This window comes from Colossoma macropomum, unplaced genomic scaffold (genome assembly GCF_904425465.1).
Source record: "Colossoma macropomum unplaced genomic scaffold, Colossoma_macropomum, whole genome shotgun sequence".
Lineage (NCBI taxonomy): Eukaryota > Metazoa > Chordata > Actinopteri > Characiformes > Serrasalmidae > Colossoma > Colossoma macropomum.
Window position 1 is genome coordinate 2024127 of NW_023494785.1, and position 137379 is coordinate 2161505.

A 137379-nucleotide genomic window follows, 5' to 3' on the forward strand; every position below is an offset into this window, starting at 1 on the left:
AACATCATCTGCAAATAGCAGAGACGCCACCCTCTGGCCTCCACACATAATGCTCTCCTCTGGCCCCGGCACCCCATACCCCCGGAGGACCTCCCAAAAGATATCTCGGGGAACACGGTCGTAAGCCTTCTCCAAGTCCACAAAACACATGTAGACTGGGTTGGCAAACTCCCATGTTCTCCCAACAATCTGTGAGAGGGTGAAAAGCTGGTCCATTGTTCCACGGCTGGGACGGAATCCGCATTGTTCCTCCTCAGTCTGAGGTTCGACTATTGGCTGGAGTCTCCTTTCTAGCACCTTGGCATAAACTTTCCCAGGGAGGCTGAACAGTGTGATACCCCGGTAGTTGGCACACACCCTCCGGTCCCCTTTCTTAAAAATAGGGACCACCACCCTGGTCTGCCAATCTAAGAGTACTGTTCTTGTGGTCCGTGCAATATTGCAGAGGTGTGTCAGCCACGATAGCCCCACAACATCTAGTGCCTTAAGCATTTCCAGACGAATCTCATCCACCTCCCATGCCTTGCCACTGAGGAGCTTGCCAACTACCTCAGTGACCTCTACCAGGGAAGTGGAGCCAAACACGCCAGAAGCCTCTGGCCCTGACTCCCGTGAGAGACTCTCGGATTAAGGAGTTCCTCAAAGTGCTCCTCCCACCAACCGACAATATCCTCATTTGAAGTCAGAGTTTCTCCACCCCTGCTGAGTACAGCTTGGGTGAAGCCACCCCAACCGCTCCTGAGTGGCCGGACAGTTGTCCAGAACGTCTTTGAGGCCGACCGAAAGTCTTTTTCCATGGTCTTTCCGAACTCCTCCTATACTTCTGCCACCATTGCTGCTGCCACCTTTTTTGCTTGTCAGTGCTTATCTGTTGAGTCGGGAGTCCTCCGAGCCATCCAGTCCCTAAAAGCCTCTTTCTTCAGACTGATGGCCTCTCTCACCACCGGTGTCCACCAGGGGGTCCTTGGGTTACCGCCGTGACAGGCACCAACAAGCTTTTGACCACAGCTACACCCGGCAGCTTCCACAATGGAGGTTTTGAACAGGGTCCATTCAGACTCCATGTCCCCTACCTCCTCCGGAACATGAGAAAAGCTCTCCTGGAGGTGGGAGTTAAAACTTGTGTTTGAACTTGGTGTTCGTTATGGACAATCAATGCCAAGCAAAGAAGTCTAATAACAATTCACCATTCGGGTTTAGATCGGGCAGGCCGTTCTTCCCAATCATGCCTCTCCGGGTCTCTGAGTCATTGCCAACATGAGCATTTTAGTCTCCCAGCAAGACTATGGAGTCTGTAGATGGAGCCCTTTCCAGAACTCTGCCCACTTGCTCCAAGAAGGCTGAATACTCCAACTTGTTGTTTGGTGCATAAGCACAGACAACATTCAGAGTTCTCTTCTCTGCGATTTTAATTCGCATTGAGGTGACCCTCTCATCCATCGGGACAAACTCCAACTGCATGGCAGCCAGCCAGGGACTCATGAGTATCCCCACACCTGCCTGGTGCCTCTCACCCTGTGCAACTCCTGAGTAGGAGAGCGACCAACCCCAGAGCCGACACTGTGCCACCAAGGGCCTCCCTGCCAAAAAAGGCCTACCTTGCCATATAGGCAGTGGGAAAAATGGAGATTCTAGGTTAAGTTACTGTTGGGTCTCTTACATTGTGGTGTAATTTCCTAAATGGGACCAACCTATGATTGTCAAACGATGAAGGGCTATCTGTCTATAAAAGGAGTGCATGCTGCAGAGAACAAATTGGGTCAGAGTTATTTGCATGATAAAATTATTCTTCAGATTGATGGAGAATGTGTTGTATATGGTTCTATATAGCACCAAAAAGCATTCTTCTATTTTTATAGGCTTGACATCATAACTCCAGAATAACCCATTTTTGGTGCTATATAGAACCCATTTCAAAAAGGTTCTATATAGAACCATATACAACACATTCTTTGTCAATCTGAAGAACCATTTCACCTTGCAAAAAACCATTTAATCATGCGAAGCGTTCTTTGAGTGTTTGTGGTTCTATAATAGAATCATTTTCTTTGATAAAGAGCCCTTGAAGTACCATCATTTTTAGAGTGTAGCCGTAGATTGCTTCAACAAAAAGACTGTGGCTCATTCTACAAAGCCTATCAAAAATAACCTTTTCGAACAATGAAGATGTATTCAGGTAAGACAGTAAGGCTGAAAACATGTACTGCAGTATAAGATTATGTAAACAGTGCGTGGCTTGAATGAGTACTGAGTAAATGTGGTGTTGTGGAATGCAACCCATTTACATTTCTAGACACTGAATCTAAAGTGAGTATTATCTGCACAAAACTGTACTACAGAAAAAAACAATATTTTTACTGTTATATTATTATTGCTAATATTTAAGGATTGTACCATCAAGATTAATATTAAAAGCCAACATTTTGCTCTTTTCATTCAGATCTGCAGTAACTAATTATGGTATGTGGGACCAGGTGCGAGTAGGCCATGGCAAGGAATTTTATTTGACGCTGTTCATGCAGGAGATGCTATCCTGTCGTTGCCAAAATCAAGGATGAACATGTTACTCGCAGACTTCACCTACTAGAGTAAAACTTTAATACCACAACCTATTTATTCCCTGTTTTAATTCTATGAATTTGACCTAAGACAAATCTCTGTTGCTAAATCAGAAACACACAGTTGAGTGGCTTTGGCCTGAGATCAACAACCTGAGATCAAGAGCAGCTACACATGGAAGACAGCCTTCTGAAACGTGTCCAACCTGACGGCCCGATTGTGCCAGATTGGTCTTGAGAGAGTCATGGAGTCTTAGAACATGCAGTGATTCCAGATAAAAGAAAATAGTGTCTACAAAGACTAAAATAATTACAATAGGCAGCTTGGTAATGAATATTAATTGATTAGAGGCCAAAACAAACAGCATGTTCTCATACATAGCACCTCATACATACAACTCATTCACACAAGAAATGTGTGAAAACTCACATTTGGGGGATTTTTGTGTTATTTTTCTTTATTTGTCCAGTTTTTATCTTTATGTTTCTGCTAAGTGTTACTCATTTTCCTGAAGATTAGCTGACCAGCATTCATTTACAACAGTCCAAACTGCATTTTACGACCCCACCAAAGGACAGAACACAAAGTGTACGACACTGAAATATTTACAACAGGATCCTCGAGAAAGCAACCCTGGTTATTTTATGACAGGATCCAGGACAGGATGAGAGCGCTGTCTTTGGACTTTTACAACCGAAACAACGGCGTTGGGGGTGTTCTAGCCAATCTGTTCTTAAGCCGCTATTTACAGACAGGTTTTGGTAGATGTTCAGTGTACGTCGACAATAAATCCACATTCTTCAAACCTGCTTCTCACGGTTTCTCCTTTGTTCCTGTGTCTGTTTCTTGTTCTGTTTTGTAGCCATGCTTTCTGCCATGTGCTTGTGTTTTTGTTTTGGTTCTTTGCCCCACCCCATTTCCCACCTTCCCTATTAGGATCCTCACCTGTCTGTAGTCTCTGTCTCCTCCCTCTCCCAGGTGTTCCCCATTCGTTCTAGCCTTTATCAAGCCCTTTGTTTCAGTCAGTGTTTGTCTGGTCTGCTTGTCACTTTGTCAGATGTAGTGTTTGCATGCCTACCTTGTGTTTTGTTTGCTTTGTTTAGACTGTGTAGTTTGTTACCTTGTACTTTGTATTTTTGCTAGTTTGTTTTGTTTATTAAGGTCTGCTCACACCTATATCCAGCCGCCTTGCTCACTACACTCATGACAGAAGACCAGACCGTCAACATGGATGTAACGAGCTTGTTTGAAGTGCAAAATTGAGGCTCATTGAGGAGAATGAACTCAGGCTTAAGGAGGGATACCGTCTGCTCCGCCAGCTTCAGCCATTGCTCTCTGTTGGGGAAGAGAGGGCCGCCTTGCTCTCAGCCCATGTCTCCCCCATCCTGGATGGGGAGAGAGCTGGTCTCCACTCTGAATTTTGGGGGGGCACCAAGGGACTCAGGCTCTGACCTGTGTATCGCCCAGCAGCAAGCCACAGCTGCTCAAGCCTCCCTGGCTCGAGTCCCTTAGCCAGCTATAAGCCAGGAACGGGTGGTGTCTGAGCAGGAGTTGGAGGAAGTCAATCTCTTGAGAAAGCAGAAGTGCAAATGCCGTGGGCGTAAAAGTGGTGAGGGTGCAACCAGTTCAGCAGCACTGGAACTGTCGGTTGTTGCTGAGCTTCCTGCTGTTTCTGCACCCCAGGAACAGCCCATGTCTGCTTCTGCCACTGCTTCCCCTGACCTGCCTGCCTTCGAGGCTCTTGTCCAGTCCCATGCCCAGTCTAGACTGTGGTCCCAGTCTGGTGTCCTGTCCCCTGTCTAGTCTCCTGTTTGGTCACGTTTCATGTTTTTTCTGGTTCCTCCTCCTACCTGTCTCCCACATCAGATGGCTTTTGTTATTCACGCCTTGGGAGCTGCACGTTAGGAGGGGGGTTCTGTCACGGTTTCCCCTTTGTTCCTGTGTCTGTTCCTTGCTGTGTTTTGTAGCCATGTGCTTTCTACCATGTGCTTGTGTTTGTTTTGGTTCTTTGTCCCACCCCTTTTCCCACCTTCCCTATTAGGATCCTCACCTGTCTGTAGTCTCTGTCTCCTCCCTCTCCCAGGTGTTCCCCATTCGTTCTAGCCTTTATCAAGCTCTTTGTGTTTGTCTGGTCTACTCATCACTTTGTCACATGTATTGTTTGCTTTGTTTAGACCGTGTAGTTTGTTACCTTGTACTTTGTATTTTTGCTAGTTTGTTTTGTTTATTAAGGTCTGCTCACACCTATATCCAGCCGCCTTGCTCACTACACACATGATGCTGTTCTCCTGCTCTCTTCCTTTGTGAAGGAAAAGATTAACATCAGGGGAAAAACAAAACAGCACAGTATACTGAAAATTGACTTTCTCAGTAGGTTAAGATTGTTTGGGGTCAACAATCAGATTTTATTTTTGTTTTATACTACAGTAAACCAGAGTGTGATGCAACACAGTGCGAAAGCATGGTTTAGTCTCTCTGTGAAATTAAAGATGAGACTGTTTAGACTGATACTAATCTGTTCCAAGGCGAAACAGTTAGATTTCACCTGAAATATTCAACTAAGTTGAACACTGAGTGTACCTTTTCTTCAGGTCACAGACCAAGTGCTTTTTTTCAGTTCTAAAAACATTATTGCTCTGCAAAAAGAGATTTCAAAACTGAGTAGTAACAGGTAAAAGGACATGCTTGTTAACATCGCTCTCTGCATTTTGCACAACTCTGGCATGACTGCTGCGATTGCTCCATACATGTCTGCAGCATTGTGAGAACACTGGCGCATCAATGAATTCTGTGAGATAAAACTGCTAAGAAGGAAGGTTCTTCAGTCAGTTGTAGCCGAGTCACAGTTAGCATGAATTGCGTCTAATAGCAGATTTGACAGTTAAGTTTTCATATTGTGTCTCATATTATATTGTTTATATAACCTTTTATGTTGTGTTTTAGAAGAGCTTGACATCACAAAAGGAGAACCCTTTTCAAAAAGGTTCTATATAGAACCATCAACAGCACATTCTCCTTCAATCTGAACAATGCTTTTACAATGCAAAGAACCCTTTATTCATACAAATAAAGTGAGTGGTCATGGTTTGATATAGAACCATTTTCTTTACCGAAGAACCCTTGAAGAACCATCTGTTTTAAGAGTGTACCATGGACCAAATCAGCCCCACGTCAATATATCTTCCACCTGTATATATCTAGATTTATTTATTTCAATATCACAGTGCAGTATCATAACACACATTCACCTTACCTTTGAAGTTTTTCACGGTATTTGATCTTAGTGGAGTGGAAGCAGCAATATGGGTAGCAGAAGAAATAGTTGAAGTAGGTGCTGTTCTCATGAAAGAAAAACGTTGGCCTGTGGCACCTGTTAATGAGCTGGCCTCACCATGGACTTCACAGTGACCTCTTGGAGCAAGGTCTACTGTGCTTAAAGTACCAGAAGCTCCAGGAAACATCACTGATGATTCAAAACAGCCACATTTGAATCATCAGTGATGTACAGACTCTGAACGGACTCCTGTCAAAGAAATGTACTTGAGTTAGGTGTAGCATGCATTTATTGTGGCTGGCAGCAGTTAGCTTGTGCTACATGCAGTGAATGCTAGCCAACAATGTCACGTGTAATGAAATAACACAGGACAGTAACACTGAAATGTTAACTTGTGGAACAGCTTGATTTCACCTGAAATATTCAACTAAGTTTGTCCGCAGTCATGTCCTCCTCTGTAAGTAATAACCATTTGTTGTTCCAAAAAAAATACTGGGACTGTTCCATCTTGCCCATAGAATGGGACAGTTGCTCTGATGCCTGTCAACAAATTCGAAGTATTTCAAAAAAACAAAAAGATGGATTTTTTTGTTTTTGTTTCACTGTGATTTTATTTTCTTTGTTTTGTGAAAAAGAAAAGTACAGAAGTCCAGAGGGGCCATAAGCTGTTGCTATAATTTTCTGGATTGTTATCTTGAGATAACATTATCTTGAGATCACAAGATAACTAACTTATTCTCAAGATAACAACTTTTGTTGTCTTGAGATCACAAGATAGTTAACTCATTATCTCAAGATAACAATTCAGAAAATGAACCTACCTCACGGTGTCTCTGGACTATTGTAGAAAAGAGACCTAATTCGGTTTTACATTTGTATCTATTATTTCTGACAAGGAAATCAAAAATGACTTAATTCTCTGTTTCTTGAATTTGAATGTTGAAATGAAAATCAAATAACTGTTCGTTTTTCATTTTGTAAGTTTTGTTTCTGAAATAAAAATAGAATTGCCAAAAGACACACAGACCTCTACTTTCTACACAATGTTTTAGATTTTAATAATCAGATGATCAATTTTGCTTTCCTTTTTTTTTATTATTATTTTTTTTTATTTAATTTGTTTATTTTTCCGGGCCACTACTCCTTGGAATTTTTTCTTTTCATTTCACTATTAATGTCACAACTCATTGTTTATTAATAATAATACAAATACTAAATAATACTCAACAATGGACAAAATGGACAAGACAGGACATACAAACACGAACATTTAACAGAACAATAAACAAGGTAGTAATGCCCCCTTCCTTTTTTAACACTGTAATCATAGTATGGGTAGTGATTACAGAAATTTCCACTATTAACTGTTTTCTTTAGAACATCTTTGAGTTCTATATACTGAAAGTGACAATTATCTGGCATATTGTATTTTTCTTTGATGTCATCAAAGGTCTTGAGAAAGCCATCAGAGAACAACTGTGCCAGGCTGATTATTCCTCTGTTTCCAGACTGAGGATATAAAAGGTTTGTAATTTATTAAAAACATGGGGTTGTTCCACAAAGCAGTTTGACTGAGGGAAAGTAGCTGTAGTTAAGGATTATGTTTGAATTGTGAATGGAATACCATTAATGTCCAGTTCTTAAATTGAACTTTCCTTGATGTCTAGCCACGGTTCACTTGAGTTACCTGTCCAATATCTGATGTAAAGTAATTGGTGTGATAGAAAGTAGTAGTAGAAATTTGGGGCTTCAAGTCCTCCAAGATGTTTAGGTTTCTGGAGTTTAACTAATTTGATTTGAGGCTTTCGCGCTTCCAATAGAACTTAGTGACTGCATTGTCAAGAGAGGAGAACCAGCCTGACGGTGGGGTAACAGGAGTCATAGAGAACAGGTCATTGATTTTAGGAAAGATATTCATTTTAACTGCTGATATTCGGCCAATTAGAGTTAATGGTAGTTTTTTCCATCTTTATTTCTTGCTTTAAAGGTTTATAATTAAGGTTATACAAATCGTTTACGTTTGAAAGGACATGAATACCAAGATATTAAATAGACTGAAATTGACCGATATTGTCACACATCCATCCGGATCAGATCTACCTGAAAACTCCAACTCCCAGGACTCCCTTGGGGATCATGTGACTGCTGACTCTCGTTCCACAATCATTGTTCTGCTTCACCAGAGTACTGATATGTTTCACCTGTCTTCCTTGTTCATGTGAACAAGAACAAGAAGAACCCATGCTGTGTGACTCAATGTGCTTGTCTCCGGAGGAATGATCTCGACGCATGAGATCATGTTCTACATGCTCACAGTGTAAAACCCCAAAAAACATTGCCAGCTGGAAAGTTTATGCCATTGCCTGTGCCCAATAGACCATGGTCACACTTAGCTCTGGACTTTGTGACAGATCTACCAAACTCTCAAGGCTTTACCACCATACTCATCATTATAGACAGGTTTTCCTGATGTGTACACTTTATTCCCTTTTCCTCATTACCCACAGCTTTTCAGACCCCTTGGTTAACCAAGTTTTCCACTACTTTGGCATACCTGAGGACATTATTTCTGATCAAGGCCCTCAATTCACATCACAGGTTTGGTCTGCCTTCTTTGAAAACTTGTGTGTCAGTCAGTTTAACTTCAGGATATCACCCACAGTCAAATGGACAATGTGAACGGGCGAATCAAGAATTAGGGAAATTTCAGAGACTTTGTCACAATAATCCGATGGATTGGGCTCGATATCTAATACGGGCTGAAATGGCACAGAACTCTTTAATCAGCACTGCTACAGGCCTGACGTCCTATCTATGTGTTCTTCGCGGTCAACCTCCTGGACAGGTGTCTCCTCGAATGTTCGCGCTGTGGACGAATGGATGCAACGCAGTGAACGAGTCTGGGAGGAGACTCATCAATGTATTGAAACTGCTCTCCAGAGAAACAAGGATCAGGTGGATCAACGCCGGGGTTAGAACCCTCTTATCATCCTGGGAACCAGGTATGGCTGTTGACCAGGGACTTCAGGTTTGAGGAGGGGTGCAGGAAACGTAACCCCAAGTATATTGGTCCATTTAAAATTCTGGAGAGAGTTAATGATGTTACATACAAGCTAGATTTGCCACCTCGTTATCACATGTCTCGTTCTTTCCAAGTCTCACTTCAAACCTGTTTTTCCAGGTCTGCTGGACGAGGCATTGCCCAAAGACGTCCCTCCACCGCCGGATCAGAGTGATCATGTGGAGATCATGTGACTGCTGACTCTCGTTCCACAACCAATCATCGTTCTGCTTCTCCAGAGTACTGATATGTTTCTCCTGTCTTCCTTGTTCATGTGACCCCTGAAAGTTAGTATTTAAAGCCCGGGCTTTAGTTACGTCTTTGCGAGGTATTGCTTTCTTGTGAGCTACTGAGAGTTTTTTCTTGTATTGCTGTTTTGGATCGGATTGGTGCCTGTGTTTTGACTATGAGTTTGGAAATAGTTTTAATCAGTAAAGCTTCTTTTTTAATTCCATCCGCGAGTGTCTGAACAGTTAAGTATTACAGATATGTTCAAATGGTATATCATGGACCCCGTCATCCCAGTTGAATTTACTTAGAGACAGAAACTCAGATTTGGACCAATTAATGGAATAGGCAGACATCCTGCTATACTTATTTATCAGATCATGGACTGATGGGAGGGACAGTGAAGGGTTAGTGATGTATAGTAAAATATTCTCTGCATATAGACTGATTTTATGGTGGTATGACTTTGACTGTATACCTGAGATTTTATTACACTGTCTGACTGAAGCAGCCAAGGGTGCAAATGCTTTCCTAACAGATGCCCACAACTTAGATAGAATCTTGACCGTTAGCGGTTTTGTGTGTGTCTGTCTCTCTCTCTGTTCTGGTCTTAGCTGCCACACAGAATCACAGAAAAATGCTATTAATGTAAAAAAACAACATTTTGTATGTGTGTGTGTATGTATATATATATATATATGTATATGTGTGTGTGTGTGTGTGTATTATTTATGCTATACATTTTCTGCTTCTATTTTATTATCTCTACGTTACTTATATGCATTCTATTTTTGTCTTTTGATTTAGAAATATAGGTTCAATTCTGAAATGTCTATAAATTTAGTTCTGTTTAACTTTATTATATCCAGTCTATGCAGAAGTGCATGGTGTATCTAAGCTTATGCCTGTATTGTGTAAGATTACTTCAGTGCTGGATCATTTAGCGGAGCATGATAGCTGTAGGATGTTTGTTTTAAATTCAATGTTCAATGTTAAGTTGAGATTCACTTGGTGGCAACAGTTATCTATATAACCTATAGCAATCTCACGTGCACTTCTACTACAGGCTCTTTACAATATTATGGAGAAGTATTTGTCAAGTAATCAAGGTTTATATATGTGGGAAACTCAGTCCTGGAGGATTTGGTGATGTTCCTGCTCAAGCACATCTGATTTAACTCACCCCCTGGTTTATAGCATAAAGTTCCCTGGCTTCAGCTGTTTTTGTGCTGATACATAAATGTTTTATTCTACGTCAAGAACCACATAGTACTACACTACTACAAAACTAGTTTACGATCATTAAGGTCACCGCACACTAGACGCATAGTGCAGCATCACAGAGCAGAACACTGCTACAGAACACATACAGTCAGAAACATTAAGTGCAAGTCCATTTTTACACTGTACTCGTTTACTTTCAATGAAATGAAACTTTCAGCATCATTAATCACCCTTGACATCAGTTTACTACCCCGTCACTCATTCTTTTCAGTCGAATTACACTTTAAAAATGTATCATAATGAAAAGAATATTATTTGCCTTTCAGTTGGTTTGACTGACAAGGGCCTGTTTTTCCCCAAACCGTCTGCCAATTTCTACATAAAGCTCATCCCCAAGAAGCCCTGCATTTAGAGGCCTTTACTCTGTGTATGCGTTTAAGGATCCACATGTAGTAAACCAAGGCAACCGTGAGACCATCCTCTTCGCTTATCGCACCCAGCGATACGTGTGGCAGGAGAAGGGCAAGATGTCCCTCTACATGAGCATTTCTATTCACAGAAACAGGTATTCTCAGAGGTGTCCTGGTTCATTAGTTATAAGTTACCATGTATTTCATTTTATAATACTGTTCCAGTCATTACAGTGTGGTGTGATGCCCCCAGCTTTCCCTGAGGATACCTGCTTCTGTGAATAGAAATGGAGGCTATAACCCATTATATTGTAGAGACTGCACACTGTGTAGTGTATTTCACTACTGTTAGAAGTGTTGGAGTACACTACATCATTTAGTAGTTCAGCAGAACCTTGTCAGACTCAGCTATTGAGCAGGTAAATGTTGAATTGATTGGTCATTTATGAGAAGTTATTCTAAGAAACCACAGTTACTAAATAATTCTCTATCAGACTCAGTAGTTACTGTTTAGTTAATAGTGAACTACCCTAATCATTAGTTCACTATTACCTACTGAGTAGTTAACTAGTAGTTCTTGCTAGTTAAGAGTAGTTACTTAAGTGTTAATGCAGCACTACTCATTCATTCCTGCTTAGTTCCTGATTAGTTACTTATTAACTATGAATCAGTAAAGTGTTACCTCAATTTCCGCTGTCCAAAGTCACTGGCTATGAAAAACACAGCTAATGAGAGAAACATGTCATGACAATCATAAACATTCATTTATAAATTACTTTCTATTAGGAGGCATATGTCCCAAACCCAAACCCCCTAAATTTACACTTCTGAAAATAATAGATTTTTTCTCATTTTTTTATGTTGAATCTTGAAGATGAAAGATTTAGATTTTGTCCCATAAACATCTATTTTCTGCAGTTAAGTAAACTGTTGTGTTTCAATAAAAGATGATTTTATTTATGTACAGCTGTTCAAAGCTGTGTTTGCTGGTCATGTACTGGCTGTGTTTTTGAGCTTGAAAATTAGCTAAAATTATCACAACCAAGACAGTCACTACCGAAATATTTGGTAAAGTTTCGGTAGTGTTATGACTCCATTTTGTCACTACCAAAACATTTATTGTAAGATATACATCAATCATTTATTGTAAGAAAATAAACATAATTAAGGTACAGGGTCACTCAGAGCAAACCAATTCATTTCAACCAAGTTGATAGAAATGATCCATATCCATAAGTAGTGTTGGTGGCAATATGCAGAATTTGGAGACCCCTGATGTCAGACACAAGTAGAGCTTCTAAGAAAAACTGGTCAAGCTGTCATGTCCTGTCATTCTTAATGCTAGAAATAAAAGTTATGTCAATGTGAAAATGTACCAGAAACAGACATTTTAGAACATGTTTGAATAAAAAAAGGGGAATAAAACCCCAGGAAAACCTGGTGATATATAACATATACAGTAGTTGTATCTACACTCATTGTCCATCTTACCAGCTCCACTGACCAGTTTCACTTTGTATTTCTACAGTTACAGACTGTTGTCCATCTGTTTCTCTGCATACTTTGTTACCCCGTTGTTCAATGGTCAGAAACCCCTCAGGACCCCCAAAGAGCAGATATTGGTGGTGGTGTGTTAGTGTTGCGCTGATGTGAGTGGATCAGATACATTAAATTTGCAAAACCTAGAAATCTCTGTAATTCTTTGATAGACGTATGAACACTCCAGTCAACTACAGCTTTGACCTTTCATTCTGAGATAGCTGAAGAAATTCAACCTGCTGCAGAGTCTGATGATCTGGTTCTACACAGCAATCATCGAGTCCATCCTCACATCATCCATGACCATCTGGTTTGGTTCTTCCACCTCACAAGAACAGGCCAAACACAGACACATGATCAGAACAGAGAAGAGGATCACCAGATGTAGTCTGCCAATGCTTCAGGACATCTACAACAGCGGTGATGAAGCATGCCGTCCTCTCATCCTGGACATCACTTTTTCCAGCCACTACCCACTCAAACCAAGTTGTAAGAACTCCTGACATTGAGTTTAGTGAAAAAGTTAGCTCCTCTTTACTGTTGTAGTGCTCCGGGAATGAGGGGTAGAGGATGAAGGTATTGTTTGGTGACCTAGTTTAGGCTCTGATGACCCCCATCTTTCTTTTTCACAATGAAGAATCCAGATGCAGCAGGAGAAGTAGAGGAGCGAATAAAACCTTGATCTAGGCTCTCCTGTATGTAATCCTCCAGGGCTCTTTCCTCCTCTTGAGTGAATAGATATACTCACGATTTGGGGAGTGTAGAACCTTCGATGAGGATGAGTAGTCTGTGATTGAGGAAAAATGAGTCAGTCATGTCTTCCTCTGAGGGATTCTGTGAGTTGGAGTCCAGGTTGTCATCGGTGGGTAGAGAGTTAGGGACTACAGCGTTGAAGAGTTTTCAGTACCACATGAAAAATATCACTCCGCTATACTGTTCAGCACTCAGCAGCCCTGCTCTGTGAGTTTGCGTGGTGTACAGCTTCATGGCTGAGCTGTTGTTGCTCAATCAATTTGTCAGTTTGTCAATTTGTCAGTGTTAACAGTAAACACTCTGATCATATGCTAGTACAATATGGCGTCCCCCAAGGATCAGTGCTCGGGCCGCTGCTTTTCTCTCTGTACATGCAACCTATCGGTACCATAATTTGCAGGTTCGGCATTAGTTTTCACTGCTATGTGGATGACGCAACTTTATGTATCTGCTAAATCAAATGAGGCTCTCAACCTAAATAAACTTGAAGAATGTGTTAAAAATATCAAAAGCTGGATGACCAACAGTTTCATTCTTCTTAATCCTAACAAAACTGAGGTCCTACTACTTGGACCCAAAGCAGAGAGATCTCAACTCTCCAAATTTGAACTAAATTTATATGGCCATATGGTCATTCCAAGCACCACTGTAAAAAATCTAGGTGTCATCTTCGATTCCAGTGTCTCGTTTGATATACGTTTGCAACATTGTTAGAACTGCATTCTTTCACAGGCATAACATCACTAAACTATGTGATATTCTAGCCCTAAACAATGCGGAAAAGCTGGTACCTTTATAACCTCCAGGCTGGACTACTGTAACACAATTTTAGCTGGATGCTCCAATACGTTACTAAATAAGCTCCAACTGGTCCAGAATGCAGCTGCTGGAGTCGTTACAAGGACCAAAAGGTTTGACCATATATCCCCAATCCTGTCATCATTACCCTGGCTACCTGTTAAATTTCGTGTAGAGAATAAGATCCTTCTCTTAACGTATAAATCATTAAATGGCCCTGCAGTGTCTTAGTGAATTAATTCAGTCATACGAACCCACACGTACGCTCGGCTCACAAAACAACGGCCTGCTGACGGTTCCTAGAATTAGAAAAACCACAGCAGGTGGTCGAGCATTTTCCTACGTAGCCCCGAAATTGTGGAATCATCTCCCGACCTCTGTTCAGGACTCAGACACCCTCTCTACATTTAAAACTAGACCATCATTATTCTCCAGGATTTACATGCAGTAAATCTTATGATAAGATGCAATATCTGCTTGTCTGTCCTATTAATCAATCAATCTCTCTCTCATTCTCTGAAATCAATCTCTCATTCTCTGAAATTAATCTCTCATTCTCTAAAATCAATCTCTCTCTTTCTCTGAAATCAATCTCTCTCTCTCTTTCTCTAAAATCAATCTCATTCTCTGAAATCAATCTCTCTCTCTCTTTCTCTGAAATCAATCTCTCTCTTTCTCTGAAATCAATCTCATTCTCTAAAATCAATCTCTCTCTCTTTCTCTGAAATCAATCTCTCTCTCTTTCTCTGAAATCAATCTCATTCTCTGAAATCAATCTCTCTCTCTTTCTCTGAAATCAATCTCATTCTCTAAAATCAATCTCTCTCTCTTTCTCTGAAATCAATCTCTCATTCTCTAAAATCAATCTCTCTCTCTCTTTCTCTGAAATCAATCTCTCTCTTTCTCTGAAATCAATCTCTCTCTTTCTCTGAAATCAATCTCTCTCTTTCTCTGAAATCAATCTCTCATTCTCTAAAATCAATCTCTCTCTCTTTCTCTAAAATCAATCTCTCTCTCTTTCTCTGAAATCAATCTCATTCTCTGAAATCAATCTCTCTCTCTTTCTCTAAAATCAATCTCTCATTCTCTGAAATCAATCTCTCTCTCTTTCTCTGAAATCAATCTCTCTCTCATTCTCTAAAATCAATCTCTCTCTCTTTCTCTGAAATCAATCTCTCATTCTCTGAAATCAATCTCTCTCTCATTCTCTGAAATCAATCTCTCTCTCTCTTTCTCTGAAATCAATCTCTCTCTCTTTCTCTGAAATCAATCTCTCTCTCTTTCTCTGAAATCAATCTCTCTCTCTTTCTCTGAAATCAATCTCATTCTCTGAAATCAATCTCTCTTTCTCTGAAATCAATCTCTCTCTCTTTCTCTGAAATCAATCTCTCTCTCTTTCTCTGAAATCAATCTCTCTCTCTTCTCTGAAATCAATCTCATTCTCTGAAATCAATCTCTCTCCTCTTTCTCTGAAATCAATCTCTCTCTCATTCTCTGAAATCAATCTCTCTCTCATTCTCTGAAATCAATCTCATTCTCTGAAATCAATCTCATTCTCTGAAATCAATCTCATTCTCTGAAATCAATCTCTCTCTTTCTCTGAAATCAATCTCTCTCTCTTTCTCTGAAATCAATCTCATTCTCTGAAATCAATCTCTCTCTCTTTCTCTGAAATCAATCTCTCATTCTCTGAAATCAATCTCTCTCTCTTTCTCTGAAATCAATCTCATTCTCTAAAATCAATCTCTCTCTCTTTCTCTGAAATCAATCTCATTCTCTGAAATCAATCTCTCTCTCTTTCTCTGAAATCAATCTCTCATTCTCTGAAATCAATCTTTCTCTAAAATCAATCTCTCTTTCTGAAATCAATCTCTCATTCTCTAAAATCAATCTCTCTCTCTTTCTCTGAAATCAATCTCATTCTCTGAAATCAATCTCTCTCTCCTTCTCTGAAATCAATCTCCCTCTCTCTTTATTATTTGAGCCCCTGAGTGATGTCTGCCTGAGTCGCCACATGGGAGCCACCAGAGCTGCTAGAGTCACCAGATCTCCGCTAGCTGGTCTGCACTGTTTTGACCACCATGGAGCTTCACACTGTACAATGCTGTGCAAACCCCACCGCATGAACTGACCCTCCTGATGGCCATATGGTCATTCCAAGCACCACTGTAAAAAATCTAGGTGTCATCTTCGATTCCAGTGTCTCTTTTGATATACGTTTGCAACATTGTTAGAACTGCATTCTTTCACAGGCATAACATCACTAAACTATGTGATATTCTAGCCCTAAACGATGCGGAAAAGCTGGTGCCTTTATAACCTCCAGGCTGGACTACTGTAACACAATTTTAGCTGGATGCTCCAATACGTTACTAAATAAGCTCCAACTGGTCCAGAATGCAGCTGCTGGAGTCGTTACAAGGACCAAAAGGTTTGACCAGATATCCCCAATCCTGTCATCATTACCCTGCCTACCTGTTAAATTTCGTGTAGAGAATAAGATCCTTCTCTTAACGTATAAATCATTAAATGGCCCTGCAGTGTCTTAGTGAATTAATTCAGTCATACGAACCCACACGTACGCTCCGCTCACAAAACAACGACCCTCCTGCTGCTGCATAAACTAAAACTATCTAATTAACCATTGCTCTGCCTGTTTTTCCTGTTTTGTATTCTAATATTTTATTCTAATGCTGTTTGCTATCCGGTGTCGACCAGAGGAGGATGGGTTCCCCTTTTGAGTCTTGGTTCCTCTCAAGGTTTCTTCCTCTTGCTCTTAGGGAGTTTTTCCTTGCCACTGTTGCCCTTTGCAACGCTCATGGGGGCTCGGACACGGATTTTTCTGTAAAGCTGCTTTGTGACAACACCTGTTGTGAAAAGCGCTATATAAGTAAACTTTTGACTTAGATGCTTCCATTCCACAATAATAACACTTACAGTTGACTAGGGCAGATCTAACATGGCAGAAATTGCAGATGTGGTAAAGGTGACTTGTGGCAGACGTGGCATCCTATGACAGTGCCGTGGTTAAAGTCACTGAGCTCTTCAGTACGACCTATTCTACTGCCTGTGTTTATCTTTGGAGACCACAAGACAATCTGCTTCATTTTCTAAACAAGTGTATATGGGTTTGGCTGAAACAGCTCAGCTCAGTAACTAGGAGTGTCTACATACCTTTGGCCATATTGTAGATGACATAAATCTCTATTTCATGCTTTGTGTTTATGCACTGAAAAAGGTGATGTGTGATTGAAATGTTTGTGCTGTGTTACTGCATTATGAGTAGATTATTTTAGGGCCTGTGCACCTACAAAAGTATTGTTTGGACAGTATTTTCAGTCTTGGTGGGTTTTACTTCCGTTTATTCCTTATAAACGCTCATATAAAGAAAGATATAATTGGAGAGACTCGTTTAACTATTCTTAACCAATTATCCCAACATCTCTAATATTAATGCCTACACACTGTCAAATATTTCCTAATGGTGCAAACCTCGACCACAAAACGCTTCCACAAAAACACATGTAGTGTGAAGTGTATGAAGCAAAAGGCCCGATATCTTATGTAAGAATGTAGAGTAAAGAGTAAAGGACACAAGCCTCAAATGTTTGTGTCAGCTGGAGCTGTGTAGCGTTAATTTGTTTTATCTGTGGCACAAAAAAACACTACTTATAAAGGTTGTCACGTTGAAGACCATTATATAATGAATGTATGTTTAAGATTATATGATTTAAAAATGTAAAAGTTCATGAAGTGACTGATATATCCTGTATAATTTATGATGGTACAGTACAGGTACAGGTGTGTTCCATTATTTTATACTGCAGCATCTTCATTATCTAGTCCAATCTTAACTGCAAATTGGCCTGTCTGATAATTATACACACAGAGCATTGATATCTGGACAAATTTGTATTCTTTAACAATAAATTTGTTGTTTGTAATGTAAATGTGTAACCAACCACATTGCTTTGCTATTTTAAAAAATGACTTTCAGAATACATGTTTGTTTGTCCATGCAGTGTTTTTATTGTCATTTTTCAATATTGTGATAGCATTTTGGCAAAGTGTATGATAAGTAACATATACATATATATATATATGTGTACTGGTACTTGCCTGATTACAGGTTTGTTGCAGAAAACATCAAATGTTAATTGTTTACAGGACCTTACTGCAGAGATCAGTTGTACTTCTCTGGCACTACAAGGACATTCCCATTTACTTCATACTGCATAGTGTTCCAGTTGAGCACATTCGGTTCTGGTCCCGTCCACACCTTCTCATTGAAGTTCATAATCTGATCACCTGTCAGCACATAATCCCACAAGTTCACATCTGAAATCTCACCTACAAAACTCTGCTTTTCCACAAAGTCACCCAGGTAAGAGTCCGGATCCTGACCCAGAATAACAGCACCACCAGACTGGACCTTGTGGTTTTTCCTGTACACCTGCAGAGTGCTGCGGCGGCCGTCCACCCAGAGCGCAGTCAGACCTGTGCTGGATTCCCAGGTGACACACAGGTTTGTGCGGAAGATGGAGAGAAGTGGGACGACATACAAAGCACCCTCTGAGCTGCTTCTCAGGTATAAGGAGATTTTGTCATACTCCTGCCACACGTTAAGCTCATCATGGTCTTTGGTGCAATAAGCGAAGAGGATGGTCTCGCGGTTCCATTTGGAAACTACAGTTGGATCCACAGACAGACGCATACACAGAGTAAAGGCCTCTAAATTCAGGGGCTTCAGGGGGGTGAGCTGTACGTAGGAATTGGCTGATGGTTTTGGGAAAAACAGGCCCTTGTCAGTCAAACCACCTGAAAGGCAAATAATATTCTTGTCAATATAATGCACACTTAAAGTGAAGTTAAAATGCAGTTCAAGGTCAGTTCTTTCGTATCTACTGTTGCTAATATGGACAAGCTTTACAGAATGATGGAAACAATCTCATTCAACCTAATTTGAAGCTTTATACCTATAATCAGATTTCTTCACATCAGGCTACTGATGTTAATACGCAACATTAAGCTTCCAGTTTAAAATACTACAGAGCTTCACTATGTTGTTATAGCTGATGAAGACTTGGCAGGTTGGTCCTGCCAATGACATAAATTGCCACAGCACTAATGTTAGTTAGATAACAAAACAAAAATCAATCCTATTCTTGTGACCTTTCAAAAAACTGTTTGAATATTTTATTGCTTATTTAAACACACGAAATACTGAAACATCCTGGCATTTCCAGCATTACAAAGGGAGATGTTCTTTATATATTACATGGAGCCTATGTTAAAGTTACATCAGTCTTTTGTAACCGATGGAGTGGTTTGGTACACAAATCTCTGTTTGAACACAGTAAATTGATCACCATTTTTTAAGCATTTTAATATAAAGTATTTTTGAAGTATTCTCTTGCTACTGATTATTGTTTCATGCTTTGTCTGACATTTTGGAGAGTTATGAATTTTGTCAGGTCTCAATGATTTCTGGGCAACACTTATGTTCATTTGGCCCCTCACCCCTCCATTTACATTACGTTAGTGCAGTAAAGGAATCGTGGCCAGACCTTAAAGGCCTTTTTCCTCTTTTTTCCCTCTTTTGTCCCCAAAAAATGATATATTAACAGGAAGTGTGTGATTATTTTTTAGAATTCTGCTTCTGTCCAACATTTATTGGACACTGCAGTGTGCACAAATAAAAGCAGGAGAGGGATAATGGTCATTCTTTACATTCTGTAACCACCTTTAACTGTATTTCTCCTGCTACACACACACACACACACACACACACACACACACACACACACAGTATTGTTTTCATGCAACATAACTTTTTCTGAAATCTGTGCATTTTCATCTTCTTTTCTTACTCTTATCTCTTAGTATAGCAAATAAATGATAAATGAGATAAACAAGGTGTCTAGATTGTGATAAAATGAAAACTGATGAAAGTTTTGTGTTAAATGTCACACAAACGTGACAGTCAATATGCTACAAACTACGCTAACGTTAGCTGAGTAACTTAAATTAACATTCTGCCAACATTTCTCACTGCCCACCTGCTCAGACATCTCCCCATCCGCATTAACTAGCTTTTGCATATCTTGGTTCTCTGCAGTTCTTGCCGCTACGGTTCATCTTCACACAATTTACGTATGAAAATTGTGAAAACAGTAGCAAGTTAACTAGGTTAATAAACTCAGTGGAGCACTGTCTGCTGTGTTAGCAACACCACGTCATCGTGCTTCATTTGAATTTCCATTCCACCTTAAATAGTGCTGCGTTTACCTGCTAACGACTGAACAGGCGTCTGCATGAAAGTGCTACATCATTTCATTTTACGACATAAACACATTTGGATGTTACGTGTATAGTTTCAGCGTTTTGCTCAGAGTTTGTCATTTTAATTCTTGCGCTGCTGTCAGGCGTATCGTAGCAACGCTGTCAGCACTTCTCATTGGTCCTGAATCACAATCTGTTTGGGTCCTGAACATAACATGACAGACAGGCTGAGGGAGAGCAGTGGGGTTTCCTTCTGTCTCAGACAGGACTGTCTGAATAGTCTAACCTGTAATATTTCTGTCCCATAGATTTACACTAAACTGATTCCCAAAAATATGGAACAAAGGGCATCCTGTATCAGTTCTATATTGATCACGTCTTTTAGTTTCCAATTAAGGGATGATTCCTTATTTTACAGGACGGTCAAGTCAAGTCAAGAGGCTTTTATTGTCATTCCATCTATGTACAAGTACACAGTGGAGTGAAATTACGTTCCTCCAGGAACAACACGGTGCAACAAGGAACAAAAAGTACAAAGTGCGAACGTGCAGACGTAAGTGTGCAAACAAAAAATTAAGCTAGAAAACAATACAATAAATACTATAATTCTAACAGACATTAGACACAGTAAACAGACAGGACAGTGCAGCACCGACACAGCACTCATTTCTGAGCCTGAGGTAGTGGAATAAGGTGCAGAGGTATTTAACATGCTGTGATCTGTGAGTTTACACAGTCAGATAACATACGTGAGCACAGCAGTTACTGAGGTAGTAAGACAGAGTAAACACAGCATTAGCAGCAATGTTCCAGATAGTGCAAGTAGTGCATCAAAAGAGGGGTGTTGGAGGGGGGGGGTTAGTTCAGCCCTTGTGAATTTAAAAACCTGATTGCTTGAGGGACAAAGCTGTTGCAGAGTCTGGCAGTGATGGCACGGATGCTCCGGTACCTTCTGCCAGACGGTTGGCAAGACATTACCTTCACTTTTCTTGTATCACAGTTAAGTACATGATTTTGGGCTGATAACACTATTGTGAAAACTGCAGTTGCTCCGTTTGCCACAGAATCAACATGGAACTTTCTTGCTCTTGTACTTTTCTCCCCTCCACCCCCCCTATAGAAAGGTGCTCTATAAATAGACTTGCCTTGCCTTTATGTTATAAACCAGGTGTGATGAATTGATAGTCAGGACCCTCCAGGACCAGAGATACCCACTCCTACTATAAACCTTGATTACTTGATGCAGACTTTCGTATTATTCATACTTTTGTAAAGTGCTGGTTTAAAAAAAGTGGACATTGCTTTACTGATGCATTAATAATGTAAAGAGAGTTGACTATTTTTGGGCTTTTGCTGTCATGTATTAAGTGAATCTCACCTTAAAATTGGAAATTTAAAACAAACATCCTAAAGCCTTCATGCGCTGTTAACTGATCCAGCACTGATCTAATCTAATAATATACAGGAAAACACTTAGATACAGGTGAGCACTTCAGCATGTACTTGGAATGACAAAGTTGAACTGAACTGAATTCATAAACATCTCAGAATTGAATTAATATTCTTAAATTTGTTTTTATAAAACATAATAACGTAAAGAAGATAAACTTACTTTGACCAGAGCTGATCAGAGGTAGGAGGACACCCAGCAGAACGAGCACAGACTTCATTTTACTGTGAACATTTTAGCACAACCTGTTAGCCACCTTCACAACTTACACACAGCTGACAATCACATTTAACGTCAGTAAAACTAAAGTGGCTGTAAGTGATGAATAAGAAGTGTGGATGCTCACCTGGTAGTGAAGCTCTACAGTCACTCAGACTCTCCAGACGTCTACAGAATCTTTCTTGACTCCTGTGACCAGTTAGATCTATTTTCCTGCTGTTTTTACAGGAGAAGGTCTAAAGCTGGTGCTGCAGCTTCTGCATTTATAGCATGCTGTTTTCATATGGAACGCCCTGCTTCATATTTCAGCTCTTGCACAATCTGCAATAAAAAAATTTTCCAATCCCCTACGGGAAGTTTTTCTTCAGAGAAACAGTTCTTCCAGAGTATCTGTGTAATTCTGTTTAAAAAAAAAAAAAATGTTTGCTACAGAAAAACAGGCTCGCTATGAGGGAAAAAAGCAGTTTAGAATTTGGTTTCCAACGAGTGCCTCCTTGTTCTTCAGGTGTTAGTCAGCTTAGTGTTTGCAAAAGATCCACACACACACACACCTCCACATGTTTCTTTAAAATTCATAATGATCTGACACTAATTCTACAGATTTATATAATTTTGTTTCTATGCTTACTAATGACTCATTAGCTATATAAACTCTAATAACTGTGTAGTTACATATTAATAGTGGTGTTGTATTGGTGTTGCTGGTGATATATTCACTGTTACAGATGGATTACGGCAGTACTGCTCCTGTAAATACATGTGTGTTAACTACAGTTTTTACTCATGTAATTACACAAGTATATCCTGAGAGTTGTAACAGCATGTTCATGTGATTACACACCTATAAAGAGCTGAAATGCTGTTTTTCTGATATTAACAGGAGGAGTATAATTACCTACATAATGAGATGCACAGGAAATGAAGACCATGAACACTAACATTTAGCTAGCTGTAGTAGTACCCTTGTGTTGTGACATGGTAACCTGTCACGTGTCCCTCTGGCTCGGAAGCATCCATGAACTCCATCTCCCAGTATTCTCTGGGGGATCATGTGACTGATCACTCTCCATTTCGCTTCAATCATTGCTTACATTGACCGGAATACAGTTAGTTTAGTTTAGTTAGTTAGTTTCGTGTTTGACGAAGAGAAGATTATACAGTTTGAGGTGCATCCAGGAGTCAGAAAAGAGCAGGGCTGAGACTCACTGTTAGAAGCTCCAGGCGCCTCAGATAGAGCTAGCACGTTCTCGACCCCGGCAGCAGAGCCCTCACAGTGGGGCGAATGGGTGGCATCTCAGCGGGATAGTTGTAAAGCTAAAGCTACCCCACATGAGCACCACTCATCTCCCATTCATGTGCCCAACAGGTTTGTCCCACTCAGTGAGACACCCTCATTGAGCATGGAAATGCTGCCTCCCAAATGGACAGCACCATTAGTCTCTAGGGAGTTGTATTTATAGGAATTTAATGAGACTTCCATGTGACTTTACTATGTAACGTATGAAATAAATCTTCAGGTTGTTTTATTGTATTATGTGTAGTTGTGTTATATTAGGGTCTATGCACCTAATTATTATTCTTTGGGCAGTATTTTCATTCTCATTTATTCCTTATAAACTGGCATATGAAAAAAGAAAAAAAAAATATTTAAGACATTTGTTCAAGGGTTTTCTACCAATTATCCCCACATCTCCAATATTGACACACTTTCAGATATTTCCCAATTGTTCTGCATCAACCAGCCAACCCCAACCACAAAACACTTCCACCAAAACACATGTAGTGTGAAGTGTATGAAGTAAAAGGTGCAAAATCTCAAGAATACGGATTAAATATTTACTTCAGGATACAACTGTCCATGTGTAGCTAGAACTATGCAGTACGAAACCCAGTGTGGGAAAGTGAATGTACACCATCATTAGCTTCATGTTAAATAGACATAACAAATGCCTTTATGTTGTAGACATTTGCCTTATCTGTGGTACAAACGTATAAAGGCCATTACATTAAACACTATTATATAATGTGTGTGGCTGGTGCACATTCAAGATTATATGATTATATAAAAATGTAACAGTTCATGAAATTGTTATATCTTGTGATTTCATTTATGTTGGTACAGTAGAGGAACAAATATGTCCCATGCTGTTTTATATTGGAACATCTTCATAGCTCTGGGTAAAGCAGTGCAATACAATAGAAGTTTTTTAGTCCTTTCTTAACTGTAAATTGTTATGCTCATTAAACACACAGAGCATCAATATTTGGACAGTTTTATTTTTTAATGATGATTTTATTGTATGTAAATGTTTAACCACCACCATTGTACTGCTATTTTAAAAATGACATTCAGAATATATGTTTCTCCATGTTTATCTTTTTCAATTAATATTGTGATCATAAGCATTAAAGTAATTATCACAATCATCATGGTAAGTAATTAGTGTAATATAAGCATAAGCAATTAGCATGAATTTTATATATGTATATATGCTGGTACATGCATGATTACAGCATTATTAAAGAAAATATTGCCCACTACTTGCAAACGGAGTCTTACAAAGATATGCATCTTACATATCAGTTGTACTTCTCTGGCACTACAAGGACATTCTCATTTACTTCATACTGCACAGTGTCCCAGTTAAGAACATTCGGTTCTGGTCCCAACCACACCTTATCATTGAAGTGCCTAATCTGATCTCCTGTGAGCACATAATCCCACATGTTCATGTCTGTAATCTCACCTACAAAACTCTGCTTTTCATCAAAGCTACCAAGGAAAGAGTCAGCATCCTGACCCAGGAGAACAACACCACCAGACTGGACCTTGTGGTTTTGCCTGTACACCTGCAGAGTGCTGCGGCGGCCGTCCACCCAGAATGCAGTCAGACCCGTGCTGGATTCCCAGGTGACACACAGGTTTGTGCGGAAGATGGAGAGAAGTGGGACGGAATAGAAAGCACCCTCTGAGCTGCTTCTCAGGTATAAGGAGATGTTGCCCTTCTCCTGCCACACGTTAAGCTCATCATAGTCTTTGGTGCGATAAGCGAAGAGGATGGTGTCACGGTTCTGTTTGGAAACTACATTTGGATCCACAGACAGACGCATACACAGAGTAAAGGCCTCTAAATTCAGGGGCTTTAGAGGGGTGAGCTTGACAAAGGAATTGGCCGAGGGTTTTGGGAAAAGCAGCCCCTTATCATTCACACCACCTGAAAAGGCAAATAATGTTCTTTTTAATATGATACACACAGTTCTTTCATAGCAACTTTTGAGGTTGGACAAGCTTTACAGCTCTTATACTGGCAACAATCCCATTCGACCTAATATGAAACTTATTTTTGTCAAAATTCTTCACATCAGGCCCCTAATATCAAAACATAATGTTAACTTCGCGTTTAAAATGCTACACTGCTGGATTGTGTTGTTGCAGTTAATTAAAACCTGGCAGGTTGATACTGACATCGACATAGAATTTGCTACAACTTTAATGTTAGCTAGATAACAAAACGAAATCAATCCATTTTTGTGACCTTTCAGAAAACCATGTCAAAACTAACAAAGAATGAAGTTACATCAGTCATGTATAACAGATGGAATAGTTTGGTTTGAATCTAGTTTGAACACAGCAAATTGAACAATCATCAAGTTTTTTAAATATTCTATTGCTTCTGCTTATTTTGGGTAGTGTTTTTAAAGAGAATTGTCAGATCACAATGATTTCTGGGCAACCATTATGTTCATTTATCCCCTTGCCCCTACACTTGAGCTAATAAAATAAAGGGCATGTTAAAGTGAGTATTGGAATCCTTGCCATATGCTAAAGAATTTTTGTTTGTCTATTAACTATGCATTAAAAAATGTCTGACAAAAATGAAGCAAATCTAAAAACACAGCCAATTAGAAGAACATGGCCAAGTCTTAGCCACAATAAGCACAAGACTGATGAAAATATCAGCAATTTCAGACTAGTGATGCAGCTACTGTACCAGTGGTTCCAAAACTGTTAAAAAGCTCTCTGGAGCAAATATCTGAGAACCTCTGGTGCGGACTGACTGTTGGTGTGTATGTATATATATATATATATATATATATATATATATATATATATATATATATATATATATATATATATATATAAAAAAACAAATTAATAAAAAAAAAACACACCATATTAATGAATGAATTAATGAAAGGCTACCACACACTTGAAATCATTTTTTTTTTTTTAAACAAGGTGCACACACCGACACAGACATTCCCTCAGCTAACATATTGTCCAAGCCTTTTTATCACCTTGTATCTTTCTGCTCGAAAAGAATGAGTTTGTGATGAGGTAGTAAACTGACACTGAGTGAAATTAATGATTGGTAGTATGGGTGGGGGTTGGACACAGTATAAAACATTTACTTAGCTAGCTAGCAGCACAAAAACAGCTGAAGCCTGGGAAGTTTGCTATAGAACTAGAACCCTCCAGGACCGGAGTTCCCCACTGCTGCGATACACCTTGATTACTTGACAAATACTTTTGTATTATCCGTAATTTTGTAATGAGCCTGTAGTAGAAGTGCACATTATTGCATTACTGATGGATTAAGAATAGTAAGAGAGCTGACATTTCCTGTGAGATTGCTGTAGGTTATACAGATAACTGTTGCCATCATTTAAGTAAATCTCACCACAACATCGGAAATTTAAAACAAGCATCCTACATCTATCATGCTCTGCTAATGATCCAGCACTAACCTAATCTAACACCAAACAGGAAAATGCCTAGATACAGGTGAGCAGTTCTGCACGGACTATATTTAATAAAATTAATTGATCTGAACTCAGACATCTCAGAATTACATCTATATTCTTAAATTTGTTTTATAATACATAGTTATGATAAGAACACAGAAAACAAAAACTTACTTTCACAAACAGAGGTCAGAGTCAGGAGGACACACAGCAGAACAAGTGCAGACTTCATTTTACTGCAGATATTTTAGCAGAACCGGTTAGCCATCATCACAATTTACACACAGCTGACAATCAAGTTTAACATCAGTAAAACTAAAGTGGCTGTAAGTGATGAATAAGAAGCACAAGTGTGAATACTCACCTGGTGGGTATGCCAGTCAGACACTCTAGAAGTTTCTATCTTAGTTGGGTCTATTTTCCAGTCTAAAGCTGGGCACTGCAGCTTCTGTATTTATGGCATGTCATATTTACACATTTCCAACATTCTGTTTGGTTGTTAAACTCTTGCATAACTTAAATGTTTTGTTCCAGAGAAACTGTGTTCCAAAGAAACAGTTCTTCCAGGACATCCGGGTGTACTGTAGAGTATTAGGGTGTAATTTTGTTCTGAAAAGATAAGGACACAGGGATGAGAACAAGGTAGGAAAAAAAAACAAACAAATGTAAACTCTAAACTGTATAAAAACTGTATAAAATCTTAACTTGCAAAAGGAAAAAATTAAAAAAATAAACACCAAACAACACATAAGAGTAAGATCAATCAAGAAAAATAGGAGACAGTGTGAAAAATAAGCAATAGAATAATAAAAGGATCATTTTATAATGAATAACAGTTTTTCACAGTCCCACACCCCCTTGAAAGCCTTTTGCAGTTTTGCAAAGTAATGAAAGAAGTAAAGCAGGTGAGCCACCATTTCAAACAGATGTTAAAATATGTATCAGCAGTGTCTTCGGCTAAAATGAAGTAATATATGTAACAAAATATGTACAATATTATGAAGAAAAATTCTGTAAATGATTCTACAAATGAAAGTTCCTGGGACAAGCTGTAAGTCCTGATCAGTTGAGAACCTGAAGCAGCAGATGGATGGCTGTAGGAAGATTAAACCTTTGGTACAGGTTTAAAATACTAACTTCATCAACTAAAACAGATACAGGCACATTTATGTAGACTAACTGCATTTGTATAAGCATTCAAGCCGCTCAAATCGGGTAAAGATGTTGCTTTCATACCTGAGAAATACTGTTTTGTTTCTGGCCTCTAATGGACTCAGGTGGTCAGCAAGGAGCAGGGTGGACAAAATACTCAACTTCTTACTCATTGTGTAAGAGACAAGTGTTACTAACTTGAGTAAAAGCAGAAATACTCTCGGTTAAACACTACTTGGGTAAAGGTATTCAGTCAAGTTGAGTACTTGATCTTAAATGACAAATATCAAAAGTAAAAGTACTGAATATTATTATAGAACTTCTGGATGAATATGTTCCTTTAAGGAGACCTGTGTGGCTACAGACATGAACAGTTAACTCCAATGTCTGCAGCCACACAGGCCTCCTTAACAGAAAGTATTCATACTTTGATAACAGCATTTTCTTTGATAAGAACTTTGCCTTTGTTAGTTAATGCTTATTGCCTAATCTTTCTTTTACTTCACTACAGTGAGAGAGAGAGAGAGAGAGAGAAAGAAAGAAAGAAAGAAAGAAAGAAAGAAAGAAAGAGAAAACGATGTGTACCAAATCCTTTATAATGTCTCCGAGTGCCCATGGTGGAGTGAACATAGCTAGCAAGAGGAGAGGGGGCGAATAGGAATCGATGGTCTGGACATGGAGTGAATTGTCAGTAGAAGTTTGGGATGGAGATTTTAGTGTACCTAACAACTGTGGCAATTTAAAGCACTGCTTACATTTTTTTTACTAAACTAAACTAAATTAAAAAAGGTGCATGTAGTGGAAATCACGCCGCAGTGGATTCAATCAAGGAGTATTTTCTCTACAGTGAAAATCAGATGTGGTTATTATTTGTGGATTGTTATTATAATTTAGTTTCATAAGACATCAGTTAGCTCAGCTAGCTAAAAGCCACCTGCTAATGCTAGGTACATTTGTCAATATCAACTTAACTAGCATGAAACAAGCTCTCTCTATCACATATATGCCATCAAATTTTGCAATATCCTTGTTTAAAATTATATTTCTATTTATATATAAATAGTTTGTTTATTTCTAGGTAACCACCAGCTAGGTAGATAATGCTAGACTAGCTCAGTGTTTCCCAGTCCTGGTTCTGCATGTATTTGTAACACTCCATAACTGATCAGACGAACAATAGACGAATTAGAAAAAGAGGCTTTACTGACACTTTCCAAACTTGTAGTCAAAACACAGGCACCAATCTGATCCAAAACAGTCCAAAAACACACACACAAAAAAAAAAAACAAACAGAAGGCAGACAAAATCCAAAAGGGTCAAAAATCCAGAAAAACAAGAAGGCAAAACAAGAAAAAACTCAGCAGCTCACAAGAAAGCAATACCTCACGAAGACCTAACTAAAGCCTGGGCTTTAGGTTCTAACTATCAGGGGTCACATGAACAAGGAAGACAGGAGAAACATATCAGTACTCTGGAGAAGCAGAACGATGATAGGTTGTGGAACGAGAGTCAGCAGTCACGTGATCCTCAAGGGAGTTCTGGGAGTTGGAGTTTTCAGCTAGACCTGATCCGGATGGTTGTGTGACAAGATTAGTGCTTTCCTACCTCGACACACTCATGCTCTGTTGGAAACAGGCTACTATGTACTGCTCACATACTAATGTGACCAAATATAGTAAGTAGTATGCAGTATGTGACCAAGATGAATTTCCTCAGTACGCCAAACATGCCTGGATGATTTACTACTTCGGCCAAATATTCTAGTACACATGCAGAGCTACGTTCACTATATACTACATTCCAGAATGCAACATGACGGTGTCAGGAGGACGTAACCGCTGACGTATCTGCCTGGTTTGCTCCAAAGAATTTAATAGTCTGCAATTCAGGCTTATATGGATATATATATATATATATATATATATATATATATATATATATATATATATATATATATATATATGGATTGAATAAAAGGAAGTAATCCATCCTGCTGCTGCACTCAGTGCAACGCTAAAGCCCCATCAGTTTTAGCTGCTGGTCTTGAGGTGGGTTTGGTATTTAATACAGTTAACGTACTGCAGAGAAAACATGGTTAAAACAGGAACGTACTAAAGTTGGTCTCAACCCAACAGTCAACCCAGCGTCGTCTTTTCAGGCTTCTGTGTGGAATTACACATCTTATTATTCAGTTAAACTAGCTCATATTACCAACTACGAATGTAATGAACATGAAACGACAGACCTTTTAGCAAACATAGGAACACATAGAAAACCACACAGGATGATCACACAGCTGACATTTTTTAGATAGGAGGCTTTGGGGATGAGTAGAACACACCCTCCACTCTGTCATGCTATCTTTCAAAACTCAGCAGGCAAATTCTCTCTTGACCAAAATATATTCAAATTTGTTGTGAAAGAGCTGAAAAGTGGCAACAGTTGCTTATCAGTAATTGAGAAAAATGTGGTGGGTCTTCAGATGTGTCTGACTGGCTCAGTGCCTCATATTGTCATGCCCCTGTCCTGTAGAACAGCACAGGGGTTTTGTCGTATACCGGACACTATTTTGTTACTATGAACAGTTGCATGCAGTATACAGTATATACTGGTGCAGTCAGCAGCACTGTATTGTAGTATTCCATTCTGAATGCACTCTCAGGTCTACTGATTAAGGGGTTGTTAACCCAATCAAATCTAGCATCTTGCTAGTGATCCATTCAGAAACTTTACCTTATTTATCTTAAGTGTGTGAGTTACGGTGCATATATGTGTGCATTTGCCAGAGTGAAATGTGTTGAATCAGCACCTTCCTTGTGTTACCGCGCTTTCTATCAGTGTATAGAAGATGTACAAGGCTCCCTTTTCATTTTTTCCTGTCAAGCGAAGAGTCACAATTTAATGAGCTGGTTAGTTGGATCAGGTGTACTGGGAGCAGAGAAAACACCAAAATTACATGTTATATATAGTGCATTACAGCATTAGTGTCTATAATGTAACAGGATTATACAAGGCATTATAAGTAATTAGGTATACCATACTGCATTACGAACACACGATTCAAGAACTGTTATCAAACAAAGTTTTTGTGAGGTTGCAGCACAGGTGAAAAAATCTCTAGCTCTCTTCTGCATTTCTGAAAATATGGTGATGTCCTTTCATGCTCTGTTTCAAAGAGACAGTTGTTCTCCAGCTAATTTGCTGCAAATACAACTTTATTAAATATAACTTCCGACAGGCTCTCTTGTTTACACAGGCTCTTTGCATGAAAACTGCACCCATTTAACACTTCCTTGTATCTAGATTTCAAGGAAAGATAATTCCAGTCAAAGTTTCAAATGAAAGTCAATACAGCTAACAAAAGTAATTCAGTGCTCATTTCATAATGTCACAATTCAAACAACTGAGAGCACATGACTGTAAAACTGACACCCAACACCTTTCTGGGTATTAAATATCCAGGCTCAGGACTGTAGCCCTGAATATTTTTTAACCAGCCCTGAATGATGAATAATGCATACATTTCACCCAACTAAACTACACTCTCATTGTCCATGATTTCATTCAGGGGCGCATCCATCCACTTCTCTAACTCAGAAATTTCTGTGGAAAAAAAATCAGCTGTACTCCATTGTAAAACAGGAATCATTTTAATTTATAAATGCAAGTAAACTGGCTGTTTTAAAATGTCAAGTTCACTGAACATGTAATAGTCAGTTGACAGATCAACATGCTACATTCTATTAACTCATTTAAAGAAGAAATCTAATGCAGCCACGTTACTTACTTTTTTTAAGCTAAAACTTCAACTTAATTTTGAGTTTATATTAAAAAATACTTTTTTAAAAAACATCCCAACCCAAACTTAATGCTGTACGTGAAAATATGTTTACTCAATGTTTTATCAGCTTGTCAGGCTACAGAGTTCTTAACGGTGTTAAACGAACCAGATGGATTGCTTTGTTTTAGTATTTTATATTTAAAATATTGTTTCTAGTTTGGTTTTAGGAAAGAAGAGTTTTATCGAATGACTGTTCAGCTTCTGAAGTATATGAACTGTAAATGAAATGTTCCTCTGTCCGCAGGACATTAGCAGGGTAGACATGCAGAAGAGACTGAGGTAGAGAGAGAGAGGAATTGTGCAGAGGACTTTGATGATGGCATTTATGAGGAAACATCCCCATTTTTTACACTTTATTGTTCACTTTCTGTTAGTGTTTTCTTATTTTGTTTTATTTTTGGTTTTGTTTATAAGATACAATCAACATTGCTGAATTACTGCATGTTTTGTTAATTTGTAAATTCTCATAATAAATATAAAAGTAGCAAGTGCACATTTTAAAGGTTTTTATTATTTTATTATTATTATTATTTTTTTTAAATCTGGGGGAAAATATACCTAAACAATTCTACAAAGAACTGGGCTGAGCCCTGGATCTTTACATGCACAGTCAAAGCCCCTCTCCGGGCTGATTCCTATCTGTAAACAGTTGATTTATCTCGCATCTCACTTCACCGATCAGGTGCTGAGTATGAGCGCAGCTGCTGTGGGAAAAAAACCTTCCTGGCCCTGATAACATCCAGTTGTGTACTCAAGGAGTACATCTGTCAACTTCCTGATGTACTCAGACATCTTCAACATCTCCTTGGTGTGGGCTGCTTTCCCAGCCTGCTTCCAGCCAGTAACCTGAAGAAGCCCACAGTTACTTGCTTGCTGCCCTCTTTGCACTCACCCTCGTTGTCATGAACTGCTCTGGCCATGACTCACTTTAAAAGCTGCACTATGTACAATTTGTTTTGTAAAAAGTGAAAAAAGCTTTACTAAGTCAAGAGGAAAATCTGCAAAAATGTGAAGTTCTAGCACTACAAAGCCTGAAATATTCATTCAAAATTCAGAGCTGTTGTGGCATTTTTGGTGGAAGTTTTTCAGACCATTTCAGACGTCTTCACATATTGACGTCACACGCACAGACTTAAAAAGAAGGTCCGGCTCGATATGGGCTGGTTACCTGCACAGCATTGGTGGGGCGTTGCTCACAGTGCTGATCTGTACAGATCTGAAAGTTACTGAAAGTAAGGAGAGATATCACAGAATATGGGGACACTGGAACAGCAAACACATTCATCTCCTGCAGCGTCAACTGTGGTCAAAGAAAGAAACACAGAACCGACGAAAGCCAGTGTTCCAACAATTAGCCTGCCCATCAAGTAGTCCTACTGATCATGTGCATATCATTAGCAGGTTATTGTGTAGAAAGTGAGTTTTTTAAATAGTTTGTTTGTTAATGTTAATTCAGTACTGACTCAGTACTTAGGCTGAAGTCTGAAGTCAGCTTTTTATTCAACAGCTTCTTTAAATTTCAGAATTTTCCCATTCCACCTTAAATGGTGCCTGAGTGCCTCGGCGACATGAGGTGCCAAAATGTATCTGCTGCACCATTTAAGGTGGAATAGGACAATTTGAACTAGAATTTGGCAGATAAGAAGCTGACTTCAGATTTTTGTGATTTAGACTATCAAAAACATCCTACCTACAGTTTTATGTATGGAGCTACCTATAAATATGTACTACAGTAGGACATTTTTACAAGGTAGCACAATTTCTCAGAACACTGGCAAGGTAAAAGGGAGCACGACAGAGCTCGGGCACAAGCCAGAATCAGGTAAGTTATGTTGGTTGTTTGCAAGGCAGATTATTACTGTTGTGGAATTAAAATGTTACCCTTATAATGTAATCCAGTGAACCCTTGTAATTGTGAAGTTTTACGTGTATAACCAACGGTAGCTGACTAATTTGCTTATATCAGCCAACTACTTTGCTAAGGTTGTCTTTTTGCTTCAGTGTTTGTTTGATAAACCAGGCTAGTCCTGTGGGGGGAAAAAAGAGGAGAGATCAACCCCCCACCCCCCCCATTACCTCATCTCACCTGATCTTTCTTACCATCACGTGCAACTCTGACCTCTGACTTCTATTGTAACTAACAATTTTGTACTTTTTACATACACATTTTTTTTCCTTCATCAGCCATTTCAGTTCTATTTATTCACACCCATCAGATAAAATAATAAATCACTGGCCTTAAGCTAGTGCTACTGGGTGCAAGCGTAGCGCTCAATACTCCCTCTGGGCTGTGTCTCCTTTGCAGTCCACCTTTGAGTTTGTTGATATGGCACTCCACTTCTTCCAGCTCTGTGGCAATAAACCACTTCTGACACTGCTCAGAGCAGCAGCAAGGAAAAGCTCAGTGCTACCACAACACGGAACATGGGCAGGGGGTAACGTGGGAAGACACGTCACACAAGGAAGATAGACACTTCCAACACACTGTAACCCACCCTACCTCGATCACAATTACACTACTAACACTACCTACTCTAATTAACCCACAAAGAAGAACATAAACAGTCTCTTTTTAATCTGGGAGCATGGCCCCGGACAGATGCCACAATAATGTATATCACATCTTGCATGTTTTTCTACTGCACTAGTACAGATTGTAGCACAGTCTAGCTAGTAAATTGAACATGTCACATCTTATACACATGTTGTACCATATTCTGGTGAACTGTGTATTTCACTTCTTTACTTATTGTCCTTGTTGTCTGGTGTACTTGTCCAGTATGTGCAATTCTTTTCTCTCATATCGCATCCTGTGTACTTCTATTTATATTTCTATTATAAAAGTAAGAGCATACTGCTGCAGTATAAGAATTTCATTGTATTTTTGAATATCCTGATTTCTGAATACATGACAATAAACCAGTCTTGAATCGGTCATTACCATGTAAACTTAAGCTATCAAAAACAGTCAACACCTATCTATGATGCATTTAACTTGTCAAGCACTACTACTACTACTACTACTACTACTACTACTACTAATAATAATAATAATAACAATAATAATAACAACAACAACAACAACAACTAATAAAAAACTTTATATAGCACTTTTTCATTTAAAGTGCTTTACACACAGGTCATAAAAGGTAATTTAAGTTAATTTAACAGTAAGAGAAGAACAACAATATAAATAGAAATTAAATGAATGAAAGTTGAGTATCAATTCAATCCCCAGGAAAGAAGGATCAAATTAAGAACAAATCTAAAAAGATAAAATTAATCAAATTAATTAATGAGAAGGACACAGATGTTTCTTAAAAAGTGCCTAGAATGACTGTCTAATAAAAGGTGAACTGAGCTCCACAGTTTAGAAGCAGAAAAACAGAAAGAGTCTCTCCATGTTTTCTGTATTTTACTCAAGGCAAAGGATTACTGGAGTTTTCAAATTATGCAAAAAAAAGAAAAAAAACAACAAAAATGGAGACACTGTTTTTGTGTGACACAGACTTTAACTTCATCAGAGAACGTGGGTCATGCAGCAAGACAACGACCCTAAGCACCCAAATCGTTCTACCAAAGAACGGTTAAAGAAGAGTAAAGTTAATGTTTGGACTGGCCGAGTCAAAGTCCTGACCTTAATCCTGTAGAAATGTAGTGGAAGGACCTGAAGCAGCAGTTCATGGGAGGAAACCCACCAATGTAACAGAGCTGAAGCTGGTTTGTACGGAGGAGCTAAAACACCACCAAGCCGATGTGCAGGACTAATCAACAGACACAGAAATGTTTAGTTGCAGTAACTGCTGCACAAGAGGGTCACACCAGATACTGAAAGCAGAGGTTCACACACTTTTGCCACTCACAGGTCTGTAATACTAGACTATTTCTCAATAAATAAATGACCAAGTCTAATATTTTTGACTCATTTGTTTAATTGGGTTTTCTTTATCTACTATTAAGACTTGTGTGGAAATCTGATGAAGTTTTAGATCAAATTTATGAAGAGATATATAAAAATGTTAAAGGGTTCATAAACTGTGGCACAACAACTAAGTTCCTATTTGCATAGGAATCACATACCAAACATTTCACTCTGGATTTAGGCCACATCTTAGTACAGAGACAGCACTAGTGAAAATTCTAAATGATCTCTGATTATTCTCTGGCCAAGAAAATGTATCTTTGCTGGTTCTGCTTGAGCTTAGTGCGGCATTTGATATGATACTTACTAGACAGACTAGGAAACCTTGTAGGAATAACAAGAGTAGCTCTTTCCTGGTTCAGATCTTAACTGACTGATCACTAAAAGTTTGTAATTGTAAATTTGCAATTATCTGTTCTTTCAAAAATACAGTATGGTGTTCCACAAGGTTCTGTTTTAGGACTTCTATTAATCACATACATGCAACCACTGAGTACCATTATTAGTAAAAATGGCATCGATTTCCACTGCTATGCTGATGACACACAGTTATACATATCGACCAAACCAGATGATAAACTTCAACTTAATACGATTCAGGACTGTATAAAACACATAAAAGACTGGATGTTGAGTAACTTCTTCCTACTCAACTCAGACAAATAGAGGTTCTTCTTCTTGGTCCAAAAGCTGCTAGAAACAAATGATCTAATTTAATACTTAAACTTAATAGCTTCTCATCTGCATCGGGTACATCTGTAAAAAAACCTTGGTGTCATGATAAATCCCAATCTGTCCTTCCTGCATCTCCGCAATATTGCTAAATTAAGAAATGCACTATTTCTACAGGATGCAGAAAAATTAGTTCATGCATTTATTACCACAAGCCTTGATTACTCTAACGCCCTGCTGTCTGGATGTTACAGAAAAAGCCTTAACAAGCTTCAGCTAGTCCAGAACACTGCAGCCAGAGTCTCACAAGAACCAGAAAGTTTGACCATATCATATTTTATCAAACCTGCACTGGTTACCAGTTAAATTCTGCATTGAGTACAAAATTCTTTTACTGACATATAAAGCTGTAAATGGACTCGCCCCTCAGTACCTGAGTGAACTTCTCTCTCACTATGAACCACCACGCCTACTTAGATCACAAGGTGCTGCTTATTAATTCTACGTACTAATAGTAAAGTTACATCAGGGGGTACAGCCTTCTCATACAAAGCCTCCCCAGCTTTGGAATAATCTTCCAGTCAGTGTTCAGGACTCAGACGCAGCCTCAGTCTTCAAGTCTAGGCTAAAAACCCATTTGTTTAGTGGAGCCTTTCTTAATTAGTTTTTCCTTTAGATAAAAGGGTTCATGGTCATAGAGTATGATGGTAAACTGGGAGTGTTGGTGCTGTCGTCCCACTGTTCTCATGCGTTCACTCAGGTTTGCTGATGGTGGAATGGAGGGGTGCTGACATCTCAGGGAGCCTCATGTCTGTTACCGTTTGGCTGTCCCTTTTACTGACACTGTAATAGCTCGACCTGCCGGAGTCTCTGCTGCACTCTGTTAACACTGTGCACCGTAATCAGTCTCTCTTAACAGGACTAACTGCCTGTGTGTTTCTTTGCCACCTGGGCGGTCTGATGCTGTTGCTTCATCTGCCTTGATTGGGTGCGCGCTGCTCGCCAGCCTTCTGATCAGTTTGACAAACATGGGAACTAAAGGATCCCATCAAATGTACTCTGATAGACTGAATTATTGCCTCAGAAGTCTTTGACCTTGGCATTAGTGACCACTGCTCCATTGGATGCATTAGAAACAGTTTTAAGAACAAAACAGGCTCTCAGATGGTGGTTAGAAAAAATTTAAACATTTAATTGAACAAACTTTTCTATCTGACTTAGCAATGAGTGAAATTCACTTTACACTAAAGATTCCAGATTTGACTTGGCATTAAACCATTTTAGCAAATCATTTCTAATGGTGGTAAACAAACATGCTCCCCACAAAAAGCAAAGAAAAAGAGACAGATCAAGTCCCTGGTTTACCAATGAAGTTTCCTCATTGTTTAAAGATAGAAATAAAACTTGGTCCATTGCCAGATGCACGGGGGAGAGAGACCACTGGCTTATGTTCAGACAACAAGAAATAAATGTACCTCTGCAGTTAGAAAAGCCAAAATCAAATTATTATCTCTGCCTGATTACCAGCTCTACAAACACTCAGAACTTTTGAAAACTGTAAAATTCCTTTAAAACAATTCCGCTGCCCATTACAGAACTGACACCCATTAAAGAACTGACTCTCAGTTCTGTCAGTCACCCATTACAGAACTGACTCTGTGTGTTTTTCCTTTCTTTTCTTTGCTGAGTTAAACAGCTGCCCATCATGTGGGTCTGATGCTGCTGCCTCTCTGCCTTGATCAGGTGCCACTGCTCGCCAGCCCTCTGGACCGGCTTGACCACCATTGAGCTTCTTGCTGTACAACGCTGTGCAAACCTCACCCTCACAATCCCGACCCCACTGATGCTGCTGCTGCTGCATGAACTAAACTAATCAAATTAATCATTGCTCCACTTGTTTTCCCTGTTTTTGTACTAACAATGTTTACTATCCGGTGTCGACCAGAGGAGGATGGGTTCCCCTTCTGAGTCTTGGTTCCTCTCAAGGTTTCTTCCTGTTCCTAGGGTGTTTTTCCTTGCCACTGGCGACACTCATGGGGGCTTGGACCCGGATTTCTTTCTGTAATGCTGATTTCTTTGTAAAGCTGCTTTGTGACAACACCTGTTAGCGCTATATAAATAAACTTTACTTACTTACTCTACCCTTCCAACCAGTGTTATAGTAGATGATCAACTAATATCTGATCAGAAAGAACTCTGTAGGGTTTCTAACACATATTTTGCCGCAGCTCATCACATTTTTAAAAATACTGATTCAAATCTGCTGTTAAGTCAAACTGATATCAACTCTACTGTTACCCAGAACTAGAGGTCTGCACTGACACAGGTTCCCATGAGACCTGGTACAATGTCTTGCGGTGTGGTCTCATTTTCATTGTTGCTGCGGGAGCGGGCGGGAAATCAGACCCCTTCAGGCGGGAGCAGGCGTAAGCACGCATGAAGAGATATCCAACAAATTAATGAACAACCTAAACAAGGTAGAATGATCACTAAATCACATATGTAAACGATATAACAGTAAAACAGATAAAATGAAAGTCATTCTCAAGCAACTGATCACGTGAACAAAACATTCTCATGGGCCTGATTCACACATGCGTCTGTGTGGTGTGAGCGATGTGGCAAGTCTTGTTTTTCATTTCCGCGCCTGTGTAAAAAAGTGGTCAGGACTTTCCAACAGGCTGCACGTGCAGAGTCACAGACACCGCACTAAAGTGCCACGGTGTTTAGAGAATAGACCCAGAGCAGATTTTTTCTGACTAAATCTGAAATAGGCCTATGCCAGCAAAAACATCTCACCTCCTGAATGCAAATGCAATGACTGCGAAAAGGCACTGTTGGCCACATCTCTAACTACCTAGGTGGCCAAAAGGTGGTTGTGGAAACCCATCACCAACCAGTCACTTTCCTTAACAGCCAACAAATCCATGATGGGGTCATCACCAATGCTCACGTGGCCTCCTGGCTGATGGCCCTGCGAAGGTTTGATGTGGAAGTGCGATACGGACAAAACCAAAAACTCTGCTAGGCACAGGACTAGCGTCCTGCTGGCAATGCACTGATGACTCCCCGGCTAGCACAACGCCACCTCTGGAAAGTCTGCTACCCATGTGTGGGTATTTGACCCCACTCAATTTCTCTCTTTACCCACACCCACAGTCTGTGCGCTCAAGCGGATTCCGCCCAACCCACCCCTGACTGTGGTCTGACCTCTATTACTTCTCCCACTTTTTCAGATGCCGACTTGGTGTCCCTTCAAGCGTGCAACCCAGCCATCCAGAAGATGATCCTGTTCCTGTCTGGTCCTTTGGGTGCCGCCGTTGGACCCGATGATCTCTTAAACACTTATTCAATGCCCAGGGATGTCTGAGCATAATCAAAGGCCTGCTTGTTCATGTCTCTGACTCACTCATTTCACCTGCGTTTGTGGCCCCTCAGTGCCACAGGGGGGTGATGTTAATGCATGCTCATGATTTCCCATGCGCAGGACACAAAGGGATCAAGGCAACATAGTATACAGTCTAGCAAGTGGCATACTGGCCTCATATGAGAAGGATGTTGCAGACTACATCAAAGGCTGCCTGGTGTGCTGCCAATTTCAACCATCAAACCCACTCCATTGCGCTTTACTGCAGAAAGGAGGGTTAGCATTCCCTTGGTCAGACCTCCAACTTGACTAGGTTGGACCGCTCACCAGAACAGTCAGAGGCAACAAAAACGTCCTCACAGTCACTTAATGCATTCACCAAATGGGTGGAAGGCCTGCCGGTGCACACAGCCATGACCACTGCCTACTTGTTGATGAATCATGGTCTGCCAGCTGTGTCAACTCTGACTAAGGGACGCATTTCACTGCTGAGGTCATGCAACGGATCTGGCAACTGCTGGGTGTGAAGGTAAATTCACATTAGCCATCACTCACAGGCTTCTGGCCAGGTGTAGTGAGCTAATCAAACTTTTTCAGCATACTGAAAAAGTATGTCGCGACGAACCACCGCAATTGGGACGTTAAGTTGGCCACTCTGCATGAGGCCACGGGGGTCTTCCTATTCGAGTTGATGACAGGCAGACAGATGACGCTTCCTCTGCACCTTCTCAATCAACAAGGGGAGGCTAGCATAGCAGTGCCACACACGACTCCTCAATATATGGACGACTTACAGAAACATCTCCAAGCCATGTTCACCTTCGCCCAGCAGAAGCTGGAGAAAAGTGCAGAAGGACGCAAGGCCTATTATGACCAGAAAGCTTCTTATGATGAGTGGGAGAAAAGGTGTGGGACAATGCATTTGCCCAACCTGCTGGAGGACCCAGGAACAAGACTGGCAAACTGGCTCACAAGTTCCTGCCTCGCTGGTCAGGCCCCCATGTGATCACAGACAAACTCTCCCGTTGTGTACCAAATCAAGATCAGCAATCGTCGGGGAGAACTGGTTTAAGTGGGTTCACTGCAACCAAATTAAGCCACATTAAAAGGCCCTGTGGGACTTATCGGGGACACCAGCGCCCCAGCTAGATCATAAAGTAAAGAACAACGTAACACCCATAAGTGGTAATAGAATAATGGTAGAAATAGTGTGAGTAGTATGTATCCTACATTGTCTTTCAAACGTATGATTTATGACCCTGATTTATGACCCCTGTGTAACAGGCATGTCAGTTATGATTGCCAGGTCATGTTATGACCTTTCTGTGACAGGTCGATTTATGACCCCCTCTCTGTGACAGACCAGTTTGAGGGACAGGTCTGCCTGGGGTGGGTGTTTTACAACACCCCCCTCAGTGTGAGGTGTGAATGTTGAGCCCTTTCATGTGGGTAAAACATTGGGGGGTTTTCACTGTTGTGTTTGATTGTGGATTCTTAGAGATGTGGGTTGTGTATGTCTCCAGTGTGTTAAAAGTGCCAGAAAGTCTAGACCTTAAAAACACAACTCATTTTTGAAACATTGATTTAGTCGTATTTGCTCCAGAGAAAGTTTTCTTATTTTTTCTTTTTGTTAATGATTGCTTTGGCTTTGTGTACAATAATTCCTAGAAATAAGATTCCAGAGTGTGACCAGGTTGGTATTTGTCCAAAGATCGTGTTGTCGGTTTTACTATGAAAACGAGACTGTTACACTATTCATTCTCACACCTGATGAAATTGGCTGGAAACACGAACGAGTGACTTTTGGTCACACGACAACGTCCACACTGGGTAAAGATGGGAGAGTCACTCTTGTATGTATAGAATAAAAGTGTAATTGTACTTTTAAAGGCTACAATAAAGGCTACAATAAGGTTTTCAGTTACTTTCGCACGCAAACACAACAAACCACGCACAGAATCAACTGGAGAGATTCTGGATTTTATTTTGGGTTTTGTCAGTGGATGATGCTACAAGGTTCTTCCATAAGACTGATGATCTGTTCAGGGGTTTAGAAGAAATTAAAAAAAGAAATCCCCTTTTCGGAAATTAGCTTTAGAAACAGATGTTAAATTCGAGCATGCCTGTGTGTGTGGGAGGGGTTGGGGCAACATTTGCTGTTGAGAAAACTGAAGCCATGGACGCCAAGATTCTCGGTGAGCATGCAGCATGCTGCAGACTTTTACTTAATTTTCTATTGTAACCAATTCAAACAGCGTCACAATTTTCTTTGTTTAACAGGTGTTTTTTTTGGTCTGGGTGCATCTGAGCTTGAAACAATCCTTGCTATTAGAAGTATTGAAGGATTGTCTCAACTTTGTGAAGGTATGTCACAGCTTTTTATTATTATTATTATTTGATTTATTTGTAGTTGATGTTTGTCAAAATAATTTACATTTCTGCTGTTACAGAATCTGCGAATACAGCGGATTATGAGAATCCATTGGGTGAGTTGACGGTTTATAGTATATATCTTTTCTGTGTTAGTTGTTGGTGTGTAATACTAACTCATTTTTTCTGTGGTAGCTCTTACCCGTTTGGTTGAAACAAAGGGTCTCTTAACTCCGCCAGGATTCGATGCAGTACCCAGTACCTCCACGGCTTGTGAACCCCGTGCTTTGTCGACGTTTAAGCCCTGTTTAACAAGCAGTCCTGGGGGCCGGCCACAGAGTGGAAGGAGTCAAAGTGCTGACGATACGTCTGCTTCCCGCGGAAAACGTCCAAGGATATGTTTGAGCACAAATAACGGGTCAATTTCACATGGGAAACGCCTTAGGTTTGATGATAGCTACAAATCTGTAGGTAAGGAAATACAAATTAAAGTGAATTTTACAACATGGAGTTATGGCATAACTGAAGTTTGAGGAAAGACCACGCCTAAACTCCTCCTTCCCAATCTCAGCTTTCTATAAATACCACTCCTTCACTCCTCCCACTCGTGACGAAATTTCGCACCGACCCGGCTTCGTGCTGCTTACCTGCTATCATCTCGTCCTCATGGACCTCGACATTGTCGCTTCCGATGACGACCTCTTTAGAGAAAGCCAGCACCTTTCCTCCCAGGGATCCGCGCGTCCTGCACCCAGGCTCAGGTCCGTCGTCGCGGTTCCCAACACGCCTGCTGCCTCGGCTTCCTCCGGCTCCTCGTCTCGCCACGCCGGCTCTCGTACAGCGCGCAGCGTCTCCTGAAAGAGCCGGCGTTCGCCCCCGGATCCCCCGCCTGCTCCGGCGCAGTCTCTGCGCACGCGACGCGGCCGTCGAGAGCCGAGGATTCCCGTGACTCCCCCGGATCCGGCGCTCCCGCGCCCCTCCTGCTCTAAATGTAGACCTCCGTCTATCTCCGATTGGACCGTTGCTAAACTGCAGAAGGTCCTTAGGGACCAGCACGTTCATTTCGCCCGCACGGCACCTAAGGCAGAGCTTTTCTCCCTGTACGTGCAGTCTCTCGGGAGTAAACAGCGCCTGCCTTCCGCTGCTAAGGCGCACCCTGATCGCGTCACCTTCCCCACGGCCCCGGCGCGTGATGACGTCACCGACTCCCCGGACGCCCCCTCGTCTGATGTGCCGCCCTCCGCTGGATGTCCCGGACCCGCTACCAGGCAGCCTGCCTCCGTTGCTGGCCCTGCCAGCACTGTCGTCGCCCCCATTGCATGCCTTGCTTCTGTTTTTTCTCGGCTCTCTCCCCCTATATTTTCCCAGCCTTTTTCTGCCCCACCCTTGGATATGTCTCTTCCTTCTTCTCAGCTTCCTCCTTTATCATCCCAACCCCTCCCCTTATCATCCCAACCCCTCCCTTTATCATCCCATCCCCTCCCCTTATCATCCCTCCCCTTCCCTTCATCATCCCAGCCCCTCCTCCTTTCTTCGTACCTGTTTCCTCCTTCTTTTATGACGTTCCCTGCTTGCCCTTCTGCCTCGTTTTCTCATCCCATCCCAGGTCTCCAGTCGCAGTCACTGCCAGCCCAGCCTCGGCCCCTCCTCGTCGACTCCTCGTTTTCCCTCTACACCGCTCCTCCTGCTGTCCCACCCAGCGAGGCCCGCCTCTTCAATCCACCTCTCGTCTCTTCTGCCCTGCGTGCATGGATCCTCCAAGGTGCGGACGTCAGTTTCCCTTCATTACTTCACCCTTCCGGTGCCTCCGGTGCTCCCCGTACCATCGACGCCGGCGATGTTTCTCTCACCCTCAAGTGTGCCGATCCTCGCACCTCTCACTGCTCCTGAGTTCGCACTCGCTTTTTCCATCTACCGTGATGTACTCTGCTCAGCCTTCCCATCGCGGCGTCAGGAGCTGGATGACTATCTTTCTATCATCTTGGACCTCGCCGTTCGATTTGGAGGGTCGGGCTTCTACGATTACCATCGTCTGTTCTTGGCCCGTGCGTCTGCCCGTCTTCAGCAGTGGAACATGTCTACATATTGGGGCTACCTGGACCTCGAGCTCAACTGTCGCGTTTTTGCTGGTCGTACTGCTCTCTCCTGTGAGCTCTGCGGTTGCCCATCTCACCCCGCTTCCTCCTGCAATCTCGTTGCTCCGCCCCCTCCCGCTCCCCGCACTGCCGTACCCTCAGCTCCTACGGCAGCCCCCGCCCCTATCTTTACGACTTCCAGTTCCCGCGATAGCCGCGGGCGGCGTTTGCTTTTCCTCGGAGGACGGATGGTTTGTAATAATTTCAACTCCGCTGGTTGTTTTTCCTCTTTGTGCAAGTTCCTCCACATCTGCTCTCATTGTGGCCAGGCTCATTCTAGATCGGGATGTCCCCTTCACCCTCCTAAATTTGGGCCCAAATGACTACTTCGGCATCTTTCTACCCCCGTCAATGTCCCTGCTCTCGCTGCTGACCTCTCCCTCCATCCTGATCATTCTTTCGTCTCGTATTTGCTGGACGGCCTCATCTTTGGCTTTTCTCCTGGACTTGCTGTGCTTCCTGCCTCATCCCTTTCATGTCGCAACCTCCTCTCCGCTCTGTCCAAGCCTGATGTTGTGTCTTCCCTTTTAGCCAAGGAAGTTTCGGAGGGTTTCATGATCGGCCCTTTCGCTTCTGCTCCCTTCTCCACCTATCGCGTCAATCCTACATTGTCTCGGCTTTTAAGGTCCTCCCTCTGCACCCTGATTTTTGGCATCTGTTCGGAGTTTGCTGGGATGGCAGATTTTACTTTGCAGTTCGACTCGCCTTCGGATGCAAAAGCAGCCCCAAGATTTTCGACACTCTGGCCGAAGCCTCGTGTTGGATCTTGCTGAATGTTTGCAGACTACCCTACGTGCTTCACCTCCTCGATGACTTCCTCGTGGCGGTCCCCCCTTCCTCCCCGCCTGCGTATGGCCTCCGCACCCTCTCATCTGCATTTCAGCGTCTCGGTATCCCCCTCTCTCCGGAGAAGACATTGGGTCCATCTACCTCTCTCGAGTTCCTTGGCATTCAGCTGGACTCCGTCTTGTTTCAGGCTTCCCTTCCACCCGATAAGCTGGATCGCATTGCTACTGCCCTGTCAGAATTTGTGCTGCAGCCTCGATGCTCGAAGCTCCAGCTCCTCTCTCTTCTTGGGCATCTCAATTACGCAATTCGAATAATACCTCAAGGTCGCTCTTTTATCTCCCACCTTCTCAGCATTGCCTCCTCGGTTCCCTCACTTCAAAACCGCCTCTCCTTGGACGACGCATGTATCTCGGAACTCCGCTTCTGGCTCTTCCTCCTCCAGCAATGGAATGGCATCTCTTTCTTCTACGAAGACGCTATCCTAGTCCCTGAAGATCTGCAACTATTCACTGATGCTGCTCCCTCGATAGGCTTCGGCGGCTTCTTTGGCGGCCGCTGGTTCGCTTCTCAATGGCCTCCGGAGTTTGCTTCGCTTTCATTTGAATCAGGTGATTCCTCTGCCTTGTGGGAACTCTACCTGGTCGTCATAGCCGCACTCCTTTGGGGACACGAATGGACACGACGAGTGATCCTTATCCACTCCGACAACTCTGCTGTTGTTCATATGATAAACAAAGGACGATCTAAATCCCTGACACTCATGCCATTCTTACGTCGCCTGACTTGGCACTCAATCAAACCTCAATTTATTCTTCGAGCCATTCACATCCCAGGCCATTCAAATGCTATTGCTGATTCTCTCTCTCGTTTTCAATTTCAGAAATTCAAAGCCTTGGCACCTCAAGCAGAGCCTCATCCGACACCAATTCCTCCATTTTCAGACTCAATCCTCCAACTGACCAGCAGTTCTTTCAGCTCCTCCTCCAAGCCCAAGAAATAATCTTAAGCGCAGTTGCCACTCGTACCCTGTCAACCTATTGGTCCGGATGGAAATCTTTCCGGCGCTTCCACGCACTCCACAGCATTCCGTTCCCTTCAGACAATCTGTCAACGACAGCTGCTTACCTCACATTTGCCAGTTCATATTTAGCCATTCGCTCTTCCACCTTAAAAGTCTATTTAGCCGGGATCAATTTCTTTACAAAGCTTATCAACGGAACCCAACACACAACAGCTAACCACCCTCAGATTATACTTTTACTAAAAGGAATCCAAAGAAATGAACCTCGCCTTCCACCACGCCAGCTGCCCTTAACCTCTGACATACTCCACCACTGCATTCAGACACTCCGTGCTGGTCTCTTCCCCAAAGAGCTATCCACTACATTAGAAGCTCTGTTTCTCCTCGCCTTTTTCGGATTCCTGAGATGCTCAGAATATACAGCTCAAACAGAAGCTTTCAACCCTGCTCTACATCCCTGCCTATCAGACTTAACCGTGTTAAACTCAGATACCATGATCTACAACATCAAACACAGCAAAACAAACCAGTTTGGTAAAAGCATTCCTTTGTACTTATTTAAAATCAACTCTTATCTGAGCCCATATGAACCTCTGGCACAGCTACTCCAACTCAGGCTCTCTCAAAACGCCCAACTATCAGACTCACTTTTCATTACAGAAACCGGCTCCGTGGTCTCCCGTCGCTGGTTCCACAAACTCTTACGCCTAGTTCTTTCATTATCCGGTTACCCTCCGGTTACCCTCCGGAACAATTTTCTGCTCAATCGGAGCAGCTTCTTCTGCTACTCGCCAAGGGCTCCCCGACCATATGGTCCAACTACTCGGACGATGGTCCTCGCAAGCTTACCATGGCTACATACGCACGCAAATCCAGGACCTCCGCCAAGCTCACGAACAGCTGGCCTCCATCTAATCCGGAATTTTTGGGGGTCGGCCCTCTCGCGATCCACAGAGGCCGTACTGAACTCCAGCCCAAATTTTCCTCAGAGTTCCCCTCCTATCATTATCTAACTTACCAAGGCGTGGTCTGCATTCGCAAAATGGAGTTATGGCACAACTGAAGTTTGAGGAAAGACCACGCCTAAACTCCTCCTTCCCAATTTCAGCTTCCTATAAATACCACTCCTTCACTCCTCCCACTCGTGACGAAATTTCGCACCCCTCCTCCTCCCCTTCTCCTCCACCTTGTCCACGCCTGCACTCAATCTTGGTAGGGGGGTCGGCCCTCTCGCGATCCACAGAGGCTGTACTGAACTCCAGCCCAAATTTTCCTCAGAGTTCCCCTCCTATCATTATCTAACTTACCAAGGTGTGGTCTGCATTCGCAAACTCATTTTAGGTGAAAATACTCCAGTGTCACTCTTGGTAAACCAGTCTTTTAATAGAAGGTCATTAATTAGTGACGCTGATGTCTATTAAAATTATCATAAACACAAAACTCTGAAGGCAAACAGTTTCCATCAGGTAGAACTGAGTGGCTCTGAAATCACTTTTTACAAACAAGCAAAGTTTCAGTTTAAGATTTATTTGCAAGTTTAAGTTTAATAAAAACTTTAAACTCAGGTTCACAAATGAGTTTCCTTTACTAAACTGCATCTGTAGGTCTCTGTTCATAAACATAAACTAGACAAAACTAATTTACTATAAAATGAAATGTGTTTGTATAAATTCAGAATAAAGACACGTCAGTCACAACTGCATATGTGTACATATTTCTATATTGTGGTCTGTTTACACAAAGTTAGGTTAGTTCATCATTTATGTTGAATAGACTCTCCCAAAAGTTTACACTGCTGTGCTGATGTTGAACCGCGTGCTGCACTGGGTCGGTATGACCAACAGGTCAAAACAAGCTCTAAACAAAGTGACCACTGTGCCCTGATTGGTGTTCTTGCTTTGTGCTTCTTTTGTTTTGACATGTTACGTTTTTATACACAGATAAACCAAAAGGAACGACAGATTTCTCATAATGTAGTGGAGTAAAACGAAAGATATTTGACTTTGAAATGTAGTGGAGTGAAAGTAAAAAGTCACCAAAATGGAAAAACTTCAGTAAAGATACACGAAAAAACTACTTAAGTACAGCAACGAACTACATTTACTTAGTTACTGTCCATCACTGACCATCAGAGGAGCTTCATTAAAGCTGGAGGATGTTCGGAGAACAGAAATAATTCATATAAAAGTGCAACGTTTTACAACAGCCTGTAACAACTGTGTCCTCTGAAGTTTAAATGGAAAAGCCCAGTTCAGGATTCTGAGTCTGTTTTTGGTGTGAGTTTGAGTTTCTGTGTGCAGGAGAGGTTCTGCAAATTTGTCTGCAGAGTGGGACAGATTATCCAGGAGTCCTCTGGGAAGACAGTGCTATTGGACTGACCTTTCTCCTAGTGCACCGACCATCTTATTATTTCATAGTTTTATTTATCTTTTCATTCCTTCCTTCTTCTTCATGTGCTTTATTTCTCTTTCTTTCTTTTCCTTTGTTCATTCTTTTTTCTGTTTTGTCTTGTGTTGCCTCTTTCCTTCTTTCAAGGCCTCTACTGAACGTTATTTACACATCTGTACCACCTCTCTCTCTCTCTCTCTCTCTCTCTCTCTGATTGTAAAATCTCCATCATGGCCTTCTCTTCATGAATACTGCAATAGTGTTTTTCAACTAAAGAAACCCACAGAGGAGAGAAAATATGGATGCTTTTAATGTTTTCTTTTTGTTTTGTTAGCTTTGAAAGTTTGATTACATTCTTGTTTGAAACACAGAATTAATATATTATATGAATAAAAATGTGAACAGCAGCCAGCCTTTTTCTTAATATTTTTCAGTTTGTAAAGTTAAAGATTTACCAAAGTGATTGAAGGTTAACCAGACGTTCAGAATGTGTGTTCAAAACGAAGCTCACTCTACTGTTATCCTGACGCTGCAGTTTTTTTAAGGAAAGGCTGACACAAGCTACTGTCAACCAGTCCCACCAGACATGGGTTAAATGGCCTTAGAAGACCACAATAAAGCCTGGTTTGAATGTTGATCCATCTCCAGTTGGTACCACATCAGTGTGGATTTGAAATCTTGCTTTGATGAGTTGTGTGCAAAGAAAAGGAAGCGGAAAATTTAATTTCACACTTACAAAAATGGACAAAAGTCAGTCAGACAAAATGGAAAATGGTCTTGGCTGATTGACAACACTTGGGTAAACCACTAAACTATCGCTTTAAATACAAGCCAACTATTTGTCATCAGGTAAATCATATGAGAGAAGCCATGAAATTAATATTATATGGCAGTCTTTTGGTAAACCTCACCCCTTTTGGGTTCTGTGGTATTGCTGGGCTAGTATTTATATTATTATAATCAGATTTCATCAGTGCTGGCCGGGTGCTGGTTTAGCTGAACAACCCTGTAGTGAAGCTGGTTAACCAGCATGGTCTTTACTGGATTAGCTGTTGGCCAGCATGGTGTTTGCTGGTGAAGCTGGTTGCCCAGCATGGCCTTTGCTGGTAAAGCTATTTGACCAGAATGAGCTGTCAACAGACCTGTGTTCCTGACTTATAAATGCTAAAAGGCAACAGCAAGCCTATACAGAGCACTATGTCAGAAAATCTACTTTTTGTAAGGAATAAAAATTCTGTCAGTTTGGCATTTTCATATCTACGTGGAACATGAGCAGTCTTGTCTCCCAGATAATGAATCAAAAAGAAATTTGCTACAGATTCTTTATTTTGATTTACTCCTTTTCTTCTTTGGCCCAGAGAACACAACGTTCATTATGTCCGTAAACAATCTGAAAGGTTGACTCATCAGACCACAGAACACGTTAGCACTGAGCATCAGTCCATTTCAGATGAACTTGAGCCCAGAGAAGTCGGCTGTGTTTCTGGACAATGTTGATATATGACTTCCACTATGCATTGTATAGTCTTAACTTGCATTTGTGGACGCAGTAACAAAAATATGCCGGTTTTTAAGTCCCAGTACCATCTGAAGGATCAAAGGTCACAGGCATTCAGTTGATTTACAGTAAACACTCTGCCTGAAGGCTGAAGACCCCCTTTCACACTTAGAAGCCCCTTTGAGATAATGTTTTAAGAGTTTCGCCACATATTTTTTAATGTTACAATAATATGATCCTTTCTGCTTCCATCTCATTTGATCGAATCAACAGTCCATGTTTGATCTGTCTGACTTCAAACTTTTGTACAAGTTTACATCACCACCGTTTGGCTGAAGTGATGGCTGAGTAGAAAAAATTACTAGTGTTTCTCAGCATTATTCAGAGATGCCTCTGCTTCTTGCATTAAAATCTGCTTTTGCATTAAAGTCATTCTCCCCATTTCATGTTTCACTGACTGCTGTTCCCACTGTTCCACTAGTCTTAATGATATTAATTGTTAAAACTGTGTTGCTTTTGCAAAAAAACAAAAATAAATTTGAAAATCTGTTGTGCACCTTTGGTGTATTTCAAATTTGAAAAAGTAGTAAAAAAGGAGAATGGGAGAAGGGAGGGACATGTGAAGGGAAAAGCAGGAAAAGTGTGAGAGAAAAAAAAGGGGAGAAACAGAAAAACAACAACTACAAATTAAAAAAAAGAACTACAAACAAAATATTCAGTTTACTGAACGCAAATTAAATGGATGATAAATGTGTGAAGGTCTTTAAAAAGACTGTTTAACAAATTTTCCACAGTAATGCTCTACACCGACCACAGAACTGGAGGAACTGGACAGAAGCCACTGTCCAGGCTGGAACTGTGCTAGCAGCTCAGGGATGTGTGTGCATAATTTAAAAAATGGATTTCAAATGACTGCGTTTCTTTCTCATTGGCTGATTTGAAGACAAGCGTCTGTGATTGGCTGATAATCAAGTAAGCCTGTGGTAAACTCGTCCTTTAGCCTCTTAACAGTAGCATTTTAACGTGAAGAAAGAACCTTATTGTTCTTAGACTTTAATAAAAGAAATAAGTAATAAGTAATGAAATAAAATAAACAAGTAATTAAATGCACCATAGAAAACCACATAAAACTGGCTGCACATACTAGCACTCAGCAGCACTTCTATTATCTCCATCTATTTTCTGCTGAGTCCTCCCTGAAGTGCACAGGCATGAGACAGAAGTGCATTTGCTTTTGTCTTTGCTGTATATAAACTGCAGGTTTCCCATATGTAAAAAATATATTTCAAATGTATTCCAGATATATTTTTGCAATGTATGAAAATGGCCAAAAATGTATTTGTTAAACATATTTTTAAATGCATTTATTTATATTTGTTATTATATTTTCCAATGTATGTAGTTTTAACAAAGGTTACAGATATTAATAAATATACATGAACTGAATTAATGGTACTGACTTCTGTGTTCTGCATTGTACTTTGCATTAACCATGTGCGTCTGCAGTGAGACACCCACAAACACGAGTTTGTCATGTTGTAAATATTGATACTCTGAAAATGCAGTGATGATTTGATATCTTGTTTATTAAAATTAAGACACTGGAAAACAAATTCATTTCAAAAGGTTTCAAATAGTGAAGTGCATCAGACAGGATTTTGGCTATTTTCATACATTTTCAAATGTATTTACTAACATTTTTTTCAATGTGTTATATATTTCTGTTTGTAACATTTCCCCATACATTTTGAAATGAATATATTTCAAAATATATTTGGTGAACATTGCAATATATTTTAAAATACATTTTAGTGTTTGGAATGGACTGCAATGTGTCTGAAATGCATTTAAAATATATAACAATACATATCCATATATTTTTTTCCATATGGGTTAGACTGTTTGCATTACAGTGTGTTCAAAATAATTTATTATTTATTAGTGGAAATCTTTTATTCATTTTTGCTTTGTGAATCAATGGGTATATAAATAACACTAGCTTCTCATCATCCTAATACAGCCCTTTATTGTTATTGGCTTAAATGACCTTGAAGACATTTTGTGAAAACAAACAGTTTCGTCATCGTGTCCTTTAGACTGTCAGTATGTACAAGCTCAGTTCCAAAAAAGTTGGGACAGAAGATTAAATGCAAATAAAAACAGAAAGCAGTGATTTAAAAAAATCTACTTTGACCTGTATTTAAACAAAAATAGTGCAAAGGCAAGATATGTAATGTTTTATTGTATCGATTGTATTTTGTGAATATACACTTATTCTGAAATTGATGTCTGCAATATATTACAACAAAGTTGGCTCAGGAGCAATTAAAACTAGGAACAGCATGCTTGTATTTAAAAGGACCATCCAGGAAAGGCTTAAAACTAACATTCCTCAGCCAGGCATAACAAGGATTACAGGTATTTCACCCTCTATGGTGCATAATATCATCAAAAGATTCAGGGAATCCACAAAAACCTCTGCAAGGACAAAAACCTCAACTGAATGCCTGTGACCTTTGATCCTTCAGATGGCACTGGGACTTAAAAACCGGCATATTTTTGTTACTGCGTCCACAAATGCAAGTGAAGACTATACAATGCATAGTGGAAGTCATATATCAACATTGTCCAGAAACACAGCCGACTTCTCTGGGCTCAAGTTCATCTGAAATGGACTGATGCTCAGTGCTAACATGTTCTGTGGTCTGATGAGTCAACCTTTCCGTTTATGGATATAATGAACGTTGTGTTCTCTGGGCCAAAGAAGAAAAGGAGCATCCAGATTGTTACCAGCGCTGTTAAGAGGAAAGGTGATGTAACACCTATAATCTCCTGGGAAATGAGCGTTGGTATCGCTAGCTCTGTACTGTATTAAACAAGCACCTAGCTCTCCTTCAGAACCACGAAAGTTTAGACTCACTTCCTCTTAAAACACGCCCCTGTTCTAAAAAGTCCCTGCCCTCAGCATTTGATTAACAGGAGTGCTGAACAGGGCTGCAAATACATTGTACTTTTGGCAGTGCTGGAGCACCACAATGAGGAAATGCAACTGAAAATGGATAATAGTTTTTGTTTTTTAAATATTATAGGGTATGAAATTGAAATGTTAAAAGCACTTCGATATTAACTGTTTCCAGCCATTACACACAGAAATACAAACACAAAAGCACATTTCTGTCACGCATTCAGCTAGTCAGCCAATGAACTACATTCCCCAGAATACACTGGGGAACCAGGATACAGAGCTATTTCCTTTGCTTGCCAGTAATGACTTGGACTCCATTTCCCAGAATCCTCAGCCAGCTCACGTGACTCTGCAGAGATCCTCATGATCCTATCACCGCTCAAGATCACCTGAATACTAATGCTGTGCACCTGTGTGTTTGTGTCACATGACTCAGATAGACAGTATATTAGCCCGGGCTGTAGCTAGACTCACTGTGAGGTATTGTTTTCCTGTATGAAACTACTGAGTGTTCTTCCTGTTGATCTTTATTGTGTATGACCTTCTGCTTACTGCTTTTCTCTGACTCTGTTTTTGGATTTGCTAGTGATGGCCAGATGAAGCCTCATGAAGCCTTGAAGCTTTCCATCCAGCTGGTTCAAAAAAAAGGTTCATTTCATGAAGCTTCATGTGCACACAAACCCCCCTGCTGGTTAAAACCTTTATTGTCATTTCAACTATGTGTGATGGCCTCTTGGCTGTCTTGCAACATTGTCAGCATGGGAATAATCAGTGCCAAGAATATAAATAAAAACCCCTTATTTTGGGTAATGGTAATAGAAGTCTGTTAATGTCAAAAAACTTGCCAGTATGATTTCAGTCAATAAATAAATCCAATAGGACATGAAATGTTTGTTAAAACTGTTACAATGCTTTCAAGAGATGAGACAGTGATTGTGGAGTGATGGTGACATTATTCATTAAATAAATCACGCCAATACTCGAACCACTTCCTGAACCAGTGAGGCTTCAGACGTCATCAGTGACGTCACTCGTCCTTAAGGAAGCAAGCCTCGATACACGCTTCATAAACGACTTCCTGGATTTCTCGACACAAGCTCCGAAGCCTCGGTATCATTTGCCCATCACTAGGATTTGCCCTTGTGTATGTTTGCCTGGTTTATTGGATTTATGGTTTTGACTCATCGCCTGTTTTTTGGACTTCGCTCTGTTTTCCCCTTGTCTGTTATGGTATTCCTTTGTCTACTGCTGTGTATATTGGAACTGACCCATGCCTGTTTACTGACTGTTATACTTAAACATTGTTAGTACAAAAATGGGGAAAACAGGCAGAGCAAATGATTAATTTGATTAGTTTAGTTTATGCAGCAGCAGCATCAGTGGGGTCAGGATGTGAGGGTGAGGTTTGCACGGCGTAGTACAGCATGAAGCTCAATGGTGGTCAAGCCGGTCCAGAGGGCTGGCAGCAGTGGCACCCAATCAAGGCAGAAGAGGCAGCAGCATCAGACGCACAGAATGGGCAGCTGTTCAACTCAGCAAAGGAAAGAAAGAAAGAAAGGAAAAAACACACACAGAGTCAGTTTTGTAAAGAGTGACTGATCACAGATTACAGTGTTAGCAGAGCAGCAGAAACTCCGGCAGGTCCAGATCTGATAGGGAAAACTAATTACCAAAGGCTTCACTATACAAGTAAGTTTTTAGCCTAGACTTAAACACTGAGGCTGTGTCTGAGTCCCAAACATTAACAGGAAGACTATTCCAAAGCTGGGGGGCTTTGTATGAGAAAGCTCCCCCCCGACGTAACTTTATTAATTCTAGGTACTAATAGTGAGCAGCACCTTGTGATCTAAGTGGGCGGGATGGTTCATAGTGAGAGAGAAGTTCACTCAGGTACAGAGGGGCGAGTCCGTTTACAGCTTTATAAGTCAGTAAGAGAATTTTATAATCAATCCGAAATTTAAAACCTGTAAAAATCGGATCTAACATACAAGTAGATGATTTTGTGGAAGAAACGGTTTTAACTATATCATTTTCTCGGAGTAAGGTAAATGATTCCAGCCTCTCTGCAGGGATCATAATATTCTCAAGATTGAGGCTTATAAGGCAGCAGGTTTGTAGAGTTTAACTGTGCATTCAGAATTTTCTGCCTAATTTTTTCAATTTTGTCACTAAAGAAGTTCATAAAATCATTGCTGCTATAGGCTGATGGTATCTGGGGTTCACTGACTGTTTTGTTCTCTGTTATTTTAGAGATTGTGCTGAAAAGTAATCTAGGATTATTCTTATTGTTTTCTATGAGAGAGGAGAGCCTAGAGTGTGGTTGTGGTAGTGTGTGGGCCCCTTTATGATTTGGGTGAAACCTATGAAGTCTATAATAGATGTAAATGCCTTGCTTAGTGCATCTTGAGGATTCTCAAAGTGGATATTAAAATCTCTGACAACTATTATTTTATTTGAAAGCGTTATTAGACTTGATAGAAACTCAGAGAATCCCTGTAAGAACTGAGAATTCAGCCCTGGTGGCCTGTAGACTGTAATTAGTGTAAAGGAATTTTTATTTGTTCCTTGATTGTGTATATTTAGTAAAAGAACTTCAAAAGAAGAGAATGTATAGCCTACTTTCTGACTTACGCCTAAAGCTTTAGTATGGATGGCTGCTATACCTCCACCTCGGCTGCTTAAACGAGGGCTATGTGCATAGCTGTAGCCTGGGAGTGTGGCTTCGTTTAGGCTGAAGTATTCATCGGGTCTAATCCATGTTTCTGTGAGGCACAGAGCATCAAAATCATGATCGGTAATAATTTCATTTACAACGACGGCTTTAGGAGTAAGGGATCTTATATTAAGCAGTCCTAGTTTTAGACCAAAGGTGCGGTCACTGCAAATTGGTATAACTGGTCTGATATTCAAGTTACTGCAAACATTGTGAGGCTCTTTGATGCTTTGTTTTGTTTGCATTAACAAAACATTTGCATTACTTTTTTGCTGACCAGAAGACAAGGCTAACCACAAAAGTTCAAAGCAGGAATGCTGTGATCTACAGATCTACAGAATCTACATCTGGACAGAGAAGGAAAGTGAAATTTCTTGAAAGTACCTCTTGCAAGGCAGAGGTCACTAACCCAGGTCCAGGAGATCTGCCTTCCTGCAGTGTCTAGTATGATTAGAGTATAAATAAATATACTAAATATATATTATAAAATTAAAAAAAAATATATAAATATAAATAGTTAGTTTTATTTTTATTTCCCCCCTCTAAATGAGTTCAGCTTGTTTTTCAATGGAATTGTGCAGATTATGGGTCACATTAAAGGTGGAAACAAATCTGAAATGATTCCTCTTGGTCTGAATTTTTTTTACATGACAAAAACCTGACATTTTAACAGGGGTGTGTAGACTTTTTATATCCACTGCATGTGAATAATATATTCAATATACAATCTTAAGACAAAGTTACTAATAGATTCAGATCACTTAACCGTTATTTCTACAATTAATTTAAAAAATGTAAGTGTAAATTTTTGGAAATTGAACACAGATTTTGAAATATTCATTTGTGATTGTGGAATTCAAAGACGAATTAGCTGTGGATGTGAACATAAGCTGTGGAAAATTTTGAAAATCCATGTTAAAACTTTCTTTAAATATAAAAGCAAAATTATAAATCAAGAAAAGAACGAGAGGTATAATCGCATCATAAAACAACCCAATGATCTAAAACAAAACAACAGAGTTAGAAGAAAATAATCTATGTGAGTTAAAGCAGGAGACGTTGTAAATAATTATTCTTTGATACAGCTACAGATTCAAATTGGTGTCAGTTCTGATATAATTTTAAATCCATCGCAAGCAAAAGTTCCTCATCACCAGTATTAAAGATGAAAATAGTCACAGAACCTAATGAAATAAGAAACACGATAAAGGAATTATATGAAGAAATGTATAAATAGGTCAAAATTGACAAAAACTCCTTATAATCCTTTTTTAAATGTTAAATATGACATTAACTATGATCACTTAGGAGCTGAAATTACTGAAAGTGAGGTAATGTCTGCTATTGAACAGTTAAATCTTAAAAAATCTCCCAGAAAAGATGGTTAACCCTTTAATGAAGGTGTACAAAAGGGTTTTATGCATGACACTTTTTATGATGGTGTTTTGTCTGTGCTCTATAAAAATGGAGATGTTAATGACATTAATAACTTGAGGCATGTCACTTTAATGAATGTTGACTACAAGATATTTGCAAAGCTTATAATGAATAGATTGAATGATGTTCTAGATTTGTATTATTTCTAGAGAACAAACATGTGCCATTAAAGGCAGATTTATGTGGGTCAATCTGAATATGCTGGGGGAACTGGTGTTTAAGAGTGGAGAAAGTTTTTATGTGGTTGCTCTTGATCAGCTTTTGATTACGTGTCCAGACATTTATATATGGCACGTATTGAGAATGTACAACTTTCCTTAGCATTTTATAAACATGATCAAGTGTTTGTGTGCTAAATCAAATGTGCAGATTAATGTAAATGGACATTTAACAGACTCTTTTGAGATCATGAGGGGTGTAAAACAAGGTTGTCCACTTAGTTCTGCTCTTTATGTCTTGGCAATTAGTCATTTGATTACTAAAATCAGAAATGATGAACACTTATAAGGAGTAAAGCTAGGAGAAAGCAAAGTCATAATATCTGCTTATGCTTATGATGTAACTGTATTTATAAAATCGAAAAGAGAATTAGATATAATCTTTGAGCACTTTAATTCATATGAAAAAGTCTCAGGAGCAGAACTTAATGTGTCAAAATCAGAATGTTTGTGGATTGGATACCCTAAAAAACAATTGTAGTGGACATACCAGAAACTCAGCACTTCAAAGTTTAAGAATTTATATAAACACTGAAGGTTTTGTTGATTATAATTAGACAGAAAAGGAAAAGGCTATCCAAGAAGAGGTAAATAAATGAAAGTAACTTAAGTTATAAAACTAGAATTTGTGACCATTTGACTAAAACCCACAGACTAGTTTCATTTTTAAAACATTTTAGAACAATTGCAGAAAAAGTGCTAAGCCAAAGGCCTGTTGAATGCTTATTGGCCAATGTCAGGCATATTTGTCCAATTTTTGAGTTGTCCTTAATTTCACAGTTATAAAGTAGTACAACAATACAGCATGCACATTTTCAGCTCAATTGACCAAGTGGTTACTAAGAAACAGTTTTTTGCATGTTTTGTGCCTCTTATTGAATAATTGGTGTTAACCTTGATGGACTTCCTCAAGATCATGTACACTATTAGACTTCTAACTTTCATGAGAATCGACCAAAGCAATCCAAATTGTTAGCAATTCTTGTGCATTAAGCTAAATCTCAAAGGGTCTAATTGGCAAATGACAGCCATATTGTTTACAAATATCAATTTTAACAATTCTTGATCTGCAGACTTCCTTATTGAGACCAATTTTGTGAAGACATGTTGTATGTAACACATATATTTTTGCTCTATAGCAACATTTGAAAAAGAAGAGTAGTGAGCAGTGAAAAGGAATGTTTTAAGATGAACTTTAAAAGAGGAGAGGGTAGAGCAGTCATGAAGATATTGAGGTAGAACGTTCCAAAGTTTGGTAGCAGTAGCACAAAAAGACCTGCCACCCACTGTTGCAGGTCCACAGCAAGAAGTCCAATGCCAGAAGATCTGAGGGAGCAAGAGGGACAGTACAAATGAAGGAGTTCGATAAGATATATAGGGGTGAGACCGTGAAGAGTTTTTAAGGTTAGAAGAAGTTTATACTTGATATGGGAGGATACTGGTAACCAGTGAAGCTGATGAAGGATGTGAGTGATGTGTGCAGTGCACGTGGTAATAGTGAGGACACTGGCTGCTGAGATTTGAATGAACTGAAGTTGCAATAATCAATACAGGAGAAAATAAAGGCTGAAACCAGCATTTTTGCACCAGCATTGTTGAGCAGAGGGCGGAGGCATGGAATGTTATGCAAATGGTAGAATGAGTCTTGCTTGGTTACTTAATATGGGGCTAAAATTAAAGTGAAGAGTTAAAAATTAATCCAAGGTTTTTATTGACTTGAACTGGTTTAATAGGGATACCATCTACATTCACAGTGAGATGGGAGAAGTTGGATACCAGTGTTTTAGGGCCGACTAACAAGACTTCAGTTTTGTCTGCATTAAGTTGGTCTGACCAATAGATGAGCTGTATAATATGAAAAGGAAGGGTCCAAGGACAGAGCCTTGGGGCACTCCCTGAGCAACTGGAGCAGTGGATGACTTGTGTGACTATAGAGATAAACTCTTGCCTGTTAATAAGATATGATCAGAAACAAGCAATAGTTAAGCCTGAAAAGCCTATGTTTTAAAGTCTGGAAATAATTATGTCATGATTTACAGTGTCAAAGGCTGCAAAGACATCATGGAGGATGAGGATATTAAGAAAACTAGCATGAGTAGACATTAAAAGATCATCAACCACTCCTAATAGGGCGGTCTCAGTACTCTGCAGGTTGCGAACGCCAGATTGGAAAGGCTCATATAGATTATTTCTGCTGAGAAAATCCTGAGGTTGAGAAGCCACAACTCTATCACTTTAGCTAAAAAAAGAGAGATTGGACTTGGGTTTGTAATTGGAAAGTAATGAAGTATCTAACCCAGGTTTTTCAAGAATGGGAGTTACAGCAGCTGTTGGGGCAGAACATGAGGAGAAACACTGATCAATAAGATGAACTATGGGAGAAGCAATTGCAAAGAGGCAGGATTTAAGAAGAGCAGTAGGGGCAGGGTCAAGTTGACCAGAAGATGAAGAAGACGTATAAATAATCTATGCAACTATAAGCAGTTCACTTAAATCAGACAAATATTGAGATATACATTTGGGAGGATGATAGATTAGCAGCAGAAGCAGTGGAGTAAGGGGGGAAGTCTTCAAAGCCAAGTATTCACAAGAAGTAACATAATGAAAGATCACTTATTTAACCTTCAAACTGCCATTAAAAACTGCAGGTAGACCTCCCCTTTTACTTGTGAGACAAGGCTTAGACATGAAAGTTTGGAGGAGACTGAAGTAATGGTATATGTGTTGTAGAATGTGCAAAGAAGTCCATGTTTAATTCCATTTTATTTGATCTGATCCTAGAAGTTCGCTTGTGTGACCAAATAGCTGGGATACAGCCTTCCAAAGCACAGTAAACTGGGAGAGTGCAGGGCGCGGTAGATGTACCTAGGCTGACAAGCAATGCCGACTGAACGACATAACAGAAGTCGCTCCAGGTGGACATGCGTATTTAAGCTTTTTTAGTCACTTGACGAATATGTGATCTTCATCGAAGTAAGACAACACCACTCAAACCAAAAGCTGGTAGCCCAAATCAGAAAACAGATGAGCAAACATGATACAAAGTTGACCATCGTAACCATTTTATTGAGTCATATCCAGATAGGCGCAAAAGTATCACCACAGTGCAGCCAAACACCAGAAATCACACACCCACAAATTGAGTGCAGGGAAGCGGCTGGACTACCTGGCACCGCAAAATTGCCAACAACTTAGTGAATGGTGGAAATTCACTCATCGCAGCTGAAGTTGGGAGAGGTGCTTGAGAGGGCTCGGGGTGGCCGGCTACCAGTGCTGCAGTCAAGGTGTCCAATCAGTAATAGAAAGGTTTAACGAAGTCCACAAGCCAAAGTTCAGAGATCCAGAGTTCAACAAAATCATAAGCCAGAGAGCCAAAAAAGAAGAAAGTCAGAGTCCAGAGAGAGACAGTAAAACAGAAACAGAGAAGCGGCAGCCACAACACGATCAGCGTATCAACCGGAAATGAATTTAGGATGATATTAACACAATTAATGCACACACATGGAAACACACAAAGAGAAAGAGAATTTTTCAGAATTTTAAATGTACCAATATATGTGGGAGTAAGCTTCCTGCATCCCTCCTGAACCTGGTTGATAGCCATACTTGGTTCCCAGGTTGGTATGAGGGTATAGCTCCCTGGCAAGGATCTGCCAAATCCTTGAGGCTACTGGTGGCTCATTACCTAAAATAAACTGGAAAGGGTTTAATCCAGTAGCAGAACTTGCAAGGGAATTCTGGGTCATGTCAGCCTATACTAGAAATGGCAATCTCAAGGTTAACATCATACTGTCCATTTGCTTGTGAATGATAACTAGATGTAAGACTGAAAGCAATTCCTATCTGTTTAAAGCCCAGGTGATTTAACGGTCATGAAACTGTTCTGGTACATACTTCTTGTTAGGAGGACACCGACTGGGTCCTTCTTAATTCTCCAAGAATTTAATTAATTCCTCATCTATTTTACGATGGATGGAGGTGATATGTATGTTAGGTGTGTGCATGAGAATGCGCAATATGGCTGCCGCTCTACATCAGTTTTTCGTTTGTTTTGTTTTGTATCGTTTGTGTGAATGGTTTGATGTTTCCCTGCTGGCTGAGGAGTTTGCCATCATTCCATTGAGATAGCAGCCGAGAGTGTTTTTCCAGCCGTGGCTCAGAGACTTCTTGGACTGGCTGTTTGGGTGATGCTACATCACAGCCATAATGTGGCCTGGACTGGCCACTTGAGTGATGCTGTGTTGTGGCTACGAGGCTGCCTGAACCGGAGACCTGATCGATGTGACACTGCAGATACGTGGCTGCTGGGCAGGCTGTTTGGATGACACTGAACTGCAGCTGTGAGGCTGCCTGGACCAGCAGTGCTCAGCTGCATGAGCAGCGCTATGCCGCGGCTACAAGGCCTCTCAGGCCGGCTGCCTAAGCGACGTTACATCGCAGCTACGTGGCTGTCTGGGCCGGCCACTCGGGCGAAGCTGCACTGCAGCTATAAGGCTGCCTGGACTGGTGGTGTTCGGCTGCAGGTAAATGCGACCCTTTCATGGCTAAGGACATTTTCGGCATTCGAGGTTTCCTAGGCTGGCTGCCTGTGACGCACCATAGTCTTAAAGTGACTTTGGTCATGGCTAAAGACTCTTTTTGGGGTGGCAATGTGACTCTATACAGTGATCATTGTAATCCCCCCTCGCTAGCTGTTGGAAATGTAGAGGTGTGTGTGTGTGTACTGTGTTGTTTTATTTACTGTTGATTATGTATTTTGTTATATTCTGATCTTTTGTAAAGCATCCTTGGGTATGAGAAAGGTGCTATATAAATTCAAATTATTATTATTATTATTATTTAGTATGTTCAGGAGTATATTCTTATCATATTCTCGGGTTCAGAGCAGAATTCATTTTGACCTTTTTTGAAAAACCCAGGACAGGACATCAGCCTTAGTGTTACATGAGCCAGGAAGAAATGTTGAACTGAAATCTTGAAAAGATTTGAAGAAGAACAAGGATCAGCAAGCCTAATGGAAATTCAAACATTTGATACTTAAGATTTAATGATCTGTAAAAACTAAGAAAGGGTAACTCTTGGTCCCCTATACCATAATTTTTCTCTACTGAGGTGGTTTTATGATAATACACCACGCCAGTTTGCGAGGACTCATTGTGTTGTGACAAAACAGAACCAATACCAGTCTCTGAGGCATCTACCTCAACCACGAAAGGCTTGGAAGGGTCAGGGTGCTTTAGTAGAGAAGCAGAAGTAAACGCTTCTTCAAGCACACGGAAGGCGCTATCTGCGTGGAAGGACCAAAAGAACTTCTTGGTGGCTCCCTTCAGGAGGACTGTAAGGCGATCAGTGACACTAGAAATTTGCAAAATTTAGAAATCCCTGTAATTTTTTGATGGAAGTGGAAACGGTCCAGTCAATCACAACTTCGACCTTCCATCTTGAGACAGCTGCAGAGTCTGATGTTCCAGGTGTACACAACGATCATTGAGTCCATCCTCACATCATCCATAACCATCTTGTTTAGTTCTTCCACCTCACAAGAATGAGCCAAACACAGGTGCATAATCAGGACAGTGAAGAGATCATCAGATGTAGTCTGCAAACTCTTCAGGACATCTACAACAGCAGGGTGATGAAGCGTGCCATCAAAACAACAACTGACCCCTCTTCACCCGGTCATCAGCTCTTCCAGTCACTTCCCTCTGGAGTGGCTGAAACATCTAAACTCAGTAATTAGGGGTGTCTATATACCTTTGGCCATATTTTAGATGACATAAATCTGTTTCATGTTTAATATTTATACACTGACAAAAGGTCATGTGTGATAGAAATATTTGGACAGTTTTATTGTATGAAGTTTATTTTTTTGTCATATGAAGAGAGAAAAATTGGACAGACTTGCTTAAGGATTTTAACTAATTATCCCCACATTTCTAATATTTATGCCTAATCACTGTCAGATATTTCCCAAGTGTAGTGCACAAACCAGCCAAACACAAAACGCTAGTGTGAAGTGTATCAAGCTAAAGGCCCAAACTCTTATGTAAGAATGCAGATTAAATATTTATGGAAGTATACAAACCTCAAATGTCTGTGTGTGAGCTGAGGCTGTGTAGCGTTAAATACAGTGTGGGAAAGTGAATGTACACCATCGTTAACAGCAGGTTGCAGTAATTATTTGTATCAAACTCTACTTATTGTAACATTAAAGACCTGTGTATAATGATATGTTTAAAATTATTCAATTAAAAAATGTAAAAGTTCATGAAGTGACTTGTATATCTTGTATAATTTATGATGGTACAGTACAGGTGCAGGTGTGTTCCATGCTCTATTGTAAACTGGAGCATCTTCACAGCTCTGGGTACAGGTCACCGTGCTATACAACTGGGATTATCTTGTCTAATCTTAACTGCAAATTGGCCTGTATGATAATCATATACACAGAGCATCAATGTCTGGACAAATGTTTATTCTTCTATAATAATTAGTTGTTTGTCATGTAAATGTCTCCCTCTCATTTTACTGCTATTTTTTTTTCAAAATGACATCCAGAATACACATTTGTTTGTCCATGCAGTGTTTTTATTTAAATTTTTCAATATTGTTATATTATACACTTTGCTGAAATGCTAAGTAATTGAATTTTATGAATATTTATGAATATATATATATATATTTTTATTCATGGGCCAGTAATGGGCCATGTTTTCTGCAATAGTGCTGCAATTAGACATTATATATATATATATATATATATATATATATATATATATATATATATATATATATATATATATATATATATATATATATAATGTCTAATTTCAGCACTATTGCAGAAAACATGGCCCATTACTTTTTTACAGGACCTTATGCAGAGATATGGGTCTTACATATTATTTATACTTCTCTGGCACTACAAAGGCAGTCCCATGTCCTTTATACTGCACAGTGTCCCAGTTAATCACATTCGGTTCTGGTCCCACCCACACCTTATCATTGAAGTGCCTAATCTGATCACCCGTCAGCACATAATCCCACATGTTCACGTCTGTAATCTCACCTACAAAACTCTGGCTTTCATCAAAGTCACCAAGGAGAGAGTCCGGATCCTGACCCAGAAGAACAGTACCATCAGACTGAACCTGGATGTTTTTCCCGTACGCCTGCAGAGTGCTGCGGTGGCCATCCACCCAGAGCGCGGTCAGACCCGTGCTGGATTCCCAGGTGAGACACAGGTTTGTGCGGAAGATGGAGAGAGGTGGGGTGGGATACGTAACGCCCACTAAGCTATTGGTGAGGTATAAGGAGATGTTCTTGCTCTCCAGCCAGACATTAAGCTCATCCTGGTCTTGGGTGCGATAAGCAAAAAGGATGGTGTCACGGGTTTCATCGTTTACTATAGTCGGATCCACATACAGACGCATACACAGAGTAAAGGCCTCTAAATTCAGGGGCTTCAAGGGGAAGAGCCTTACATAGGAATCCACTGATGGAGTTGGGAAAAACAGCCCCTTGCCAGTCAAACCACCTGAAAAGCAAATAATATTCTTCTCAATATCACTCAACACACTTCAAGTGGAGTTAAAGTGCAGTTCCAGTTCAGTTTATTCATAGCTATTGTTGCTAGGTTGGACAAGCTGTACAAAACAATAGTAATAATCTCATTTGACCTAATGTGAAACTTTATAACTATAATCAAAATTCTTTATAACAGGCTGATGATTTCAATACACAACATTAAGTTTCAAGTGCGAAATGCTACAGACCTTCACTCTGTTGTTGCAGTTAATTAAGACTTGGCTGGTTGGTCCCGCCAATGACATGATTTGCCGCAACGCTAATGTTGGTTAGACGACAAAACATACATGAAACCTATAAATTGGAACCTTTCGGAAAACTCTTTAAATATCTTATTGATATTCATTTAAATACTGAAATACGGAAACAGTCTGGCATTTCCAACATAACTTCTTCCATGTGAAAGGTAACAAAGAACATGTTGAAGTTACATCAGTCAAGTATAACCGATGGAATAGTGTGGTACAAAAGTCACAGCTTGAACACTGCGAATTGAACATTATCCGTTTGAAATATTAGGTATTTTGTAATATTCTGTTGCTCTACAGTTTGTTGTTTAATGCTTTGTCTGACATTTTGGGAAGCATTTTTAAGAGAATTATCTCAGGAATGATTCCTGGGCAATACATATTTATTGAGGCCTTTGCCCATTCCCTTAAGATAATACACTTTCCAATACAGTTCAAATGAGGCCCAGAACAGGATTTTCCCTCCTCACTCAAAATGTTATATAAGCAGGAAGTATGTGATTATTGTCAGAATTCTGCTTCAGTCAACTTTTATTGGGCACTACAGCGTGCATAAAATGACCTCTACATTTTAAATTTCTACTGCCCTCTAACCATTACTTAGTAATTACACTTTATTTGATGTGAACTGAGATGTCACAAATTACACAAATCAACTACAGCGGATCATAAGCTACTATATATTGCTTATTCATGAACTATGAAACCAACTGACCCCTTACAAACTTCACACGCTGCATCGCTCTACTTGAGTAATATTCTAGCTGTTAGGAGATGGAACTCATTTACAAATGCTTTTGGGTGCAAGAGGAGAATGGTCACTCTCTGCGTTCTATTCCAACTAACAAGACCAGTGACACCCACTACATGCATTTGTAGTGAGCATTTTATTGCTGAATCATTTGGGCTCAGTACAGCTCATGATTTGTCAGACTTGAACTGAAAGGAGCAGCTTTCCTGACACGTACTAGAGGCAGTGTGGTTGATAACACAGTAAATATTTATTTTTTAAAACAGTAATCATTTTCATTTGACAGTTTATTAAATAATGTTGCTACCAATGAGAATGTAGCAAAATGTGCAGGCCAACGTTAGCTAACATAGGTTGCTAATGTCACAATAACTTTAACCTGCATTCAGATATTTTGCGAGACACCTACAAATTCATTTTATAATGTTATTTGATACACTGACATATTTGAATTGGCAATTGCCATTGACTTCCCTGTTAACTAGACCTGGTTATCCAGCCGGATGTCAAAGTCAAAGGCTGAACCCACAGTGTGATTAAAAAGTGGTTAATCTAATTCTGTGGGTAAATGAATGTAAAACCATCAATATATAAGAAATTCACGTTCTTGAGTTCTTTAAAATGTGAACTGTGGGGTCCTCAGTTCATATTTAACCAGAGAATTTGATTAGGCTCTATTTGATCACGGACTGAATTCCGCCATTGAACGAGACCCCTAAAAGCCTTTCTCCCGTTGTCTGTAGGGCAGCTCCAACCCCGAGAAAACCAAGATAGCATGCCAGTAAAATGTTCTTCCAGCTTGTATTTAGATCATTTTGGAGTTTCAGTGAACTACAGTGAATTTACAGTGAACATGAGGCTGACGTGACAGCTGGGATAGGCTCCAGCACCCTACCGCGACCCAGAAGGATAAGCGGTTTAGATGATGGATGGATGGATGAGGCTGACGTTTGCTTCCTATTTACCACCTTCTTGTTTGAATTCTCCTGTTCCACCATAAATGATGCAACAGTTATTATAATGTTTGCTGCCCCATTTAAGGTGGAACAGGAGAATTCGAACAAGAAGCTGGTGAATTAGAAGTTGACTTCAGCTTTGTGTAAACAATTATTTGAAGTGCAAAAATTTCTTAGCTGGCTAAAAACAGAAATCCTCTTTCTACAGCATTATCAGTAATAACAGCAAAATGCTCTTCTCCACGGTTAACAAATTAACAGTCACCTAGAAATATGGCCAGAGAGCCGGTGTTCTGTCCATCACCATGTAAAGATATCATGGTTAAAATGTCTCACTTTAGTGTTATCAATAATTAAATTTTAATTGATACAGTGGGTCATCTCAAATCATCCATGTGCAGTCTTGACATGTTACCAACCAAAGTTTTAAAGAACGTTTCACTCAACAGCAGTGGACGTACTTCACCTCACTTACGTTGGACATTTTTCCTCACGTTAAAAACTGCAGCCTCTCTTTAAAAAGAAAAATCTAGAAGCGATTCTAATTATAGACCAATTTCAAATCTACCTTTCACTCAAACATCATTGAGAAAATCATCTTCAAGCAGCTTACTGGCTTTTTTCAATTTGGATTTCGGCCTAATCATAGTATTGAGACTGAGACTGCTCTAATTAAGGTTATTAATGACATCCCAATTAAAAACACACTCTGGAAAACTCCTACTATAAACCTTGATTACTTGATGAATACTTTTGTATTATTCATACTTTTGTACAGTGCTGGTATTAAATAGTGCACATTATTGCATTAGTGATGGATCAAGAATGTAAGAGATGACTACTTCTTGGGATTTTGTCGTCCTCAATTTCCCTTTAAAATTAGACATTTAATGTAAACATTCTGCAGCCTTCATTCACTGTTAACTGATCGAGCACTGATCTAATCTAACACAATACAGGAAAATGCCAAGATACAGGCGAGCACTCTACGTTCTTAAATTTGTTTTTATAAAACATAGTTATAAGAACGTGGAGAAATTAAACTTACTTTGACCAAAGCAGGTCAGAGGCAGGAGGACACCCAGCAGAACGAGCACAGACTTCATTTTACTGCAAAAATTTTAGCACAACCTGTTAGCCACCTTCACAAGTTACACACAGCTGATAATCACATTTAACGTCAGTAAAACTAAAGTGGCTGTAAGTGATGAATAAGAAGTGTGGATGCTCACCTGGTAGTGAAGCTCTACAGTCACTCAGACTCTGTAGATGTTTACAGAATCTTTCTTGGCTCCTGTGACCAGTTAGATCTATTTTCCAGCTGTTCTCACAGGAGAAGGTCTAAAGCTGGTGCTGCAGCTTCTGCATTTATAACATGCCATATTTACATGCCCTGCATTTCAACTCTTGCATAACTGACGGTAAATGTTTATCTGATCCTGCAAGGGAAGGTTTTTTTTTTTTTTTTCAGAGAAACAGTTCTTCAATTTCAGTGACATTGTTTAGTACCATCTCTTTTAAAAAGATAAGGACACAGGCATGAGACCCAGGTAGAAAAAAAAAGATTATGAAACTTGCATGACTGATGAGGCTCAGTACACAAAAACAGGCTCGCTATGAAGGAAAAATGGGGTGTCAATTATTTAGAATTTGGCTTCCAACAAGTGCTTTCTTGTTCTTCAGGTGTTACATTCAGCTTAGTTTTTGCAAAAGATCCACACATGCACATATAAATGCACCCCCACACACATTTCTTTCAAATTCATAAAGATGTGACACTAGTTCTTTAGATTTATATAATTTGATGTTTCCATGTTTACTAATGCATTGTCTCATTAGACATATCAACAGTGTTCAATGAGTTTAATGGATTTAATGTTTCACAAAGCTATTTGCTGGTTATTTGAATTAATATAATTTAATTGTGTGCAGCGTACTTTATTAGTGGAACAATCCAGGTGGTTCGCCCCGTGCGAACATCAAACTCGCAACCTTCATGATGGTAAACTGGAGTGCAAAGGGACCGAACACCCAGGAGACGCTAGACGGTGGCCTGAAAGAGAGCAACAGGGACTTTAAGGGAAAGTTAAACTCAAGAAAAGAATGGGCAAAGTACTCAGGGAAAAAAATAACAAACAGTCTCGAGAGAAATGAAAACTCAAAAGGAAACAAAATAAACAAAGTTAGTGGTTTCAGGGGAAGATCGAATCCTTGACTTCTACATTGCACTGACCAACATGCTACACTGCACGCTACTTGAGAAAGCAATGGCAATGCCAACTAAAGGGTTTACAAAGAATACTCTCGAACCTCTGAAAGCTCCTTGGGTTATAGCACAACATTAATTAAAAATGAAATAAAAACATCCCAAATGCTGGGTAGTTTTTGGTACATCAGGTGTTAGATTATTACCTGGATCACAGCCAAAGAGTAATTTTTCTCGTTCACAGTACATAAGGATGGTTAAATGGCAAGACAAGAGTCAGGAATAAAAGTCTGTTTGGAAAGTTTCCTAAAAATGTATGTGTAAAAACAGCACATATTTCATTACATGCTCCTTAGTGCACAAGATATATATATTTTTAGTCAAATATATAATATTAATCACATTTTTTAGTTGTCGTATGGTTAATCAGACTGATGTCTCACAATGTAGTTAATATTTTATCACTCCTTTCAATTTTTAGCACTCCTTTTAATCAAACACCATTGGGCGGGATGTTGAGAGGGGCTTTTTATAGATTAGATTAAGATTAAGTGACCCTTATTAGTCCCACAATGGGGAAATTTCACCTCCGCATTTAACCCATCCCTGAAGTGAAACACCACATACACAATAGTGAGCAGTGAGCACACTTGCCCAGAGAGGTGGGCAGCCCTATCCACAGCGCCCGGGGAGCAGTTGGGGGTTAGGTGCCTTGCTCAAGGGCACTTCAGTCCTGTCAGCTCTGGGGAACGAACCGGCAACCTTCTGGTCACAGGTTAGATCCCCAGAGCCGACAGGACGTGAAAAAACCATAAAATTGATACAGGTGTGTTTTAAGAGGAAGTGACGAGTCTAAATTTTGGTGGTTATGGAGGAGTGCTAGATGCTTGTTGAATACAATACAAAGCTATCAGTAACAACCACTGAGTGATCACTACCACTACCACTACCACAATCAAGCAATGTTGTGTTACATCACCTTTCCTTTAAACAGCACTTAATCATCATGTGGGGGCTGACGACACAAACTGATCCAGATTTGAAAACAGAATTTTTGTCATTCTTCTGTTATACAAGTCTTCAGCTGAGCAACCATAAAGGGCCTTAATTCTTGTATGTTGAACTTAAGACACGTTTTCAGTGGGAGACAGTTTTGGACTGCAGGCACGTCAGTCTAGCACCCACACTCTCTGATTACGCAGCCAGGGTGCTCTAACACAAACATTCTGTTTCTTGGTGTTGTAAATAATCAGGGATGTCCCTGAAGAAGATGCGGTCTAAAAGGCAGCTTATGTTGCTCCAAAATGTGTTCATTGTTAATGCTGCTTTCACAGATGTGCAGGTTACCCTGTAAAAACTTCTCCCAGACCATAAGAGATGGTGGATTTACAACTTTAGGCTGGTAACAATCTGGATGGTTCTTTTTGTCTTTGGCTCATGACGTGCATTGTTTCCATAAAAAATCTGAAAGGTTGACTTGTCAGACCACAATACACGTTTCCACTGAGAATCTGTCCATTTCAGATTAGTTTAAGCCCAGAGAAGTCGGCAGCGTTTTTGGACGTTGTTAATATGGGACTTACACTGTGCAGAGTACAGCCTTAACTTACATTTATGGATGCATAAACAGCGCTAAACAGTGCTTACTGACAGTGGTCTGTCCAAGTATTTCTGAGCCCATGTGTTGATCACCATCACACAAACAAGCCAGTTTTTAGTTCATTTCTATCTGAGGGGTTAAAGATCACAGTCATTAAGTTGTGGGTTTCGGCCCTTCACACACAGAGATGTTTATCCTTGCAATCCCTGGCCAAGGAATGTTGTTTGTTAACAGCTGGATTTTTTTATTGATGCATTTTTGCCAAAGCGGCGGGCCTTGACCCATCTGTAAAAAGCAATCAAATGAATAAGTTAAAACAATAAATGTCTTGTCTTTGTACTGTGTGTGTTCTAATACAGGTCAAAGTAGATTTATGAATAAATGCTTTCTGTTTTTTAATTTGCATTGCATTTCTCTCAACTTGTTTAGAAATGAGTTTGTACATATTGACAGTCTAAAGGGCTTGATGACAGAGTTGTTTGTTTTTTTCAAAAGGTCGCCAAATACCGTAAAGGGCTGGTCTGGACGACAGCCACTTAGTGTTTTTTTTTAAATACCCATCAACTCAGAAAGCAAAAATGAATAAAAGATTTCCACTAATACATAATGCATCATTTTCAATACACTGTTATGCAACCAGTCAACCTTCTGGAGTAATTTTAGTTGATGTTTTATCCTCTAAGTAAGAATTCCAGATTTCTCACTCTGACACAGAGGGTCTGATGTAAGCTTCCTGTGTCCATTTCAGTGACAAACCGGAGGCATTCTGGCAGCGTCTTATGTCTGAAGTAAGTGCGCAGGCCTAAACCTACAGTTTATATTCGGCAGGAGAAGGTAAAAAGCAAAACTTGCTTCTCTCTTTCATGTAGGTGCACTTCAGGGAGGAGTGCGCTGCTGAGTGCAACTATGTGCAGCCAGCTTTGTGTAGATTTTTGCATCGCTTTTTTCTTATATTACTTGTAAACAACCTGAAAAATATGCAGAACCTGATATGGCATCAAGTACATCAATTATTATCACTGGTAAAGTCATGCTTTGTATGAACCACTTTCATAGAGCTTTATGTTATACGAGTCTACTGCATCAAACTCCAGTCCAGGTAACCAGGTGAGGCTGAAGTTCGCTTCTTATTCAGACTTTCAGTTCCACCTTAAATGCTGCTGTAGAGGCCATGTTTATCTCATTACAGCTCATTACAAAGAACAGCAGCACAGCAAATCACTCCTCACTATTCTTTAGCAGCAAATCAGTATGAATCAAATGTGAAGTGTTTAAAGATGTGAAACTTAACTATGAAGCAGTTCATTTTTAAGGGAGCAACACCAGGTGTGCTAACACAGTCATGCCTTGTGAGCACAGGAGGCACAGCCAGATGCTGCTGCAACAGAGAGAAGTATTAGGAGAGTACTTAGATAGTGTGATATGAAAAGTCTCTCTAAATGAGTGAAATGTAATGCGATGTCACCATAATTTACCAAGGAGAACAAATCAATACTGTAGTATTGCAGTTCTCTCTGGATGCTTATCTTTTACTACCCTGAAATAAATTATCTGATGGCCATGATGTTCGCTTTGATTAACATCTTGTGAAATTGTTTTAGGTATGAAAAGGACTGCACTCAATGTGCTCTATTGAGCTCTAGGCTATATTGAGTATTTTGATCTCTTTTCAAGCAGCATTAGCATAATATCATACATTTGTCATCTATAATTTAATAACAAAGTATGGCAACACCCTAACAAAATAAGGCAACATCACTAGTAAGTGAAGTAATGACAATACTGGGTCATGCCAGTAAACTCTACATGAGCTTCACTGGTCACCGTTGATTCTACAGCCATGCTTTGTGTTGATAGGCAGGAATGTGAGGCGAATCCAAAGAGTAAAACAAAAAGTTGTACTTCACCTATTTAACCACTAGAGGCTCAGTATCTTGAATTTTCTCTAATGCACCTGTACAACCATGCATAAATCAGGAGCATAAATTAGCCGTGTCTCAAATGCATGTTGTAAATTTTCTTCCCTAATGTGACATTTTTTTAAATAAAAATTTTCTGAACACTTTCACTGCAAAAGCAAGAGAAAAAGACAAAAAAAATAATAACGTGTGCATGTATGTTGATACTTTGTGTGTGTGGTTGTGTGTTTGTTTTTGTGAAAATTTAGTACAATTGTCAGAATACACACTAACAAAGTCAGCTGCGAATATCACAAAAGTACTAATTTTGCCCTTTAATGAGGGCCAATACTAGCTAGCTATTTAATTTTGCTAATGTGAGCTAAGCTAAAAGGCAAAAAAACTTTGTGCCTCAGATATGAAACAGAAAGATGTGTAATTAATGTGCTAGCAGAACATACTGTGATCAATCTCAGCTCTCAGACTTTCTCCTTCAGTAGTAATGAAAGATTTTGATTTCATTTTGTTTGGGTGTATTATTTTCAGTGTTATAGCTAGCTAACTCAGGGATTTTTTCACATTTGGACTGTTCACAAATAAAAAAGGACTCAATAAACAACTTATTTACTCTTACTTTTTTCAAAAATTCTTTATTAATATTTTTTGTACTACAGTACATACTTTCTTTCAATAGGGTTTTTTATTTCTAATTTATTTACATTTTATGTACTGTTTCTGATCATCATTAACTCCTAGTTTATGAGTTACGCGTTACCATGTGTTTCACTTTGTTATTCTCGATCATCATTAACTCCTAGTTCATTAGTAATGAGTTACCATGTGTTTCACTTTATAATACTGTTCCAGATCATCATTAACTCCTAGTTCATTAGTAATGAGTTACCATGTGTTTCACTTTATAATACTGTTCCAGATCATCATTAACTCCTAGTTCATTAATTATGCGTTACCATGTGTTTCACTTTATAATACTGTTCCAGATCATCATTAACTCCTAGTTCATTAATTATGCGTTACCATGTGTTTCACTTTATAATACTGTTCCAGATCATCATTAACTCCTAGTTCATTAATTATGCGTTACCATGTGTTTCACTTTATACTGTTCTTGATCATCATTAGCTCCTACTGAAGAACAGCAACACCTCAATCATTATCTAACAGACAGTAATTACATATTCACTTGGTAATGTGTAGAACCAAGTGAATTTAAGGTCAGGACACATACAGTCAGATATTTCCATGAGCCCTCTCTTCAACTGGCTCTGCCCTCAAGAGGACATTAAAGGAGAACTACTGTACAGAAGAAACACTGGCTCACGTGCTCCCACAGAAAAGAATGGTGTTTTCTTTTCTGAAGATGAGAGGTAAGCAGACTGGTCTACTCAATACTGAAGTATTTTAGCAATTGTCCCATTTGTAGGCTGATGTGCAAACTGGTTCACACTGCCAAATATGAAGATGTGCATTAGCCTTTTAAGGTTTCTGATCAAAACAAACACATGAGGAAATGGAGGATATAATCCATTATATTTTAGAGACACACTGTGTAGTAAATTTCACTACTGGTAGAAGTGTTGGAATACACTACATCAGTTAGTAGTTCAGCAGAACCTTTAAGACATTAATTTTAAGAAATAACTATTACTAATTACTGTGTAATTCTCTATGAGACTCAGTAGTTATTGTTTAGTTTATAGTGAACTACCCTAATCATTAGTTCATCATTACCTATTGAGTAGTTAACTAGTAGTCCTTGGTTGTTAAGAGTCATTGCTTAAGTATTAATGGAGCACTACTAATTCGTTCCTGCTTAATTCCTGATTAGTTTCTTGTTAACTACGAAACAGTATTGTAAAGTGTTACCGGCACCAGTAATGCTCAATGATATACACATTTTTTGGCAACATATGCTGCCATCCAGATGACGTCTTTTTCAGGGAAGGCCTTGATTATTTCAGCAAGATGATGTAAAACCACATTCTACACGTATTACAACAGCATTGCTCCATATTAAAAGAGCCTGGGTGCTAAACTGACCTGCCTGCAGTCCAGACCTGTCACCCACTGATAACATTTGGCACATTATGAAATGAAAAATATGACAAAAGAGGCCCTGAACTGTTGAGCTGAAATTCAATTTCAAACAAGAAAGGGAAAACATTTCACTTTCAAAACTACAGCAGTGTTTCCTGTTAAAAGAAGAGGTGATGAAACACAGTGATGAACAGGCCCCCGTCCGAACTTTTTTGGAACAAGTTATTGGCATCAAATTCAAAATAGGCATATATTTAAAAAAATAATAAAACTTCTCAGTTTCAACACTTGATATGTTGTCTTTGTACTATTTTCAATTAAATATAGGGTTTAAATGATTTGCACATCATTGCATTTTGTTTTTATTTATATTTCGCACAGCATTCCAACTTTTTTGGAAATGGGGTTGTAGTATATTTGTATTGGCACCATCCTTTTAAAGACTACCAAGACCAACATATTATCAACCTAAATGTTTGTCCACTAACCTCTGGGGCACAGGTAAGTATGTTGTAGCACATTAACATGAAACAGAATTTTGGTGTGATTATAGAACAAAACTACATGATCCTGTCTTGAAATTCATGCATAGAATGTAATGTTAATTTATTAGTTCCAGGGATGTTTTTGGAGATGAATCTTCTAAAAGACTCCAATAAAGACTGTAAGGAATACCACTGTTCAACATATTTGTACATGCCACTATAATATTGTTTTATGTAGTACACTTATTTGGAAGCATCTGCACTTGTTATGCTTCTCTTCTCATTTAAGTATGTCTCTAATTTGTCACCTGTCTGTAGATACCATTAAACAAATCACCTGATATTGATATTCCAAGACCTTTGGGGGTGCAATGTGTTGATGTGCTTGAAGTCTAAAACGTCCTGACATGGACTGTACCAGTGGTGAACGTGGTGTGTGTCTGGCTCTAATTTTGCATCTTAAGATAAATTACATTAATAAATTACTATTAGTCCTTCTTTTAGATTTTATTAGTCATTTTTGTGCAATTATAGTAATACTAAAAGTAATAATGGAACGTCTGTGTTCATTTAGAATGTCAGCAGAGATGTGCAGACAGCAAAGATCACCAAATGTGATGCTGAACCTGAATCTTTGCTTTCTGATGGACCAACAGCAGGAATTACTGCCATCTAATTAATATTCATATAATATTAACACATACATTTAAAAAATCTTTACAATAAATGCTACTACATCAGTACTGCTGTTACTAAATGATTGTCCTGAGATTGACATTCCAGGACTTTTTGGGGGTAAAATTTGTTGACGTAATTGAAGTCAAAATGTCCTGGCATTGGACAGGGTGTGTGTCTGGTCATAATTTTGTATTTTAGTGTGAATGATATACTATTTAGTTTAAGCCATTGCTCCTGTTACTGCTAGTTGCCTTTTCTTAATAATAAACAAATATTAAGAATATTAACTGAAATGTCTATTTTCTTTTGCAAGGTAAAAGACAAAGTTCAGACAGCAAAGACCAACAAACCACCTGATGGCCTTCAGAATTGTTTGGCTTCTGATGGGCAGAGAGCAGTAATCTTGGCAGCACAGATAAAAATGGATTATACACAGTGTATGAACAACTTTTTTAGAAATCATAACTAATAAACACTATTACACTAGTAAAGCTATTATTAAAGAATTGTCATAAGAATGACACTGCAAGTCTCTTCTAGAGTGAAACGTGTTGATCTGCTTGAAGTCTAAAATGTCCTGACATTGGACTGTACCAGAAATGGGGTGTCTGGTCCTAATTTTGCATCTTGGTGTAAATTACTGATTATCACTGTTAGTTGTTCTTTTAGTTTTTTTTTTTGTCATTTTTGTGGTATCATAGTAGTATTAAAAGTAATAATAGAATGTCTGTGTTCATTTGAATGTCAGCAGAGACGTGCAAACAGCACCTTTGAACCTTCTTTGCCTTCTGATGGACTGACAGCCTGAACTACTGCTGACAAACTAATTAATATTCACATAATATTAACACATACATTTCAGAAGTTCCTGAAGTTCTTTCCAGTAATTATTTGGACAGAGCCAGAAAAGACATGTGTTTCTGGTCCTAATTTTGAATCTTGGCATACATTTTTCCTTGAGTTCTAAGAGTCTTTTTTGTGGTAATAAAGTAATTTAGACATAATTACTTAGAATATCAGCAGGGACATGTAGACTTTTTGGCTTCTGATGGACAGATTCCTGTATCCCCTGCTGGACGAGTAAAAAAAAGTTTTTGAATGATTACCTTAGCGAAGTTTTGTTAAAAGTTCATCATTGACTTTCCCATCATGAGGATGATCAAAAACCATATGAAAATATTTCAAAAACTGTTCCTAAGTGTGGTTCTGGGTATTAGGCCAGATAGCGGTTGCCTAATCTAAAGTTTGGTCAGTCAAATGTGATATTACAAGAAAACATCTTACTTTGAGCAGAGCTCAGAAAATTGAGCACTGAAGTGGAAAAAAATGCAGTATTTATCAGGGTTTTCCGTTAAACTTGTCGGTTTTACTAACTGAAAAACTAAATCCATCTACAGACATAGAAACAGCAGCAACCTTCTCACTCTTAGTAGACATACCTAATGCTTGTAATTGGGATGTTAGGCTCTTTCACATTGGTGACAAACTGAACCAGTTGTGTCTGTTGCTCTGTGTGCTATTGGCTGAGTAATGCTCTCTGGAAATGCTCTTAATAGAAATCCTTTTCTGTGGGTTAATTCTTGGTGTTTAATCAAAGCGTTAATGATTATACTGATTAGCAGTTTAGCCCCAATGTTTAGCTTCACCCATTCAGACTACAGCAGTTTAACCCCACCAATTCAGACTACATGTCATGCTTCTCTTCAACCCAGTAGTCCCTAACTCTCTACCCACCGAGCACAACCTGGACTCCAACTCACAGAATCCCTCAGAGGAAGACATGACTGACTCATTTTTCCTCATCCAATCACAGACTACTCATCCTCATCGAAGGTTCTACACTCCCCAAATCGTGATTATATCTACTCACCCAAGAAGAGGAAAGAGCCCTGGAGGATTACATACAGGAGACCCTAGATCAAGGTTTTAGTCGCTCCTCTACTTCTCCTGCTGCATCTGGATTCTTCATTGTGAAAAAGAAAGATGGGGGTCTTCACCCCTGTGTAGACCATCAGAGCCTAAACCACGTCACCAAAAATACCTTTATCCTCTACCTCTCAAGTTTTTCAGTAAACTCCATCTCAGGAGTGCCTACAACTTGGTTCGAGTTGAGGAGGGTGACGAATGGAAAACAGCATTTGTTACCACTAGGAGGCACTATGAACATTTGGTCATGCCATGATCAGAATCAGAATTGCTTTATTTTGTTAAACATACAAGTTTGTCTTGGCGAGTGCATACATGTATGACGTAACACACTAAACAGAGCAAACAGCACACAGAATATTAACAAGCATTAAACTAAGGGAAAAGTAAAATAAAATATAATCATGTGAAATGTGCAGGGAGCTCAGGAGGAGCTCAGGAGTACATGTGAGATGTGTAGACATCTGTACATATACAGATATGAATGTCTGTACATAGATGTGTACTGTAAAATATACTATAAAAACTATTATATACAAAATATTAGTGATACAAACATTTGCAAAATGTACTTGTACAGTAGTGCAAACAAACATGCTACAGAATGAGTTATACTGTAATACTGTAAGGGAGGTTTGTTGGTTCAGTTTAAGTTTAAAGTGTGAGGTGTCCACCGTGGTTAATGAGTTACAGCTCTGGGGAAAAAAGCTGTTAGCATGTCTGGTTGTGCTGGTTTTGATGTCCCTTATTCTTCTATCAAAGGGAAGTGTTGGAAGAGGTGATGTCCAAAATGAGAGGGGTCAGATGTTATCTTGCCAGCACCCTTTGTCACCCTGCCATTGTAGATGTCCCGAAGCATTTGCAGACTACATCTTGATGATCCTTTTCTCTGTTCTGATTATGCGCCTGTGTTTGTCTCAGAGATTACAGAGATTTCTAGATTTTGTGTTATTAGAAACTTTAGTAGCATCACCACTCCCCTTACAGCCCTCCTGAAGGGAGCCACCAAGAAGGTGTGTGTCCAGCCTGCGCCACCTGCTGCCAGCAGAGGGTGGCCCCCAGCACCGCAGCTTGTTGCTGGCTCCCCGGCTTACACGGTCCGCCGCCTCCTGGACTCCCGCCGTGTGCGGGGTGGCATCCAGTACTTGGTAAACTGGGAGGGCTACGGGCCTGAGGAGCGGTCTTGGGTTCTGGCACGCCATATCCTGGACCCGGAGCTCATTAGGGAGTTCCGACGGACACGTGCTGCTGGCCTTGGGACTTCTGGGGCCGTCCCTAGGAGGAGGGGTCCTGTAAGGGTTCAGCCGGCCCCGCCTGCTGCCGGCAGAGGGCAACGGCGGCAGGGTGTCCAGCCTGCGCCGCCTGCTGCCAGCAGAGGGCGACGGCGGCAGGGTGTCCAGCCTGCACCGCCTGCTGCCAGCAGAGGGCGACGGTGGCAGGGTGTCCAGCCTGCGCCGCCAGCTGCCAGCAGAGGCGATGGCAGCACAGGGCCATAACTTCAGGGAACTCCAATTCCCAGAGGTCCGCGGGCTGATTAGGCCCAACATGACACACCTGCAGACTCCTCTACTTAAGGTCAAGGCAAACAGTGGTGTTTGTCACACCATTGTAGAAGGGTGACCGGTACGGTACTTAGTGTCAGAAAAGAAAAGAAAAGAAACTGCCCCAAAACTAAAAAAGAAAAAGAAAAGAGGGCTGAGAGAAGAAACTGCCCCAAAACTAAAAAAGAAAAAGAGGGCTGAGAAAAGAAATTGCCCCAAAACCAAAAAAAAGAAAAGAAAAGAGGGCTGAGAAAAGAAACTGTCCCAAAGCTACTTAAAGAAAAAAAAAAAAGTCTGCCTTCACTTCGTTCTTGGAGTGGAAGTGTTTTTTGTTTTCCTATTATCTGTCCTCTCGCCTTTCTAGTTCAGCCTTTGTTTGAGCTGCTCTCAGCGTCTCTTTTGTCTGCCGTTCGTCGTTTTCCCGCCTTTTCTTTTCCCGCTTCCTTGAGGTGTTTTGCCGGTAGTCACCTGTGCTCCTCAGTGGCGCAGTGGTAACGCCACGAAGCGCCGAGCTGTACATCACCGGTTCGAACCTGGCTTTGGGTCACCTCATATGCATGTTTCAGACTCACAACCCAGTGCCACAATAAACTCATTTTTCCATTTTTTTCTGTTTCCATTTCTGCACTTGGGTCCGCCTCCCCGCCGTCCCGTAACAATTTGTACATGGGGTATTTCTTCCGCAGCTGTTTCTGACTTCTTCGAGGCTTACCTCCATGGTGGCTTGGGACAAACATCCTAGTTCATCATAGCAGCACAGATACATGTCTGTTTTAAGGTCTGTGTAGTGTCTCTTTTCATAATGTATTAGCTTAACCCTAATCATGCCTTTCCACTCAGTTTACTTCTACTGTGTCACAGTTAGCTGAAGAACCATCTCTGTAACTCTCTTATAACTGCCGACCACTTTTGGCCTAGTCAGGGAGTTGGGGATGACCGTCTGTATTTTGGCTTCTTTATTTTCATGTAGGCAAGTTAGTTCTCTAAACAGTTCTCTAAATGTTTGTTTGTTGTTTTGCCACATGCTCATTCTGACATCTGTCCTGTGTTGGTCTAGAAAGAAAAGAAAATTAAACGACTTGATCTGTTTAAACGCTAAATTGCTCTCTTATTCTTTAGACAGGATTTTGGCAGGATTCTTTCATACATATATACAAACAGATTAAAATCCATTTTGTTAATGTGGCAGTATATTCTGCAATGTATTTGAAAAGTTTTTCAAATATATAAAAATTCATATACATATATTTTTTTCCACATGGTTTAGGCCTGTGCACTTAACACACATACATAACACACAAATCAGAAGTTGTCTGATTTGTCGCTGAAATGGACACAGGAAGCTTACATCAGGCCCTCTGTGTCAGAGTGAGAAATCTTCAGTGATGCATTCATACGCAGAGGATAAAACACCAACTTAAATGACTCCAGAAGGTTGACTGTTTGCATTTGCGTTTGAAGTGCATTGAAAATCATTTATTATTTATTAGTGGAAATCTTTTATTCATTTTTGCTTTGTGAATTGATGGGTATTTAAAAAAATCAACATTAAGTTCTCGTCATCCAGACACAGCCCTTTACGGTAATTGGCGTGAATGAACTTGACATTTAAAAAACAAACAGTTCCTCATGACCTTTAGACTGTCAATATGTACAAACTCAGTTCCAAAAAGTTGGATGTGGTGTGTGCCCATTCCCCGGGCCCCCAGTGATGACATTGAGAGCTGGCAGGAAGGTGTGACAAAGCCTTGCAAGGACGGCGGAGAGAGGAGAACCGCGAGGGAGTTGGGGAAGGAGTCCTGGGCACTGCCTCTGGTCCCGCAGCAAGGCCACTTTAATTTGCCTCACGTTCGATCCCGGTGGACGAGCCAGAGAGCTGGGACGGTGACAGAACCCTCTTGGTTCAGGTGCTTCTTTTTTAAAAAGAGCAGAGAGGGAACAGAGTGATGAAAGGACTTTAAAGTCTGGTTTGAAGTCACTAACATTGGGCAGCTTTGTGCTGCTGTGTTTGTTTTGGGAGAAAAATAAAGAAATGGCTGCTGCAACCTTCAATCCTGCCTCCAGGATCCTTCCTGAGCCCGGGGTAGCACATGGTCTGCTACATTGGGGCAGAAGGTAAAATGCAAATAAAAACTGAAAGCTGTGATTTAAAAACCTACTTGGACCTTTATTAGAACAAACACAGTACAAAGACAAGATGTAGATTGTTTTATCTTATCAATTTTATTGTTTTTTGTAAATATACACTGATAGACATTTAAAACACATTACAACAAAGTTGGCACAGGAGCAATTAGGACTAGGAACATTGTCTCTGGATGTGTGGATGAGTCGAGACAAAAATGCATCAAAAATTCACCAGTTTAGAATTAACATTCCTTAGCCAAAGATTGCATGGATTTTAGGTATTTCGCCCTCCATGGTGCATAATATCATCATAAGATTCATGAAATCCGGAAAAATCTCTACAAGGCCAAACAGCACAACTGAAAGCCTGTGACCTTTGACCCCTCAGATGCACTGCATTAAAAAACGGCATGTTTTTGTGATGGAGATCACCACATGGGCTCAGGAATACTTTGACAAACTGTTGTCAATAAACACTGTCTCTGAATCCACAAATGCAGGTCAAGACTGTACTGTGCATAGTTAAAGACAAATTTCAACAACATCCAGAAACGCCGCCAACTTCTCTGGTCTCGAGTTTACCTGAAATAGACGGATGCTCAGTTGAAACATGTATTGTGATCTGACGAGTCAACCTTTCAGATTGTTTATGAAGATAACGGACCTTGTCTTCTCCAGACTAAAGAAGAAAAGGAGCATCCAGATTGTTACCAGTCCTGTTGAAAGGAAAGGTTATGTAACACATCTCCTGGTAAGCAAGTGTTAAAGTGCCACTCAGTGGTTGCTATTAATAGCTCTGTACTGCATTAAACAAGCATCAAGCTCTGCTCCAGAACCACCAATGCTTAGACTCCCTACCTCTTAAAACATACGCTTGCGCTAAAAAGTCCCTGCTGACATCCCACCCACAGCATTTGAATGATGGTGTGCATGATCTTGTAGCACATTCAGTGGCCGACTTTTACAGCTGCTGTGTGTTAAAGAGCGACGTGTGAGCTCTACAACGAGTCTCCTTGCTGCAGAGACGGTACTGATCTCCTGCTGTCTGAACTGAGCTGAACCACATCACTGTATCACCTCTCCGATTAATACACACTGTACAATATATCACAACTATTACTGTAATGCAACTCAGAGTTAGTTATGTCTATATGTGCTTTTAGTTTACCTCATACCACTCAGTACCTGCTGTCATGTAAATACAGCGAATCTGTCTCATATGCCATATAAATACGTAAATAGATCTACTTTTATTTTATGTCTCTTGTACTTTAACTTACGTCTAGATTTATTTCTATTCTCTATTTTTCTGCATAGTATATGTGAGTTTATGTGCAATTGTATGTCTTAATACTGAAACACTGCAATTTCCCGTCAGGATCAATAAAGTTCTGTCTATCTCTATCTATCTCTTGTGTGACAAAATAAACGAGTCACTCTTTAGTGTGAGAAGGTCAGCAATAAAACTGAACAAGTGATTCAGCAACAGCCAATCAGAGAGCTAGGAGAGAGAGAGAGAAAAAGTGGAAGAGAGACATGCATGCCCAGACCACAAAGACAGAGGAGCAGCTTGCTGACTTATATGCAAATTTCATGCTCTTTTGTCCCAACTGGCTCTCGTCCCTGTGCCCATACATTTTCAACCCAGAACTACACACATGATACTGAAGAATACACAGACACTCTGAACCAAAACTCCCCTCAGTGTATTAGGTAAACTTTTACTAGAGGTTGTGCAAGAGTGGAAATAACAAACTGTGTTTTTCATAAATAAATACAATCAGATAAATGCAGAAGCTGCAGCACCAGCTTTAGCCTTTTTCCTGAAGAACAGCAGGAAAATAGAACTAACTGGTGACAGAAGCCAAGAAAGATTCTGTAAACGTCAAGAGTGTCTTCACTACCAGGTGAGCATCTGCACTTACGCTACTTATTCATCACTTACAGCCACTTTAGTTTTACTGACGTTAAATGTGATTGTCAGCTGTGTGTAACTTGTGAAGGTGGCTAACAGGTTGTGCTAAAATGTTCACAGTAAAATGACGACTGTGCTCGTTCTGCTGGGTGTCCTCCTGCATCTGACCTGCTTTTGTGAAGGTAAGTTTTTATCTTCTCTGTGTTCTCTACATCATTCTGTTTTGTGAAGACGCATTAACAAATCTAGATTCAATTCTGAGATGTCTATAAATTCAGTTCAACTTTATCATATCTAGTCTTTGCAGAAGTGCTCACCTGTATCTAAATGCATGCCTGTATTGTGTTAGATTAGTTCAGTGCTGGATCATTTAGCAGAGCCTGATTTCCAATTTTAACGTGTGATTCACTTAATACACGAGTTATCTATATGACCTACAGCAAACTCCCAAGAAGGAGTCAACTCATCAGTAATGCAATAAGGTGTCCTTTTTCAGTACCGGCACATTACAAAATTATGGGTAATACAAATGTATTTGTCAAGTACCAAAGGTTTACAGTGGGGTTGGGGAACTCCGGTCCTGGAGGACAGGATTCCTGTACAGTTTGTTGATTTTTCTGCTCATTTTATTTATTTATTTATTTTTTATATATATATATTGTAGGGAATATGTACTCTTCATTTTATTATTATTGTCTTGATATTATTATGGTCAAAATGTCTTCAGATGTGTCTCAAGAAATGGTGATAGATGGTTCATGGAGTATGACGCACACCTGATTTAACTCATAATTTAATTACTGGGCTTGGCTGATGTGGGAAATCACCACACTGTGCTGGAATCCAGGACTCAGTTCGCCACCTCTGGCTCATAACAAAGTTCAGTGGCTTCAGCAGTTTTTGTGCTGCTAGCCAAGGCCAGGTCCCAGCCAAGCAAGAGTCTGACAAGGAAAATGTCAGCAATTTCAGCCACGTTAGAGTGACTAGTGTTGTAGCTACACTACCAGTGGTTTTCAAACTGGTTATCAGAGCACTCAGTATGTCCACATTTTAATTTTACATCTAGTTGGAATGGAGGAAAAATCTGGATCGTCTGGGGGGAACCACTGGTGTAGACTATGGCTCCGTCCAAAACCACATAAAACTACACTGTATACACTGTAGTAATGAATGGACTTTGAATGTCAACATCCAAGTCAACATCCAAAGTTCAAAGTCATTACACACCGGCATAGACTCAACACTCAACCAACCAACTCGACCAACGTGCAGCACTCAGTGACTCCGAACACTGTTGGGTTTGAGAACAAAGTAATCACTCAAACACCATTAAAACACCTTTTAATGTAAAGGAATCCACAGCTTGGGAGATCTAAACACTTAATGAGTTGGAAAAAGCTGATTTTAATAAGAGCTGTTGTTTAAAATCTCTATGAATTGATCACAATTGCATTCGAGTTTGGAATCCACCAAGCAGAACAAGGGATACTGGATGTCCTGGAATGCTGCGTTCTTACCCAGTCTCTGCCCAGGAGGCATAGCTTGGACACAGTAGCACAGAGAGACACAGAGTGTCAGTGCAGTTCTAGAATGGAGTTGGAAAGTTAGTTGAAATAGCTCCATGTTGTAAGTAAAGCCAGCCAACGCACGAAAAGTCAATGTTTTATTTTCATCACTGCAGTTTAAGTTTACTGTTTGTTAGTGTTTGTTCAATTGTCTTGCAATGATTGTAGTTACTCGTCACTGTCTTTAGGATTCAGAATATTATTATTTGGCCAGCAGTAAATATTGAGTCTGAAATTTTATCTGTAAAAGTTTAGGGGAAGTGTGAGCAGAGAGTATGAGTACAGATTGGAGTTTGCCTGATGATGCAGCACGTGTGGGAACGGTCCCTTTCAGAACCAGCCAAGTTGGCCTCGCTTCGTTGACCAAGCGAAAACTCCAAGTGCTGGCCATAGTCTGGCCCTGCATTCATTATAGTTTGATGAATAGCTGCATTCAGAGGCCGTGTGACCAGACTCACCACCAGTGCTGCAAACTATCCTTGTATTCTTAGTGGGATGCTTGGGTTACCTCTGCTAGCTCTTTTTTGAAGCCAGAGTAAGAAAATGTCAGCATATTTACGCTTCTTAAACTAATAATCTGTCCCAATTCTTACCAGAGACCTCTCGACCATTAGCTCCTAAATAAGTGGAGAATTCTCTGACTAATTTCATGTATTTGATCCCTATATGCCAACTTGATGATTAGACATATCATTACATGGGTAACACTTTCTATGAATGTCACATTTTGTAAGCATCTATAAAACACATTCATGTTATAATGCATTCATAAGGCATTATAAACATGGCTATAAATATTTATGAAAATGCATTATACGTTATAGCCATGCTTATTATGCATTATGAATTGTTAACATAATACATTATAAGTACTGTTCATAACAAATTATAAGAGCTCATAAGTGGTATTAGTCCGCTCTAAGTAAAGTGAAGCGTACTGTACTAAAGCCTCCTCCAGTGTTCAGAGTGAGGCTTCAAGTTGAAGTATTTACTGAAGGATTTACTGAAACACTAAAACATTCACAGTAAAGCACATTACAGGCTTCAAATGTCAGAGTTTAAACTAGAGCTGCCATCAGTGTTTTACCCAATGTGGGAAAGGTAATGTACACCACCGTTAGCTTGGTATTTGTCTGTACTTTACACTCTCCAAGCTGGGACTGACTTCTGTGGCACTGACAGTATAACATGTTATCAACACTGCTTATAATGCATTATATTAACAATTCATAATGTATAATAAACATGGCTATGAAGTGTAATCCAGTGTAATTGATTTTTATAAATGTTTATAATCGTATGAAGGCATTATAACATGTTATAAATGTGTTTATAGATGCTTACAAACGTGACATTCATAGAAAGTGTTACCATTTCATGCTTCATTTATCCTGTTTGTTTATAATGATTCATAAACTAGCCAGTTATTTCTAAACAATATGGTGTGTGGATGTTTTTATCTCTCTGGATGCGAGACCTCTGACCGCTGGTCGAACTGTCCCAGATTACGAAATGATTGAAACTTTATTTAAATTTCCGTCTCCTCTGAGAGAGATGTACTCTCGCAAAATTAGATAAACAATAATGCTACAAGAATTTTGAAAAAAATTGAGTTATAAGGTTCTACATGAGCTCAAATGGGATTGTTACCAGTGTTCTGTAAAGCTTGTACAACCTAGCAACAGTAGATATGAAAGAACTGCACTTTAACTGTGTATCATATTGAGAAGAACATTCTTTGCCTTTCAGGTGGTTTGACTGATAAGGGGCTGCTTTTCCCAAAACCATCAGCCAATTCCTACGTTAAGTTCAACCCCCTGAAATCCCTGAGTTTAGAGGCCTTTACTCTGTGTATGCGTCTGTCTGTGGATCCAAATGTAGTTTCCAAAGGGAACCGTGACACCATCCTCTTCGCTTATTGCACCAAAGAAGGTGATGAGCTTAACGTGTGGCAGGAGAAGAGCAACATCTCCTTATACCTGAGAAGCAGCTCAGAGGGTGCTTTGTATGCCGTCCCACCTCTCTCCATCTTCCGCACAAACCTGTGTGTCACCTGGGAATCCAGCACGGGTCTGACTGCATTCTGGGTGGACGGCCGCCGCAGCACTCTGCAGGTGTACAGGCAAAACCACAAGGTCCAGCCTGGTGGTGCTGTTATTCTGGGTCAGGATCCGGACTCTCTCCTGGGTGGTTTTGATGAAGACCAGAGTTTTGTAGGCGAGATTTCAGACGTGAACATGTGGGATTATGTGCTCACAGGCGGTCAGGTTAAGCAATTCAATGAGAAGTTAGGTTTGGGACCAGAACCGAATGTTCTTAACTGGAACACTATGCAGTATGAAGTACATGGGAATGTCCTTGTAGTGCCAGAGAAGTATAAATGATATGTAAGACAACAATCTCTGTAATAAGGTCCTTGGGTGTTGTTGTTGTTGTTGTTGTTGTTGTTGTTGTTGTTGTTGTTGTTGTTGTTGTAGTAGTAGTAGTAGTAGTAGTAGTAGTAGTAGTAGTAGTATGTTTTCTGCAATTATGCATGTACCCGTGTATATATACATATATAAAAATTATGATAATTGCCTCACATTTGAGCAAAGTTTTTGATATAATCGCAATATTGTTAATACATGAAAATTAACACTACCTAGATAAACAAACTTGTATTCCAGATACATTTTTAAAAAGCAGTACAATGCTGGTATTTAAACATTTACTTTTCAAACATCAAATTATTATTAAAGAATAAAATTTGTCCAAATATTAATGCTCACTCTGTGTATAGTTCATACTATTTGCAGTTAAGACTGGACTACATAAGCCCTGTTGTATAGCATTGTGAGCTGGAGATGCTCCAACATAAAATAAGGCATGAAACATACCTGTACTTGTACTGTTCCATCATAACCCAAACCACAGGATATTCTAATTAACTTTTCATTTGTTTAAATCATATAATCTTAAATATATCAGTACATAATGGTCTTCGGCTGCGATGAACAGTGTGCTGGCTCATGGCCTAGTCCAACACCAGTACCACGATGTGTCCTAAATTGCAGTCTAGTCTACTATTTTGGTTGCAGTAGTGGTTGTTTTTTCAAGCATTTGATATTTTGATGGCTCTTTGAAGTCTAAGCTTGTTTGGACTCTTGCATGTTACGTCGTTATGCCATTAGCTTTTAGGAGATTCCTCATGTGGTGCAATGATTTATTATTATTATTATTATTATTATTATTATTATTATTATTATTATCTATAATTTATTAAACAATGAATCAATCATTTTAAGCTTCCAAAAGCCGGATTTTGTTCCTTCTTCCTGACTGTTTGTTTTTCTACTTTCATAGAAATTTTCCTGCTCTCCATATAAATGGTATCCTTTTTTAAAACTATTAAACAAATAAATAGGTTTACGTTAGGGCTGTAGTCAAGACCATTTTCAAGTCCAAGACAATGACTAGTCGAGACAGAGTCAAGACTGAGTCTAACGGGGGTCCAAGTCAAGACAGGGTCTAAATGAAAGCAAGACTGGATCAAGACTAAAACCACAAAAAATCTAGTCCTGTTCAAGACGAGGCCTTAATTAGTCTTGACATCCTTCCAGTACAAGTTACTGAAAAAAATCACAAAACGAGCCTATATGCACAAAAATAACTGCACCAAATTCAAATGATAATTCTTTCTCTTCTACTTATAAAGACGAATGTGGTATGGAATCTTTGCTTTTAATGCCAACACTACTTTGTAGTGCCTTCCTTGTTGTGTAAACCAAAATGAGCCCACACTGTAGGAGCAGGAGCTGGTCAAAGTCTTTTGGATTCAGCTGTTGGTGGTATCAATACTACTCAGGTAGGTTTGCTAATGCCAACATTAGCGGTGTGCCCTTTCGCTGCTTGTTTACATTGGAGTGGAAGAGTCTAATGGCTGAAGATGGATTAGCGGTTGGGGGTTTAAACACAACATGAATCAAGTCTGCTACAAATCTTTGCATGTAAACTATTAATTAAAAATAAATACTCTGTTTTTGAGAATTGATACAGTATCACAGAACATTATATTGCAGTACTCAAGAGTACCGATATTTTCTCACACTCCTAGTGTTTATGCACTTTTCTGCTGATATTAACAACAGTGTGGTGAACACCAGTGGTGTTAATAAAGACTACTTCTCGTAGCAGAAATCACAGCCTCTCCAATGTCTCCTTCTTCGCCAAGACGCTACAACGTCCACACAAATTTGAGGTCAGCGGTATTGATGTAGTAAACAACTTTGTCTTTTCCAAATGTGCAGATGGTGAAGAGCTACAGAACTATAAAAGCACAGAGGCGCACAGTTACCTTCATCACAACAAAAAAATAAAGGCGCAATATGATGTACTGTGTACACATTCAATCAAGTAAGTTCTTCAGTTCTGCTGGAAAAGGATCTCAGGTGACTCCTCATGAAGCTGATGGAGAGAACGCCAAGGCCCAGTCCCATTTCTTTTTACCCCTACCCCTTGTTTTCGAGTGTCACCCTAACCACTTGGAACTGAGTTACAGGGTAGTGGTTGAAATCTTCCCTCTGAAATGAGACCCTCAAATAAAAAGAGCATCACTTCATTAACAGCTACCAGCGCTGCTCTGTAGGCGACCTGCCAGTCTGCAGTGACCACAGAGGAGGGTAAAGTTCAGCTCCTCACTGCTGGGCTTAGTTACATTTAGGACATCATATGCCTTCAAAGAGGGGGGCAATTATTTATTATCACCCACCCCTAATTCTTCAGTGATATGAGGCTGAAGTCAGATATTCACCAGCTTCTTGTTTGAATTTTTCCATTCCACCTTAAATGGAGCAGCAGTTACATTCTGGCGCTTCAGGTGTCAGAACTGCTGGACTATTTAAGGTGGAACGGGACAGTTAGCTAGCCAGCTACTGAGACATTAGCATGCTATTAGCAATTTTTTATGCTTGTTATGTAGAAAACGACCATAATACACTGAAACGACATTAAACTAAGATAATACTGTGGTTATTGTAATTAACAGAGAAAATACTTACATTTATGGCTTTCTTTGGTCTCTTGTTCAGCCATCTTGCTGTTTTTTTTCTATTTTTTTTTTTTCATATCACTCTGTTTGGAGTCTCTGAAAAAAATCCGTTTGGAGGGTCATGTAGCCCCAACACTTCGCCCTCCCCCTCTATCTCAACAAGAATCAGGACACCCTACCCCTAGACATGAATGTGCAAAACAGAAGACAGATTGGATTCGTTTAACTCTAATAATGCCATGTGTGTTATTACACAGCTTTAATGACTGCACAGTTGTGGAAAACAGTTCAAATAAAGGAAATCTGCAGTGAGAAACTTTAGTGTAGCGTAGGAGGTGTTGAGGCAGGATGCAAGTGCGAGTTGCTTTTATTTAAGTGAGATTCAACAGCGTCCAAAAACACAGTGGCAGAGGTCAGTAGAACAGATAAATCCATGACAAGACAAAACAAATTAAAACAGAACTACACCAGAAATAAAAGCTACAATCAGAGAAAGAGGCAACAGGGTATACAGACAATGCAAGACAAAGGGACTGAGCAAACACAGGGGTATAAATACTAACACAGAAAACGAGAATCACCTGAGACCAATGAGAAGGTGGGGCTAGGAGACAAAGAACAGGTGAAGACAGATAGAGGAGCTAACATAACATCAAAAGCACATGTCACAAGTAAACAAAGGCACATGGCAGACATACAAAAACACACAGCACTGGGAAACCAAGAAATAGGCAAGAACAGAAAGAGCAGGACAAAAAGTGAACAGATGTTACATTTATACTGATGCTGTTCATGTGTATGTTTGAAAGAGAGAGTCTTTGATTAAGAGCATCAACTGACTGCTGGACTTCACACTGAGCCTTTTGTCTGTGTGATGATGTCACGCTGGTGCAAGGAGGATACAGGAGCCGCGTGCGTACCAGCGCTCAGATTTCCTGACGTGTTGATAAACAGCAAACACACATCATGGTGAGTATCTCTGCTTTTGATTCAAACTTCTTTGAACTATAATTACATTATGGTACATATATTATTCAAATGTATTATCCCTTTTTGGTGGACATCGGTCATTGTGTTACCTTAATCAGGGAGCGGACGGGTTTCAAACCTTTTTTGTGCTTGTTGTCGGTGATCATTCTTCCCAAAATACGTGTTAGTGTAACCTTTAATGTTTCCAGATGTAAAGATTTTCACCAAAGTGCATTAGTGTCTCCCGACTGAGTCTACTGAGTACTTGCAGTCCTTATGTGGTGACTTCATGATTTGAAATGCTTTTATTTTAGACATCTGAACCATGAGTGAAAATCCCACCTATAAATTGATTGCATATATCGTGGGGTCTAAAAGTCTGAGACTGTGTTGAAAGTCTGGGACTTTTTCATTTAAATCTGAAAATAAACAACAGAAAGTTTTAGAATTTCGAACAATTTAAAACAAAAAGCAAAATTATGTTTAATGAAAATTTAATATTAAAAAAAATAAAAAAAGGAAGAAATATTCAAGATTTGGCACTATTTCCAGGTCACTATTCAAAATTAAGCACATTTGAAAGGCCTTTGTGTATAAAGGTCAGTCATTTTTTAGTCTTATCTTTTCCATTGAAGTTTGTGTTCAGACAGACTTGTGGAGTTTAGCTAGAGTGGACACTGTCATTAGATCATACAGTATACAATTATTAATAAATTCTAAAAATTCATTTATTTGTTTAAAAAATTAAAACATGCAATATAAAATTTGCCACAACCTTCACACAGACTGCATTATATATCGCTGCTGTCAGAAGAAAACCTCGTATCTCCATTTTTGTCGTTTTCAGTTTTTGAGATATTTTGAAAATGCCTGTTGCTCTTTACATTGTGTGTAAATTTCATGATGAATGGACCAAAAGAAACGACCCAAAATGACTTGGAAAAACGCCTGGTTCCATTGACTTACATTAAAAGTCAAGTAGGTTTTTTCCTTCTCCTGTAAACTTACCATTTTGGAGATATGAGGTTTTGTTCTGACAGCAGTGATATGTTTATGTTAAATTTCGCAAATAAACAGTAGCTGTGTATTAAAATGTGTAGAATGGTGTCTCTGTAGAGGGCGTTTTCACTTATTTACACTCCAGAGAATCAACAAAACGTGTCACTTGACCAGGAGTGCCCAAACGTCTGCATGTGACCGTTTAAAATGTGACGTTACTGGTGATAAGACACTCCATCTTGTGATCTGTTGCTGAAATGTATTCAGCCTGTATGTGTGTGTCTGTGTGTGCTGCTCAGGCCTGCTGCAGGATGGTGCCTACTGTTGTCCTGCTGCTCTGCATCGTCTCCCTGGCTTTGGGCGCTGAAGGTGGGCGTGTTTTAATGATATTGGTCAACGATGTTAATCACTGTTGTTTACTCATATTAACAGGTATGACGCCTGAGCCGGTCTGCTGTGTGATTGGTTTTTTGATAAACTGTAGAGTAAGCATGGTTTGGTTGGAGCAGAGCAGTGAGTTGTGTTTTTTAAAAGAAAAGTTTTTGTATGACCCTGTCCAGTTATAATGTTGCCAAAGCACTGAAATTTGTTTATAATAAACAGTCAACACACACACACACACACACACACACACACACACACACACACACACACACACACAGTGCACACACTTAATTTTACGTATTTTATTGATATTATTTCTGAATTAACTATGCTCATGGTTCATGGTTCACATTCATTTTTTTTCTTTTTGAACTTAATTTTTGAACTTGAAGTATCTGGCTCGGTTATGTGTATATCTCCATTGAAAATGTTTAGGATAAGTTGGAGTGATGGAGCTCCACTGAACCCCTTTGGGATGAGTTGGAGCTCCATTGAACACCTTTGGGATGAGTTGCAGTGATTATGCTCCGCTGAACACCTTTGGGATGAGTTGGAGTGATTAAGCTCCATTGAACACCACTGGGGTTAGTCGGAGTGGTGAAGCTCCATTGAACACCTTTAAGATAAGCTGGAACAATGACATTTTGTAGATCCCATAACATTTTACAGCTAATTTGTGAGCATTGTTTTAAATCTTTGTGCTCATTTACACAATTCAAATGCTTTCCACTCCCTCCAAATCAACATATGCATTTTTGTCTGACCTTGTCGGTTCATTTTGCTGCAAAAGTTATAGAAAGTATTCCTTCTCTTCCTTTGGTTTACCCATATTACAAAAAATACTATGCAAAATGATCATTAACCATTTACAGAACAACATGCAAGCAAAGAGGAGAAATTTTGTTATGCTGATAGATGTTTTACAGGAACATCTCAGTCTGGCAGCCACATTGGAGTCTATTCCTAAATGATTTTTGGAATTTCTCTTATTTGCTATTCTCCTGGCTGGCTCGCCAAAACGAAAAAAATGAAATCTTGATAGGACCACAAATAAATTAAATGGAATTTGGGGACCAACTCCATATTGAAACCATTGATTTCGGAGGACAACAAGGTGTTTGGATGATATACTGTTTTTGGTTTTTGATAAATAGATGTACTTTATAGACCCCTATGTGGAAATTTGGGTGCTATGGAACAACATGGAACATTTTTTTACATTTTTAAAAACTAAAAATAAATAACAGTACATGACTGAAGTGCCCTTGAGCAAGACACCTAACCCCCAACTGCTCCCCTTGCACTGTGGATAGGGCTGCCCATCACTCTGGGCAAGTGTGCTCACTGCCCCCTAGTGTGTGCATTTGCTAGTGTGTATGTGGTGTTTCACTGCACAGATGGGTTAAATGTGGAGGTGAATTTCCCTGTTGTGGGACTAATAAAGGGTAATTTAACTTAATACTCACAATAAATATGTTTCTACTTTTTTTTTCTCTTTCTCACTTACAATCACTCTCCCTCTCTCTGTGTTAGTGGGCCTGAGTGGTAAGGTGTTGCTGTTCCCGTATGAGACAGACTTCAGCTTTGTGAAGCTCACACCCCAGAAGCCCTTGGGCCTGTCTGCGTTCACTCTATGTATGCGGGTGGCCACCGAGCTGCAGGGAGAGCGGCAGATCATCCTGTTTGCCTACCGCACCCCCGACTACGATGAGCTAAACGTGTGGCGCGAGAAAGACGGCCGCATTTCCTTCTACCTGAGCGGAGACGGCGCTTTCTACCATCTGCCTCCGCTCTCCACCTTCCGCACGCACCTGTGCCTCACTTGGGCGTCCCGCACCGGCCTGGCGGCTTTCTGGGTGGATGGACGGCGCAGCGCCCTGCAGGTCTACAAACCGGGTCACAGCATCCGAGACCGCGGGACCGCCCTGCTGGGACAGGACCCGGACAAGCACCTGGGAGACTTCGAGGCAGTGCAGAGCTTTGCCGGCGAGATCACAGATGTGAACATGTGGGATTATGTGCTGTCAGGCAGCCAGATTAAAGCGCTGTACTTCAACCAGAGGCAGCGCGTCCCACGAGGAAACGTCTTCGATTGGAGCTCCATCGAGTATGAAATCCATGGAAACGTGATGGTAGTGCAAGATGACTGACTACACCCGGTCGACGTAGTGAACACACGCTCACACTCGCACTCACACTCACACACGTGTTGGCACGAGATTGTAGCTCTAACAGTTTGTCTTCTGAGCTCAAATGTTTAATGTGTTGACCCTTATTATTGTCGCTTCCCTGTATTATATAAATATAATAACTTATTCTCTAATAAATGACTTAGTCGTGTAATGAATTACTTTCATGTTTGATGCAATTTGTTGATTTTTATGATTTACATGAACGTCTGAATTGGCCATTTGCTAAATTTGGACAAGTCCAGAAATACTTTGGTTACTGTTGCTGCGTCTGTCTAACCTTCGCCTTGGTATCATCCATAGCACTCATGCTAACACACTCAGAAGTTGCAGTTGTTCAAAGGAAAGATTAAAAGCACAGATTTGTAATTATTATTGTTCAAAAATAAATTGGATTTTCAAGACATTTAATGCAGACATATATTCTGAGGCACTGACAAAATATGAATACAGACTAATGTGAAGTAATAAAGAAAAGAAACCAGAAACCATGTTTACGTTAATCTTACCAATGAGATAATTAAGCTATTGCATGTTAAAGCAGTCAGTTTTCATGTCTAATTAAAAGGGGATTTAAATGACTGAAGCTGCCCCTTCAGATGAGCTAATGCTGGTGGAGTGGAGATTAAGATTGCTCTTTTTATCATTAAATATTATATTAAAATGAGTGAAATACAGTAACCCAGCCAGAGTTTAGCTTACCTTAAAGCCATTAGTTCTGACATAAAGACTCAGGAGGCAGAAGTGAAGGAGGACAAATTTTTATATTCTGAATGGAATATTACAAGTCGAAAGAAAACAGTTCAGTAGAAATTAAAGCGCCTTTGGTGTAGGCCCCGTCCTTGGTCCAGGTCTTGGAGCGTCAAGACCCTGCCTGATAGAGACAGCAGGGGTGTAGCCTACCCACCAGACAACTGGACAGGGACCAAATTGGTGGTGGTGGGCAGGAAGGAGGGGAAAGTCAAAACATAGGCACCTGAAAGCAGCAGAATAGGTACGTAAATTGAGTAGGCCAGTGATTGGTCAGGAGTAATGAATAAATGATGAGTCTTCCTGGCAGAACATTTGCTAAAGCTTCCATTAGTTTTAGTCCATTAGCTGTGAGTTTGCTCTACAGCTTCGGTTTAATCCAAACATTCTTCGGTTTCAGGAATAAAATATAAAAACAGCAGCACCTTCCAGATGATCAGGATCGCCTGTGTCAGTCATTATACACTCTTCAGTCACACCTTTCCACTGTTTTTAGTCTAATAACTATATAACTTACTGCCGCTGTGGAAGTCTAGAGAGGCCATGAGGTAGGTAACTTATTTTTCTTCTGATATAAAGATTATCAAGTTATCTCAAGGAAACAACTTGAGATCGCAAGACAACCCCGTACTGCCACTGCCCTTTTTCCTCCAATTGCAGGAGGAAGCAGCGCTCAGAGACAGCCGTGGTTGTCTGTAAGACATGTCAATGTATGTAAAGGATGTCCCGTCTGTAGAGGCAAGAAGTCTTGGTGTGGTTCTGGATGGCCAGTTATCGTTCTTGACTCACATTGTGAACCTAACTCGGTCATGCAGATTTCTTCTGTTCAACATCCGGAGGATCCGACCCTTTCTCAGTCGAGAGGCCACCCAGGTGCTAGTGCCGTCTCTTGTCATCTCAAGGCTTGACTACTGCAACTCGCTCTTGGCTGGTCTTCCAATGCGGCCATCAGGCCTCTGCAACTCATCCAGAATGCAGCAGCACGGCTCGTCTTCAATCTCCCCAAGTTCAGCCACGTCACCCCACTGCTGCGCTCCCTTCACTGGCTTCCTGTAGCTGCACGCATCAGATTTAAAACCCTTATGCTTGCCTACAAAGCCAAAAATGGACCAGCCCCTCCCTGCCTGATGGCAATGGTGAAATCTCGAACTGTACCACGAGCCCTTCGAGCTTTGAGTACAGCTCGGCTTGACCCGCCATCCTTCAAGGCTCTCGGAAGGCAAGCATCAAGACTGTTCTCTGTACTGGCACCCAGGTGGTGGAACGAACTCCCACTGGCTGTCCGAACAGCAGAGTCTCTCGCTGTCTTCAAACACAGACTGAAGACCGTCTGTTTATACAGCACTTAAATGAGCACTGAGTTAAGTATTGACTGTAATGTATTGTACAGCACTTATGTATTGTATTGTATTGTATTGTAGTGTATTGTATTGTATTGTAGTGTATTGTATTGTATTGTATTGTATTGTATTGTATTGTATTGTATTGCACTGTTCTGTGTTTAACTCTGTTCCTTTTTCTCTGGGTGTCAATAATGACTTTCTGATTCTAGCAGTGTCTGAGCTCAGGACTGACTTTCTCTCTCTAACCTATTGGTAACTAGCGAAGATACTTCCTCTGGACAGACAAAGCACTTTTTGTAAGTCGCTCTGGATAAGAGCGTCTGCTGAATGCTGTAAATGTAAATGTAAAGGATGTTGTTCTTTCTGCAGAACACAACAATGAAAACTTTTCATTAAATTCACACCAGTGAGTGTCATGAAGTGCAACAGTGGTAAGAAAAGAGCAAGAGGAAGAGAAACTGAGAGAAACCAAGACTCAAAGGGGAACCCATCCTCCTCTGGTCGACACCAGATAGCAAACAATAACACATGAGCAAAATGAACAGAGGATAAGATTTTACAATTAATATACATTATTGAATGTAGAGAAGAAGAAGAAAAAAAGAGACCAGTCTGTGATTGGACAGAAGTGTGCAGATTAACCAGTGATTACTGATGAATTACATTCACACAGCAGGTAAAAGTGGCCCAAATCTGATTTTCTCACTATATCCAATATATTTTTTGTTTGGCTGTTCAGATTATCTTTTAAATGTGATCTGTCATCAGTCTGAACGGATCAGCTCCTGAACTGACCCGCATGCGCAAAAGAACAACGTGTCACGCTGCTTCATGTTGCTTCACATGGTGCGCCTATCCAGAGGTGAACAATCATGACTTCCAATGAACACCAGTCACTCCAAGACCTTTCAGTTTCATCTTTGCCAGCGTCACAGGAGCCATCATGAAGCTTCATTGACTGACAGCTGGGCTCATCACCCACAATGTATTCCAGCTCGCCGTTGAAAGTGCAAGTTATTCGGACACGGCCACTCCTTCGGTTCATGTCCTCGGATTCTTTTAAACTTGCTTTTAGACTTTTTTCTTGACGCTGCAGCCTCGTTCTCCTACGGCTTCATTTAGTCATTTCTTTCACAATCTTTTCGAACGCGAAGGGGTTTGAATAAATCTCTTCTAATTTTTTGGTACAGAAACAAACAACATTTGAAGAAAAAGATCAGATTTGGGCCACTTTTGCTTTGTTCACACAGCAGGTAAAAGTGGCCCAAATCCGATCTTTTTCTCTAATGTGACACAGATGTGTCTCTGTGTGTCAGTGTGAACAGATAAACACACTGAATCTGACATTTTCAATTCCGATTTGAGACGTTTTCATATGTGGTACTGAAATCTGATACGTATCAGATCTGCGGCGATGCGACTCAGTATGAACAGCCAGATCGGAATTCATGCGTCAATCCAACTCCACATTCGTCATGATTATGCGCTGCTGAAACCTCTAGGCTGATGCTTCTGTACCAAAATATTAGAAGAGACTCATCGCGACCGCTCTGTGTTTGAAGAGATTTCTAAAGAAATGTCCGAACGCAGCCGCAGGAGAACGAGGCTGCAGCGTCAAAGAACAGCTAAAAGTCTGAAAGCAGAGTTTAAAGAATCCGAGGACGCGAACCAAAGAAGTGACCGCGCCCTTTTTACGGCTTGAACACATTCTGGGTGATGAGCCCAGCTGTCAGTCAGTGAAGCTTCATGATGGCTCCTGTGATGCTGGTGAAGATGAAGCTGATCCTCCGAGAGCGACTGGCGTTCGCTGGCGGTCGTGATTGTTTACCTCTGGATGAGCCGTGAAGCAGCGTGAAGCTCAGTTCTTTTACACATGAGGCTTAGTTTAGGAGCTGATCTGTTCAGACTGATGTCACATACAGATCACATTTAAAAGATACTGTGAACAGCCAAATAAAAAAATCAGATTTGGGCCACTTTTACCCGCTGTGTAAACGTAGCCTTAGAGGCCTATCAGAGTAACACTGAGAAACAGATCTATGAGAATCAGTTACTGCTGAAAATCAGTAACTACTCAAAGATAAAGGTTGAAAGGTAATGTTTTTAATTTGTTTTGGACTGTAGCTTGAATTTGAATATTAATTGTCATGACAGATTTTGTCCACTAACATAACAATGACAACTGACCGTACATAATCACACCATGACAACTGACATAAACCTACATAGACATAAGCCATTTTCAAAAATGTTCTATATACAACCATCTACAGCACCCACAGCATGTTATTATCAAGATTGCAGAGCACTGTAGCACCATGATGGTGTGTTAGATGTGTAGGCACTTCACGTGTCTCCAAGAAAGCACATGCTGGCCTCACCCTGCTAGCCTGGTAGCATCATGTGATAGAGGGAAAACTGGCTAGCAGGTCAAAGCTGGGAAGGTTGGGAGGAAAATTAGGGAAAAGAAAAAGATTTAACAGTGCATTTGGTACCTTTAATGTGCACGTGCTGCTTATGTAGTTGTTTCTTAAAGTTATAGTTTCTTGCACACTGTACAACAACTAGTTAGCTAGCATTAGCAGCGAAGACCTTAATGTTGCTTTATGTGCTCAGCAGAGCCTTTTCTTTACCTTTTGCAAAGCTGTAATCACAGAATCTTGGTGTTTGTTTGCATTGTAGTCAGAATCAGGAAGCTTGTGTGTGTGTGTGTGTGTGTGTGTGTGTGTGTGTGTGTGTGTGTGTGTGTGTGTGTGCTAAAGCATTGCTGCAGTTAGTCAGCATAACTTAGGCTGAAAAATTGTCCACAATGCAAGCAGCGCTTACACATGTGAGCAAAAGTCTATGGCCTGATCAAATTGGTGGACTACTAAGAGACAACAATATAATGACTAGGACAATAAAATAAGTAAATGACAACATGGTACATTCAAAACAAATTATTTTACAGAAATGTTATAACAACTTAAAATGCTAAAGAAAATGTAAACTTATAAAATATACAACTTCACAAAGTACTTTTCAGGAATACTAAAACAAGCAAGTATAGAAAGGAGACTAAGTATAAGCAGGAACAGAGAATAAAATAAAGATTGAATTAAAAATAAGACATAATATAGGCTAAGCATATTGAAAAAAGAGAATTCTACTGAATTCATTCAGTTCAGGGTGATTTGATATGAAATGCTCTGTTTTAGAGAATCGTCCACAGTGGTAGTGATGGGAACCAGACGTCTGAAGGGTTTACTTGTTGATCCAAAATATGCTTCATAACTCACGTTTTGCGCTAACACTCAACAAAGGATTTCCAATGCTAAATGTGAAGTGATGCAGATCCACTAGTGACCAGAAGATGTCGCCACTGTATATAAAATGACCCACATGCTTGGACAGAGATGTTCGGTCCACATGGTCCGAACACTGCTTCATTTATTGTTTCTTCATTTTTGCTAGATTTTCTTACAGTTTGAGTGTTTAATTATACAGCTGAAAGTCTCTATGTTGACTTGGTCAGTTTGGTCAGTGGGAGATGGATTCACATGTTACTGATATTGATCTGGACACAGATTAGACAGGAGATGTATGAGCAGGAGGCTGATGTATATTATGGCCTAAGAGTATGTTGTCCTGTGTATCCATGCTTTAGGCTTAATCAGTGTTACAACACGTAATCTGAGATTACAACATCTGAAGTTATTGTTAATCCGGAGACCCAATTCACTGCATGGTTTTATCTTTTACCTTAAATGCACTTCGTTTAACTCCTCAGATAATGACCGCGCCCTTCATGAGCTGAGTGAGTCATGTGATTGGATCAGAATTGTAACGCTCTGAATGTAGGACCTATTTTTTCTCAATAACTTAACACATTTTATAGGGATGCAGTGATATGGAAACTGTGTGCCGATGCTGATACATAAACATTTATAAAATGTGGAAATTAGCATTATAGAGAAATAAATGTGTTTTTTGTTTAGTTACAAATGCAGTAAAATGAATAAAATGCAGATATTTTAGTGCGGTAACCCACACTCTTAAAAAGATGGTCCTTTGAGGGTTCTTTAATAAGGACAACGGCTCTTGGCATGGAGAAATAGTTCTTCAGATTGATGGAAAATGTGTTGTATATGGTTCTATGGTTCTGCTATAGTTATGATGTCAAGCTTGTAACAATAGCAGAACCCTTTTTGGTGCTATATAGAACCATATACAACACATTCTCCATCAATCTGAAGAACCATTTCACCATGCAAAGAACCATTTAAGCATGCCATGGTTCTTTGAGTCTTCATGATTCTGTAGATTCTTAGAATCACTGCCTTTATTAAAGAACCGTTGAATCACTTCTGCTGTTCTGGAGCTTAATAAATACATGTATAAAACACAAGTTAAAATATCACTCAAATCCAAATCTGTCTATTTTTTAAGGAATTATCTGCTGATACTGTTATGATTCTGATAACTTTGTGTCCCCAATATTTTGCTTGCACACTGAAAAATGAAGTAATAAAGATGTGTGGCAAAATTCTTTGCATACTTTTGACTCTTTATTTTTTCTCCTTACATTATTATACATACAGCTATATGCAAACGTTTGAACACCCCAGCCAGATGACATGTTTTGTTGAATCATTTTGTACTAAAGTGGCATTTTCTGAGTTTAACATATTGGTAAAAACGTGCTAGAACTTTTGCACAGGACACATCTTATGTTTTATTCTTTTCTCTAATAAGATAAATTCAGTAACTAAACAGTAACTGTGCATTAAAATGTGCAGACGTGTGATCTCTGGAGAAACTGTGTTCATTTATTTACACTCAGAAACATGTCATTTGACCAGGGGCGCCCAAACTTTTGCATATGACTGTATGTTTGTGTCTGCAGGTCAGTGTCCAACTGTTCTTCTTATGCCTGCTGCCCTGCATTAGTGCCACAGCCTCACTTCATGCACATGTACACTCGCCTCACCTCACTCTGCAGAGTGAACACACGTCTGAGTGTTTGTGCAGCTACAGGCGCTTTATGGCTGTTTACACTGTTTACAAACCGAACCTCGAAAAGAATAAATCAAAATTCCAGCATTTTCCCAGAATCGCTGTATTATAAACTGTTTAAGATGTAAACAGAGTCATTCAGAGTGGTTTGGTGTGAAACGCTCTGTTCTAGATAAACTTACAGAACCAGAACTGTTCACAGTGGTGGTGATAGGAACCAGACGTCCACCTCTAAAAGCTCCCTCACAGAAAGTTACTACATGAAATGGTTATGAATTCACTGCCTGATGACTGAGACACTGTTTTATGATAGATTTGAGAGGATTTAGGTCAAAGACATATTTTAATAATCATATTTTTGTGGAGGGATATATACAGGAAATTGTGAGACAAAATGTTGTAGTCACGGTGACCCCTGTTTCCTAGCAATGATCTATATATATATATATATATATATATATATATATATGTGTGTGTGTGTGTGTGTGTGTGTGTGTGTATGTGTGTGTGTGTGTGTGTGTGTGTGTGTGTGTATATAGTATTGTATTATATTATGTTATATTATTATATTTTATATATATTCACACGTGTGGAATACCTAATCTTTGTTTATATATAAAAAGCTGATTTAGACTCATGTATATGGACATATTCATAGAATAAACATCATAAATAAAGACATATTTATAGAATAAACATCATAAATGACTGATCAACAACAGTATTTATTTTAATATGTTTTAATTTACCATTTATAGAACAGTTTCACTTCAAAAACGTGTCATTTTATAACTCAGGAAATTCTTTGTATGTCTTTGATTATTGAAATCGCAGGTGGGAGACATGAATAAGTGTAATGTTTTTACCCAAAATATACTTCATTATATTTAGCAATTATTTTATATGTGAAAAATGACACAGTAATAAAATAATGTCAGTGCTTCATGCCTAAACAAACATGTCAGTGCTGTTGGAAACAAAACGTTGTATCTCCATTTTTTTGTTTTGCTTTTTTTTTTTTGTTTTTTAATTTTTTTCAGAGGATTTGAAGAGGCCAGCTGCACCTCACACTGAGTCAAACATCCATGATGAATGAAGCAATAAAAATGCTCCAAACTTCCATCCAAAGTTTTTTTTCTTCTCCTGTGAAACTTCCTTTCCTGGAGATGTGAGAGTTCTGACAGCTTTGTGTTCTTTAGGACTATCATTCAAACTGGAACCATGTTTAAATCTGTATATCTAACCTTAAACTCAGATGTTAGTAACATATATAAGAGAAGCCATGATGTATGTCAGTGGTCATTTATCTAATACTGGTCACTGTTTCTCTGCTTCATCTCAGTGAGGCTGTTAATGAGCACGGCCGGGTTTCCCACAAGCACTGCGGCACAGAGGGGACTGTTAAATGGTAGAGCGAGCATCACGCTGACCACTCTCTCTACCAGGTATGATGAGGTTAACAGTAAGATGCTTCTGGGAAACTGATTAGTCGGATCAGGTGAGAAAACTCCGAAATGTAGAGAGCAGAGCTCAGAAACTCTGACCTATATTATATAAATGAATGTTTTGGACCAAAAATACTCAAACATGTCTGTTAATATGATCATTCTAATTGTTATGGAATTATTTCTGCTTAATTTCACTTAAAAATATCATTATATACAGAGATTTGTGGTTTATCAACCAGAAATAGAAACATACAGGAACAGGAAATAATTAACAGTGTTATTATTATTATTATTATTATTATTATTATTATTATTATTATTATTATTTCTATCACTAAGGCAAATGGATAGTACAGTAAGCTAATATCTGTTCATGGACATCTGTTATTGGCATTATCAGTGTAGAGACACAAAGGTTTACTCCAATCTGTTGAAATACTGTGTTTTGGTGCTCTTTTTAAAGACTGTAATGTTTTCCTCTCACAGAAACTTCAACTGGCGATTGATCAATAAAACATTGTTGACTAAACTAATAATGACTGTGAAAATAGTGAAAATCTGTGTCGTCATGTATACAGTGTGAGTAAACAGAAATGACTGTATTAGAAAAAAGCAAAGCAAAACTAAACAAACACATAAAAGCTAAACTCTGTATATAAATTACTTAACTACCTAAACTAATAACAGAAATGACCTACATAAACTAAGAACACTGACTCTGAGCCAAGTTACACAACAAACAGTTACAAATAATATAGAGTAATGTGTGTAGATGTAAAAAAAAAATAATAATATAACTATAAAACACACGTAGGATGATTGTAATTTAGAAAAGAGGATTTCTTGGAGTAAAAGCATGATCTAAAAGTGAAAGGGTAAAAAACAAATCGATCATCTAAAGAAAATGTTACATACATACACATATATATATATATATATATATATATATATATATATATATATATATATATATATATATATATATATATATATTATACCTTTTAATGTAAGTCAATGGAACCAGATTTTTTTCGAAATAATTTTGGGCCTTTTTTGGTCAAACCATCATAAAATGTACAGTAACAGGCATTTTTTCAAATTATCTCAAAAACTGAAAAAGGACAAAAATGGAGTTATATTTATATGAATTATATTTACTAAATTTAACACACAGAAAAAAAAATATACAAATGTGGCCTTTGCAAACATTGTGACACATTTTATATTGAATATGTGAAACTCAGCAAATAAATTGAAATTATACACTAAAATTTGCCATATTTGGGTGTGTTTTCTGTAGAGAATGTGTTAACTTATTTACACTTAGAAAAAGATCATCTTCACTGACAGTGTTCAAATAAGGATTATGTTCTGATCTATTTAAACCCAAGGCATTGACTGAAATAATCATAAGCTAAATAAATACCAAATAATCATTTAAAAGGTACTTTCTATTGAGATGTATCTGTCCCAAACCCCAACCCCTAAATTTACATTTCTGAAAATAATACTTAATAACACTCAATGTGACCTGTCCAGGGTGTTTCCTGCCTTCCGCCCAATACTGCTGGGATAGGCTCCAGCTCCCCCCGTGACCCAGAAGGATAAATCAGTTTGGAACATGAAAAATTGTCACTACCGAAACACAGATTTTCTGCAATTAAGTAAACTTTTTAGTGTTTTAATGTAAAATATGATGATTTTCTGTGTGAACAGCTGTTCAAAGCTGTATTTGTTGAGTTTTTGAGTTCAAAATGAGCTAAAATTGTCACTACAGAAACAGTCACTACTGAAACATCTGGTAAAGTTTGGTAGAGTTATGATTGTTTAGGAAAGACAAAATGTAATGTTCAGTCATTAGTTTTAATAAAATAAACATAATTAAGGTTTAGAGTCACTCGAAAAGGATTTTAGTCTAAAGTCCAAAATCAGTTAAAAGTCCCAAATGTGTTTCAGCTCTGACTTTAAATCAGTTCGATGAAACGATTCATATATATCACATCATATTACACACACACACACATACACACACACACACACACACACATACATAGATATAGATATAGATATAGATATAGCGCTGCTGTCAGAACAAAACCTCGTTTCTCCATTTTTGTCATTTTGCAGTTTTGCCTGTTATCTTTTACATTGTGTGTAAATTTCATGATGTATGTAGACGTGTGTGTGTGTGTGTGTGTGTGTGTGTATATATATATATATATATATTAGATAGATAGATAGATAGATATAGGGATCATTTTATCTATCTATCTATCTATCTATATATATATATATATATATATATATATATATAGTTCAACTCCTCCTCCCTCACTCTCGTTCATACAACTCGCTCGTGTTACTGAGTTGAATGCATGAATGTCTTTTGGTATTTCTTATGTGTGTGTGTGTGTGTGTGTGTGTGTGAGTGTGTGAGTGTGTGTGTGTGGTGGGCATGTGTCTGCGTGTGTGTGTGCTGGTGAAATGTCTTCCACTCGACAGGAGAGAGAAAGAGAGAGAGAGCGAGAGAGAGAGGGACGGCGGGCGAGCCGGTGGGGCAGACAGCAGGAGTGAGTGTGTGGTGTAGAGAGACAGCAGGAGAACGTTCTGGATCCCTTCAAGCAACTCCAAATAGATTTCCAGGCAAAACATATTTGCATAAGTGAGTTGGGGCGTGTGTGTGTGTGTGTGTGTGTGTGTGTGTGTGAGTGTGTGTGTGTGTGTGTGTGTGTGAGCAGATGGAGTGTTCTTTAGGCCGTCCTGCTGAAATCCCATCTGATTAAAATATGGGCTCGAGATCCGCCCTGCCGTGGCCTAAAACGAGCTGAACACACGCTCACACACACGTTCTCCAAAATCCAGAACCTTCAACTACACAAGGGTTCAGACAGGCATGTGCACAGACAGACCCCAGAGGGGGGCTCGAGCCCCTGCCCTTTTACCCTCGCACTGTACGAGCGTCCTCTTCATCAGCGCGTAGAATAATCATGTTTTATATGGCCATTCTTAAAGACACAGGAATAGAGCTGGTGGGCCAGCTTCATTGCTCTTGAGCGCCCCTTCTGGTGCAGTACTATCACATGTGGAGATTTCATCTCAGTAACTACAACATCATACATGTGCATCAACCACAACGCTATGAATTCCACTAATAAAACACTGATTATCTCTTTAACCCTTTAAGGCTGATACGAAAAAAGTGTCCGTTTCTTCTGTTTAATCTGCTCTTCTCCATTAATCACATGATCTCTCAGTGCTGGTGTTGTGTTTATTTTGACATGTAAAGAATGTGATCCAACAAAGCTGAAAATACATACATTTTAGTCTGGAATGTGCACCCCTGTACCATCATGAATACTGGCTTTTGAACTGTGCACTGATAACAAGCTCAGTGGTCTTTAGCCCGGAGGACACAGAGTCCATGATTTCCCAAAAAAATTTCAAATGTTAATTTGTTGGACCACAGAAATTTTCCACTTCACTTCAGTCCATTTTAAATGAGCTCAGGCCCAGAGAAGGTGGCAGCATTTCTGGATCCCCTTTATATACGGTTTCTTCTTTGCATTTTAGAGTTTTAACTTGTATTTGTGGATGCAGTGATGAACTGTTTTCATAGACAGTGATTTTCAGAAGTTTTCTGAGCCCATGCAGTGATTTCCACTACAGAATCATGTCTGTTTTTAATGCAGAAAATATGTACACTTTAGTTTGGAATGTCACATAAATACAGACAAACAGTTGTACTGTGCAACATACATCTATAAAGGAAGCCTCATGTATCTTTTATACAGTGATAGGAAACACAGTAGCTCACAGAAAGCTTCAATTCTACATGCTGAACTTTATGAAACAATGTTACTCTGGCCAACATGGACATTACGCAACTATGTGACTTGACTTTAAGATACTATTACTGGTCTATAAATTGCTCAGTGGTGCAGGACCAGCATATTTATTTCATTGTTGCAGAGATATGAGCCAAGCAGAGTTCTCAGATCATTAGGAACTAGTCAGTTTGTCCTGCTGAAGGTGAAGACTAAACATGGAGAAGCAGCGTTTAGATACTATGGCGCTCTTAAATGGACCCAGTTGACATAGAGCATTTGAAGAGCCCAACACTGGACACTGCCTGAAAATCAGCCTGAAAACATGCCTGTTTGAGCAGCTTTCAGCTCAGTTTAAACACTGTTAGTCCATGATTTCCAAAAAAAAATGTCAAATGTTGATTCTTTGGACAACAAAACTTTTCCACTTCCTCTCAGTCCATTTTAAACGTGCTCAGGCCCAGAGAAGGTGGCAGCGTTTCTGGATCCTGTTTTTATTTGGTTTTTCTTTGTGTTTTAGAGTTTTAACTTGCATTTGTGGATGCAGTGATGAACTGTTTTCACAAACAGTGTTTTTCAGAAGTGTTTCTGAGCCCATGCAGTGATTTCCACTACAGAATCATGTCTGTTTTTAATGCAGTGCCTCCTGAGGCCCCAAAGATCACGGCCAGCAAATACTGGCCTTGTCCCTTGCATACAGAGATGTCTTTAGATTCTCTGAATCTTTTAATGATATTAACGATAATGATATTAATAAATGATATTAATATTTTATGTTGAGAAACGTTATTCTTGAATTGTTGCATTATTTTATTGTGCAGCCTTTCACAGAGTGGTGAACCCCTCCTCATCTTTACTTCTGAAAGACTCTCTGAGATGCTCTTTTATACCCAATCATGTTACTGACCTGTTGCCAATTTACCACCAGGTGTTTTTTTTTTTTAGCATTACTTAACTTTACCAGCCTTTTGTTGCCCCCGTCCAAACTTTTATGGAATGTGTTGTTGGCATCAAATTCAAAATGGGCATATATTTTTCAATAAACAAAATACAATTTTTCAGTTTAAACATTTTATTTGTTGGGTTTGTACTATTTTTAACAAAACATACGTTTTAAATGATTTGAAACAAAATTATCATTCCATTTTGCTTTTTTTTTTTTGCTATTTACATTTTGCACAGCGTCCCAACTTTTTCGGAAATGGGGTTGTAATTTTTAATTTGATTATTAAGCTATCCTAATTTAATTTCTAATTTGATCTTTATTGATTTTCTCTTTTAAATGTATTGTTTTACTTAATTATGTTTTTAATGTTGTTTTCAATTATGTTTTTCTGTTTGTTGCCTTGCCTTACTCTTGCTGCAGATTTAATGCAGCAGAGATTATTACCTGTACCAGGCCAGTAAGGTTCATGGGGTTAAGAAAACATCACACTGTATAATGTGGTTAATTAGGGCAGCAATAATGATAAAAGCAAAACGACTGAACCCAGGAAAATGCAGGACATTAATATTTGTAGTTTGACTCCCTTCGTCCAGATCAAATCAGAAAACGATACATTGATGCTTTCAGTTCTGGTTCGCTTTGAGTCGACACTGACATATCGACATATTTTATGTGGAACCAAAAAACAAAAACAAAAATCACATGGATAAAAGACACGACTGATCCAGCAGACTCGAGATAGTATCTATTAAACTTTCTGAGCTACACTGTTCTGTGGCCCGTCTGAGTGTGTGGGATTTATCCCATTTTTATTGTATTCGAAAGCAGTAATCCACCCGAGGCTGTACATTACCATTGACACTGAGGTGTTTAAAAACTCCAGCAGCACTGCTGTGTCTGATCCACTCGTACCAGCGCAACACACACTAACACACCACCACCACGCCAGTGTTACAGGCTGCATGTTAACGTGGCTACTGATAAGTTATGAATATTGCACTGGTCGGGGTAGAAAGAAGGTGCGGAGAAGGAAAAGACCTTGAGAGAGAAAAGGTGAAGGAGAGAGAGAAACGGAAAGAGAAGAATAGAGAAAGGACTGTACTTGACATCATTTGTTTAGTTTCTTCTTCTCCTTTCTTCACTTTCGGGCTGATCCCTCATTCCTCTGACAAACAGCAGCAGCCATGAGCCTTTTGGCAGGATTAGCTATTGCTACAGTGCTGCTAATGTAAATACACACAGTGCCAAACAGTTCTGCAAGTAAATACTCTCTCTCTCTCTCTCTCTCTCTCCAGTATGCTGTCGCTCCCCTCTGGGCGAAATGAAAAATTCACCACTGGGCCCCATTAGAGTCAGAGTGAATCAGGACAGAGGACGCAGGCTTCACATTAACACACACACACATACAAACACACACAGGAGAACATGAACATTTAGCAACGTAAATGTAACATTTAGAAAATGCAGTCTGTTCTTGGGGCGGCCTGTTGGCCCCTAAGGGAGAGCAGTAAGGTGGCCTGGACTCTCCACCATCCTCACTTCACACTCCACACGACTTTCGGTGCGAGTGTTTACACGAGACGTTGATTACATCCTTACAGTATTTCTCAATTCACAAAACACTTTGAATGAAACTGGAGTCGACTTTATCTTCACTGTCACTTTCCTCGTGCAAATGTGCTGAAGTTCTCATTGCCTTCAAACCTATTTCACATACTTTTTCAAAGCAGTTGACACAGATCCCACAGAAAAACGCAGAGCTTCGTCGGATAATTGTGCAAAATATAATGAAAACATGCAGTGACAGCTTATAGAAATGATTCGTTATATCTATATAGCACACCATGTGCTACTCCAGGAGGAAGAAGGATGCCGGAGGCAGGCGGGACAGTTGCAGCAGACATCTACCTTCAGTCTTTCACACAAAACAAAACCAAAATACCAAAACCAGAAACCAGCCACTTTTCAGTGGCCTCCAACAGACTTTTCAGTCCTTTAACAAGTACAAGCTTTCGTATTTGTCGTCTGCTGCTGCTGATTTGTCTGTCTCTCTTTTCCCATAGAAACTATTAAATGTTTCTGTTGGTTCCTGATGTGTTTGTGTTTTTGTGTTTTGGCTTTTTTAATAGGTTGATATCGCAATGTAAAGGATCCTAATGATTTAGGTAATGACTAAAGGTCGATTCTAAATGCTTTTGATGGTTGTCGTCATCCTCACAGCACCTCTCGTGGTTGTCGTCATCCTTATGCTGCCTCTCGTGGCTGATGTCATCCTCACGCCGCCTCTCGTGGTGGTCGTCATCCTCACGCCACCTCTCGTGGTTGTCATCATCCTCACGCCACCTCTCGTGGTTGTCATCATCCTCACGCCGCCTCTCGTGGCTGATGTCATCCTCACGTCACCTCTCGTGGTTGTCGTCATCCTCTCACCAACTCTTGTGGCTATCATCATCCTCTCAGCGTCTCTCGCAGCCCTCGGTGTGGTGCAGGACTCATGGCCTGTTATCATGCTGCCTCTCAGCGCTCATCATTGGTACATGAGGTTGGAGCACCACCTTCCCCCCGGCTATTGAAGCTGATCACTTTTAGCTCCCTTAAAAGTGTGGCTTGGCAAAAGTCTACTTTACTCAGTTTTCCACTTACCTCAGGTGTAGTCCGTCAGCAGAGACATGTTTAGAGTACAAATTTAGCTACTTTAGTTTAGAACTGGAGTGGTAAGGCTAACATTGCTAACAAACACTAGAACTCAATAGTCACCTAAATAGCCTAAATCATTTCTGTGAAAATACATGCTCGAAACATCTCCCACCCTGCTCAAACTGCATCTTTATTAAGGTGGTGCAGTCATGTAGATGTAGTCCTGCTTTGGCAACACCAGTCGTCGTGTTGTGTAAGAAGGTTGCCCAAAGCTGTAACGTTTTGTTTGTTTTTATAGCTCACAATAAGTCATATTGTGCTGGGTTTGATGGGGGTTGAGCAGGTTGAGGTTGAGACAAGCTTTTGGGTGCATTTTTACAGAAACTATTTGCACGATTATTCAGTTTTAGTGTTTGTTTTTGGAATAATAGCTCAACTGATCAACTTCATCTGGGGTAAGTGGAAAATTGGGGAATTCAGATTTTTCAAAACCACAGTAATGTGAGTAGGATTTGCCTGCTGAGGAAAACAATTCACTTGGATGGGAACTTTGTTTTGTGTTCCAGCATAAAAAAAACGGGGAGGTCTCAGAACAAACAATGTGATGATTAGGACCATTCACAGTCAGGGGAAGGTCTCAGAATAAACAATGCGATGATTAGGACCAATCACAGTCAGGGGGAGGTCTCAGAACAAACAATGCGATGATTAGGACCAATCACAGTCAGGGGGAGGTCTCAGAATAAACAAAGCCATTTGAAGTATACTGCTGTTTTTAATCTGAGATCAGAGTTACAGGAGAAAATATTTCATTTTATAATATTAATTAAAAATATTGGCATTGAATGGCCACTGGGGGGCCTGCAGAAAGAGCCTACAGTGGTGGTCTCCAACCCTGGTCCTGCAGATCCTAGTTCCAGCCACAAGCTACCACACCTGGTCAAGCTAATCAACCTCTTCCCAAGTCCCTGATTGGCTGGATTAGATGTATTAGAGTTCATTAAGGGGTGGGGCATCTTACCAGACACAAGTTGGAACTGAACTCTGGAGGCAGCCCTCCAGTACCAGGGTCGGAGACCACTGGCCTACAGTGTTGTTGCGAATGCAGCCTAAGTAGCTGAACCTCATTCAAACCAAAGAATGGGATTTTGAGGGCGACAGGGCAAAGCAGGGCAGAGAGAGAGGGGAGGGGGGTTATTTGCTTCATTGGTTTGTGGCTTTTAGTACTGAATTCCCCTCTCCTCGCCCCCAGACCACCCCCAAGGTACCCCCACCAACATATGCAAGCTGCCACAGAGCGAGAGAGAGAGAGAATGAGTGAGTGAGAGAGTGATTAATATTACAGCGCTGTAAATGCAGTGAGATTATTCACTGTGGGAATGCTGAGGCTTAATATGCCCCACAGCTACACACACACACACACGCATGTAGGCCTGTGTTTGCCCCCACAAACATAAATAACCATCAGAGGAAAACCACAAAAAATAGCCCAGACACCACCAGCCTCGCACACACACACACACACACACACACACACAAGCATATGTCTGAAAATGCAGAACTAATTAACAACAACGCTAAAAACTAGAACAACTGCTGAACACAAACACTGAACTGATCGCTTTGAGAATCACTTTGAACACTTACCTGCCAACGATCAACCTGATCTCAATCCCTAAGGCTGTTTCACTCTGAATACGATGCAAATAAGTTACACAAAAATGCGAAATATTCAGGCATAATTTGCTTTAATTGAAACTACAGTCAAAAAGTTTGGGCTCAAATTCAACACATTCTCTACAGAGAACACACTTTAATACAGAGTCACTGTTTATTTGCTGAACTACGGAGCCCTGCTGGTGACATCTCTGATAAATAAAAACAATGTGTGGCCTTATTAACATGTGGGAACGAGATCCTAATGCGTGGCCACGACTTCGTAAGGCGTGGGAATGAGATTATTAAGTCATGGCCACGACTTAGTAAGGTGTGGGAACGAGATCATGCCTTACTAAGCCATGGCCTGCATTAGGATCTCGTTTCCACGCCTTACTAAGTCGTGGCCATGACTTAATTATCTTGGTCACATGCCTTACTAAGTCATGGCCACCCATTATTTTTATTTATAAAGGATGTCACCAGCGGGGGCTCCGTATTGAATAGAACCTAATGGAGTTTTAAAAAATGGCATAAAATGTGGCCTGTGTGAAAGTTTTGGCACCTTTATTTTTTAGCTTTTCCCCCAAAATGTTAAACTTTATGTTTAACATTATGTTGCTCCTCATGAAACAGGCAAACTGTGACACTGGACAGGCCACTCTCCACTGAGTAAAGGTGAAAGGAGAGCAGAGAATTTCTCCACCTCATTCACTCACAGCTCAGATCTCTGTAACTCAGTTTGAGCTGATTTTGGAAGTGAGGCTCCTGAATGAGGTGGAGAAACTCTCCACTCACCTTTGACCTTTACACAGTGGAGAGTGGCCTGTCCACTGTCACTGTTGGCCTGTTTCGTGAGGAGTAAAGGATATCTTTTTGATAGATATACCACTCTTTTTTTGGTGGTGAAAACAAGGAACAAATGATGGCATTTTCTGCAAATTTTAGTGCAAAATCTGTTTATTTGCTTAGTTTAACAAATTGGAAGAAAAAAAAACATAAAAAATACTGGTTTTCAGATTGATGGAGAATGTGTTGTATATGGTTCTCTTCACGCATATACATATACAGGAACATTTTGAAAATGGCTCTATCTAGCACTAAAACCTTTTTGGTGCTATACAGAACCATTTTGAAAACGTTTCTGTATAGAACCATGTATAGCACATTCTCCATCAATCCGATGAACAGTTTCACCATGCAAAGAACCATTTAACCATGAAAACATAAAGAATATAGAAATATATGGAAATGCAAACTATATAAAACCATTTATTTTTACTAAAGAACCCTTGAAGAACCATATTTTTAAAGAGTGAAACCTGGGAATTAACTGCTGAGTTGAATCAGGCACGTTTAAGCAGGAATATCACCGAACTGTGCAGGAATCCGGCTCTCCAGGACACGAGTACCTCAGGACGGCAGGACCTCTCCAGGCTCTAAACAGAGATCTCCACGGTTCCTCATTAGGCAGAACATGTGTTTTTTTTGTTCTGTAAAACTTGCTCCACTTCCCAACAGTAGCTATGAAAGAACACATTTGTAGACTGAACATAATTCCATGGCTAAATAAAGATATTTATAATATTAGACAGTATATACAGTGTTTCAGTATTGGACCAAATTGAAAATGCATGACAGTATGAAACTGTCTAATATCTAAAATTAAAAGACTATTATAATTAACGAAGATTAATGAAGATCGCCCCACACATTAACCTTTTTAGGAATTTTAGGAAAGTATTATAGTATCAGTACATTTGAAACAATAGCAGTAATTAAACCTGCCACTCTCCTGCTAATATACACTAAGGCTAATATTAGCTCAGAGGCAGAACAGTGTATTAAAGCAGTGAAAGGCTAAAGCAAGATATACAACTTTTTTGCAATATTTACAGTATTTTACAATATAGACAATACTATGAAGGATGAAACAAAGAGGAAACAATAAATGTGTGCTAAATAAAATAAATTTCAGTCAAGATTTTTAGACAACAGCTTTATAAAAAAAAATTTGAGAAGTTATTTTGGAAATATTCTGATATTGCCCATACAACATACTGTAATGCATCTGTATTTTGGCTGTAATTGTTTCTGTATAATATTTTATTCTTTCTGTAGAGAAAACATTCAAGAGTTCCATCAAACATGATCACAGACACAAGAGTTTCTCTACACACACACACACACACACACACACACACACACACACACACACACACACACACACACACACACTCTCCAGCACTCGGTGCCATTGGGCAGGGACTTGCCTGAAAGATTGAAAGCAATTAAAACTATCATCTGCAGTGGCTTAGGGCTGGCCTGTGGCTGCAAGCTAAAGCTGCCAAACCTCATCAGCCTCCGAGAGAGAGACAGAGAGCGAGAGAGAGAGAGAGAGAGAGAGAGATGGGGGAGGGTTAAACGAGCAATAGGAGAAAATAGTCAGAGACAGAAACACTGAGAGAGGTGGATACATTTTCATTTTGACACTAGATGGCCACCAACGACAAACACTGATGAAAGTGGGAAATTTGGCAAGGTGGGAAAGAGAGAGAGAGAGAGAGAGAGAGAGAGAAATAGAGAAAGAAAGACAAAAGGACAAAAGAGGGAGTTTTCCTATTTTCATAATAACAATGTGAAATGTCAGCACTAAGTTCAGTAGTGTGTTCTAGTGTTGTGTTATATGGCAGCAGTCTGCTCAGCAGTGGCAGCAGCAGCCCGTTGAGTAGTGGCAACCGAAGTGGGTAAAGTGCTGTGTTTACTGCTGCCATTACTGAACACTCTACTGCTGCCATTATTGAACACATTACTGCTGCCATTACTGATCACATTACTGCTGCCATTACTGATCACATTACTGCTGCCATTATTGAACACATTACTGCTGCCATTACTGAACACATTACTGCTGCCATTATTGAACACATTACTGCTGCCATTACTGAACACATTACTGCTGCCATTACTGAACACATTACTGCTGCCATTACTGATCACATTACTGCTGCCATTATTGAACACATTACTGCTGCCATTACTGAACACTCTACTGCTGCCATTATTGAACACATTACTGCTGCCATTACTGAACACATTACTGCTGCCATTATTGAACACATTACTGCTGCCATTACTGAACACATTACTGCTGCCATTATTGAACACATTACTGCTGCCATTACTGAACACTCTACTGCTGCCATTATTGAACACATTACTGCTGCCATTACTGAACACTCTACTGCTGCCATTATTGAAAACATTACTGCTGCCATTACTGAACACATTACTGCTGCCATTATTGAAAACATTTCTGCTGCCATTACTGAACACATTACTGCTGCCATTACTGAACACATTACTGCTGCCATTATTGAACACTCTACTGCTGCCATTACTGAACACTCTACTGCTGCCATTACTGAACACTCTACTGCTGCCATTACTGAACACATGTAATGTGTTCAGTAATTCCATGTTTGGTAACCACAGTAATAGCGTGTTCGGTAATGACAGTAATAGCGCGTTCAGTAATGACAGTAATAGCGCGTTCAGTAATGGCAGTAATACTGTGTTTGGTAACCACAGTAATAGCGTGTTCGTTAACGACAGTAATAGCGCGTTCGGTAATGGCAGTAATAGCGTGTTCGGTAATGACAGTAATAGCGCATTCAGTAATGGCAGCGCCAGAGCTGGTGTATCTCGAGGGCGCGTGTGTCCAGGCTAGAGGCTCACGCCCTGGGCTTCTGACCTCAGCATACACCCTTAGTCCAAGTGCACTTAACGAAGCTCTCCTCTCTCCAGTGCTTCATCCTCCAACTTCAGACACACATATGCACCCTCACACAGTGGAGCTCTTTTCCTCCTCCTTCTCTCTTCTCCACTGTCTCTCTGTCCAGCCTGATTCACCCTCTCTATTTCAGCATCTCTCTCTCTGTCACTCACTCTCTTCCTCTCCCTCCCTTGCGCTTTTTCTTTCTCTCTCAAGCTGTCACGCTCACTTAGCGTCTACATTATCTCTGCTGATCCCTCTCTCTCTCTGCAGCGATATGACAGGCTGGTAGGATCACACTGACAGGCTGATATTGAAGTCCTAATCGCTGTCCATCCCACCAGTCCAGTACCAGCCAACCCGGCCCCCCGGGTGCCATAACTCATCACCGTCCCACTCACATACACACACAAACGGAGACACCAGTCAGTGGGGCCCCGCGGTGCCATGCCACATCACTGTCCATGTATCCCACGGCAACCGAGGGTCAGACAGGGGGATGCTGGGTATTAACCCTGTCAGATCAGTGCTATTCTTACTCTGTCTTTCATACAGAAAGCACAGCCAGTGGCTGCGTCCAAGTAGACAGTGCCACTCTCTGTGGATGAAGATAATCACAGAGCTATCGCTATAGCAACAGACTCACACACATCACTATGTTTATATACAATGTCAGAACATATATATACACACACACACACACACACACACACACACACACATATATGTGTTCCATAAGAAATATATAGGCATACAATCTATAAACAATAGTAATATTTCCCATATATGGGCATAAATAAGTATTTATATACAACAGTAATAATGTCCAATATGGATTATGTACATATATGTAAGTACCTGTGTGTTATATATCATATATAATTGCCTATATGAAATTTTAATACAATCGTATTTAATAGTTTAGGCGCCGCTGCTAAAATGACACAGTGATGTGTTGATTTTCTAAGAGAAAATAAATTAACATATTCTCCAAAAGATGGTTCTTAAAGGGTTCTTTAGTAAAGAAAATGGTTCTATGTAGAACCCTGAACACTCACAGCACCCTTTGCATAATTAAATTGTTCTTTGCATCAAGAAAGGGTTCTTAAGAATGTGTTGTATATGGTTCTATTTGGAACCTTTTTGAAAAGGGTTCTATATAGTACACAAGGGGGTTCTACTTTTACAATGTCAAGCTTGTGACAATAGAAGAACCATTTTCATAAAGGTTCTATATAGAAGAACAATCTACAGCACATTTTCCCTCAGTCTGAAAAAACTCTTTCATGATGCAACGAACCGTTTAATCATGCAAAGGGTTCTTTGAGTGTTCATGGTTCTATACAGAACCATTTTCTTTACTAAAGAATCAACTTACTTGAAGAACCAACTTTAACATATTGGAAACATTTGGGGAAATATAAATTAAAAATTACATTTTATATTTTATGTTTGCAATTCATCATAAAAGTGTAGCACTGCGAAGAGCAGCTGGTGTTTACGAATTATGTAAAAAACAAAATATATAAAAACCAATTCCAAAAAAGTTGGGACGCTGCGTAAAATGTAAATAAAAACAGAATGCAATGATTTTTTTGACGTTTTACCATTTCATGAAAAACATTCACTCGTTTAGAACTTGATGGCAGCAACGCCTCTCAAAAAAGTTGGGACAGGGGCAACAAAAGGCTGGAAAAGTGGTACTAGTTGGTAAGTGGTACCAATAAAAAAACAGCTGGAGGAGCACTTTGCAACTAACTTACATGACTGTGTATAAAAAGAGCATTTTAGAGAGGCAGAGTCTCTCAGAAGCAAAGATGGGCAGAGGTTCACCAATCTGCGAAAAACTGTCTAAAAATTGTGGAAGAATTTCAGAAAAATGTTCCTCATTGTAAAATTGTGAAGACTTTGTATATCCCACCATCTACAGTACATGATATCATCACAAGATTCAGAGAATCTGGAGAAATCCCTGTAAGCAAGGGACAAGGCCGTCAATCAATATTGGATGCTCATGATCTTTGGGCCATCAGGTGGCACTGCATTGAAAACAGACATGATTCTGTATTCGTAATCACTGCATGGGCTCAGGAACACATCCAGAAATCACTGTCTGTGAACACAGTTTGCTGCGCAATCTGCAAATGCAAGTTAAAGCTGTATCATGCAAAAAAGAAATCATATATAAACAGGATCCAGAAACGCCGCCAACTTCTCTGGGCCCAAGCTCATTTATGATGGACTGAGGTGAAGTGAAAAAGTGTCTTGTGGTCCGATGAACCAAAATTTGAAAATATCAAAATTTGAAAATTTTGGAAATAATGGACACTGCATCCTCCAGACCTCACAGCTTGTTATTAGCACACAGTTCAAAAGTGTCTCACTTTCAACATCTGATATGTGGTCTGTGTTCTATTGTGAATAAAATATGGGTCTATGAGATTTGTAAATCGTTGCATCTGTTTTTATTTACATTTATTTACATTTTACACAGCGTCCCAACTTTTTTGGAATTTGGGTTGTATAATAATACGACCCTTATGTATGATACATAGGTAAGCATGTATGTGTAGGAATAATATGACTCATGTGTAAGAGCCTATATAGCATAAAAATAAGTCCCCTTTAATAATATTAATTTACTAAAACTAACCATAATCTTAAAAAATGGTTTTGCTCTTTTAGTTTTAAAACATGAAGCAAACAGTTTTTCTCTGGTTCTATTACAAAAACAGGAGTGTTCTGTCGGTTCTGTGGGTCAGAACTGTTTTTCTCTGGTTTTATTACAAAGTCGGGAGTGTTCTGTCGGTTCTGTGGGTCAGAACTGTTTTTCTCTGGTTTTAATACAAAGTCGGGAGTGTTCTGTCGGTTCTGTGGGTCAGAACCGTTTTTCTCTGGTTTTATTACAAAGTCACAGGACATTTTTTCCTGAAAGTGTAGAAAAACAAACCCCTTCACACACACAGAGGCCCTAGTGTATGTGAACTCATCAGCCGATAGCCTCTGATAGGCTGTAATTAGGGCACAATGGAGCAGACAGGTGCCTCACCACACACACATGCACACACACACACGCACACACACACACGCACACACTCACACACACACACACACTCTCACTGGTCTCGGAGGTGTAATTAGGCAGGGCAGGGCAGCAGGGCAGGTTCAGTGCCCCAGACAAACACTGGGGCATTTTGGGCGGTTTATGACAGGCACAGACAGGGACAGAAATACACAGACTGACCTGTTTCGGAGTGATTTCTCCTGAGGAGGAGGAGCAGGACAAACAGGGCTGTGTGTGTTTAGGAGCTCTGTGAAGGCCTGAGAGTTAAAAAGTGAGGGGGCGATGTAGTTTTACAGTCTGACAGTAATAATTGTGGAGGGATTTTAATCCAGTATGAATCTGCAGTGTGTGTAGTTTTTAACGGTAATAATTGTGGAGCATATTTTTAGTAACTATGTGGAAAGTGATGTAGACTGACTGCAGATGTCAGTGAACCTGCTGTGTGCTGTTCAGCTGGACTGTAAAGTGTTTATGGGTCTCTGCTGGTTGCCTGAGCCTCGTCCTGTAGTGTGCCAGTGTGTGGAGTGAGTGCAGTGATCCAGCTGAGCTCCTCCCTCCTGTAGACGGAGGGTCACTGAGCTGCTCCTGGGCTCCTGAATTATTAACAGTTACTAATATCTCCTGTCCTGTCCATTAACGTCCTGTCACACACACTCTCCTGACATCTGCGGGGGGTGGAATGTGGGTGTATGGGGTTCCTGATCCACAGGAATCAACTCACACTGCACACTGAGGGTGTATTTTCACAAGGTAAAGGAAACTGAAGTTTTCACGAACTACTTTCTCTCTCTCTCTCTCTCTCTCTCTCTCTCTCTCTCTCTCTCTCTCTTTCCTCTTATTTTCTCTCCCCTCCTCCCTCTTTTCTTTTCCCCGTTTTTCTTTCTGTGTCTATCTCTCCTCTTTTCCCTTCTTTTCTCTCCCCCTCTTCCTCTCTCTCTCTCTGTTTGTGTCTCCTATCTCTCTTTTGTTTTCTCTTTCTCCATTCCTGTCTCTCTCTCGCTCTCTCTCTCTGTACTCTCTCTCTCTCTCTCTCCTATCTCTCTCTTGTTTTCTCTTTCTCTCTTTCTGTCTCTCTCTTTTCTCTGTCTCTCTCTCTCCCTTATCTCCTTCTTTTCTCACTTGTTCTCTCTCTCTTCTGACTCCTCCCTCTTTCATTATCCCTATTCCTTCTTCTTCATCTTCTTCTTCTTCGTCTCTCATTCCCTTCTACTCATTTTCCTCTCTTTCATCAATTTCTCTCTTCCCTTCTTTCCTTTCTCTCTTTTCTTGTTCTCTTTCTTTCTTTTTTACTTTCTTTGTCTCTGTCTCTCTCTTCTTATTCCTCTGTCTCCTTTTCTCTCCCCTGTTCTCTCTCTCCTCTCTTTCTCTACACAAACACATATATTTCCTCTTTCTTTTCTCTTTCTCTCTAATAAACTCTCCTTTTCCCACTCATCTATCCCTCCACTATTCCTCTCTCTCTTTACATCTCTCCCTTTCTCTCTCCTTCTTTCCCATTTTGTCTTTCTTCTTCTCCTTCTTATATTTTCTCTCTTCTTTTCCTCTTATTTTCTCTCCCCTCCTCCCTCTTTTCTTTTCCCTGTTTTTCTTTCTGTGTCTATCTCTCCTCTTTTCCCTTCTTTTCTCTCCCCCTCTTCCTCTCTCTCTCTCTCTCTCGCTCCACTGAATGCCTGCCGGTCTCTCTCCTCAGCCGAGCTGGTCGTTGCCGTGGGCGACGAGGAGCTGTCGTCTCTCGTTAGCGTCTCCGTGGTGACCAGGCTTCTTGCTCCTTGATTAGAGCAAGTGTGTGTATGTGTGTGTGTGTGAGGGGGCAGAACCCCCCCGGATGCCACCCCTCCAACCCCTCACCCCCCCACCACACTGGCCCCTGAGCCAGTCTTAAAGATCAGTGATTTGGTCAATTGGCCTGGCACATCCTATCACACTCTGAGCCCTGACAGACGCGCTCGGGCCGTCAGCGCCGCTGTAGATGTTTAGATGTTTAGATGTTCTGTAGGTCTGGTCGGACGCGCTGAGCTGATTCATCCCGATCACAGCGATTCAGTTTTAGCTGAAATTCAGTTTCAGAGGTTCTGCAAAGCTGCAGGTGTGTTTCTGCAGCCGGTTCTACCACTGACCTCTCCATAGACTCCGACAAAGAAAGGTTCTTAGCTTGGACATACAGTTCTAGGGGTCTCCAACTCAAATTAGCTGGGGGCCACTAGCCAGGTGGTCTTCTCCAAGGGGGGACTGGCTGAAAAAAAGCAGGGAAAAGGTGTCCCAGATTTTTTTAAGTATGAATTTTAACTACATAATGTTTAAATACATCGTATTTTTCATATTTGACCTAAACTAAAATATAGGAGAAAATAACCCCTTTTTCCCAAGGTATGTTATTATTATTATTAGTAGCATAAACAGTGCCTAATAAATATTTTAGTGTTTAATTACATTAAGTAATTTTACATATAACAGCAGAGTTGTTGGGACTCTTATTGTGAAAGCACTGAATCTACAATGGCAGATGTAACTAACTATCAGCTGAAATAGAATAAAGGCTAAGTCAGTTATATCTCACTCAGAGTGCAGCACTCATTTTTTTTAACCTCTTATGCTATTTCGGGTTTTCCTTCTGAATTTACATGCACAAATCATAAGGCAAATTATTTAGTAACTGCATGAAATAAACATATTTTTTAAGAAGAAGAAGCAGAATAACAGAACGTGTTCTATGATATCTCATATTACTATATGCTTACAGTTTACTGCTGAAAGCCAAAAATCTTAGACGCTCTTTGTATTATTTTATAAAAATAATGTTTACAGAGCAGATCACTGAAGAGACGCCATCTGTTTATAGTTTATAGCCCAGATTTGTGGAAAAATGGGTCGATTTTCAGTAGAAAAAAGAGTTCAGCTTCTTTTATTATAAGGGTTTAAAATCACATCACCCATCTATTTGACTGGAGAGAAGACAGTTACAGCTCTCATACGACCCCCAGCTTTAGAATGTAGCTTATGAAATATGAAAGTTATGAAGAATATGACAAAGTGCGTTTTGGAACCACAGGTTCTAAGGAGTTAAAAAGGTTAAGAGCTGGGCCGAACACCCCTGATATGGAACCTTTACATTATGTGGAGGTTCCTTAAACCTCTTTAAATGTTCTGTGCATCTCATTTACAAAAATTGGAGGGTTTCAAAACCTTTTTCAAATCAAATCAAAAAGACTCAGTTTTCTGTCACAATTCTGACATTTCTCATTAGGCTGAATGAATAACTGGCTCTAAATGTAGGTATTGTGATATAAACTGAGTCTGTTCTACAGTTTCTCATTAGGCTGAATGAATAACTGGCTCTAAATGTAGGTATTGTGATATAAACTGAGTCTGTTCTACAGTTTCTCGTTAGGCTGAATGAATAACTGACTCTAAATGTAGGTATTGTGATATAAACTGAGTCTGTTATACAGTTTCTCGTTAGGCTGAATGAATAACCGACTCTAAATGTAGGTATTGTGATATAAACTGAGTCTGTTATACAGTTTCTCGTTAGGCTGAATGAATAACCGACTCTAAATGTAGGTATTGTGATATAAACTGAGTCTGTTCTACAGTTTCTCGTTAGGCTGAATGAATAACCGACTCTAAATGTAGGTATTGTGATATAAACTGAGTCTGTTCTACAGTTTCTCATTAGGCTGAATGAATAACCGACTCTAAATGTAGGTATTGTGATATAAACTGAGTCTGTTCTACAGTTTCTCATTAGGTTGAATGAATAACCGACTCTAAATGTAGGTGTTGACATCCTGAAGGCTTTGCGATGCTACATTTGAATGCTCGCTCGTTGTTGTGTTTGCATTTCTCTGCTGCACTTAAATAAATTTTGTTTGATTTTCTTTCTCATTACTCTAAAATTTACACTAAAGAACCTCCCCTCCATGTAGATCAATGCATATTTCATAGCAGTCTATCTTCATGTGGTTGTCATCACTTAACAAGATAGAAAAGTCCATTATAATCATGATCCAGTGGGGGAGCTGCAATGAAATTACTAAAAAGAATTGCTACAATTGGAAAAACAGCTGTTTGTGTAACATATAGACCTGTTTCAGAATAGATTACTGCATATCAACACGTACAGTATATCCTATTTGCATTTTCATGGGGCACTTGGTGGACCTAGACGGCTGCCTACCTTTGCCTAGTGCAAACATCTGCCTGCATCTCCCTGCTTTCTGAAGCGTTTGTAAACAAAATGTGTAAATAAATCATAAGCATAAAAGGCCAGAGTTCTTTAGGACACTTTAAAGAGGCCATTTACAGCAGGATGACCACATTAAAGTTGTATAGTTCCAGTGTTCAGGGTCCAAAACTCACTGGAACAGAAAGCTCTCCGCTAGCACCGTCCTTCAGGATGAAGCATTACTGAGGGGAGAGTATTAGGGGTCAGTAGTTGCCGCATGTCTGTTTGACCTTGTGTTTGGTTCCAGCTGTGCAGTGACAGACATCATCGCCCGAGGAAGCACAAAACTGACCCATTCCTGTGCGTTGTGCCCTGCCTAAAGCACAGCTGTCTGTCTCCGTCCACTTTATCTGCCCTACAGACACACACACAGAAACGCTCATCCGGAGCCCATCTGCTTTTAGTCCTGCCCTTCAGACAACCTCTAAAAGCAAAGAGGGAGCTGGACGACACGTCACTGTCTGAACAAAGAGTCCATCTCCTAAATAGCACACACAGCTGGGAGGGTAATGTAAGCATATCATCTGTGCCCTAATCCATAGGATTACTGTACTGAAGTGATGTAATCTGAATACTTTCTTTTTATTTTTTTAACTTTTAAATGTTTGATTATCTATCGAGAAATAGTGCAAAAGTATAAACACACTCGGTCAATTTATACACTTGGTTGAAAATAAGTTAAACCACCCTCTACAGGGAACAGCTGTACCTGAAAAGAGAACTCAGTTTATTTGGGTTTGTATACTAATTCCAGTTGCAGTTGCTCTTGTGTTGCTATGAGGTTGCTATGGTATTCCAGCTTGTTGCTTGGTGGTTGTTGAGGTGTTGCTAGGCTGTTACTATGGTATCCCAGGTGGTTGCTAATGTGTTGTTTAGCCATTGCAATGCTATCCAAGGTGGTTATTAAAGGTGTTGTAAGGCCATTGCTATGGTAGCCATTGGAAAGGTGATGTCAGGCTATTGCTATGCTACCCCAGGTGGTTGCTAGGCTGTTACTATGGTATCCCAGATGGTTGTTAAAGGTGCTGTTAGGCCATTGCTGTGGTAGCCAAGGCTGTTGCAGAGGTGTTGCTAGACTGTTGCTAGGCTATCCCTGGTGATTGCTAAGATATTGCTAGGCTATTACTAGGCTATCCCAGGTGGTTGCTAATGGGTTGCTTGACCACTGCAGTACTATTCCAGGCGGTTCTTAAAGGTGTTGTCAGCCATTGCTATGGTAGCCAAGGTCATTGGAAAGATGTTATGCTATGGTATCCCAGGTGGTTGTTAAGGTTTTGCTAGGCACCTTTGGATACAGACTCTACAATTCTACAGTTTGACCATATCACAGTATCATAAAATAATATTTCTAAAGGATTAGTCAAATAGCTCAAGGGCAATAAATAAATAAATATTTAACAAATGATTGTTATGCTAAGTTATGAAAATAAAAATAGGTCTCCCGCTGAAATTAACTATGAAATGGTGAGTCTATAAGCAGTTTGGGCAGTATTAAGTGCCATAAAAAGAAAAAGAATAACAAAAAAGAAAGAGAGGAAGGGAGAGAAGTAAGAAAGGCATAAAGAAAAAGAAACAAGAATGAAACAAAAATTAAAACAGTGAGAAGATTTTTAGTGAAGTCAAAGAAAGTCTGCTATAAGTTATTGTTAAATAGTTATTATAGCGTGATATTTCAGCTATTGTTTTGTCCCATTAAACGTCTCTGAGGTGTTTCTGGGACAACATGCAGTCTGTGGCTGTCAGTAGAGCTGAGTAAAGATGAAATTATGGCAAGAGCAGCGAAGCTATGAGCATAAAGAGCACAGAGCTTCAGCAGACACGAGACTGTGGCTTCATTAAGCCCAGTTGTTAGAGTTGAAATTGGTGCCCAGAAAACGCAGCCAGATGATGAACTGTTCAATCCTAACAGACTCACCTTAACTGGTTTACCCTTTATATTCTCTTTCTAACTGGATTCTGCCCTCAAAACACTGATTTCAAGTTCAGCTTGTTCCACGTTTGTGTATTTGCATCTCCACTCTTTAAAAAAATATGTTTTTTAAGGGTTCTTTACTAAAAACAATGGTTTATATAGAACCATGAACTCTCAACAATTTGCTTGCTTAATCGGTTCTTCAGACTGATGAAGAATGTGTTGTACATGGTTCTATAAAGCACCAAAAAGGGTTCTGCTATTATTACAGTTTTGATATTGTAATAATAGAACCCTTTTTGGTGTTATAAAGAACCATTTTCAGTAAGGATCCCCAGAGAACCATATATAACCCATTCTCCATCAATCTGAAGAACCATTTAAGCATGCAAATTGTGTTTTGAGTGTTCATGGTTCTATACAGAGCTATCGTCTTTAGTAAAGAACCCTTGAAGAACCATCTTTTTAAGAGTGTAGTAACGGGAAAATGTGGGTGAGTTTGGTTCATTTCAGCAACAACTTAAAAGCCGAGTGCTGTGTGATCCCCAATATTTCAGTCACCCAAAAAATCTGCAGAAACTAGTCAGATAGTCAAGTATAGATTTATGGATATGTTATTCAGTGCTTATGCATGTTTATAAAGTCCTTATGTAGGTAACTTTAAATAATTGTTTATACCACTCTAGTAAAATCTCTATACTCCATATATACATACACTATATGGACAAAAGTATTGGGACACCCACACATCACACCTACAGGAGCTTTTTATGAATCCCATTCTAAATCCATAGGCATTAATATGGAGTTGGTCCCCCTTTGCAGCTCTAACAGCTTCCACTCTTCTGGTAAGCGTCCTACAAGATGTTGGAGAGAGTCTGTGGGAATTTTTGTCCATTCATCCAGAAGAGCATTTGTGAGGTCAGACACTGATGTTGGACGAGAGGGTCTGGCTCACAATCTCTGTTCTAGTTCATCCCAAAGGTGTATGATGGGGTTGAGGTCAGGGCTCTGTGAGGGCCAGTCAAGTTCTTCCACACCAAACTCACCCAGTCAGGCCTTTATGGAGCTGCTTTGTGTGCTGGGGCTCAGTCATGCTGGAACAGAAAAGGTTCTTCCCCAAACTGTTCCACAAAGTTGGAAGTGTACAACTGTCCAAATTGTCTTGGTGCTGAAGCATTAAGATTCCCCTTCACTGGAACTAAGGGTTCTAGACCAACCCCTGAAAAACAGCCCCATATCATCATCCCTCCTCCACCAAACTTTACAGCTGGCACAGTGCAGTCAGGCAGGTAACGTTCTCCTGGCATTCGCCAAACCCAGACTCGTCCATCAGACTGACAGATAGAGAAGCTGATTCGTCACTCCACAGAATGCGTTTCCACTGCTCCAGAGTCCAGTGGCGCCGCTTTACTCCACTCCATCTGACGCTTGGCACTGTGCATTTTGATCTTAGGCTTGTATGTAGCTGCTCAGCCATGAAACCCCATTTCATGAAGCTCCTAACATGCAGCTCTTTTGCGTTTTGTGATGATTTAAACATGCAGTTAGCACCATGCTAATTGGTGGGGTATAAGCTTCTATTACTTGTTAGCTACATTAGCCTTATAGCTCCAAACATGTCTTGGCTCGACAACATTAAAAAAGGGAAACTGGATTAGATCTTTGGCCAAACTATCGCTTTAAATAAAGCCAAAATCAAATGGAAGTCATTGATTTCAGCTGAGCACTTTTATTCCATCTGGCTCATTATTGATCACTGTAAAGCGGTAGTGGGGGGCAGTTTAGGACCATTTACACTATGGACTGCATGTTTACTGAAAGTAGCTGTGCAGTGATAACAGATAGACAGAGCTGAATACTGTGGGTGCAGCTGTGGTGTGAAGCAGGGCTGGTGCGTTAGGCTTGTCCACACTGATATGGACACAGCCACTGCTGTAAACTGCTTTTTGGGTCAGAAACGTCTCCCTCCACATTAGTGTGTTTGGTCCACACTGAAACACAGAAGCTGTATTGAGCATCCACACACTTGGAAAAAGACTGCTGAGGCGACATTATTTACATATATTTACTATCTAAATCTACTCAGTTACGCTGATGTGATTTACAGATATGCATAATCAGCCATTGGAGCTGCTGATCGCATCTAATGCTGCGTCCCAAACCACACACTTCTGTACTTCACCTACTACACTAATGAGTTCTAAAGGTATATGTGTTATTTTTACACACTATGTAGTGAGCATGTATGCGGTTTGGGACGGGGCGCTAGTAACACAGCGGGAATCTCAGCCATTTAGATTTTAGTTTGTTAATCACTACAGCAGCAAATCAAATAAAATCAATACAAATAAAAAACTCAATATATATATATATATATATATATAATCTCATGCGGAGTCAGTTACACCTTTTCATCATTCACTGAACCATAACTCAGCTGAAGATCCTAAAGGGTCATAGAGTCCGACTGCCCTTCATCTGTTTCACACACATGGTCTGCCTTTTATTCAGACCTGCTTTCTTTCTTTCTTTCATCCTTTCTTTTTTCTTTCTTCCTTCATTTATTTTTACTATTTCTTCCTCAATCCTTTACTTTCTTTCTTTTATTCTTTCTTTCTTTCATTATTTCTTTCTTTCTTTCTTTCTTTTTTCCTGCCTTCTTTCCTTCTTTTTTTCTTTCCTTCTTTTATATTTCTATTTCTTCCTTAATCATTTAGTTTCTTTCTTTCATTCATTCTTTCTTTCTTCATTATTTTATTTGTTCCTTAATTCCTTCGTTTCCTTTTCTTCTTTCTTTCTTTCTTTCTTTCTTTCTTTCTTTTTTTCTTTCTTTCTTAATTTCTTTCTTCCTTTCTATCTTTCTATCTTTCTTTCTTTCTTACTTACTTTTCTGTATTTCTCTTTTCTTCGTCTCTCTTTCTTGTTCTCTTTCCTTTCATTTCTTTCCTCATTTCCTCTTTACTGCAGTTGAACTCTGTGCTGTTTCTGTATAAACAGTGTTCTTGCCTCAGTGCTGTTTCCTTCAGCTCGAACTGAGAGACTCTGTTCAAACACTGTAGATCGTTCAGTGAGATGTCTGCTGTCTATTTCATTTTTAATCACTTTTATACGTTTTAATACATTTTAAATATAAATAATTTCATCATAGATTTGTTTGGTGGAATCTTCTCACAGTTTACATTCCCAGTTCTAAAGCTGACGATGATGATTATATGACCTGCTGATTATGGTCATAACAGCCCTGGACGCTTGTTTAAAGTGTTGGTACTGCACTCTGCTCTCTCTCTCAGCCTCTTAATGTTTGTTCAGACTCCTCACTTCTCTCTGTTCCTCCCTTTATTCCATCTAAAGCGTCTGATTTCAGCTGTTCTGAGTTTTTATTGAACTGTAAGTCTTATTAAAGCTGTGTGAAGCTCCTGCTGCTGGCTGACTGAAGCTGAAGGCCGTCTCTGACTCCTCCTCCTCTGACCACCAATTCCACTCCTCAGTAGGACTCTGGTGTCCAGATACTTTCTGTGTTTGGTTCAGTGTTCCAGCAGTGCTGTGAGTGACGGCGTCTGTGTGTAAACTGTGCTTTGTTGCAGTGACTCAGAGAGAGAGTGAGTGAGTGATGGGCGAGCGAGGAGTTCCCTCTAGCTATAGCTTCTTCACTTGTTTATGTGTGTGTGTGTGGGTGGAGGGTGAACATATGGTCTGCTAAAGCGTGGACTTGTCTTCCCCGAGCCCACGGGGGGCCTGTCTCACTGCATCACTGACGCATGACCACCCAGCTCCCTCTCTCTATCTCTCCCTCTCTCCTCCCTTTCTCTATCTCTCCTCTCTCACTCTATCTCTCCCTCTCTTCTCTCTTTCTCTATCTCTCCTCTGTCTCTCTCTCTCTCCTCTCTCTATCTCTCTATCACTCCTCTCTCCTCTCTCTCTAGCTCTCCCTCTCTCCTCTCTCTCTACTCTCTTTCTCTCTCTCTCTCTACTCTCTATCTCTGCTCTCTCCTCTCTACTCTCTTTCTCTCTCTTCTCTCTCTCTATCTCTCCTCTCTCTTCTCTCTCTCTCTATCTCTCTATCTCTCCTCTCTGTCTCTCCTCTCTCTCTTCTCTCTCTCTCTCTCTCTCTCTATCTATCTCTCCTCTCTCTCTCTATCTCCCCTTGCTCTCTCTGTCTATCTCTCTCCTCACTCTCTCTCTCTATCACTCTCCTTGCTTTCTCTCTCTCTATCTTTCTCTCCTCGTTCTCTATCTTTCTCTCTCCTCACTCCCTCTCCTCTCTCTCTTATATTATCTGTTTTTCCTTCTTCTCCCTCTCTCCCTATGTCTTTCTCTCTATATTTCTCTGTCTTTCTCTCCTCACTCTCTCTTTCTCTTGCCCTCTCCCTCTCCTCTCTGTCTCTCTCTCCTCCCTCACTTTCTTTTATTATCTGTTTTTCCTTCCTCTCTCTCTCTCCCTCTTTCTCTCTCTTTCTGTCTCTTCCTTTCATTCTCTCTATCATATTATCTCTCTTTTTTCCTTGTTTTCTCTCTGTGTCTATCTCTAACTCTATCTTGAACAGCTACACATCCTTTCAGACCCACAGCGCTGAGTCGTCTTCTCACAGTGGAAGGATGGACAGAAACACCTGTGGATGTTTTCAGATCTGAAGCAGCTTGATTTTCTCCTCTCTCTCAGAGATGAAAGCTTTAAGTGCTGTTTATCTGATGGGGCAGTTTTGGTGTCGACCAGGTCTTCCAGGTGGTTGTTAGGAGCCCCATTTTCTCTGTAGATTTTGGTCATTTTTTGAGCTCCAGTTTTGGAAACTCCAATTCCATTGATTTTCCTTTGATTTTCTCCTTCCTTTTGCAAGTGGATTACTGATTGATAGATGTGCTTGTTGTAAGGAATGTTTTGAAATGCTTGAAACAAGAAAAATGATCTGCCAACACAGTGAGATAATCTGACTAAAATCACCTAAAATAAGTAAACAGTGTCTAAAAATAAGTTCAATAAACTTATAATAAGCTTACAACAATCCCAAAATGAGAAACGTTATATGTAAACTAGTTTTTTGGAGTGAGAGCATGGAAGGTGGTACCTCATTGATATGAGGCAGACAGAGAAGTCAGGCCTTTAGAGTCGGAGCCTTTAGACTCAATAAGGCTTTAAGACAGTCCAGTAAACTAACGCTCAAGTGCACCAATAGACTAATGACATTTACAGCAGTTCATAAACTCAGAGGAGTCAGACAGTGACTAACACACACACAGCGGCCCTGAAGGACGGAGCGTTCACACACACACACACACACACACACACACACACACACACACACACACACACACACACACTTACTCCCTTCAGGTCAATGAATTCACACACAGCGAAACCCTGCAGGTTGTTTGGACGACACACACGCTGGAGCACACACACACCCTGCAGGTTCCTGCGGTGATTGACAGATCTCCTGATGCTGAGTGGCAGGAGCTGATGTTTCCCCTCATTTCCTCTTCCTGTTCTCCGGGTCAGGTGACACCCATAGGTGCCACGGTGATAGAACACCCCCCCTCCCCCTTGCTGGGCTCGTACATGTGCATGTTTATCTGGAGGGGTCAGAACCAGGGGGGCAAAAACAGCTGCTACCCATCACTGTCAGACAAGCAGATACCCTGACAAACGCTGCTGGCCACAGCTGCACTGACTCTAACGCTACCGATACACTGACTCTAATGCTACAGATACAATAGTGCAAGTGCTACAGATACACTGACTCCATTGCTATAGATACAATTGCGCCAGTGCTACAGATACACTGTACACATACACTAATGCTACGGTACGTTGGCTCTAAGGCTACAGATTCACTGACTCTAATGCTACAGATACACTGACTCTAATGCTACAGATACACTGACTATAATGCTACAGATACACTGACTCTAATGCTACAAATACACTGACTCTAATGCTACAAATACACTGACTATAATGATACAGATACACTGACTATAATGATACAGATACACTGACTGTAATGCTACAGATACACTGACTGTAATGCTACAGATACACTGACTATAATGATACAGATACACTGACTGTAATGCTACAGATACACTGACTGTAATGCTACAGATACACTGACTATAATGATACAGATACACTGACTGTAATGCTACAGATACACTGACTATAATGATACAGATACACTGACTGTAATGCTACAGATACACTGACTCTAATGCTACAGATACAATAGTGTCAGTACTACAGATACACTGACTATAATGCTACAGATAGACTGACTATAATGCTACAGATACACTGACTCTAATGCTACAGATACACTGACTCTATTGCTACAAATACACTGACTATAATGCTACAAATACACTGACTCTAATGCTATAGATACAGTAGTGTCAGTGCTACAGATACACTGACTCTAATGCTACAGATACACTGACTGTAATGATACAGATACACTGACTGTAATGCTACAGATACACTGACTGTAATGATACAGATACACTGACTCTAATGCTACAGATACACTGACTGTAATGATACAGATACACTGACTCTAATGCTACAGATACACTGACTCTAATGCTACAGATACACTGACTATAATGATACAGATACACTGATTCTAATGATACAGATACACTGACTCTAATGCTACAGATACACTGATTCTAATGATACAGATACACTGACTCTAATGCTACAGATACACTGACTCTAATGCTACAGATACACTGACTCTAATGATACAGATACACTGACTCTAATGGTACAGATACAATTGCGCCAGTACTACAGATAGACTGACTCTAATGCTACAGATACACTGACTCTAATGCTACAGATACAAGTGCGCCAGTACTACAGATACACTGACTCTAATGCTACAGATACACTGACTCTAATGGTACAGATACAATTGCGCCAGTACTACAGATAGACTGACTCTAATGCTACAGATACACTGACTCTAATGCTACAGATACAAGTGCGCCAGTACTACAGATAGACTGACTCTAATGCTACAGATACACTGACTCTAATGGTACAGATACAATTGCGCCAGTACTACAGATAGACTGACTCTAATGCTACAGAAATGACTTTAAAGCTACAGACACCAACAGCGGTAATCCTTTCGTATCGCTCTAATAATCTTTTATTTATTTTTAATTTAATTTATTTTCATGTCGTTTTTCACACGATTATCATGAATTTCATGCTATTATGTGCATATAATAATGACGAATGTTGCAGTTAACAGTAACTTTTTCCTTTTTTTAATCTAAAGAAACAGAGGTGAGTTTATTTCAGAGATTAAGACAAACGACAAACGATACAATTCCGTCAGAGAATGTGTCCTCATAATGTGCGTCTAGCTCTGAGGGGTATGTGTTTTATTTTTGGAAAACTGCCATGACCCATTCACTCTCTTTGGATAGAACATCAGAGTGTAGCAGAGCGGAAAGCTCAAAATGTCTCAGATACACACACACACACACACACACACACACACACACACACACACACGCACTCACACACACTCACACAGCGCTGGCTGGGTGTTCGGCGATGGGCCTGAGAGGAAGTCAGAGACATTTTTACTGTTAAACTGTGATGCACTCAAACTGTAGGGGTGAGCGGGTCACAAACCACTGCCTGGAAAAAACATACAGATATAAGCTGTATTTGAAATTTAACACAAGGTAGACACCCAGTCATGTCTGAATCAGATGTGTGGACAACACTTTACATTAAGGGGAGCATATTAGTAATTAAATAGTTATAGTTGTTTATTTATTAGTTAACTGCTCATTAAGGATTAGTTACTGATTATTTATAAAACGGTCCTAGTTCCCGTCCTAAAATCTGATTGGCTGAGCAGCGTTCAAAGCTGTTGTAATATCCACAATATACAACAACTAAGCTCTGTATCACTGCGCAGGAAAATCACAGAAACATCACAGCATGGAAAAAGAACCCTTGTGCTGTTAATTAATAATCTTCGACTCTCATGCAGCTCACATGGACCACCGAGTATATTGGTGAAGTAAGAACCCATTTTTGTTTAAACTGCTGGCAACAGCGGCTGGCAACTTAGGTTGTTAACTAGAACCAGGCTGGTCAGCTAGCTAGCAGGCTAAAAGAGCAAACAGCCTAAAGAACTCCATCATTAATATCACAGGCTTGAATTAAAGCACTTACAGTGTGATTAACTGTAAAAAAGCAGTGTAAAAGTCTAAAAAACGCCATTTGAACGTTTTACATGCTTCAGATGTTCGTGTTTCAGTCAGAAGTCACGTCAAACCCAGACTGAATCCCAAACAGCTCCGTACTCCCTAATAGTGTTCTAGCTATGAAAGTTCAGAAATTCTAGCCTCTACAGCCAAACAGTGCATCATTTATCGAGTGTGGATGAGTCTGAGTCCCAAATGACTGTTTCTTAGCTGTATTTTGCTCTGTTGGGCTGCAGGATCCAGTATTTAAACTCCTATGTAGTGCACTATGTAGGGAGCAGGGAGCTGTTTGAGATTCAGCCCCAGGGCGTCGCCGGATTGGTGCTAAATAAGTCAAGTCAAGTCAAGTCAGCTTTATTGTCAATACTACAATATGTACAGGACATACAGAGTATTGGAATTGCGTTACTCTCAGACCCCATGGTGTAGATAAGATTCGCGATGGTAATTTGGTGACCAAAAAGTACTTATAAAGTGAAAGTTTCTGCATTAAACAGTGCTGAGTTATCATATATTCATTCTTACACGACAAAAAGTTTAAAAAATTATGAAATGCCTGCAGTTTACAGTGAAGGGCGACTGAACGTCCTTCTTATTCAGTCCATTATTCAGTGGCAACCATTGCATACTCTAAAGGAACTACATTTCTTGGCGGAATACTTGTTTATGTCGATCATTGTTAATAATAACTTGAATTATTTTCAGAAAAATTGTGTATTTTATGATATTTTATGTTGGCCACCATTTTATAAAAGCAATAAGCCACTTGAGGCTGAACAAGTCTAAAATAAACAACAAATCTCTCCGTTAGTTTCTTTATAGGATTTATTTACCAGCAAGACAACAAGAAATACTTTAAAAATGTTATTACTTTTCAATAGTGCAAAATTAGTCACACAAATTGTAATTCACATTTGACTGCCTTACTTCACGAGCTCTTCTTTTCCCTTCGGTGCTCTGAAAAATAAAAGCAAGAAATCAAGCTGTGTTTTTGAACAGTTGTAAAGACAGTAGTAAGACTATTTCTCTTTCTTTCTCTGTTAGCTAAAAGCTGAACAGCTGAACTGACTCCTCATCTTCCTTAGCCAGCCCTCTTGCTCCTGGCTGACTGGATTCATCCGAGAAACGGTAGGAGCAGTGCTTGGTACCCTCTCCTGCTGGGCTTTGTTGTCTTTGCTGTCTGCATTTGATTTTGTTGATGTGCCACTCGACTCCTTGATGCTTGGCGGCACTATCCCACTTCTGACACCACTGTGGTATAGGTGTAAAAGAAGACATGGAAAACATAGCACATATAGGTGAATGCTCTTATTAAGTTGAGTCCCATGTTAATATAGGCAAGTCTCAAGTCGAGTCCCAAGTCAATACAGGCAAGTCTCAAGTCGAGTCAATATAGGCAAGTCTCAAGTTGAAAGTCTCAAGATGACTCCGAAGTCAATACAAGCAAGTCTCAAGTCGAGTCCCAAGTCAATACAGGCAACTGTCGAGTCCTGAGTCAATACAGGTAAATCTCAAATCCAGAGTCCTAAACTTTGCAGTTTGCATTCTTATTCTTATTTTGAACAGGCATTTAAAGAGGCAGCAATTTATATATAGGAACTGCTACTTATATATATACAATCCAATCTCCACTTTCTCTACAGCAGAAGACAAAAACCTACTGTACTTTTAATGTAAGTCAATGGAACCAGAAATTTTTCCAAGTACTTTTGGTCCATTCAATTTACAAACTAGTAAAAAAGAAAGTATTTTCAGATTATGTCAAAAAGTGAAAAACAACAAAGATATGAGGTTTTGATACGAGGAGATACGAGGTTTTGTTCCGACAGCATATATATATGTATGTATGTATGTATATATATATATATATATATATATATATATATATATATATATATATATATATATATATATGGAATGGAACTTTTTAATACATATATGTTCTTACAAGTATCTAATACATATAGAGCATATTACACATATTGACACTAACATATAATACATATGAGACATGTTACTATTGCATCTAGACACTATATATATATATATATATATATATATATATATATATATAGAGAGAGAGAGAGAGAGAGAGAGAGAGAGAGAGAGAGAATAGAAGGGGCCCATTATGGTAATATATAGTTATTTTGACATATAAAACACACATACAGCATGTGCGTCCTATGCTCTCCTCAGCGGACGCCTGAAATTTGATGCACTACCTGAAGATACTGTCACTAATGCAGGTTTGATTCAGACACGCTCATATGAAAGAGAGTCTGGAGTCCCACAGGCATCTCACAACTAAATAAAAGTCCAAAGAGAGAGAGAGGGGTATGAGGGGAATGAAGGAAGGATGGAAAGAAAAAAGAAAGAGAAATAGAGGTGGGGTGGGGGGTAGCTGAATAATTGATGGTTGCTGAGAGCGGTATGAGTTTACTTAATGTGCCTGGCAGCATAGGCCTATGAGTGCTACTGTTAGCGTCCAACACCGCAGGGCCTGAAACACACACACACACACGCACACACACACACACACACTCATCTTTTAGAGTGCGTACTTATGAGAGTTTGCTTCACACAAACAAACTCTCATAGGAATGCACTCCAGACTGAAAGCTGAGCTCATGTATGTAGATGTATACACACACATTCACACACAGGTTTGGCACCAGACCAGCATCATTAGTCCTGTGTATGTGTGGAGGGTGTGTGAGGGCGTGTGTGGGTGCACAGCTGGATTAACCCAGCAGCGTAAGTGTGGGTGCATGTTAGCCTGCGGTTGCTCTCTCTGAGTGATAATGAAGTTGAGTTGTCAGGCTCACAGCTGCCTCAACATACGGCCTCAGATGCCTCACTTCATCTTCAGGTCCATGCACATACGTTAAGGCTGCACGGTATATCGTTTGTTAATCTGGCTGTTAAATCTGATTGGTTGAGCCACATTCAAAGCCATTGTAATATATATATATATATATATACACATGTATGACCACACACATCAACTGGCATTTCCATGCCCTGCCCATAACTGTGTTCTTTTTCAGTTGTCCTTGTGAGCTTTACAGAACGCTGGTAAAACTCTCAGTGATCCAGGCTTTGCTAGTGGTGCAACGATCTGAGCATTGGCCCGTTTTCGGGTGTTCACGACTTGAATGCCAGCAGCCAGTTGCTGGGGTGGGTGTGAAGTCCATCCTAATCCTTACATTCAGAGTAGTTAGTTTAAAACTAGCGACACACAGAATTTCAGTTGCACCACAGACACTTACGGTACATCTTAACTAGTAGTGTGTAGATCAAAACACTGAGTGTGTTTATGTGCACTTAGTAATCCGAAACTGCAGAAAATCAGATTTTGTCAGTAATCGTTTACATGCATTTGAGTAATCAGATAATGGGGAAATTCTGGGTCTATATGAATCAGGCAGTAATCGGATTTCTGCTTTACAACCAACCAGTGAACTCACAGAAGACGACATGACGTAAACGTAACGTAAAACTCAAACTTCATGCTGCGGCGTTTTTTAAAAACATCGCGCTATTTTACCTGAAAATATGAACGTGCATCATCTAGAAGATGAAGAATATTTAAATCCTTCATTTCGTCAAGCATGTAGTCGGTTTCAGCGTCTCTCCAAAAGTGTTTTGTTGCTGTCTACGGTAAGGCTTGCTTTTTCTGGTACCACAGTCTGTTTTTGCACATGCGCAGACTGAGAAAGAAATCAGAGTAAGAGTTTGCAGCACTGAGAAATGAAATCTGATTACTAAGCTAAAATCCAGCCTCTTTATCAGATTCCTTAATCAGATTTCTAGGCCTTACTCCAATCTAACAAATCAGAGTGTGCTGTTTACACGACCATTTGAATAATCAGATAACTGCAGAAATCCAATTATGATCGGATTTTATACAACAGTTAGTTCCGGCCACACAAGCTGATTGGTTGAGAAGCGTCCTTTTTTTTCAACACTATCACTCCATTGAAACGTTGTTGCTAAGCAACGACTTTGACAGCTGTAGGAGACGCTCAAGCCATTTGAATGTTTTTACTTCTTACTCTGAGCACAAACAGAAAATGGATACTTTTAAGATCACATTTGACCGACAGCCGATTTGGTCAGACTCTGAAGATCAGACTGCACATTTGGCGAATGGTGTTGGGTTCATTTCTGGCTGATTCCAGGTTGTTTAGCTGTTTTTCTGTCATAGCTGCCGACTGAAAAGCTGCTCAGTGGTGACAGTTTGGGAATTTAGTGTGAGGAGCTGGAGAACGAACTGCCGGCTGTGCAGCGAGTGGGCGGAGCTCGTTACTCTGACATAGTAACAAGCTGCTCGTTAAGGAACTATAATTTGGTGAAGGAACTGCGAACATTAAAACATATTAAACGCCGCGTTCACGGCCCAGTTTATTAATTTATTACTGTATTTATTTAA

General features: G+C 39.9%; 6 protein-coding genes across 6 annotated transcripts; 3 read left to right on the forward strand and 3 right to left on the reverse strand.

The window, feature by feature from the left end:
- Positions 1-18029: 18029 nt before the first annotated feature.
- On the reverse strand, positions 18030-22053 carry LOC118812855 (pentraxin fusion protein-like). Its single transcript, XM_036577961.1, has 3 exons — positions 21925-22053; positions 21741-21802; positions 18030-18664 (listed from the first exon to the last, which is right to left on the reverse strand). Exons 2-3 carry the CDS (start codon positions 21796-21798, stop codon positions 18030-18032), a joined length of 693 nt encoding a protein of 230 aa, XP_036433854.1. The 5' UTR covers positions 21799-21802; positions 21925-22053.
- Positions 22054-24284: 2231 nt separating this feature from the next.
- LOC118815283 (pentraxin fusion protein-like) lies at positions 24285-26971 on the reverse strand. The gene is made up of 3 exons (XM_036581295.1): positions 26908-26971; positions 26718-26779; positions 24285-25012 (listed from the first exon to the last, which is right to left on the reverse strand). The coding sequence occupies exons 2-3, from the start codon at positions 26773-26775 to the stop codon at positions 24378-24380; spliced, it is 693 nt and encodes a 230-aa protein (XP_036437188.1). The 5' UTR covers positions 26776-26779; positions 26908-26971; the 3' UTR covers positions 24285-24377.
- A 16089-nt stretch (positions 26972-43060) lies between these two features.
- LOC118812865 lies at positions 43061-45792 on the forward strand. Its single transcript, XM_036577973.1, has 5 exons — positions 43061-43136; positions 43282-43403; positions 43475-44198; positions 44284-44404; positions 44535-45792. Exons 1-5 carry the CDS (start codon positions 43061-43063, stop codon positions 45790-45792), a joined length of 2301 nt encoding a protein of 766 aa, XP_036433866.1.
- Positions 45793-63810: 18018 nt separating this feature from the next.
- On the reverse strand, positions 63811-67906 carry LOC118815266 (pentraxin fusion protein-like). The gene is made up of 3 exons (XM_036581269.1): positions 67807-67906; positions 67623-67684; positions 63811-64569 (listed from the first exon to the last, which is right to left on the reverse strand). The coding sequence occupies exons 2-3, from the start codon at positions 67678-67680 to the stop codon at positions 63935-63937; spliced, it is 693 nt and encodes a 230-aa protein (XP_036437162.1). The 5' UTR covers positions 67681-67684; positions 67807-67906; the 3' UTR covers positions 63811-63934.
- A 12788-nt stretch (positions 67907-80694) lies between these two features.
- On the forward strand, positions 80695-87852 carry LOC118815238 (pentraxin fusion protein-like). The gene is made up of 3 exons (XM_036581228.1): positions 80695-83000; positions 83129-83190; positions 86323-87852. The coding sequence occupies exons 2-3, from the start codon at positions 83133-83135 to the stop codon at positions 86955-86957; spliced, it is 693 nt and encodes a 230-aa protein (XP_036437121.1). The 5' UTR covers positions 80695-83000; positions 83129-83132; the 3' UTR covers positions 86958-87852.
- A 1883-nt stretch (positions 87853-89735) lies between these two features.
- On the forward strand, positions 89736-94302 carry LOC118815315 (pentraxin fusion protein-like). The gene is made up of 3 exons (XM_036581354.1): positions 89736-90568; positions 91867-91936; positions 93485-94302. Exons 1-3 carry the CDS (start codon positions 90566-90568, stop codon positions 94099-94101), a joined length of 690 nt encoding a protein of 229 aa, XP_036437247.1. The 5' UTR covers positions 89736-90565; the 3' UTR covers positions 94102-94302.
- The last annotated feature ends 43077 nt before the right edge of the window (positions 94303-137379 follow it).

Coding starts and splice junctions, on each gene's coding strand:
- LOC118815266 (XM_036581269.1), bottom strand. CDS start 67,680: ATGAAGTCTGTGCTCGTTCTGCTGGGTGTCCTCCTGCCTCTGACCTGC. Junction 64,570..67,622: donor TCTGACCTGCTTTGGTCAAA/GTAAGTTTAATT, acceptor TTTGCTTTTCAG/GTGGTTTGACTGGCAAGGGG.
- LOC118812865 (XM_036577973.1), top strand. CDS start 43,061: ATGACGTCACCGACTCCCCGGACGCCCCCTCGTCTGATGTGCCGCCCT. Junction 43,137..43,281: donor TGTCCCGGACCCGCTACCAG/GCAGCCTGCCTC, acceptor CCTTCTTCTCAG/CTTCCTCCTTTATCATCCCA. Junction 44,405..44,534: donor TCCATCCTGATCATTCTTTC/GTCTCGTATTTG, acceptor CTTCCCTTTTAG/CCAAGGAAGTTTCGGAGGGT.
- LOC118815283 (XM_036581295.1), bottom strand. CDS start 26,775: ATGAAGTCTGCACTTGTTCTGCTGTGTGTCCTCCTGACTCTGACCTCT. Junction 25,013..26,717: donor TCTGACCTCTGTTTGTGAAA/GTAAGTTTTTGT, acceptor TTGCCTTTTCAG/GTGGTGTGAATGATAAGGGG.
- LOC118815315 (XM_036581354.1), top strand. Junction 91,937..93,484: donor CCTGGCTTTGGGCGCTGAAG/GTGGGCGTGTTT, acceptor TCTCTGTGTTAG/TGGGCCTGAGTGGTAAGGTG.
- LOC118815238 (XM_036581228.1), top strand. CDS start 83,133: ATGACGACTGTGCTCGTTCTGCTGGGTGTCCTCCTGCATCTGACCTGC. Junction 83,191..86,322: donor TCTGACCTGCTTTTGTGAAG/GTAAGTTTTTAT, acceptor TTTGCCTTTCAG/GTGGTTTGACTGATAAGGGG.
- LOC118812855 (XM_036577961.1), bottom strand. CDS start 21,798: ATGAAGTCTGTGCTCGTTCTGCTGGGTGTCCTCCTACCTCTGATCAGC. Junction 18,665..21,740: donor TCTGATCAGCTCTGGTCAAA/GTAAGTTTATCT, acceptor TTTGCCTTTCAG/GTGGTTTGACTGACAAGGGC.